The 144179-nt window shown below is 45.3% G+C and overlaps 1 protein-coding gene across 2 annotated transcripts; it reads left to right on the forward strand.

Annotated features, from left to right (window-relative positions):
* The first annotated feature begins 42703 nt into the window (after positions 1-42703).
* Positions 42704-117716, forward strand: TET2 (tet methylcytosine dioxygenase 2). 2 transcript variants are annotated; one of them, XM_087737139.1, is made up of 10 exons: positions 42704-42806; positions 93015-96405; positions 98664-98754; positions 102368-102461; positions 103627-103835; positions 104655-104805; positions 107003-107092; positions 109701-109838; positions 111313-111673; positions 112965-117716. In XM_087737139.1, exons 1-10 carry the CDS (start codon positions 42777-42779, stop codon positions 114380-114382), a joined length of 5973 nt encoding a protein of 1990 aa, XP_087593265.1. In that variant the 5' UTR covers positions 42704-42776; the 3' UTR covers positions 114383-117716. The 2 variants fall into 2 exon arrangements, with proteins under 2 accessions (XP_087593265.1, XP_087593266.1); XM_087737140.1 differs by having other exon boundaries at positions 42728-42806; positions 93141-96405.
* Positions 117717-144179: the final 26463 nt, after the last annotated feature.

The following is a 144179-nucleotide window of genomic DNA, read 5'->3' on the forward strand; positions in this document are numbered from 1 at the left end:
TTAAGCTCTTTAAGCCAGCTGCTGCTGCTGCCACCTTCCCGGCCAGCCCTTGCATGGTGAGGACTCCAGGCAATGCTGCGGTGCGTTAGGGGCACAGTAACAGTAGCAATAATAATGACATGCCAAATTAAACTGTGTCATTAGGTCACAAGGTAAGTAGTGCTGTATCAGTATTTCCAGAGAAAATGTGAGACTTTGTTCAATAACGTACTGACCAAGTCAATGAGATTGGCAAAGTCCAACTCAAAAAGGTCACCAACAGGTGGTAACACCAAAAATTTCCATATCTAATGCCTATCTCCAGCATAAGGCTGCATTAACAACACACTCTGGCCTTTAAGAGTCAGGTTTTGATTCTCAGATTATGCGAATGCCTCTTCCTTGTGCTTACATTTGTGACTGTGAGTCCAGCTGGCACTGTACCTGCCAGGCAAGCTGTTCACGCAGTTCAATGAAGCTGGATGTGCCAAGCAATAGTCATTTTACCCAAAGCAGCCTGGATAGCAATACATGCCAGCCTGCCTGCAAAGCCCTGTCCCCTCTCCACCACCGACCAAAGCAGCGTGGGACTGGCTGTGCCACACGTGTCCCCCAGCGCATGTAAGCCCAGAGGAGACACCAGCAGCCACCCTGAGGAACCCGTTTCCTCGCTGTTGTAGAGCATCCTGATGCCTTACAGGGACAAATCTATCCCGTAAGAGCCAGCATAGATGTTGTGAAGCCCTCATCGTGCTTGGATATGTCTTTGGTGGGGAATCACAGAGGGAACTCAATCCCATGTGGCTGAAGAGCAGCTGTGCTGGGTGCAACCCCAAAAAGCAGACCAGAGCCTGCAAAAGGCAGAGCAACGATAATCAAAATTAAGCAGTAATCAGCAGCCACTGCAACAGCAGGTCCTACACATGGGTGCCCAGAAGCTGATCCCACAACCCCTTGTTGTCTTGCAGCTCCCACCCTGGATGCCGGCACAGCAGGACGCAGCTCAGGCACTTCAGTGGAAGTATCTGAGTTCACATTACTGAAGGAGGTGGATTTAAACTAAGCTGCGAGTCACCAAATGGGCTGATTTGGCTCTACCGCTTGTGCTGCAATGGGAAAGAGGCAAAACAGAGAGCAGGACTCAGTGAGCTTTTGAACCAGCACAACCCATTTGACTATTTCCTGAGCTCCTTGTGGGAGTGGAAATGGTGTTGTATGCCTGCCTTCATCCCTAGTCCTGCCCTTTTCCACCTTCTCTTTTCCAGGTCCCAGCTAGGATCATTAAAAATGTGATACTCCGACATGGGTTTTCCATTAGCACCCTGCTGGGTTAGAAGCACAAGAAAAAACCTCCTGCCCCAGCACCCTCAGACCCACCACAGCTCAAGATGCTCACAAGCACCAGAGAGACATCCTACCTGTTATCCCAGATGTGCCTCAGCTTCTGTGAAACCTTGCCAGGGAAAAGACAAAGTTGGTGCACTACAAAAAATTCAAAGATACAGCACCCTACGGCACAGGGTGGGCTGGAAAGGGAAACGTACGGGCCCTGCAACTGTGGCGAGCACGAGGCCAGCAAATCCCATCTGTGATTCTGCAATTTTGGCCAGAAGTCCCCAACTGCTCGGTGCCTTTGACCAGAGATCTGCTATCGCTGTTTCCTCCCGTGCTGGAGCAAACCTCACGGTCCCGTGGCAGGCAGGGACACGCTGGGTGACTCGTGCCACCCCGCTGGCTGTCACTGCCCTGGGCAGCCTGTGCAGTGAAAACGGAGGTGTCAGCCCCTCCCACGGTGCTTGGTGCTTCCGAAATAATTCCGCTGCTTTTTGGTAATCAGAAAGCCTCGGGGCACCTCAAGTTCATATATAAAGCATACCCATGGCCCAGACCACAAGCAGAAAAAACCACAGCATGGCTGAACAGGTTAGAAATACCCAGTTCCTCTGAATTCACTGTGAGATGCTGAGCCCAAAGCCTGGCCCAGGACCCTTCAAGACCACCCAAGAAATCAGAGTAAAACCGTGGGGACTAACTGCACAGGGTTATTGCAAAGGTTAAAGTACAAACAGCTTCAGAAAGCACTTAGATATGTTCACAAAAGGCCAGCCTGCCTGAGACCATGAGGTGTAATTGCCTCCATGATGTCCTTGAGGACATCTTTTATGGCCAGACCGCGGCAAAGACCGGCATCTCTACCGTAACACGTGGCAGCAGCCAAGCGTTGAGCTGGGGGAGAAGACACCAGCGAGTCCCCTCTGCCCCTGGCCGCCCCGAGCAGAGGGGAGAGGTGCTGGCCGCGAGGCCGCGATGGTCCGTGCAGCCCACTGCGCAGCCCAACTGGGAATTTCAGTCCCTGAGGACATCTTTCCAGAGCTACAAATGTTTTGCTCGACAGCTAAATATATTCTTGTTAGGTCTCTGCTTACCAGGCTCTGTGCAAAGGTGCTTCAATAGCTGGAGTCTTTTCAAATTTCTCGCTAAACTTTTTTAAAGTGCAATTATGTTTTTCTGCCATTAAAGACCTATACGAAAGTGCGCGCAGCAGGTTAGCGTTCTCCAGACCCACACGTTGACAGCCTTTGCCCTATAAAGCATCGCTCCTGCCCCTGTCCGTGGGGCAGGCACCCCTCCCTGGGCACCAGCCGTGAACTGCAGAGTTTCAGGGGGTGAAGGCACCCCAGCCCCCTCCTTCCCCTCTCTCCTCCCGGTTTTATTTCGGGTCACCCGTATTTCGCTGGAGAGGTCAGAGTGTGGCAGCACAGCCGCGGCTGAGGCCCTTCCCGGAGGGAGGAAGGTAGCACGCAGAGCTTTTGAAGCAACGATAAGAGAGAACACCGCAATTAGAGGTTGCAGTTTCTCCAGCAAATTTGCATTTTAAATTACTTTTTGGTATAATTGTGTTTCATCTTTCTTTTCACTCTGACTTCTGTAACTTTTATTATTATTATTTCCTAAGGATGGCTCGAAACACTGTATAAGAGTACAATTAAAAATGAAAAAACAATTCTATATCAGTATGATTTTTTTCTTAAAATATTCCTTTGAGATTAACCATTAGGGGAGAAAAAATAAAAAAAAAAAATAGTCGTCTGCTGAGATGAGGGGGAGCAGAAGGCGGTGATGCCAAAAGGGATTTCACCGCGAGGAGGGAGCCGCGGGCTCTGGCTCATTACCCCGGGCTCTGCAGAAAGCAGAGGGGCTGTAGCAAGGACTTCTCCCCGACCGGCCCACGGGAGGAAATCCCAATTATGAGTCCCTTTGCCCTGGGATTCACGGCTTGGCCCCAACTGCTAAATCCAATTATCTCCGGGTCCCATTAAGCAGAGATACCTTGACAGCTCTGCTGTCAGGATAGATTAACCCACAGCCAGATCGAGCCCCGGATCCTCTTCTCCCTCCCCTCCACGCTGCTGCCAGTTGCATGAAAAGTCAAATAGCACCATTGTGGCAGATCTTGTGCACCTTCTTTTCTCCTCCCCTCCAAATAGCCTGTCACCACTCACTGGATACTCAACGCTGCCCTTGAAACGGGACTGGGGGGGCTCAGCCCCCAGCGGGGCCGCGGAGGTGCTGAGCCGACACGGCCGGCTGCAGGGGACAGCCCGCGCCGTGGAAAAGAGGAGAGCAATAAGAAAATATTCCCAGCTGCCTCTATACACCAAAAAAAGCATGTCTAGATCTCTCCAGTGTGCTCCGAAGGGGAGAGAAAAGCTAGTCAAAGGAAAACAGACTTCAATCTATAATAAAACAACACCGCTGCCATTGTCAGGCACCTGAATGGAGATGTGAAGGTTAGATGAGCCTATGTTATATTTAATGCTGTCAAACACTGTTTGAACACAAAGTGCAGCTCGCCTTATTGCCGCGCTCCCTGCCTGCGAGGCTGCCCTGGCTGGTAATGGGCTCATTTTTTTTTTGTAATTGCAGAATTTGAGTCAAGAAAATGGAAGGGGCTTTGTATTTGAATGTCACCTCTGATACGTCGTGTTAATTTTCCTCTTCTAATACCCTCATCTGGATGCTAATGCCAGATGATTATGTTGGTATATGAAATGAATGCAAGCAGGTCTAAGTAAAAGGGCACCAATTCATACCCCATCAGGACATGGGTCCATGGATTTATTGACATACTGGTCCCGATTTTGATCCAAGTTAAGCTGATATAAATTAAAAGTAGCTCCCTTAATAAAAAAACAACCAAACAAACAAAACAAAAACAAAAAACCAAACTGGTAACTGGGGAAGGGGAGGTCCATGGCTGGTATTAACCTGCGTTATCTCCTCTGAAAGCAGTGCTTCTGCAGAGACTGAGCCCAGCTGGACACGTCCATCCCAGCCAGGCCCACGAAGGCCGCACAGGACATCCCGGAGGCTGCTGCTGAGGCAGCGCTGCATGCTGCTGCCAGCCTAGTTTGCAGGGTTTTTTTGTAAACTAACTTACTTAGCTGTTTTATATACACTGTGTTCCTGGCAGAAGGGGAAGCAAGACAGGTTCCCCCCCCAGCACATGCAGCAGTTTCACTATGTCTAGATTTCACCACGACAAGAAACCTTCTGGGGTTTGGTTTTTTTGTGGGGGAGTTTTTTTTTTTTAAAGTCTTTTAAGGTAGGAAAAAGAAACAACTCAATAAATCAGTGCTTTGTTTTACTGCACTGGCTTAAGACAATATCCTTAGGATATTATTAATGATCCAACCCTTACAGCTTCTCCACAGTAGCATAGAAGTTGGCAAAACAGAGAAGCTCCAGATGGAGGAAATCTTCTGCATCAGATAAGGCTTTATGAGTGACAAGCCCCTGCCACTCACATTTAAGGCCATAGACATAAGCCGCTTGTTATGTTGCAAATCAGCTAAAAATACCCTAAATGCAAACGTCTTTCTTCTTAAAACCACCTGTTGCATCAGAGGCGCTCAGAGGCTAACACTCTGATTTGGGTGTAGAAAGCACTGCTGGTTGTTTTGTTTGTTTGTTTGTTTTTTTAATTGAAAGAAAAAGTTTACAGTGGTGAAAAATAAGAGGGGAAAGGCTTAACTGCAGCCACAGCCCAGCTTCAAATGCATCCTGTTAAAAGTTCATGGAATAAAAAGTTACACAGCACTAGCAGAGCATCTGCAAGCGAACGCTGGGTGAAAGTTTAAGCTGATTGACTCACTCCTTTTTTCCCCCTGAAAAAACTGTTATTTATTCTCTATTCTATGCCTGGTTGAGAAAGCAGCTCATGTGGGTTTGATGCCAAGTGCACAGTAATAATAATACTACTAATCCAGAAGCCATAGGGAAGACTGCAGAGCTCTTTATGAGGGCCCCAGCTTATGGGCAGGAGACCTCTAAGCCAGCACCCGAAAGGCTTCTCGAACAAAGAAAATTAGCTGCAAAACTCTTACAAAAGAACTATTTTCAGCAAATTAAAATGAAGGCAAACGACAGAAATACAGAGCACGACTGGCAATCCGTCACCGTACGAGCTGTACTGGCCAAGCCACCTCCCTGCACCACTTTGGCCCCTGCTTCAACATCGCGGGAACGCGCATGGCTCGTCCTGCTCCTGTCAAGTTATTGGTGCGCTTTGGGCTGTTTCCGTGCAAGAGGGCCCTGGGTGAGCCAGGATCTCAACTTCCACGTCGAGGTCTAGATTTCGCATGCGCTGACCCCCCCCAACATTGAGTCAAACCCAAAACCCCTGCTCACGTTGTCTGCTTGTGATTCTCCCCCAGCTCTCACCGTCCCGGTTTAGTTAGGTTGCAGTAACCGCTTAAACCCTCTCCTCAAAGTTCCATAATCTTCTGTGTTATTGGAGTGGCCTCTTTTTAACTGATTAAGATTAAGCATTTCATTTTGCCTTTTAAAAATCTGTGCTCCGTATCATCTCATGGTTTTAAAATGCCTGGTAGGATTAAACTTAAGACTTTTCTCCAGTGGGTCCACTAAAGCTTCTGCAATTTGAATCTGTGTTTTTTTGATAAGACAAGAGGATCCCACATAAATCAGTGGAGTTTGTTATTTTTAAACAGTCCCCCCCTCATCTTCACAAAGGAAAGGATAATTTGAATTTTAGATTTTAAACACTGATCTCACTTGAGGCTCCTTCTATTCCAGATACTGACGTTATGCTTGCTGTCTAATTAAGGAAGAGATGGATTAAGTGATAGATTTATCACCTACCTTGGAAATTACCATAACCATTATTATAATAGTAATGTCTGCATCCTGCAGGATCCAAAAGTGCTTAACCAGCTAAAGAAATCCTGTTTCCATTGCACGTGTGTAACAGCAGTGGCATCTGGAACATCTCCAGGCTAAAAATCACACCAGGATTCAACCTAGCGCATATTTGTGCTAGATGTAAAGTACGTGTGAATGGTCCTCACTCTTGTGAGTTTTCACAGTGTAATTCATAGGTTTAAAAATATATGTATACAGAAAGAAACAATAGCAGCCCACCACTCCAAAAAAAAAAAAAAATCACTCTCCTAGAGAGGGATTTAGATAATTCAAGTGCCTAAAACCACAGCCAGATCCTGAAATTCCTCTTTTAGATGATGTGGAAGCTCTATATGCATCTCTAAGAAGTTTATAGCTCCCCAAGAGCCTTCATCTCTGCTTCAGAAGAGACAGGACTGCTTCAACTGTGGCAGAGTAGATCACATTGGCGTCCGACATGCACCAAAGCCCAAATGGGGTAACAAAAGTAATAGCAGATAAATGTTCAAGTTCCCTAAGGTGCTGGATGAGGATAGCCTGCAGGCTGTCTGCAAGCTTGTCTCAAAGCAAGGAGAAATCAGTGGTGGCAGCTACTGTGCCAAGGAGGGGGCTCAGGAAGGGTTTCCCACTAACCTCATCATTCCTCATCCTTCAGGCCACGACGCAGCTGCAGAAACACACCACCTTTGCCTGCTGCTTTACAAAGCCTGCATCCCCATCCCATTCCCAAAGATCATTTCAGAGACTCATCAAGGCAGCAACTGGAAAACCCCACACCTCCAAAGCAACAGACCCCTGTGACACCAGGCAGCGAGACAGCACAGGGAGGATGAGGCGTCCAGGGCACAGCCAGGCTGCCTTCAGGGGGTGCTGAGAAGGCTCCCCAATAGAAGAGCAATGCCTAAAACCTGCCGGCTGCACCTGGAAGGTGGGTGCTCAACAGGTGTGCATTGTAAGGAAGAGGGAGAACCTAAATGTTGCCATTAATCCTCTTAATTCAGAGGAACGTGGCAGAGAAGAAGGTTTTTAGCAGAGCATGTAAATCACAGAGGTTTGCAATTGTAGCTGGCTTTATCGAATCGGGTGCTAAAATCAGTAATTCTTCCAGGCCAGGAGGAAGATTATCATCTGGTGTAAATTCTCGTACTTACAAAATAGCACATTAATTGCTGTGATAATTTACACCAGCTGAGAATCTCCCCCGGGGACTGTGTTTATTACTCAGCTTTGTGCCTCAGACAATAGAGGTCTCTATCAGGGATGGGGGCCTGTGGTACTTTCATCATACCCATAATAATGGAAAGCAATATAAACCTTCTGTCTTTCCATTTTGGATAACCAATGTATCAACTGAATTGGACTTAATTGCACAACAGTGGAAGTGGAGTCTGGAAACACTGATGGAAATCACCTTCGGGGGTTTTCTTCCCCTCTCCCCGCCAGTTACCTTTTACCAAATGAATTTTTGTCTATTTATAACGCTGTGGAAAACACAGCGTTTTACTCATGTTTCGGTGCACAAATAGCCAAGCTACGTTTTGTCCTTTACAAAACCAATTTTAAAAGGCACATGGAGCAGATGAGGAGGGTGCTTTGGGGGTTAAACTGCTCGGCACTCGAATTTACCCAACTAAATAGTGAAAACATTTTTGGCTCACTTCCTCGAAATATGACCTGTCAGTTGTGTTCAACTTGATAAGGTCTTTTAAAGCTAAAAGTAGTTGAGTGGGTAGGGCTGGCAACACCCTGCAATGTTGCTTTGGTTTTCTTTTAGAAACTGGGCCCTGCAAAATGTTCTTTACTAATGCTGTAAACATTAAAAGAAAACAAATTGCAACCCAAATAATCAACCTGCAGTGATACCCCAAGAAAAACACATTGGTGGGGGGGTCCTGGGGTGCCTCCCCATGCATCCTCCTCCCGGCTCCCGCTCTTGGGCTCGCTGCAGCCTGGGGCAGGGCCAGCCCAAGGAGAGATGGTCGCAGGGCTGGCAGTTCCTGCAGACCCCTTTCGTCTCCCAGGCACTCGAGCAGGGGCTGCCCTGTGATTTAGTCACTGATGGTCCACAGTCACTGATGATCCAACACGCGTGGCTGTGGCCGGTCCCTGCTCCGACCCCCAGAGCAAGGGAATAAGGTGTTGTTCCTAGAGGCGCATGCCTGTTGTTGGTAAGCTGTGCTGTATTTTGTCCTGGTTGACTGGTTGTGTATAGACACGCTATATAGGAACACGCCAAAACAGCAAAACCTAGAACAAGCTGGTTAATAACAATGTGCTCACCTAAGCAACACTTTTCCCTCCCCAAATGCACAACCACAGTCTCAGCAATTCAGCCTCCCCTCTCTCCAGCTGCCTTCGCCCCCTGCGGAGGCCGGGGAGGGAGCGGGAGCAGCGGCCGCGGCGCAGGGAGCAGCATCCTCGCAGCATCCAGCAGCGGGGTGCAGCTGCAAAACGGCAGGCGGGGGGGACGGGCTTTTCGGCTTTCGCTGGCACTGAGCGCAGTGCAGGAGGGTGCAAGGGGCTGGCACAAGGGCCCTTTCAGGGCAGGTTGCCCCGCTGCACAGAGAGTCCCTACACATAGCATGTAAGAAGGGCGGGCAGGATGCGCCCTTAGCTGCTTTGCAGTGGAGTTAGCTGGGAGCGGGCTCAGGGCTCTCTGATGAGCCGCCCCTTGTTCCTTGGCTGGAAGAAGAAACAGCTCGTCAATTCTGACTCCTGAAGGTGCCTCAGAAACCGTCGGAGGCGATTTCTGAAACTGGTCCACCTGCAGCCGAGCTGGACGGTGCTGGAAGCTTTGCAGGAGTTCTTATGTTTGCTGTGTGGCCCCTTTTCCCCAGTCCTAATGCAAACAAGCTCTTAACGATCTGAACAGCAGCTTGGAAATGTTTGGACTCAATGTATTCCCGGTGGCTGTCAGAGCTGTCACCGCCTGCCAGGCAGCTGGCGGGGAGCGGGGAGGGGAGCCAGGTGGGGCCTCCGGAGGTTGGTCAGCACCTCTAGCTTTTAAAGATCTCCAGCTTTTCTGGAGTGATGGAGATGCCTTTCTTACAACACGTGCAGGCTGGACCTGGGCATCTACATGCTGGCAACCAGCCCCCTCTGAAGACGGACGTTTCGTCTGTGTTGTGTGTTCCCATTTGTGCAACGCTCCTGGATATCAGGAGCAAACCTGCTGCCTAGCCAAGGGGTATTGCTCATCTTGAGCACGATACTTGAACAGACCCCTAACCCAGCACTGTTACCAATCTAAACTCTGCTGTCCGTATTTGGAAAAAAAACTTTCGTTGTATGAAATTTGAAAAAAATCAGAGGCTGTTTGAGGCATGCTATAAAACACCTGATATCAAGAATATTTCCTTCCAAATTCAGAAAGATTGTAGCAGCCGTAATTTTGCTGGCGCTCAGTTCCCTTCGCTAACATGGTCAAAAGCCTTCCCCACACTCCACAGCTTTTGGGAGGCTCGCTCTTGCACCGTGCCGGGCCGGTGGGGCAGCAGGCTGAGGGAGGGGACCCCATGGGGCAGCGTGGGACACTTGGCCCTGCGTGAAACCCCTCGCAGACCCAGCCTGCAAAGTGGTACCTCCAAAACAACCTGTACTCTGCCAGAGCTTTCACTTGTGGTGGTATATACGTGGGTGCATGTGTGTACAGGTATGTGGGCAGGGGGAGGCTATAGGGGGAAGGTGTGCAATCACAGCAGCGACCTCAGCGTTTACCCCATCCATGCTTCCGAGGACCAAAGTCAGGACCAACGTTGCTGAAATAACCAAGGGCTATTGCAACCAATGGGATCCTCCCCTGCTTTTTACTCTATGGGCCCAGGCACTGTTCATCCTTCCCATCTCTGATAGAAAAAATGGCTTACTTGGAAAACTCACTGCAAGGGAACTTTGCTTTTAGAAAATTTGAGACCAAAAAATTGGCCAGCATCCATAAGTGGGTAATCTTCTCCAGAGGCACCAACTATGCCAGAATGGCCGGTGTAAAGTCACTTTTAAAACGGGAATGAATATTCATGGGAAGCGCCACACCTTGCTCTCCTGCTTGCTATAGAGCAAGTCTTTGCATAAATCCTGATCTCGTTCATCTGATGGTGATTTGTCACCTCGCACTACAGGTGACAAGGACTAAGCTGCCCCATGTCTTTATTTTCAGTGAGAATCAGGTAATTTTTAAGAGTTTCACTCATTGTTTCTGATGCAGCCCAGCCTGACAAGATACCTGGAAACACCGGTGACATTTCAAAGTTTAAAACTTCTCCTTTTCAACAGCATCTGCATCAGCCGGTATGATCAACAAGCTGCTTGGCAATTGACACCCACTGGTAAATGGTCTGGGTTATTCAGAAATAACTCTACGGAACGTGGGAGCAGGGAAAACGGTAAGGCGTGAGATAGGCATAGCTCCCGGGAGCCGCGTCGTGTGGTAACGACACCACTTCATCAAGCGATACGCCTGTTTGTTAGAGATCCCCTGCCTCCCACGCACCAGCACAGACACTTCTGGTTAATCCCAGTGACAAGAACGTGCAGTTTCGTCTCTTTTTCCTCCAGTGCACTGCCACCAGCCCCCGTGGCATTTTGCTGTTAGAAACGGCGGATCCCAGATCCCACCGGCGTGGGTGCTGCCGGTTTGCACCGCTGAAGCGAGGAGGGTTGAGGCCGATGAGCGATGCAAAGGGCGGTGAAAGCCTCACCACCTCCCCTGCCCGCTTCCAGCCAAGCGAGAGGCTGCGGGAGCAGCCATTTCCTCAGGTTTGTACATGCCTAATAACTAGCAAGCTGTTGCACTCAGCGAATTGTTGGTCTCGGGCTTTTTTCTCCCAGTTGTTGAAGCGCAAACGTGATTCCCCGTGAAAACACGTGATTTTGCTCTCGACCTGTTGGTTCAGGTTTGCGCTCCCGGTACCGCCTTAGCAAAAAGCTAGCAGGGAAGGAGGGAAGTAGCTATTAAGCTGCTGAGGCCTTTGATCTGGTCTATTATGTTTTACAAGGCTCTGGAGCCGGATAAAAGTTAGGCGCCTGTGCCTCTCATCCACCGCTGCCTTGGGAGGGAGAGAAGCAGCAAACACAGCCGGACGAGCCCTCCCCGCCTGTCCTAAGGGCATCCTTTGGCCTCCTCGGTTTTTCGGGATGCATTGTGGTCACCCTGAGGACCCATGGTGGGAATTAGCTCTGGGAGGGCAGGGCAGATGGCAGCCCTGCTCCCTCCTGGCCATGTGCCATTGCCGGCAGGACACACGGCATTGCTGGCAGGACGCCCTCACCCCCTCCATAGAGAAAGGAGGCTTTTGGGGGCTGCAAGGGAAGGAAGAGCAGGACCAGGCAGAAGGGCTGACAACAAGCCTCCCTCCAACTGGCCATTTCTTTGCTTTTAAGGGCTTGCCTAGGCAGGCTTTGCCACCATGTGGCTTGTCTTGAAGCCTGGGTAAAGGGCGGCGCGTCTGACCTCACCTGAACGCAGTCCATTGCTTTCGTGGTATTGATGACACACTCTGATACAAATTAACGTTGTTAAGTTGGGTATTTTTAAAAGCCTGGCAAGGTTTCCCTCTGTGCATATTCCTATGGTACAGTTCTCTTTAAGAAAACCTATTTTCTGTGTAGCAAAAGCTTAAACTATTTTCAAGACACTGCAAGCTAGGAAACAAAAAAAAGTCTTCAAAATAGCCCCAGCTACTGGGAGAGCTATTTGTGCACTTTAAAAAACGCAACCTCCTTTGGGCCGGGAGAAACAATATGGTGAGCATATTGCAGCAACGGGGTCAGAGAATGCGGCTCTTTTCTTCCCTTTTGTTTAAAACATCTACAAAGCGGCTGCTGTTTTTTTCATGCGTCGGTTGTAGCATGCTCAGCCGGGGGGCTTGTTTCAGAGCTGCAGAGGATCCCGCCGGGGCCCAGGGCAGGCGCAGCTCCCTCCGCACCTCTGTGAGCCGGCGCCAGAACGACCGTCCCCGATGCACGCAGCACCGCGTGTTAGAGGCTGCTCCTGAAAGTGTGGGGCTAAAGGGATGAGGTTCTCCACTGCAGAGAACCCTAAAGTCAGTTGCAACGAGCTTGGGATGTATTATAGTGGCCTCACCCTAAAAGAACTCCTTACACTCTTGTGTACAGCAAAGGCAAGGCAAGCCCGCTCTGCTCCAGAGAGACATTTACACCGAGAAAACTCAGTCTCTAGCATAACACGTTTGCAGAGTTTCAGAGAGTTTTGTTACATGCATAAATACCACAACTACAGTTATGTTATAAACACCTGGAAAAGCAGATTAGATCAGTCTGATAAAATGCTTAAACAATACCCCAGGTTAATTTTAGCACAGTTAACATTTCCTGCAGCAGTCCATTAATGGAGATGTCGGTGACATTTTACTGTACAGCATGTCTTGCAATAACTCCCAGTGACCCTTGCCGCCCCCTCTCATATCAGTCCTCATAGCAGCAGCAAGTTTGCATCCAAGCATCCATTCCCCTGCATGAAATCCCATAAAATAACAAGGAGAGCATCTGAAAAAGGCCTGAGCTCCTTTTTATTTGACAGTGTCCCATTAACATTCATGAGGGTGACTCTCACTCAGACTGTAAAACAAATCAATAAGCTGTGAAGTTTAGCTATTGGCGGGGGCAACGCAGGTCCTACAAACATCAAAAATCATGGTCGGCTCTCAATTGAACTTAATAATACAAAAAAATAAAAAGCCCTTTTGGCCATTAAGGATATTAGTCCTTCCTCATCAGAAAGTCTTACTGACCTTTGGAAAGGGAAGACATCCTGTGGCTACACCTGCTCTGGCCGATGTCTCTGGCAGGGAAGTCCTCGGCACATCCCTAAGCTGCCCATCCCCGAAAAGGCAGCGCGGGCGCCTGCCTGCGGTAAGCCGCGCGCCCTGTGCACCACAGCAGCTTGATGAGAGCGTTCCCACCTCGTCTGCACCTCTGACCCAAGGACACGCAGAAGAGATTTTTGGTGCCACCTGAAGACGCAGGCAGAGGTGAGGAATAAAGCCGCAAAGCGAGAAATGCAGAAGACCAGGTTACATTCGCCCCCTCAGGATGACAGACAGGATTTGGATGCAGGAGAGAGGCAGGGAGGGTGCAGAGTTTGGCCACCCCTTTCTGTACCATCCCAGAGAAAAGCAAAGCAGCACCCAGTTCCCATTGGCACCGTCTCAACATCCCTTTCTGTGCCCAGTGCCTGGCTCAACCCTCCACCCTGTGTCCGGGTGGAAAACTCACTTCTATTCCAGCATTGGCCCCAAGGTAGCCTATTTGTCTTCACCCTATTTAATAATTTAACTGGAGCTTATCCCCACCCTGCTGAGGCCATGTTCTCTGGTTTAAGGGTACTGATGTTGAAAGTCTTGCCATGCATCCCAGGAAGGGAAGCTGAACCCTGCCTGTTTTCCATCTGAATTGCATCCATCAGAGCCAACTCTGCTGCGCCGGAGGCAGAGATGAGAGGTACAGCTTCTTTGCTTCTGCTCGGTGTCAGTGAAAAGTCTGATATAAAAAAACAACATTTCCCCGTGTACAAATAAAGACTTGGCTGAAGTCTCTGGGTAAGATACATCTGTGGTCTCTCCAGTGGATATAGAAATTTGTTAAACATTTCCATCTGCTGAGGAGTCTGGCCATCGATTTGTCCTTGTAAATTCCTAAGTGGCATTGGTTTTCCAACACTGAAAAAAGGGAAATAGTATTTGTGGGAATATCCAAACCCATAAATATTGCACAGACATGCACACGCACACACATACAGAAAAAAAGTGTAGCATGTAATCCAAAGGCTTGCTCTTGCCAATTAGTACAAGGATTTTAGAAGTGCTCGCAAACTCTTCGTGAAAATGGCCTTTTAGGCAGGCTGACATCACCCAGATGTTTTTAATTACAATGACTCTGGGACTAATTTCTCTGCTTATCTGTTACTGCCCTCCAGCACTGGTTCCTGTTGATTAAATCTGCCTCAGCAACAGAGTACAACTTTGCTTCTGGGTACAAAATGGCTGGAGATCTTCAGATTCCTGGTGATTGGGTGTTAAGGCTTCGCTGCATTTTCACATAAGCTAACATGAATAAGGGAGATCAGATCCATAGCATGCTACCTCCTTTGCCCTGTCGTGGGTTCAGAGTGCATTCCTGTCCCTCTCTCTTCTCCAAAGTAGCCCTGTCTAAGTGTCTGTGTGCCCCCACATGTCAGAAGCCAGTGGCCATGGTTTCCAGAGGTGATCAGGACCCACAACTTCACATTGAAGAGGGAGAAGATCATCTTCTTTGAACACAAGGTCCTGCGTCCTTAGCAGTAGAGATAGCTCATCCCACAAGTGCAAGCCCTTTTCCCTTCCATGGGTGGAAACCTCACAGGCACACATGAGATTTCAGTTTGAGACGAAGCGTGTCGTTCCACTAAAGTCAACGAAGGCTTCGCCACTGAACTTAGCAGAGCTCCTTCCCCTCTGTTTTAGGCTGTGGGGAGAAAGGCTGGGGAACATGCCCTGCCGTGCGTGACGGTCAATGCACCAAGTAACCGCAACTGTACTTTCAAAAGGTCTGCAGGAACCAGCTTGCCGATGTACACGCTCGTTTTGTGTGGGAGACGACGCGACCTGCACGGACATCCCTAGACGCCAACTGTGGGCAGGTACCTGAGCTCCCAGGGCTTGTCTTCCAGCTGTAGCCAAGGGCTTCGCATACATTGCAGCCCTATCCCAGATCGTGCTTGCTAGGAGAGGCCTCTTCGTGATGGGCAGTGAAACATTTCCACGGTGTGAAAAATGACCATTTCTCCAGGTGGACGGTCCCTGTGCTCGGAGGGAGGGAGAGGGAAAGCTTACGGACCGAGGCCCCAGCTCTCAGCAGGAGCAAAGCAGCCATACCGATGCAGTCTGATAAGAAAGCAAAAGCAACGTGAGTGACTGGCAGCCCAGGGTCCCAGCAGCAGCCCCTGAGCGGTGGTTTTTCTTCTAAACCATTAGTGATTTCCCAAGTTTCAAGGCACTTTAAAAGGCCCTTATGAGCATGGAGCAGGATTTGGGCTTATTAAATTAAGTGCTGTTTATTTTTTGTTCATCTCTGGGAGGACATTACATCAAAGCCTGATCTTGAGAGGTGTTTACAGTCATTAATTTTCATTGGCTTCGGTGGAGAGGTGCATATTACATACAGCTTGGAAGCAGTTTCTCCAAGCCGCCTTAAGAAAGCCACAGAGAAGAAATGCCGCTCTGTCCGCAGGTGCACCCCCATTTGTTGCCCCCATTCGATGGCCAGTGTGGGATCAGGGGTGGTCTGTATCTTTCATCCCAAGAAATCCCTTTCCACGGTAACATTATTAGCTTTTATGGACTTCCCTTTACATATTTAAAGTGACTGTCATTCCACTAATGACTATAATTGTTCCAGACACCCATTAATTTTGATTTATTAACTTATTCAATTTCCCGTATTGTAGTCTTGCCCACTCTATAAGTAATTTACTGTTTTAATATTGTGGGTCAATACTAATCATATAATCTGTAAGTTGTTTAATTCATAACAATTAGCACCTCCCATCAGGAGATCATTTTCCTGCATGAACACTGTTAATGTGATTTTCAGAATAAATCTACCTGTTCCCTCCCCCAGCTGCCTAGTCAACTTGTTTCGCCAGAAAAGATGCTTTAAGCAGCCACAGTAGCTTGCCATCTTCCATGGTTTTATCAAGTATCTTGTCATATTTGCTTTTCTTAAAGCCTTGGCCCTTCAGCTGAGTAATATCACGGGAGCCTGGTTTTCAATAGAATAAAAAAGTGTTGATACAGTATATGAGTGTAAGAAAAGCCCTTGCAAGCATAAACAGCATTCTCAAAAACCAGAAGGTAAATAAGAAACAGAAAGAGAGAGAGAGAGAGATTCCTTTCATTCTTTTGATTTTAAGCTGACTTCTGTCTTTTCTGAGCCTACCATTATTTTTTAGTATTGGCCATTGGTGTTACTGCAGTATTTAACAAGGAATGCACCGTTACACAACAGTATTTAAGCTCCTTTCAGAAAGACCTCTGCAATCTCTCTACAGCGTGGCCACTTAGTCTTTCATGTCAGCACAGCAATGAATAACAGAAATTAATATTCATGTTAGTTAATATCTATTTGCAAACCAAATACTCATCTTCCAGCAGTTTTTTTTCCCAGAAATAACTTAAATCTAGCTTCTGAAATTAAACTGACTTTGCTAAATCTTACCCAATCCCCCCCCCCAAAAAAAACCCCACATTAATATACAGCAACTTGCCCAGTGACATGGGAAAGGCAACAAGCTCATACACAACAACAGGTGGGGGTTGTTCACGCTCCTTTTACCATAGGAGCTAAGCGGGAATGGAAAGCAACGTGTTGAAAATGGGAAGGATACTCATCTGCACAGTGGCTAGCCAAACCTGGCAGCACATCCCGTGGGTGCTGTAAACTTACAGAGGTTTGAAAAAGGATCGGATGAACTCCTACAAGAAAAATCTCTCCAGCACCATTACGCAGAGGCTTTAGCTGGGGCAGCTCTTGCTGGGAAACCCCACCGTACCTCCGCTTTCCCCTGGGTGCCCACCAGTGCCCCGGCCGGAGCACGGACGCTGCTACACCTCCACCTACTGCTGGCTGTGATTCCCACCAGCCAGTCTTCTCCTGCGTGTTTTTAAACCCAGAAGCGAAGGCAAGGGATCAAAGGTCCTGCTGGAGGGTACGTGGTACCCGAGTGGGTCAAAAAAGCACTGCTAGCACAAAGCCTCCCAGCAACAACAAAAGCAAAATAAAAGACAAAATACATGTACAGCAAATTTATACATCATGATTGTAACCAAAGCGACTGTTTCTCATCCCACTTCCTACTAGTATTTCACTATAAGGAGGATATCTGCTAGATGTAACCAGCTTAAGCCACTCGCAAACCACACATCGCTTTTGTTGCCGCGTTAGTGTAAACCTGGACTTTCCACATAGTCAACAGAAACGCATACGGGGCAGCACGCACAGCAGCTATTACGCTCTCAGTACCTCCCGAACCAGCCCGGGAAATGTGGTTAACCCTACAAGTGGTACAGCAACGCTAGCAGTGACAAAGCAAATGAAATGACGTGGAAAAAAGAAGATCAATATTCCTATTTTTACACAGATAAGAAAGTGATGCAAAAAGAGGTGAAGGAAGAGCTCGAACACCATGGAGGGAGCCTGGGGCAGACCTACGATGGCTCCTCCAGCCATCGTTCTTCCTCGTGCTCCCCTGCGTGGGATGGTCCCAGCTCTGCGTGGTTTCGCCACATCCTCACCTTTACTCCCTTGAAACCAGCTTGGCTGCAGCAGGTGTCCATTTCCACTTTGCTCTTTCCCAAAGGAATGGGAGGCAAGCAAGCAATTCATACAAATACTCAAGGTTTTAGAAAAATACCAGACACGGGAGTTAACATTAACTGCTCCCAGGACACTTCAACACTGTCAAAAAGATGTTTACCCCAACATAGCTGGAAAAGGTGTTACGATGCGATCCTTGACAGTTGCTTTATCTTAATCTTCCATGTTAAAAATTAAAGACTGTATTAACACAATGTCAGACTTACTTAATAGTACTCTTTTATCAAGTTGATATGATGGTAGCTAATTATTAAATGAGTTAATGTATGTCTTGTTATTTAATCTACCATGACTGATAATGAACTGTGACAAATACTTACTAGACACTCGTTCCCTCTATACCTAGCTGACACTAACATGGCCCACAATTAAACACCAGTGCTCCCTCACTGCCAGGCACAATCACGCTGTCGAACACGATCCCACTAGCTATTCCTTGCTCTGAAGTGGGAGATGTGTCATCCTCCATTTGTCTGGTCCCAGAAACTGTCCAAGAAAGAAGAAAACCAAAAAGAAAACTCCTCCCGGGTGCCGACTCGGGGAGCACAGGTGGGCACAGACCAGGGTTGCACCTGGGAAACTCATCGCAGTTCAACGCTGTCTGGGAATGGTGCCGCATGACTACATGGTGCGCAGATCCTTGTCGCACTGCGGTGACTGTCCTTCACAGATCCCCTGCTTTCGGCCAGCATCGGGTCCCCCCAGGAGCAACTGTCTTTGCTCCTGTCCCCACCTCCCAGTGAAGTCCTTCACTGTCTGACCAGGAGAATGGCAACAAATGCAGCAATTTTATCTTATACTGACCTTCCTTCATCCAGTTCAACACCAGCTTTTTCATTAAGGTGGTAGCAGTAACCCAAACACAGCTGAGATACTTAAGAAATTCTAGGGCTCGCCAGGCCCTAGAAACTTCATTGAAACATCCTTGCAGCTTCATTGCAAGAAGCAGAGCTGGAACCAATTCAGACGTGGCTTTTGGTCACAGCACTGCCAATATTGAGGTTTCCTTCAACCACAAGAGGTCTTGCATTACCTAAGGGTGACCACCACTCGTCAAGGGGCAGCTGCCACAAAGCCACCCAGGACTGCTCAGAGCAAGCAGATTTCTTGAGCCACACTCTCTTTGCCTCTCTGCACCACCATTCAGTCCACCCTTGCCCCCAGCATCAGCACCCAAAAAAAAAAAAAAAAAAAAAGTAAACCACCCACCCACCCTCCTCTTCAGCCAGACTGACTGGCCACCCCTTGCCGTCAGGGCCAAACTCAGCCTGGAGGTAGGAGCGGTGAACGACATTGTTCTGGAGAGAGGCTACTGCTCTTGGAGCCAGAAGGAGTGGAAAAGAGGAGGAAGAGCAAGATGCAAAGCTCAACATATCTAGTTTGCTTTAGGCCTTCTCAAATAACTGCTCTCTCACCACTAAAAGAGCAATTTCCAGTCAAGCTGAGAAGCAGCCTACTATTGTGGTCACTTTGCACATTAAAAAATATATCCTTCCTTAACAGAAACCTCTGAAATTTCTCACAATCACCTAGAAACACCAATACAGTGGGGACATTTTGGTCAGAGGAGCAATTTCTGAACAACTGCATGGGTCATACTGCTAGTTTGCCAACCTGCCCCATGATTTTGACTTTGTTCCAGGGACCTGAAGCTGGGATATCAAATGCTTGACTTCATTGCTTAGTTATGGAGCTGGCTTCGGCTCGCATCCACTTTTGAATATCCTGGCCAGGGGAATGTTCCTGCGAGCAGTCTTAAAGTCCTCATTGCGTGTTAGCTTGCTAAGCACGTGGGGTGCATGGGGTTTAGCAAGGCATCTGTGTCTCTGTTTATACCTCTGGAAAATGTCCCAGTGGGCTTTCATAGAAATCTGAAGGCTGGGAAAATGAAGGGTTTAAGTTATTCGCACACTATTCTCACTTCTCTGGAGAAGTTTGTATAGCATCTAGCAGAGTTAGGACAAATCTTGGCCAGGGCTTTTGGCACCTAAGTTGTAATAAGGTCTTGCAAGATGCTAGAGCATTCTGAAGTTCTTTTACCGAGGAAAATGAAGAATGAAGCAACGGGGTATTTTATTTTATTTGCTGACTTACTCGGGGGAAAGGGCACAAGTCAGAAAGTGTAATATTAAAAACCAATCATAACTTCAGCTCATACAAAGTCTCAGGAAAAGATTTAGTCCTAAAAATGGAAGAAAGTTGTTTGTTTGCTCGTCAAGAAGTCAATTGAAAATGGATTAAAATACAGCCTGTATAAGAACAGCTTCCCACCTGCTTGTGAATGCCTAAGGGAAATTACCTGAAAATGCAGAAATTGTTATACAGATCAAACAAAAGCACTTATCTATAATTACTGGACTTATCTGTTTGTCTCGGGACTAGCAGCAACAGCTCCCGTTGTTAGGAATAAATTTGGTGCTGTGATTTGTATTCTCTTCTTCTATCTCTTCCACCAAGATCACTCAGGAAGGATTCAGTTTATAAAAGAAAATGGTTTCCTTAACTTTACTAAATAAAGGCAGATTGAAGAGATTTGGCCAGGTAAATGAGGGAGGGAAAGAGAGCAAGAAAAATAGCCCAAAGCTCTTTAGAGAAGATTTTCTTTCCTTTTAATAACTTTACAGCTAGCTGGACCTGCTAGTATCTCAAAGACTTTGAAAGGTCTCAGTGGAAACTCCTCACATTTCTGCTATGTCCTGGCTCTCATCCTACCTATTCAAGAAATAATTATTAAAGTTTTAGACATTCTCAGAAGAAACTTCTTGTCGCTAAGAATGCGTGGGCTCCTGCCAACTTGACGAGCTGTGCTGGTTTTGGCTGGGGTAGAGTTAATTTTCTTTCTGTATTTGCAGGTACATCTCAAAGCATCTGTGGCCGTGGTTATGTCTGTGCCACAGCAGGTATACCTCTGAAGGGATTGTGGCCCAAGGAGAAGTCCACGCTGGAGAAGGTACAGCTCGAAGAATCTGTGGCGGTGGATAAGTCCATGCTGCAGCAGGTACACCTTGAAGCATCAGTGGCTGTGCATGAGGTCACACTGGAGCACCTCAAAGCGTGTGGCCATGGATAAGCCCATAACAGAGCAGGTACGCCCCTGGAGGGACTGCAGCCATAGGTAAGGCCATGTAGGAGCAGGTTTACTTCTGAAAGGACTATGGCTGTGAGTAAGGCCACTCTGGAACAGGTATATCTCTGCAGGCATTGTGGCCCATGGAGAAGGCCATGCTGGAACAGGTACACCTCAAAGCAGCTGTGGCATGGATAAGTCTATGCCGCAGCAGGTATATCCCTGGAGAGACTGTGGCTCATAGATAAGGCTCCACTTGGAGCAGGTACACCTCTAAGGGACTGCAGTCTGTGGATAAGTCCAAGCTGGAGCAGGAGCAAGGGGAGGAGTTCATTGCAATGATAAACCCGATGGTCTGATCCAAAGGGACCAGGGGTGGACATTGTAATGGAAATATCTTTAAATTGGTATAACCCGGGATTTGAGTTGCATGTTAGGGAAATTACTACAGCAGGAACTCCTTGTTGCTAGCCAGGCTAGCAGGAAGGGGAGGAGTTTATTGCAATGTTAAACCCTATAACCTGGCCCAAAGGGACCAGGGGTGGAGATTGTAATGGATATACCTTTAAATTGTAACCCATGATTTGAGTTGCATGGTATAGGAGTTACTAAAGCAGGAACCACCTGAACCAAAAGAGGACAAGCCTTACAAGAAGCAGTGCAAGTGCAGCAGTGGCCTGACCTGAGCTGGCTTTGGTGCCCAGTAACTCCACCCAACACACCACCTTTCCTGTCCTGAACGACCACCAGCACAGATGGAGCCCAAAGTGATGGACTAAAGGAAGTCAATGGACATTTTGTGATCATTTCTGGACATTTTACAGACATTTCACAGAGGTGGTCCCTAGACTAAGGGAATGATACCTGTGTATTGTATCACAGGATGGGAAGGGGGGTGGTGGTTAATGAGATTGTATTGGATAGTGTGGTACCTGAGCATGATGTAAACAGTGTGGAATAAGGGGTGGAGAATGTGCTGGTTTTGGTTGGGGTAGAGTTAATTTTCTTCACAGTAGCTAGTATGGGGCTACGTTTTGGATTTGTGCTGGAAACAGTGTTGATAACACAGGGATGTTTCAGTTACTGCTGAGCAGGGCTTACACAGGGTCAAGGGCTTTGCTGCTGCTCACCCCACCCCACCAGTGAGCAGGCTGGGGGTGCACAAGAAGCTGGGAGGGGACACAGCCGGGACAGCTGACCCCAACTGACCCAAGGGCTATTCCATACCATATGACGTCATGCTCAGCCTATAAAGCTGGGGGAAGAAGAAGGGGGGGGTGGGGGGACATTCGGAGTGATGGCGGTTGTCTTCCCAAGTAACCGTTATGTGTGATGGAGCCCTGCTTTCCTGCGGATGGCTGCACACCTGCCTGCCCATGGGAAGGAGTGAATGAATTCCTTGTTTTGCTTTGCTTGCGTGTGTGGCTTTTGCTTTGCCTAATAAACTGTCTTTACCTCAACCCACGAGTTTTCTCCCTTTTACCCTTCTGATTCTCTCCCCCATCCCACCAGGGGGGAGTGAGCGAGCAGCTGGGTGGTGCTTAGTTGCCGGCTGGGGTTAAACCATGACACAAGCTAACACTGTACTGATGATACCAGCATCAAAGCCAAAGGATAATTATCCGGTTTATGCAAAGCTGAAAGAATTGGGTGCCCCTGCTAGTTTGTAATAATTTTCCATTGGCCAGTGGCCATAAGGACTTGTCTCCATCGCACACGCTCAAGTTTACAGCTTTCTTCTGGGAAAAGCTGTGCCTGTGCATCTCCCACTCAAGGATGAAAGTGGTTAATCATGCTCTGCTAACTGTATTAGAGTTAAGGAGGCAATTTTAAAGTGAACAGAAGAAATCTGATTGCTATCTCTTAGGTATGACCAAAATGCATCTTGAAATAGAGCAGGATGGACGTATAGCATCGACATCCAGACAACCCATTTGTGTCACACCTGCCTCCGTATGCAGTTAGACACCCTTTCTCCATGAGTTCTTGCAGTTCCAACTGTAAACATGGCCAACCCACAGCTGCTGAAAGAAGACAAGTCGCTCCTACCTGAGCTACTGCAGAGCACTGCTGGATCTCCAGTGTCAGCAAACGTCGAGGTCCTGGGTGAGAAACAAGATGCCTACACCCCAACTCCTGCACCCAGCAGCCACCCCTGCATCTGCTGGCACCTCCCTCCCTGCCCCACGGGCTTAGCAGCTGTCGAGAGACCAGGCACAGCCCTTGTGCCGGGGCCAGGGCGTGCGCTGTTTGCCCTGTCTTTGTATCCCATTTACAGATGTTGCAACGAGGTTCTCACGTGCAAGCGAGCAGCTGGGAGGATGGAGCGTGGGGCTTGAGCATAGGGGACAGCCGGGTCTGAGAGGGATGAGGATGTTGGAGGGATGGGGTGGGACTGGCCCAGGGGGGTAAACCGCACGGGCGTAGGGATCAGAGCTGCTCCCGGTAACTTCTAAGCCATGAAACTGTCATTTCAGAGAGGATGTAATTGCTGGAGGAATTAGTTAATCATCGGGGGACAGATCCATTATACAAAGAAAAGAAAAGCTCTATCCGCGGGGCTCCCAAAAAATCAATTACTGGAAATGGTCTGCTGTGGCTCCCTGGAACCGCTGTTGGCTTAACTGATTATTTCTAATTTAATACAAATCACACAATCCCCCTCACACTTTCATCCACCCGCTTCCTAGAGGTCAACCTGATGCCTGTGCCTGGATAAAATATTCGATGAATCCCAAATCAGTGTTGCTGCTGCCTTTCAGAGATGAGAATTTAGCTGTTACATATTTCCAAAGACTTGATTATGCCTTTAGGTGCAGCGCTGAGCTCATCCTCCAGCCCTCTGTGCAAGAGCAGGTCTGGGAAAATGCTCAGACCGTTATCCATTTCCAGGGATAGCTCCTCCATCTTTCTTCTTTTTCCCCGAAGGTGATAGAAAGTCTGTACCAAGGTGCATCAACAGCAAACTGTGGTGCTTTTCCTCGGAGAAAGGTCCAAGCTCTGTTCATCTTCCTCCCACCTGCTCTGCAGAGGAAAGGTGTAAGCAGATAAACACACATGTCTTGGCACTGCAAGTCTTCAGACAAGTGTTAGGATGAATTTCTGAATCAAACACAGTTTTAGGATAAAATTAGATTTTCCTCTAAGCATTTTTTTGCAAGCATTTGGCAAGCCTGCTTTTTCATTAAAACATCTAAAATCAGAATCCTTGGATGAGGAGGAGGGAGAAAGCGAGAAATTTTGGCTATAAAGTTCTATATTTTAAATCTCTCTCACAGGAGCTGAAATTTGTTTCTCCAGTGCCTTTGCCTCCCCTATCTCAGGCTCCCTGGGCAGACATATTTCTGCATTTTCCGTCATGGACTGTCCCACACATCCCACCAGTAACCCTGGAGGTGGTGCCTGAAGGAGGCGGCGCACCTGCTTAGCAATGCAACGCCGTACGCCCGATGCGCAACAGCGTGCGGAGACCAGGGAGGTGAACCCCATGGGTCGGTTTGAGGAACCCCGGAGTTTCCCAGGACACAGTCACCATCTCCCCCTGCCTCCACCAGAACCAAGCCCTGCCTTGGCTGCTGAAGAGGAGCGTTTCATCCTGCACTATGGCTGGGTAGCTGACAAGGAAAAAAGCCATATGGGAAGAAAACCCGAATCCTGATAGCTCTGGAGGCTTTCTGAGCAAGTATTTTTATATTTGTAAGGAAAGCAGCTTCTGTCTGCATGCAGCTGTAATGGTTATTTGGGCCAAGTTGTGGCAGTGGTAAAAACCATCAGTTTGCCTCTGCACTCTCCCGTCCCATGGGTTTCGGTCACTCACCTGCCAGCCTTCTCCCCTTGCCTTCTCCAGCCTCACTGCAACAGTTTGCAAAACAAAACACTGAACACTGCAAGGACGGTTAGCAAAATTTAGCCCTTTCTGGTTTTTTGTTTTTTTTTTTTTTATAGTGAAGGAATGACTAAATTCACAGACCAGGTGTATTTGTATGGTGAGAGTGCAGTAGGCTGTGCGATGTCAATATTTTCCCCTTTGAAGGCAAGTGATACTGAAACTAGCCTCTTTTTCTTAACTCTGTCTATTTTTTGCTAGCTTTGTGTTTTTTAATATGCAGGAGGGACTATTTTAGGAAATGTTTTCTCTTCACAGCTTTTTTTTTTCTATAGTAACCCTTTAAAAAATGCTGAGTATACGCTTGCTCAGATAAATGTGTATCTGAACACACAAGTGATTACCCTATTTTCATATAATTAATTTTTTTTTTGAGTTTCCATGTGCATTTCCTGCTCATTTGACCATGTAATAATTAATTAGCATTAATTATCTTAGATTGCACCTTCGCTGTCTACATACACATTCAATTAGGAAGGCAGGCTTTTTACAGCCCTCTTCTTTTCAGAGGGGACATCCGCAAGCAGTGAAAACATAGCTGCAGCGAGACACATTTCACACCTGCTAGAGTATTCTGAGAAACTATTACTATTTTTCAAGAAACACTAAAGTCAAAATTGAAGCCACAAACCCACATGGTCTCTGCCGCATCCACACTGGGGGCTGGACTTTCCTCCGTCTCCCTCGCCATCCCTGTTCCCTGCATGTGCAGGGATATTTCCTTCCTGGAAGGAAGGATGTTTCCTTCCTCTGGATATATATCTACCTTCAACGTCCTCTCGCTCTCTGGACTGATCTCATGGCTCTTTGATGTCCACCTGCCCATCTCCCATCATCTCCAGCTGGTGCTTGCAAACACCCAGTTTAAAGCCCTCATAGCCCCCACCCTCATTATCTCCAGCAGCCCTTTCTTACCACCTCATGGGCCAACAAGTACAGCACAGGACCCGTATCTAACTGGCTTTATTGCTGGCAGCTGAAAGGGTTTCACCTCAGTGCTCCTAAAAGCTGAATATGTGCTTTGTCACCCCGGGTGAGTGTTTTGGTTTCCCTCAGGGAAGATGTGCCCACTCGCTCCAGGGAGAGGTGTCTGGCGAGATTCCTCTGGTAGTGTGAGACATTCTCAGCCAAACCATCTCACAACCTTCAGCCAAGTCCTGCAGAAGTGAGACTGGAAGATACCATGGTAATCACTGCCCTCCTAAAATATTAGGGATGAGATGGCAAGGAAAATTGTCTCTCCCAGATAGATGATGCTATCCGGATGCCACATAAACCCAACCATAAGTCAATAAGAAAAAGAAGAGCAGAGAGTGCAAAAAGCCCAGACGGTGCTGCTCAGCACGGAGGGAGGGAAGTGGTGGCACGGTTTTCCTAGAAGACCGACCACAGAAGACAGTGCCCCTGGGACTGAAGCTTTTGAAGCACAAGCATGAGGAGATGAATCATCTGGGCATTAAAAAAAACAAAAATAGAAAAAAAAAAATCTAACCTGAGACCGTGCAGATGAACATTGTACCGATGCCGGAGATGAATCATCTGCCACCTGCACTGACGCAGAGAAGTGACAGCCACACGCCATGGGAAGCAGCCGGTGCCAGCGGCAGTGCTGCCAAGCCCCTGTGCCCGCACGCTGGAGGAGACCACCCTAAACCCCCCGAGAGGGAGGGATGGAGCCAGGCATGGCGAGGGATGTGGCCCGCTTCATCTCTGTGTCACTGAGTCAGACCTTGTTCACCGATAAATGTTGTGGGTGCACATGCTGTATATATGCATATGTGTGTGTACACATATATCTGTATATATGCATGTACTTACATATTTGTGTGACTGCCTATATAGTCCTACATACATCCACAGAAAGCATGCATAATTTGGCAGCTATTGGCACTTAGTGCCGTTTGTGACTTCGGAGAAATTGAGCATCCTTAAGGCACATGTCACAAACCTGTCACCCGGAGGAGGGAGAGAGGTTTCCCCTTGGAGGCAGGCAAGCGGCTTTACACTGCTCTTCCAAGCTCGGATGAAGATCTGGCATGTGTCAGCAGAAGTAGAGGACTAGACCTTAAATGCCTGTGGTGGCAATGGGATACTCACCCTGGAAATAATTTTTCTCCAGGAAATAACTTTTCTCTAGTAAAATCAACATCTTTACCAAAAGAGGGTACCACAAAATGAGCCAAACCCATGTGTTATCATCAGCGGGCCCCAAGCGAAAGGCTGCCTGCACCCCATGCCACCCCCTCCCCATCCCGCACCTTCCCAGGAGCGCTTGGTCCATCCTGGGCAGCCTGGTCCAGCTGCCCTACCCTGTCTTGGGGATTAACCTCCCCAGCAGTGTTTTGTGGTGCTCCTAACGTCTCACTTCCTCGGAGGGGAGCTGGCAGCAAGGTAAAGCCCCCTTCCCTCTGGGAGGCAGGCCCCTTTCTGCGGCAGGAGACATTTCCTCCCTGAACAGATGCTGCGAGGAACAAACCCGGCCTCTAGGAACAGCCGCAGGTGTGAAGCCCCCACACCTGCCCGCACAGCTGGAGGCTCAGCTGCGGTGGGGAGGGCACTGCCAGCACCCTTCTCCCCCCAGCAAAAGCACGAGACAATGGGAAAGGAGGGGGGAGAGAGGTGCAGGAGCCACCGCTTCGGTCCGGTCCTTCACAGGGCAGGGGGAGGAAGCCCAGGGAGCAAGGAAAGGGAAACGCTGAGAGGAGCTCCAGGTGGCAAACCTGCGGACTGATTGTTCCAGCTAAAATCATGCACATACATACATCCATATTTTTATATATGTCTATATATATCATTCTTGCTTAAGCTACCTTCAGGTTTCCTGTTGCCAAGGCCCCGAGCAGCCACCCCTTCCCTCCTGATGGCTCCATCACCATGTTCTCCTCCCAAAAGAGCTGGTGCAGGGAGGACAAGCAGGTGATGCCGTCACTGCCGGCGTCCTCAAGCAAAGGGGTACAAAACTAGGGAGGGCAAGGACAGGGAGCCCCTCCCTGGAGCACATCCCCGGGCTCATACCTCTCCTGCTGGCACTGGGACACTGTGGTCCTGACAGCAAAGGGGGTTTTGCTGCCTCTTTCCCAGGTAGTGCTGTTCTTTGCTGCTTTCCTGGAGGAAAGTCATCTAACTTCTGCAGCTTTTCTTTCCCTTTTCAGTTCCCGCCTGCTACACTGCAAATAACAGCCTTCCTAAAAATAACAAGCATTTCTTCCTCAATATCACTGATGGCTAGGCTCGTTGGCGTGACAGCACATGGCGTAGGGGATGCCCGCATCTCACGCCAGCTTCTGTTTTGGGCTAAAGCAACATAGTCCCATCCACATGAAGACAGGGGGGTCTCTGCTGCTTCCAGGGGACCGGACTCCCTGTCCCCTGCCACCCCGACTGATTTTTCTTGAGCTGAAAGACCAAACCTACTTCTCACATTTCTGTGTAATAGGGGGATGAAGAGACTTACCCCACAGGAGATTCGTGGGTTGATTGAGGAAGAGCAAGTTGAGGCTGTATTTTGAAGTCATCAGACTGGTGTTCAACTGCTGGCCCTGACTTTGCTCCTGGAGCATCTCCGAGCATCTACCGAAGTGCCCTTCAGTTTTCCTAGGCTTCTTACATCTGCCTGAGGATTTTCAGTGGGTGTCTCCCTGGAAGTACAGCCATTAGGCAAGCCTGGCGCTCGTTTATTCCTTCAGCCTCCCTTGAGACCATTTTAGGCAGATGAGATTAAACCAAATGGCCCCCAAATCACCCAGCAGTCCTCTGTCCCACCACGTACACAAGGACCAGCCCCCAGGCCACGTCCATCCCCAGCGCACAGAGCTGAAGGAGTGCAGGAGGATGGTTTTCACCTGTTGGTGGGAAGCTGGCCAAAGGGTGTGCCACCACTCAGGGGTGTATCTGCCTCTGGTGGCTTCCCAGATGCCCCCCAAAAAAGTCTTCCATGGAGGAAACTGCTCGCCAAAGCATCCCTCAAGTCCTGGAGCAGGAGTTAGGCACATCCGATGGCTCTCCTCAACTGGGAATGTGTGCAGCCTCGGTTGGGAGGCAGTCAATAGGATTACTGTGGTTCATTACAGACAAAAGTGGGGTTGTCAGGTTTTATTTGTTTATATAGATTTCATCGCATAAAGTAACACTGAGGAGCTAAACTTTGCTGGGCAAATTATTTTACTCGCAATAGATTAACGATTTGTATATAAATAGTTATGCCAGGGTTTTCATGCTGACAAGACATTTTCAGAGGAGGTGGTTACAGTTTACGATGTCATGGGGCCATGACCGACAATCAGAAAATATTCCCTCAGAACAAGGTTTTCCAAAACCCAGGGGGCCAGGACCGAGGCAGATGGCGTTTGCATGAAGGTTGCCCACAACTGCAGATCCCTCCTGCAAAGCAGCCCTAGGGATGCAAAAGCTGGCCTCGGGGCCAGCATCCTCACCAAATCCTACAGGAAACCTCCTGACATCTTCATAGCTGTGCAAATGAGAGAGAGAGAGACTTACACACAAGCATCGGGGGGGAATTTACGTCCCTGCACATTTTAAAGCCTTTTAAACTGCGTTGCCTATAGTTAAACGGTGTAAATGAATTAATGCTTAATGCTACCGCAGGCTGTGTCAGTAGCTGGCACCCCCAGCGGCGTGTCATGCCTGCGGATGCCAAAATGGCAGGCACCAGGCAGCGCCGGCGGCCGCCAGCGGCTTCACACCTTGGGCGGCCGGGGGAGGTTTGCAAAGGGAAATCTTTCATGAAGCTGAATGGCTGCTCCAGGGGCCGGCGCTGCGAGGCGTCTCCAGCAAAAAGTGTTTTGCCTCGGCTGCCCTCACAAGCCAGAGGGGACGGGGAGGAGGGTGGGAGGGTTGCGAGGTGCCTCGTCCGCTCGGCAAGCGACTGACCGCAGCGCTGGGATGTGCCACCGAGGGCCAGGGTTGCACGAAGGGCTGCAGGAGGGGCTGGCAGGAAGACGGGGCTCTCCCCGCTCCCCCTTGTTTTCTATTGAGAGGAGGAGTGGAAGAGCTTGAGGAGGAACAACGTCTCCACTCATGTTAAAACAACATCTCTTCACCTCTCTTTCCCCAGAAAGATTAAGTTTATCCTTGTGCCTGACCCAAACCCCAGCTCCATGAGAGTGAGCTCCCCCTGTGCCCCTTGCACTGCCCCCTCAGCCCAGGAAACCCCCCAAAAAAGGCTTGTGCCACCCCGGGCTGTGGGATCGCGGGCATCGCCTTCTCCCCCATCTCCTTAGAAAACAAACCAATAAGTGACAGGGACAGAGGATGAGGAGGCAGGCGGGAGCAGCGGGCTGGTGTGTTCCCACACACAGCAAAGGCCACCCTCCCTCTCGGGCTGCCTTTGCTGCAGGCTATTCCAGCCCAAAAACAGGCTGCCAGTGCTTGGCCCCATGGGAGATCAAGCCCTTCCCCAGGCTGCCCTCTGGGAACTGTGACATTCTCGTCGGAGCAGGAAAAAAAGCCAGAAAAAGAAAAAAAAACCCAACCCGAGCGCTCTCAGATTTTTCTAAATAAGAATTTAAACGGCTGCCAGCCTATCTGCCGATAGCAGAAAGCAGATTGCAAGTGTAACAGGATGCAATCAAGTCAGACGATTCCAGGGAGAGCACCAGAAGGCTTAATATTAGCACTACTGGCATTCACAGCCTTTGCTAATGACTTAACGATTGTTTGTGCTGATTTGTGTTGGCTTCGTTACGCAGAGAGCAACACTTTCTATTTAAAACTGGGAGAGACCATCGGGGATCTTACTAACTATCCGACGGCTGCTTTCTCATAAATATATAATTCCAACACCTTAATGTTAAATAAGTATGTGGAGGAAATGAACACCCCTGCCCTAAAAAAGTCAAGTCCCCAGAATGCGCACTCACCAGGACCAGCATTTTATAGGCAATTTCCTACCCAGCAGCATTACCTCAGGAGACAAAACACACCTGCAGGGCTCGATAGGACTTAGTGCCATCAAAATCCAGAAAAAAGCACCAAAAGGAGAGAAGAGGTTTCTGCTGCGCAGGGCTACGTCTCTCTGCAGAGAAATCCCTCTCCAAATTCCCACTCCTGCAACGGCGAGCTGCGCTGCCCTCTTAAATTAGACGGGTTAAAGCCCAGGCAGGCTGGACCACACTGTTGCTCTCAAAGATTTCTCCTCTGACTTTAAAGAGCCTGTATATTTAAATTAAAAGCATTTCTCTGTGCTTGGGATGTGAGTTTTGCTGCTCGCTGAGCTGCTCCAGTCCTTCCTCAGGACGCCCGCCCTGAAGGATGCTCTGCCCTTATGGTTCATCCTTTGCCAGCACAGAGGCACTTTGGAAAGAGGTCCCCAGCCCTCACCTCGGGAGAAGCAGCACTGATCAGAGCAGGCACATGGGGACGGCCACCCCATGTGCGTACACCCCCAGCCACACGTATGAGACTAATTAGCGTGCATGAGGTAAGTAACGACAGCTCAGTGCCTATTGTTTGGTGCCTAACAGCAGGAAGAGTGTCAACACTTTTTTTTCGGGGGCTCAGAAATAGATGTTAATTGTTAATTCCCATTTAGTGCTTCCCTTGGGATGAGGCCTGGCATACTGTGAGTATATTTTCAAAATCCACTGGCAGAAGGAAAGCCCAAGAGTTAAGTCGGGAAAAGTGGAAAAAAAATTTTAAACCCCCCCCAACAACCTGGAAAACAACACAGCAAGCAATAAATCTATTAGGAGGGACAGCCCCGGCCCCTCGCGAGCCTGCAGCATCCCGCCCAGGGCACCCGGTTTCCTTCTCCTCGCCTCACTGGGCAGTAGCGCTGACAGCATCCCACTTGCCCCATGCTCGGGCCAGCCAAAATTTGGGAGCCCTTAAAACAGGGCTGGGTTTAGAGCATGGGGAAAAGGAGATGGATGCAGGCCCCCCACTTCCCCAACTGCCCTGGGGGGGCTGTGCCTTAAAAAGAAGCTTTCCACGGCTGCAGCCTGTGGGTGCTGCTATGGCTGCGGTGATGGGGCTGCCGACCAGCTCCCCCCAGAATGAAAAGGCTATTGCTTTTCTGTGGGACCAGAGGACAGACTGGGAAAGGGAACAGGAGGTAGGAGGGAGGGAGGACCAGAGGAAGAGAAGGCGAGGACAAGCCCTTCACCCAGCAGGTTTCATTAAACCTCACCCTTTGTACCCAGGTCAGCATGCCTAGACCACCCCGGGACCAACCCTGACCCACCCGGGACCCACACTCACCCCAAGAACCAAGGCTTTGGAGTTGCCTGGTGTTCCAGCATCTTCTCCTTTGAAGTGAGACTCAGAAAGCTGCAACTCAAGGTGCCGGTTTTGGAGAAACTTCAAGTAGTCACTACCTGCTCAAACCCCACATGGTTCAATGCAAAGAGTGCAAAAGTTATCACAAAAGGGAAAAAAACCATTTTTTAAACCAATCTCACAGGCCTTTGCTGACCAGACCACGGGATTTTTGTATTTTTTTAATACCCAACAGTGCACTTGCACATTCCCCCGCTGCAATCCACCACGGCTGGGAGGAAAAAACACTCTATTCAACATGCCTACACAAAATCCTCCCAGAGCAGACACATCACCACTGGGCTCTCTCCCTGGTGGCCTCTGCCATGGACAGTCCCACCAGGAGCATGCACGAGACCAGCCCATGGGGCACCAGACCATCCGTGGAGAGGATGGGGAAAGACCCCAGAGCAGGAAAACACTTCTGCCAGGCCCACAGGTGTGAGGAGACTGCCGATGCTTCCCTTTAAATTGTCTGCAAATACCAGAGAGAAGCAAGCCATGCCTGTGCAGTTTCCCACAGTAGCCCACCCCTCGCTCTGGCAGCCGAGTGTTTGCCATTTGGCTTTCTGCCCAGCGCTGCCTTGTACTCCGAGCCAGTGCCATCACCTGATGGGTACCAGCCGGGAGCTGGGGCTGCATCCCCGAGCATGGCATCGTCCCTCCTGCCCGCCCCTCAGCGCTCTGCCAACGGGCAGCTCACTGCCTCCGCCGCTGCCATGCCTAAGAATTGAAAACAAGCCAGGGAAGCAAGACAGGAGGTAACGAGGGAATCGGTTAAAAAATGCAAACTCCTTGTGGCTGTTGGATCAACTGGACACACACACGAGGTCTCTCTCTGCGCTCCCATGTCGCTCTTCTCCACTCCTCCCCACCCGTGGATGCCGCCGCAGATGTGCATGAGCCAAAAGGCGTTGGAGACATTATTAAAACAGGCTGTCACCTCTGGGCACCAGGTGATGCACGTCAAGTACAGCAATGGCATGAGGAGGCTTCAGACAGGCATTTTTACCTCCCCCTTGCTGCTGATTTGCATGTGGCAAAACCATGGAGTTAGGAGAAAAGTATCAACAAGTTTAAATAGATTGAAATGCAAAAAACATCAGTTCTAGATGATGTTCAGCTCCAAGACCAGATCCTGCCCTCCTCGCCTCGGCAAAGCTTGTCCTCAGTGAGACTGACAGACTGACGGGTACTGAAGCCCCCATTGGCAAGACACAATTTGTTGCTGAACAGCTTTGCTGGAGAAGATCAGTATGAAAGAACCAGCACATTATGGGAGACGTGGTGAATGTTATCAATGTTATCAAAACATTGCATTTGAAATGCAAGAGGAAGAAAAGAGAAATTAAGAGCTTATTTTTCAATGCAGAAAGTGTGGGTCTCACCTAAGTTTGGAGTGAAGGGGTATTATGTTCATCAACTGCAAACTTTTAAGCTAAGATATCTTTCCTGAGAACGTTTATGCATACATAGGGATATGTACATATCCTGTCACTAATCTAGACACATATGTATATATATGGTGTCTACCTTCGCTTGAGAGAGGTGTCTTTGCCTTCAGTGCAGCTGATGCGGTGAAACCTCCCAGCAGATGCCCAGAGCTGCTACAAGCACCAGCCTCCGCAAACATCAGCTCTGTTGCCCGTTCATTCCCACTAATGCAATTAGAACAGATTAACATGGGTGACTAGATGTGAAAGACAAATGCACCTCACCATCTCCGTCCCACCCGCATTTATTAATTTGAGTCCTGCCCTTTTCATAAACTTGTTGCTCTCTTGACCTCCCTCAGATGGAGCACCCTTTTTTTTGTTGCTTGAAAATTAAGAGCAGCTCTGTCTGGGAGGGACAGCCAGCTGAAATGGTCAAAGCCACAGGAGTCCCATAGCAATAACCCACAAAATTTCTTTTACCAAGCAAGATACGGGTGGGAGCTTCACAGGCTGTCTAGTGAGCTAGCAGCTGCCTCTCTTGACTCCTTTGGCAATCCCTGGCTTCAAAAGCCCTGAAAGGACTATGTGATTAATACCATTACAATTCTTTCGTAGGGGGACATCTTGCACTTTTCCTCTTTGCTCTCGAACGCCAGATATTTGCTCACTGGATAGACCTCCAGCGACAGGGCAGACATCTTCAGGTTAACCGCTCGCGTCGCGCTTTAATCACAGTAACAGCATAAATGACATAAAATCGTGATCCACGGACTAGATTGGACCACGCAGTTGTCTTGCCTGACCTCTCATACAGTGCAGCATTTAGGTAACCAGCTAAAGCACCGCAACGTGTCTTTTAGACAAGCCCTTGATGGAAAGGCTCTGCCACTTGCCCTGCTAAATTGTTCCACAATTTAGGAAAAGAATGCCACTTGCTCTTAAAAACGAGAATGTTTCGGACTGAATTTCTCTAGCCTTAGCCCCAGTCCTCTGTGTTTTGTTTTGCCTTTGTCTGCCTGATTAAAGAACTTGCAGCTACCGAGAACGTTTCCCTTTGTAGACATTTAAGGACCGTGATCTTAACCTTGCCTTTCTTAAAATAAATAGGTTGAACTTCTTTACGTCTCTCAGAGGGAGACAAGTTTTTCCGACCTCAGAAAAAAAGTCAGGAACCGAGGGCAAGCTGACAGGTCCTCTCTGAACCTTTTCCAACCTGTCAGCATCGTTTGGATGTGTGTCCCCCACCCCCAAATGGGTATAACCTTCCAATAATTACTTTGAATGTCCGTGGTTCCCTATGTATTTCCCATCAGAATTTTATTTCCTGTATTTGACTTCACATTTATGCATTTTTATTGTATATAAGTCATTTAAAATGCTCTGAAGCTTGACTTTGTTGGACTGATATCTCTATAAAGCAAAGAACGTTTTCCGTTTAAGTCACTCCTCCACTCACAACTAGCCATATTTTTTCAATGCATATTTTAATATTCCAGCTTCAGTCCACTCCCCAGCATCCTAGAAAAAAGTAACATAAATTGTGCCCCCTCCTTCACCTGCAATGATGTGGCCTGTAACTCTATGAGTGCAGATAGCCCAGCAAATAGCACGTCTCCACTATTTATCTTACTTTCAGCACCTAGATTTTATTTTCTGTATGGTCTCCAACTGTGATGCTGTTGTTCTTCCTGAGATTCTTAAAAAAGTCCATAATTTTCTCGGCGTGATGGAAACGTGGGTCTGAGAAGGACTGCAGGCGGTTTCCTGGTCCACCCTTGGCCTGCGTGGGTGGATGTATCCTGACAGGCTCTGCCCTGCTGAGCCTCTGCTGCACTATCTTCTCTAGGCAACTTGTTTCAGCGCAGAACTATCTTTGCAGTCAGAAATTATTGTCTTGGCAATAGATGTGCCTTGCCGCCAATTAGCCCAGGTTGTTCTTGCTTTACTTCCAGTGGATGTGAAGGGCAGTCGATGCTCAGCGTTTTAACAGAATTTAACACGGAGCAGATGACTTACCATGTCCTCACAGCTGCCAAAATCCCGATTCAGCAGTCCCAAGCCCTTCTGCTGGGGGGAGAGCCTCACTGTATAAACTGTCATTCCTGCAGACCATCTCTGAACTCCCTCATCTAATATATTACTGGAAGCACGGCTCTCCAGCTGGCTGCATTTCTCCATCTGAAGCTTCACCAGGCTGTGAACAACAGAGGATGCCTCCCCATGGCAAATACAGCACGGGGTGCAGTTTGCCCTTGGACAGCACCCTCCGGCTGCTGGTTCCTGAGCAGCACCCACCTTTGCAGCCTTTTCTGCCGTGTGTCCCCAGTGCCCCCAGGCATGCTGAGCCTGTGCCCCTCTCGGGGACTGTCCCACCGCGGGCAGCGGGTAGGTGAACTCCTTCATTCCCAATAGGTGACTGCTTAGCGGCTGCTTACGCAGTACCTTCCCAAACATCTCCCTTCCGACCAAGTGGGCTGCAACAACCCTCCTCTTGACACCCTCCTCTTTTCCCTCTTTATCTATCTCCAAACTCGTTCAGTAACTCTTCCTCTTGCTTCCTCCCAAACGTCAGATGAAGAACAGCCTTTCTTGGTATTTGCTGCAAAATTTAACCCCTGTTTTCTCTGCTTAGTTTTCCTAAATCAGCCGTGCCCTTCCCTACCTGTCTTTCCAAGCTGTGACCTGTCCCCCGGAGTCTCTGTGGTGCCTATGAAATCCTGGTTTGCCTCTGTGCTGAGTCTCCAAATACTTCTTGTTTATTTTCTGTACTTCTGGCATGATTTCTGAAGGAATTAAAACCAAATCTGTTTATCTTCACTAAATCCCTCCGCTGATAAGGGTATTAGTGGTCTTATTTACAAATGGGAAAGCAAGGCAAAGTGGGACTGGAAGTAAAAATCTCATAAAGCAGGTCCCTAATTTGAGATGCCCTAAAACCATCCAGCAGCTGAATTTTCTGAAAATGCCAAATAACTGTCCTCTAAAACTCATGCCCCTGAAGCTGCTTCAGTTTGGGGACCTCTGATCGGTGGCACCCCCACTTCCTTGGCACTGCAGAAAAGCAACGATGCTGTCATGCAGGTGGGGAGCTCATCCACAGCTTTTTCCTGGATGGAAATAAATACATTGCAGACTTGTGGCAATCAGAATCTGCGGCCACAGACAATCTCCTTCTCCCAAGCAATCACTTTTTAATACATCTTGTAATTTTTCAGAGATGGAATTAGCAAGGCAGAGATTGTCCCAGCAGCTACATTTTTTTTTTTTTTTTACTTTTTACCATCTTCATAAAATCACTTTTTCCATGTCTCTCAACACCCCATTAAGGGAAGGAGAAGACAGGGCAGGTTGTCACCACCAAGCAGCACCGCGGCTATTTTTCATTTTGACAGCCAGTGGCATATTACATTGGAGGCACTGGGTGTGTGGAAAGGTGCATGACACCGGTTGAAGGCTGAGCACCAGCCACGCTTTGGCTGCCAGCCCCCAGCCCTGCCCTGAGGCACCCACCGACACCAGCGACCGAAAGCAAGTCCCACCTGCTGCCGCATTGCCCTGCCACCCGCTGAAACAGGGCGCAGGATGGTACGTTTTGCCCACGGAGAAAGGCTGGCAAGAGTGCGAGCTGTGCCAATGAGCTGTGAAAGGCAGCCAGCTTTTCCCCACTGTCAGGGGATTGCCCCTGAAAGAAAACAGAATTTTGGTGGTTTTTTTAAGTTGCTCAGGGTGGCAAGGACTTCTGCTGGTGCCTCGTAGCTGCAGAGCCCTGCCAGGCTATTCCTCTTGTTCTTCAAATCCTCAGACAAAAACATACCTTTTAACACATATAATGTGGTGACTGTGTGTCTGATGTATGTCTGCATCTTTCAGTAGAGCTTTTCTACAGCTTTTTGAGCAAGGGAGGGAGGAAGACCATATATAACATCCCCACATTCACCAAGAAAAAGAAGGACCAAATGCATAGCTCCTTCCCCAAGCTGCAAAACCCCAGGCTATTACCAGGTCATGTCCGAACCCAGACCTCTTGCCCCTGAGGAGCTACGGTGCTGACTCCCTGCCTAAAACAGTAGCAGGCATGGAAGAAAAAATCAAAGCAAGCTGACAGCTCAGCTAGGACCACAGACAAACTGCTCTGCCAGAGAAGGAAATCAAAAGAGACAAAGACAGCTATAACATTTATCTTCTTTATACATTGCTTCTAGATTAGAAAACCTGCACTAACGAGATCACGGGTACACAAGCGTTTACATTGCTTTTGAACACCATTTAGCTGCTTAAATGCACGCTGCAAAGCAGTTAGCTTTGCACGTAGCTTTTATTTATAGGGCTAAATTGATTTAAGCAGAATTTAACTCAATATAATTGTGCCTGCACTAAGGGTATGAACAAAAGTGACACAGTCGCTTCTGCTCAGAGGCTGAGAGTTTCCAAATCACGGGGGCAATGGCAACCCCATGATTAGGTTTGGGCTTCTCATCTGGATGCACTGGGAGAAGGGAAACCAACAAGCCAAGTCCCGCTGAGCTTGTTAAAAAGGCAAATTATGATTAAAAATTAAAAGGTAAAGCTCTTCATGAGTCATACGACCATGCAACCCTTGCCTTTCCCAGCTCCTGACCAGGCACACAGCTAAGGCTCCTTCCAAAGGCTGGCATTTGCTGTATGGCAGCCCAGGTCTCTGTGTGTCACCCGGTTTAGCGGTTTCATCAGCCCCTGCCGGTTTTTCCTCAGCGCTTTTCCCTTTGCAGGACTTTCTTAGGAGCCAGCTTTCATATCTGCCAGGAAATCACAGGCTGCAGTGCAAAAAGGGGCACATCTCCTTGGCCCAAGTCAAGTCACATCTCCATCTCCAAGTCAACGGCAAGACCTCTTCCCTCCTACTTGTGAGATGAACTGTAGAAAATGACCAAATTCCTGATATCTAAAGTTGTATGTTTAATCTATATAGTGGAAAATATCTAACTAAAAGTGACCAGTACTCTCGAGCACATGGCCAAGTGGATGTCTTGGGACCTGAAAAAGCCCTGCTGAATGTATAAACCAAAGCAAAATGATGGCTCGCTGAACTGGTCCCGTTCCCTTTCCCACACCTTATCCCTGTAGGGCTTCTGGTGGATGCTGCTGTGATCCAGATGGGGCCCCATGAGAAATCAGCGTCCCTCGGTGGAAGACAGAGACAAATGTCTATGTGGACAAAGGACATGAGAGATTTTTCTGTAAGCCTGTCGTGTCGCAGCTGACGGTCCGCTGGAGTTCTGGGGTTTGCTCGAGGAGGTGACACAGGCTATCTAGCAAATTTGTTTCCCCTCAACTCACATAGCTGTTCACACTTTATCACGGGGCGAAGAAAACATGAATAAAACAACATGAAGAGTTGCAGGCTCAGTAGAAACAATTTAATTACGACTCTGAACTGGTTTTTGCACAGAAATTTTAAGTCAGAGTTGAATTTGGCCCAGCAAGCTACGTGAAGCGGGTAGTTAATATAAACTCCCCTATTCTTCGATGCAGGGTAAAGGGTGAAAAATTATTTGCACTGTACATCTTTCTGAATGTTTCATGTGGGGGGCTGAGGGGGTCGAGTACATTACATTCCTTCAGTAAGTAAGTCAGGTTTGCTCGTTGCAGCTTTAGAGTCAGGAGGAAGCTTTGGCTGCAGCTTGTGCCCCAGCCACCCAGACATCCTTCACCGGGAGCGAGCGTTCCCTCTAGCAGAGGGGTAAGGCCCACGCTCTTTTAAACCTCTGATCTAATTGTGTGCAATTATGCGTTGTACACAGAAATGCTCTAATTGCCAAGTGACAGGATGCTTTTTACCTGATATTTTGCCCATGAAACGTTTGCCTCGCTGCAGTCTCTGTTGGGGAAACAAGAAACACTGCTCCAGCCACGACCTGCAGGGACTCCCCCAAGCGCCTCTCCTGCAGTCGCACCGTGTGACTATCAGGCCTCTGGACTTCATTGCTATTAACTCTCTGCTCAGAGAGACTGAAGCAGGTTATTCTCTTCCCAGCAGATCTCAAAAGGAGCAAAAGCTGTTCCTGACAAGGATAGCAGTGGACACACATAGTCTGGAGTGGGGTTTTTTGGTAGGATTCCTGACTCCCTGCATTTAATCAGTTGAGATGTCTTTTTTTTTTTTTTTGCTTTTCATTGCTTACAGATGCAAAGGCTGACCGAGAAGAAAAATGGTGTGGCTGGGATAGCCCTAGAAACAGCTCCAAAATACCGCTTGAGCTAAGTGCGTTTCAGTGCATTTCCAAGGAAGCTGCATATCCGTTCTTTACACCAGATACTTGTTTTGAAAAATGCATGCAACTTCATGGCTGGGAACAGCATGTTCAAGAGGTAAAAGGCTTTTTTCACCCTGCCTCTTTAAGAGTGAGAGGGTGTGGGTTTTTTTAAGTCACTCCTCGCTATGGTCAAGTTCAGGCATTTTTTTCTCCCTGTTTGATAGGCAAAGCAAAATGGGTCAAATTTTCTCATTCAATAAATATGTTGTAGCCAACAGAACTACTCCGAGGGAGAAATAAGATCCATGTCCCTCTCATTAGGCTGCTAATGGATACCAAGAAACGTGCATTGTAGAGCAAGCTGCATTTGAGAGAGGCATGCGTAACAGAAAGCCATTGATTTGGAAGCCAAAAGATCCTGTGGTCTGTCAAAATGTGGCAGGACTACGGGAGGGCAGCGGGTCAATTAGAAGGCTTGTAGGTCAAGATAGCTGAGCACAACCCAGCTGAGCAGGGGAGGCTCTGGTAAATGTGCCTTGTGCTCCAGGAGGGAAGACAGTACTGCTGGTTCAGCAGGACTGCTCCTGGGTTTATTGAGCCTGGTGATTACAACAGGCTGTCATTAGGGCAGTAAAGTTAAAAAAAAAAAAAAAAAAAAGAGAAAGAAAAGAATAGAGAAGCGAACCACACCTATGACAGGAAGCATTTCAAAAATGCACACTTCTCTCACATTCATACGTGCAGGTCAGATATACATGAGTTGTCTCTTTCTTATCTTCAGCACAGGAGCACAGTCAGAAAAGAAAAGAATCCCAGCTCAGTGTAAAACTCCTGCTTGTGGCTTTGGGGTTGTGTTGGTTGGTTTTTTTCTTTCTTTTTCATTTTACCCACCCAGTTAGCCAGGTTTGCAGCTGCTTGCTCATGCAAAGGGAGGAGAGGGCTATGCTCCCACTGAAACTGGGAGCTGGCGCAGCAGGGTCCTGCCAAAACCAGCCACCTGCTTTTTCCAGCCGCGAAGGGTGCACAGGCACGGGAGGGATCTGAGCCATGCAAAGGAGGGTCACCTCACCCAACGCAATGCAAATACCAGAGAAAAGCACTGAGAGAGAGAGGCCCGATGGAACCCTGTCGATGCCGTGCCCTGGTGAGGCAGAACAAGATGGTGCAGAGGACAGAGGTGTCTCTGCAGGTGCTGTAAGAGCGGCTCAGGGAGGAGGCAGCACTTTGCACCTGCAAAGAGGTCGAGCGTGCTCGTTCCTGATAATATCAGCTGGATGTGCCACGCCAGGGGAAAAAGCAACCCTAGGCTTTAATAAATACGCATATTTAAAAGAGTTTGAAATACCTGCTGGAAATCAAGCAAGTGCTGTGAAAGCACAAAAAATCTGGCAAAATTGAGGCAGACCTTGATCATTCTTTGTATCATTTACTCTCCCAAAAAGAGACGGAGACTCAGCCTATTTGCACAGGTTTAGGCTGCACGAGATGCTGCTGAAGTCAGTTCTGTGGAAGCAAACACAAAGACCTTTGTCTAGAAAAACCCATGTATTTTCCTACGGGATAGGGCTAGCCAGGCCAGCACCTTTCCGAGGGCCGGGGAGAGCGAGCTGCCTGGCACAGGTAGAGGAGTGACAGTCTGCTGCCAGTGCAGAGCTACGTTAGCAAGTTGTAAGGGCAACCTTTTATCTCTAGTCTGCTTCTGAAATGTTTCACAGAAATTAAAGCAAAACCAAAACCCAGAGAACAACCTGTGATGTGAAAAACAAATTACTCAGCGATGACCCAAACTTCCTAGAAATCACTCTGATCTGCATCGAGCACACCGCATTTGGCATCTTGCTAAAGCCCTTTCTCAGCAGCAGGGGACAGCTGGGGATTCGGCTTTCTCCTGGGCACTGCTGAGGAGGACAGCGCCTGCAGGCCCCCTCCTGCCACCTCGGGGGTGAAGGACACACCCACGGGTAGGGAGAGGGTCTGGTCAGGGAGGTAATGCTCTCCCAAAATCCCCCCCCCGGCCCCGCAACGCCGCCCGGGCAGGCCGGAGGCTGCTCTAGTTTGCGCAGCGGGGACAGCACCGTCGAGGGGAGGCCACCGGGTCAGTCTGGCACGCAGGGCTCTGGGGCGGTGGTTGGCTGCTGTGAAACCCCAGCGCCGGTTCCCACAGAGGTGGTTTTTGCATACTCTTACTTCTGCTCCCCGCAGCCGCCCGGCTGAAGAGGCTCCGGCTCCTCCGGCGAAGGAGGGCGGCGAGCGGCGGGGGAGCGGGAGCGGGGCGGCGTACGGAGGGGACGGCAGCGGCGACCTGTCGCCCGCCGGCGAGGGCTGGCAGGCCGGGGAGGCGCCGAGCGCCGCTCCGGGGGCCGGGGGGCTGAGACCGGCAGTCAGAGCTCCTCCCGCGGCTCCCGCTGTGGCGGGCACGAAGCCGTTCCTGCTGCGGAGAGCGATAAAGCCGGCGTGTGGGAGCGGCGTAACGAGCCCCGCTCGCGAGGGATGCGCGAGGAGCCGCGCGCGGGTGGGAGCGGGCGCTCGCCCGCCCGGGTGCCCGGCTGGCCCCGCGCCGAGCCCGCCCCGCTGGCAGCCGCGCGCAGCACGTGGGCCCGGGCGCCTGCCGGCACGGGACTCGCTTTTGGGGAAACCTGGGCAGATTTTGGCCTTGATTTTTTTTTTTTAATTTTCTTTTTTCCGGCTTTTCTTTTACGTTGCCAGCCGGCTACCGAGCGGCGTTACCGGTCCCCCAAGCCCCCCGCCGCAGCCGGGGGAAAGCAGCCCGCGGAAGAGGTCGCGGCCCCCGCGGCCGCCCGGCCCACGGGGACGGCGGGCGGGCTCCCGCGGCCGTGGGAAAGAGCCGCCGGCTGCGGGGAGCGGGGGGATGCGGGAGGGGGGTGCCCCGGGTGGGCGGGCGGGGGGCGCCCCGCGGTGCCCCGGGGACCCACCGGCTCCCCACCGGCTCCCGCGCAGCGCGGGGGGTGCAAAACGGTGCGCAGCGAGAGGCGAAAGCAGAAAAAGCGGGGGGGGGGGGGGGGAGTGGAAACCCCCCAAAAGGCCGAGCGGCGGAAAAACGCCGCGGTCGGGGCCGGGGCCGGGGCCGCCCCGCAGCCGCTGCACGGGGGCGCCGGGCGCCGCGCCGCGTGGAGGGGGGGTGCCCGGGGCGGGGGGGGGGGGTGTGCTCCGCGCGCGGGGCGGCGCGGCGCGCGGGGCGGGCGCCGACGTCAGGGCGCCGCGTGCATATTGATGCGGGGGCCCGGCCGCTTTCGTCAAGGAGCAGAAGGAAGCAAGATGGCGGCCCTGTAGGAGCGGGGAGCGCGGCGCCCGGCTGTGCGTGCTGGATGTCGGCAAGGCTGAGGGACGCGGCAGAGGTCAGAGCGGGCTCCCCGCGCCGGCCGCCTTCCCCCCGGGCCCCCGGGGCGTCGCGGGGCCGCGCCGCGCCGCTGGGTGACGGCGGGGGGGTGGGCGCCGCCGCGGCTCCCCCAACATGGCTGACTGACAGAGGCGGCGGGGGGCGCCGCGGGCCTCCGCCGCCCCCTCCCCGCGGGGCCGGCACCCAACTTTGCCCGGCCGCCCCTCCTCTCCCGCGCCTTTGTCTGCGCGGCGGCGGCGAGGGGACGGGGACGGCGGCAGGCGCCCCGCCGCCTTCCAGCCCCCCGCCGGCCGGCCGGCGGCTCCCCGCCGCGGGGCTGCCCCGCTCTCCCCTCCGCCGCGCCCCGGGCGGCGCCGCGCCCCGCCGGGACCGGCCTTCCCACCTCCGCTCCCCGGCTTCCCGGGGCCGCCTCCGCGCAGAGCCCCGCGGAGCGCGGCCGGGGGGCCGGGGCGGCGGCGGGCCCCGGCTTTGTGCCGCTGCCCGGCTGCGGGAGGACACAAAGGCGGGCGCAGCCCCGGGGAAAGGGGGGGGGGGGCTCACGGAGTTTGGGGAGGGCGGGGGGGAGGAAACGAAACCGGGTACTGGGGGGCGAGGGAGGACGGGGCGGGGGGGGTGTCTCGTCGCGAGGCCTTCCCTTTTCTGTGCCGTCTACACGCGCGTTTTGTCCGCGTTGCCAAATCCTGCCGGCGGGGCCACTTGCACAATGTGGCCACGGGAAGAAAAAAAAAAAAATTACTTTCTCGTGCGTGTTCCCCCGAAATACCGCTTTCGGCGAGGTCAGGCTCGCTCCCCGCCAGATGACAGACACGAGCAACAACCTTACCACGTTTGTAAGTCGGGCGCGCGGCACCGTGCGCTCGCATCGTGGCGTTTGTTGGCGTTAAATCCCCCCCGAGACACTGGCCGTCGTTTTCGTGCCCTGAGTAAAAAGGAGGCTTTTCGGCTCGCGGTTTGAGTCTTGGAAATTTAGCAGACCCTTTTCTGCTAAGTAGTTTTCCTTTTCGAAGAGTGAGGTGAAGGGAGAAGTGATGTGGTCTAGCGTGCTTCCATCGAAATGTTGCAACCAAAGATCTCATCGCAAGATTTGTTTTCCATGATGAGCGGCATGCAAATGTGCAGGCTTTGAGCAGTGATCAGCAGCTCTGAATATCAGTTCAGCATTTTTTTTTTTTCTTTTTTTGAATGTGAAGTTTAGGAGTTTCAGAGATAAGGAGATACTGTCCCCAGTGAAAGCGGGTCAGTGGGTGTTGTTTGTCGGCTAATGAGGCCATTCGATTTGCATGTTAATGGCAGGTTGACTTACTGCAGCAGGGGGTGAGTGTAGTAACATGTATATTCACTTGTGTATCTGCGCGTGTATTCCACTACGGCACTTTCTCTGGAGGTTGTAAAGTGCAAAACAGGACGTGGTTGCTGAAGATATTCAACAGGGAGATGTTAATAGTCAAGAGTCGTGTACAAACTCGAGTTAGAGGGGGATCCGACCGAATAAAAGGTGACAAAAACAACACCGCGGTACGTGCAGTGTCCTTTTAAGAGATGCCCTCTGCATGGCAGGCTGACCGTAGATTGTAAATCATTCCTTCTCTTATCTTTTGGGAGTTAGACAAATTTCCTTAAGTGGTGTGTGATGAACGTATTAGTTCCTTTTACAGTAGCTGTGGAAAATAAGCATGTTTCTTTGAGCCATTAGGGCTGCTTGCCCCTCAGCTACCATTACATTTCCCAAAACTTCTTTCGTTCTTGGTGGGTTCTTTTCTTTTCCTGGTCACCTCACAGTTAACTTCTTGCACCCCTCCAAATAAAGGTAAGCCTCTGCAGTTTCTGTATAGTTTACCCTTTGTGTATCATCACTAAAGGTCCGTGACTAACAAAGGTCAGGTAACAGTTTTTAATGAACTGTCATACGGAAACACTACTTTCAGCTCTTTCTCTCTCAAACACATGGCACTTTGGTTGGTGCTGTCCTTTGACACTTCAGTTCTCAGTTGCTAAAACATCTGATTTTTTTTTTTTTTCAAAAGACTCAAATAAAACTGGATACAAACAGTGATACTATTTTGCTGCATCTGTGTCAAGACAGTTTTGTGTATTTCATTTCCTGCTTCCAAATTATATTCTTTCTATTCTATTGAAGTCCCTTGTGTCTTGAAAACATTGGTAAATCTAGCAAGTCAAGAACTTTTGGTCTGCCAGATCTGCTGCTGTTAACACTTTGAAAGAATGTACGCATCTTGGATTTTATCCTGCAGAAAACCAACAATTTGGAACCAATGTAAATAAATCAGTGTTGGGTAATATTTTGTCTCTCTTCCTCAGTGTCATGGAAAGCATAGTGCGAATGCTGCCAGTGAAGTCAGAAAACATTTAAATCTAGTAACCAGGGTGTAGGGAGGAGGGGAAAAAAAGGGAGGGGAAAGATGCGAAAAATAACAGTGCTTAGGTGGTGGGACTAAACTGCTGTTTACATGAAGTGAAGAACTCAAAAGTCATCTTTCAGTGGAAACAGTTGTTTCATTTTGGGAAGCGACACCAAAAAACTTTGTGAATGCATCCAGGGAACCTCAGACAATGGTTTTGTATTGCCTATTTCAGAGCTAATTATTAACAAATCTTCAAAAGAAGGTTGAATGGGAGACACTGAGGCTACTGAATTTGCTGAACTATCACTGTTCGTAGTAAGGCTTTTAACGAGGACTTTGGCATTGTGCTGATTCCTGGCTTTTAGCCAGGGAAAGTGGTATTGTTTTGATATAGTGCGCATGGTCCTAGACTTTGGCATGTCAACATTGTTTAAAGAACAAGAAACGTGTGCCTGCTGAGGAGTTATTATGACGGATGGATTTCCAAGGTCTCCTGTTGGCACCAGCGTTGCGTTGGGTAGCAGAGATAGGGGGTTGTCAGTGTTTTGGTTTCTGTGTGCAGAATCGGGAGACCCTGTAGTTGCTGCTGGAACGGGCATTTCAGCTGCCGGAGTTGGAAGGGACTCTTCCCTCTTGCCCCGAGCACTTCGGATGCTGCTGGGACTCCGTCTCCCATACGGTTCCTTTAAATACTAGCAACAGCCAGACAGCCCTAAAGAGGCTGGGGGGGGGGGGGGGGGGGGGGATGACAAACCAAAACCTCACCATGTTTTGGAACAAATCTGGTGCTCAGGTGTTGAAAAACATGACGTTTGCGTTGGACTAATGTTATTGACCCTGCTTGGGATTACAGGGAGTGCTTCGCTTCTAAGTTACTTGCATGGGCAGCAGAGTGGTTTTCTCAGAGTGTGCCTAAGCAGGGACTTTAAATCCCTTGCTCTGTTTCGTTCCGAGTGGAAGATGTGTCTCGTCTTTCTACCGGAGCCAAATAAGGTCCTTTTTTTTTAAAAAAAAAAATTGTCCATTTTTCAAGGTGGAATTTCAGATGAGCTGTCAAAGTTGGCTTGTCACAGCGGGTGACCCTTCTACCTCTCTCACTTGACTGCCGCACAGTAGCTCTAAGCGTGGTAGCAGCATCTGTAAGCCAGCTTCACAATTGGAGCCTGAGAGTGGTAGAACAAAGTTGCCAAGTTTCAAGTAGAGTTGGTGGTTATCTTGGAAACTCTGCTGGAGAACACAACCACAAATGATTTTGCCAAATAATATACAGTATTTATTTAGTCCAGCTCTCTGATTGCTGTTAAGGCAGTCAGCCAGCGGCAGTAAGTGTTGTGACATCATTTTGAAAGGCAATGTGCTGGTTCTGAAATGGAGTGGGATGTACTATGATTCATTATTTAAAAAAAAGCTGTAGTCTGAACAGAGATAAAGCATATGACTGCATCATGGCTGAAAGCCAAAAAGGGAATTATATGAATCAATCACACTTGTAGCATTATTCAATCCCATACTCCGTAAGGCAGTGAATACCTTCTTACTCATTTAATGATATTCTGCAGGAAAAATACCCTTTTGAACACTGAACAAGTAACTAGTAACAAGTTGCCATAGTTCCGGTTGTTACATTTTCAGATCGTCACTGCCTGCATGTTCAATTTCACAGCTAGTCCCAATATCCTAGATAATAAAACGTTACAAATGGAAAGTACCATGAGTAATCATCTTCTCAGTCACCCATTGAAAAGAAGTCACTTCTGCCTTCCCTTGGGGTAGACAAGTCTCTTTAAAAATAAAATAAAAAAAAAAATCACGTATTTTCCCAAGGAATTGCTGAGTGGGTGGTGACAGAGGTGCTGGGGTTAAGGAATAAAATTCTGAACCTGCAGCATCAGCTGGACTAATCCCAAGGACAGCTGATGACTGACCCAAAAAGGTTGTTTGGATTAAAACACTGGGAATGTGCCTTGCATTGCGTAGCGGGGGGTAACAGAAGGAAGGTAGAGAAAAACAAGGTTTGAGAAATAGGAAGAACAGCTAACTAACTTCACCCGCATATCTCGCACTGTTCTTGAAATGCAGAAAAAGTGCCCTGCCTTATAAGAGATTCAGAAAGAGTGTTCTACCAGTTGTTTATAGTAAAGGATTTTAAATCTGGGGACAACTTAAAAAAAAGTTGCTATGCTTTGAAAAACACTTCAACAATTAAAAGCCGTAAAGATTTAGATTCCTGTCTGTCTTTTCAAGCAGGCTTGTTCATCTTTGTCAAACACCTTCCAGAAAGCTGAATCATCTTAGCAACCTGAACAAAATTGAGGCTGTCCTTCAAAAACAAAGTTTTCTGTGGAGGTGTGGATTCCAAGTTGGAGTGTTGTTGCCTTGTGGCATACATATGGCAAGAAACCCCAGTAGGATTATTCTTACAAATAAATAAAGGCTTGCAGTATTGAGGCTTTAGTTTGACCTAATTCTTGGTGTGTGTGGGTTTTTTTCCCTCTTATTAAAAAAAAAAAAGAAAAAAAAATAAAGGCAGCATTTCTATTGCAGTGTGCAAAGGAATAGGCTTGTTCTAAGGAATAGGCTTGTTCTATGCTCAAGTTCAGCAAGAAGGGAAAATTCTGCATTTTAATCCTAGTCAAGTACAGCTTATCTTTTACGATGGTTTCAAAGAAGTAGCAAAGAAACAAGCAGGTGAGTAGTTAGACAGCTAAGATAACCAGGAATAGCTAAATAACCGAGTACCCCTTGGAAGTGTCTTCCATGGGTACCGGGCAGTTGCCTCAGACACTTTCTGATTAATTACTATGATGCAATTTAGATAGCATGAAATACCTTCATGTGTTCTGCAGCATTACCTCTAGCCTCAAATATATTCCACGTGGGTTCCCAGCATATGAATATTGGTTTCACCAGGTGTTTGCATGGGGAAGAGAAGTTTCCAGGTTTAAGCTGAATTTTTTGCAGATGTATAAAGAGGGTAATGCCTTCTGCATTCTTTACTCTACATGAGCTCCCCTATCCTTAAACTTATATTTCAATGACTAAAATTTAAACAACTTCTCTGCTTAATCTCCTTTCTAGTAATGCATAAACAGTCCAAGCTTTGTCTTCCAATGTCCTGGCGTGAGCCGCTTTAAGTCACGTCGCGTTGGAAAAGGATTTGGCTCCATTGCAGTAATACCCCGGCTTACCAAGTGGGTAGATGTCTAGGTCAGGACGATGACTCTCCATGTGGTTGCACACACGTGGTTAGAGTGTTTACAAACAGCGTCCCAGCATCCTCGGCAGCTGCCTTGACGCAGCCAGCGAGGACAGAGTTCCAGGAATGTCCCTGGTCCTCACAGGCGGCGGAGGAGGGGGGAAAGAAATAAAAGATACGGAGTTTAAGAAAACATATCGTAGTTTGGGTTTTGGCTGAGCTTTCTGCATCTGTGTTGCATTCTAGATCGTTGGTTCCTTTGTCAGGCGCCACTGTTTTTCCCCCCACCTCGAGTGCAATCTGGGTTGTTGCGGCACGTCTGCCTGGAACGGACTGACCCTAAGTATAAGACGGGGGTTAAAGGAATTGTTGCAAAGGTTTCAAATGATTTCCCTGCTCCCCCTCCCCTTTTAAAAAATTTATAAGAAATTCAACCTCCAAAAGCTTTCATGACAAAACAGCTCTTTGCAATACAAGAATCCCACTGTAAATGGTTATATATTTTTTCCTTAATTAGGCATGACTCACTGCCTGCTAGAATACTAGAACAATTCCCTTTTTAAAGAACAGAAAAGAAATCATGAATCCTACTAACTGTATAAGTAAAATCAAATAGCTGAATAGTCTTTATTACTTAATGAGACATGTTGACACAAGGAGGTGTTGCTGTTACGAAAGCTAATACCACTGCAAGGCAAGTTTTGGATCTCCATTGGACGTAAGAAACTTGGTGGAGATTTCTGCATTTACTCAACCAAATGAATAATGCCACCAATCTGTCTTGTTTGTTTGTTTTTTTTAAAAAAAAAAAAAAAAAGGAGGGGAAGAAGTGGTGGTAACTATTGGGGTTGTCTTGCCAAGATGGTTTCAGGAAGCACAGATGAAAATGCATTGTAAGCTGGTCAGAAGCACCCAACTGACAATGTGTTTCATGCCCTCCCCTGTGGACCTAAACCAAAGCTGTCAGACAGGTTCTGGTCTCCGGAGATACTTGAAGCCTATGCTGTGCGTGCACTGTGGGACCTTATTAGCAGAGGTTCTGCTCCTCATCCGGAAACATTATTTTCCAGTCCCATGCACACTTCTCACACTTTCTCATGCAAGCAAGTGCAGCAAGCACTCAGGACAGTGTGCATCACTTGCTTTACAAAACGAATCCCAAGAACTGTTTTTTCCTCATAGGGAGGAAGCATTTGGTACAAGTGTTTCTTCCATATTCTGAATCTGTCTAGATGAGTCATGGTATTCACCATCATACAGTAGAGTACAAAGGCCAGTCCACAGATCTTGTTATACGCATGACTTCTGCTATTAGTTGTATGTTCACATTGGTTGCTTCCATTTTATGTTAATGTTGATTACAATCACTGTGTTTTTGTTATTACGCTCCAGTGGTTTCTTTCTCACCTGTCTTCTCATTTGCGAGACACAATTATTTGGGTCACATCCAGAATCCGCTTCGGTTTCACTAAGCTCTTCACCCCCTTTCGTTTTCTTTTTCTGACTTCTTTTTTGACCCACAGTTCCCATTACTCTTGCAGCAGCTGGGTAGCAGAAGATAGCAAGCAAGAATGAAGAATATATGAGAGAATATGTGACAAAGCCATTTCTGAGTTTGCACTGACTATTTGTTCCTTCTCTTGCCACTTCTAGTGCTGTTAGAGAGATCAAAGGGTAAACGTTAACCCTGGGCCTGATGCTGACAGGAGAGTTTTGCCCTCAACTTCAGTGTCCTTTAATAACTTTCCATATTTGTCCCTTAGCATGAGAGACAGCAACTTTTCGTGCAGCACTCACCCCCATTTCATGCCCCGATACTTTTTTTTTCATCTTTGTTTAATCTGTTTGTTCTTTCGGTGCTACTTCACTTGTGTTTGAAGTCACATACTTTGAAGCTATACAATTTTTATACTTGCCAAAGGACATAAAACTCTTTCAGCTCTTATGTAAGCAAAAAGGAGAAAAGAATGATTGCATATTTCCTCTTGTGTGCAAGTAGCATTACCGTCCTGCTCACGGTAAAATGAGGAAAATGAGTTGTTGCAGTAAAGCTGGAGTTGCTTCCCTTCCCCCAAAGTTACTAAAGTTCACAGAAGTGAGATATTTCCTTGTAGCTTAAAGTGCATGTATAGCTTAATAAAAGGAATGCAATTTATCCCTGAAAGAGAACATATGAAAGCTGGAAAATACATCGGACTCACCTCTCCCTGGGATTTGGAGAAGGGGGGGGGTGTGCATGTGTGTGTGTATTACAGACCTTAACGTATTTTCTTTTCAAATGGCCAACTTTTTGTTCCCACTGCTCTCCTTTTCTTGCTTTTCTGTTTGATTTCAAGTTTGTCTGCCCAAGAAGGTCTGAGGTATTACTAAAATGGCAACATAAAAATCAAAACCACGAAAGCTGAGCAACTGGAAAGGGTCAGATTTAACATTTACTTAACTCATATAACCAGTAGACATTTGGGAGGAAATAAAACCTATGCTAGTGAGTCTCCATTCCACGCACAGTCACTTTGCAAGTGTACACATCACATATCCAGGAGCAAATGAAAATATTGACCAAATAGGGAAAAGCACTCTTGATATTTATAAACATGAAAAATGCACAAAACAGAAAAATACAGCCTTTCAGTTCTCTGTTGTTTTTATGGCACTCACCATGCTTTCCACAGAACGTTTGTTTGCTTTAAATAAGTTTGGACCTGTACTTTTCTGCTTCCCTGTAATCTTTAATGCAGAGAGGAAGCTTTTGTAGGTGTGAGAAAGTAGTAGGAAAAATCAGAGTGTGCTGATCTATTTTCTTTCTCTCTATTACTATGTGTAGTGCCTGAGAAGTGAGTGACCAGGTAGGAAAACACAGATTTCTCTGTATTTTTCCAGTCTGCCTATGTTGTACAGTTGACAATACGTTAGGTATAGGTGGCTTCCCCCCCCCGCCATGCTGTCAGCTGACTTGGGATCCTGCAAACTGATGGCAGCCCTTGCCATTTTCACAAAGCCCTATTCATTTTCCTTGGGCTTACAGAGCTGCAACAGTCTGCCTATGCAGAGATACTTGCAGGAGTGAGGCACCTGGTCAGTCACATACTGTGTAGCAACTGAAAAGAAGAAAAGTAGTTTTGGGAGTATTTTTTCTTCTTTGAGGGGGGAGGGAAAGGGAATGGATGGAAAGACTTAGAGGCAGGTATAGAAGCTAAAAACTAATTTTTACTTTTTAGAAAAAAAAACCACTTTTCAAAGCAGTTGCAAGTTAACATGTTTTTTGCTACAAAATATAAACTCTAGTTGATGGATTGGAAAGAAGTTTTGCCTTTGAAGAGTGAGTCTGTAACTACCTACTGAATAGCTGCTTTTTCTTGAAACAACTGCTACTAGCTGCTTGGAGATATTTTGTTGGACAAGCTGGAGCATGAGCCTAATTCAGGATGGCAACTCTGATGCTTCTAAATATAAGGAGAGTGGATAGAGTGAAATTAATTATTGCACGTTAGGAGGCACCTCATATCCCAGCCACGAAACAGAATCCCACTGTGCTTGGGGCTGTGCAAACATAAGCCATTTTTGTTCCATTTTGCTATTTAATTCAGTAAAGGAGACAGAGAAAAGGGGTCTGGCAGCGCACAAGGGGCCCGAGTGTTAGTAACTCTTGTTTATAATGCAAAGCAGAGGCAGGCAGCTCCCTTCCAAAAAACCTAAATATTTGCAGTAAATAAAGCAAAGCTGCTATTGCTACCTGCTCTGTGTGTGTGTGTATGTGTGTAAAAGGAGTTCCTAACCAGCCTTGCTGCAGTCTTTTCCCTCGGGCGCTAATATTAATAAGCAGGCAAAACATGCAAAGAGTAAGAGAAAGGGTACAAAATTAATCAGCAGCAACTGAGAGCCAAAGCACACACAGATCGTGCAACACGGTACAAACCCTGCTGGAGCCATTCATTTCAGTGCCCTTTTTTTTTTTTTTTTTTTTCTTTTTTTTAAACCCTAAAAGACATACAGGAAAGCTGTGGTATAGCTGGGAACTGAACCCATATCTCCTGAGCCCCAGTGCTTTACCCATGATACCCTCCTTCCTGCTCATTCAGAGGTTTACAGATAGTTTTCTCTGCTTACTAAGATAACAGAAGTATCAATTTTAAGAAACAGAAACTAGACTCAGAAGCTTTTCACTTTTTTTCAGAAGTTGTTTTTCAGTAGCATTTTCTGTTGATTGACGACACGTTCTTTTTTTGCTGCACAAGCCTTCGGACCTTTAAATCAGCAGTGCTCATCCAAAACAACCCAGCAGATTAAATACTGTTGTTTATCTCCTCAGTGAAGAGGATGGCTTTTTGCTCACTGCTTTGCAGCACTGTTGAAACCCTCCGCTCCAAGTGAGAAAGGGTGCAGGAAAGGCTGTTACCTCATTTCTACTGGCACTGCAGATGTCTCCATGCACCTCCAAAAAAATAAGCAAAATCTCACAATGAGCTAATTATAATTAAAAATACTATGTTGTGTCAGTTAATTGCAGTGTGTGAAACCAAGTTGTGTAATGTCATTTCAATAAGTAGGTACTCCAATAACTCCCATTAACCTTTAATACCCTTGATCCTCCTATTCATTCAGGCAAGATTTCCCACAGTCTGCAAACTGTTCCTGTACATCAGCTCCAACCTACCACACGATTCCCGTTTTGATCTGTTTTATCAATTAAAGGTTTGTCTGGGTTCATGAACCCTCATGCTGGTGTCATAATTGGTAGCAGAGCTCAAAGGAAAAAAGAAGAAAAAAACCAAAAAAACCAAAACCAACTTTAATTTATTGTCAGAAATCTCTCTGCTGGAGACGGGATGCACAAACCCGTGCAGGTGACACAACCTTAGCAGCATTCATAGCTTTTTGTGCAACAGTCACCTCTTATTTCCTGGACCTGAACTGGAGACGGTAAATTTTAGCGTCGTCTCTCTCCGATCTTTCAGAGTTCCTTTGCTGTGGGTAGTCCTAGTTCAGCCTGCCTGGCTTGGTACATAGTGCACTTAACCGAGAGCCTACCCTAAGTAACTTCAGCACATTCACAGGCTCGTGATACAATCCATGATGAAATGCGTTTGGAAATAAAATCCGATGGGTGATTTAGCTCATGCAGCATCTCTGGATGCTGACAGAGGCAGTTGACCGTGAAGGACAGATGGATTTTTTCCCTGCCATGTTTAGCGATCCGATAGCGCTGCAAACTACTTTGGGAAAAGATGGAGCGGGAGCGTGGGGGCTGGCTTCCCCCCACGGCGGTTTGGAGGTTCAGCCGCCGAGCCCCCACGTGGCTCGCCTGCACGTGGCCGCCCTGTTTACAAACACCCTCCCCGCGTCCCCGAGGCGAGAGGGTGCCACGCTGCGGGGCCGAGCTCCCTTCGGGCGGCTCGCGAGAGCCCCTGTTTTTCACCCGCGGCTGCTCGTAGCAATTGTGGCCGAAGGCAGGGCTGTGAGGGGCTGGCGGAGCCTGCTAGCGCATTCGGGTTTGCTCGTTTTACATTTAAGCAATATTCAGAGCAAGGTTGTCTACGGAGAGTCGAAAATAGAAACTTTATTCCTCGATAGAGTAGTAGCGCTGGAGAGCGCTAGCTAGACGTACACGCAACAGCGAGGAAGGTACTTTTCTGCTTTCCAGAGATGCTGTTAGGGAATTGGGTAACATGTACAGTAGGGCAGGATTTCAGAAAGCCTGTGGAAATGAATGGGCACATTTTTCTTATTTCCCGCTAACAAACCGGGGACCGCTTTTTGTCCAGATTTAAGAGATGGGTCTCAACGAAACATAAGCAGCTTGGAGCAGCTAGTATTTGAAACCACGGTTGCATTATCACTCGGGAAAGACTGCCTTGGTTTTGCTTTGTTTTAGCAGGCCATTGGCACACAGCAAGAAAGAGGTTTGAACAGCTGGTGTGGCTGCATTAAATGGCCTCCCATAGCCGAGGCACAAAAAGACAAAGCGTGCTTCTTTCCAGCCGCTGGGCTAAAATTGTATTGACTTACTTTTTGCTGCTCTCCTCGCGAGTTCAGAGTTCAAGGACTCATATATCTACTGTACCTTGAGTTCAGATAACAAGATATAACTACACGGAGGGAGAGAAACAAACAGAAAAGTTCGTGTTCTTCAAAGACGAGCCTTTTTCTGTACTTGCTCCCCTGTTTTGTTTCGGGGTGTGCACTGTTTATTTTTCTCCTTTTGTTTTACTCTCCCTCCCGGTGCCTCCTCCCGCTTACCCTCTGCTGCGTGCACACCCTCTTCCAGCCGCCTCTCTGGCTTGCCTGGCCAAGAAGTGCAGACTCAGCAGGGACTGGTAACACTTTAACTCTTTGTCCTATTCTCAGCTCTCCCAGCAAAGGTCAAAACAAATGAGACTTACAGCTGCACTTGAAACAGCGCGGGTGTAGGAGGGAGGGACGGCGACCACAGGCTGTTCCCCCCCTCCCGCGTGGTTTTTTTTTTTTTTCTTGACACGTATAAAGTGCGTGGCCAGGGTGAGATGCAATTTTCCATAGGCTTTGGGTGGCTGTATCTGCTAATGTCTCGTTAAGAGGAAATGAAAGGCTTGTGACTTTTGTTTGTACTGGCCATATCTAGCTTCATGCAACCTCTACTGATAAACAGAAATAATTTAGGAGTTACTTCCTCAAATGCCTGAAACGTGGTCTTAATTTCATCAGTGCAAAGCCAGCAAAAAGCTATTACAGACGCGAAGTCTCAGTTATCTGTCTTTGAAGTCATTTTGGAAACTTTGGCAACATGCCCTTATACAATTCTTTTCCCTAATAGCCATAGTTTTTGCATTGTGTTGTGGGACCACACTGGCTCCAATTTCAGTGACTTAGGGCAGAAACGAGTTTTATTTTTCTTGAGAACAATTCAGCGCTGCCATTTGCTTACGGCTGAGAGAAGGAACCTGCCTGGACGCCACCAGCGTTAGCACGCGTCCGCATGAGCCGCGTGCAGGAAAAAGGTTCCCACCTGCCCTTCAAATCGCCCGCCGCGGCGTCTCACGGGGCGGTGCGGGGCGCGCGCCAGCGAGGGAGTAGGCGCTAGTTGGCTGAGCGACATGGACACCGGCGCCAAGGTTTACCTCTCCGCTCTGCGCTCCAGGTCATGCTGGTGTCTCGCCACGTGCTTGCGCGCACATGGCAGCAGTGTTTACAAACATGACCCCAGAACTCTTACGGGCAGTTATGAAAGAGCCAGCGAATGCCGCATCCCGCGCGCGCAAGGGTGACCTAGATCGCCGGCGCTGGGAGCGAATAGCGAGGCGCTCGTACCGAACGCAGGAGCTGAGTGCACATCAGACGATCGAGGCAGATGATTTTGCTCCCAAAATGTTTTGAAATATCATTGCCACCATGAGAGAGTTTTCCACCGTAAACTAAAAATAGCTACTATTAACTAGCAGGAGCGGCGGGTAAGTGATTCAGCAACTCGAGGATAGAAGTGACTGTGTTCTTCGGCACCGTAAGTCTGTTTCTGCATTGAACTGACTCAGAAAGTACATAAAATTTTCAAAGTCGGAAGGAACTGCAAAGCTGGCTTACTTTGGCTAAAAGAAAAGAACGCTCTGTGATCATGTGGTTCCTGACTGACAGTTCCTTTTTTATTCCTTTATTAACATTTGCACTCGGGCACTCATGAATGCTTTGTAGTCAGGTTGTGGCCATCCATTTAGGAAAAAGATGCCTTAGTAGTTTCGAATGACATACCTCCGTCTACAAAATACAAATACCACTGTACGGCTGACTTGTTTTTTTGACATGGGCCTTAAGAAAAAAAATGCATAGCTGAAATGCCCCTTTAGCAAACCAGGCATTGTATGCTCAACTGTCAAATGTCCACATTCTACCTTGATATATTTTTTAAAAATCACTTTTGGATACAGTAGATGTCTACTTTAAAAAAAAAAAAAAAGTGTCCCTTCCTTACCCTTGAAGTTCTTCAAAGAAGTTTGTATTGTACGCCAAATTACTCTAAGGCAGTTTCCTTCCTAGAAGTTAGCAGTTTATTGTAAAATGGAAGTACGTGGTCAGACGATTAGTTTTTGACAGATTCTAGTGTTCTTGAAGTTTTCTCAGAAATACATGTATGTGGAGGAAGACGGGCTATATAACTGTGACTGGTTGCCAAAGATAAACAGAGGTTTCTTGAAAAAGCTGCTAAACTAGCAAAAATAACCCATGCTTGTTAATAAATCACTTCCCGTTTTTACTTTTGGAATCAAAGAATTTAATCCCAGCTTTGCAAAAGCCTACTAAATGGTGAAGGATTTTTTTTTTCCCTCCCAAATAGAAAGATTGACCTTTCAGAAGCAGACAAGATGGTAGTTCTATTTTGTATTAGTTATTATGATACATCTCAGTGTTTGTAAATATCATAATGACAAAGCCTTTAGGAAAGATACACTACGAGCTTGTCCATGCCTCTTCTCCAATACAGTTCAATCCCATTTACTGAATAAACCTTTTGCAAGTATAAAGCTAGTCCATAGTCTTCACCTTTTCCATCCATACCCGTGGCAGCTCTGCACTAGAGCTGTCAAAGCTCCTGCAGAGGTTTTTCCACTATGTAAACAAAATAAAATGAGAGAGGCTGCCACGTGTCTGCTCTGGCCTGATCACTAACTCATTTCATGTGGTCAGATAGCTGTAACCTGAGCAGGTGAAGTGCTCTGCAGGTCAGCCCCTGACCCATCGCTGGTTTTGTCCAGTCTCCTAGCTGATGTTTACTGTTGCATTCAGAATGTGAGCAAATGTGCTTGCGTCGGTTATTGATGTCTTTTCACTGCTGAATGTTCATTACAATGTTCATTACACTGTATATAATAGACCTAGAAAGAAGAATGGAAGTACTGAAAATAGGTCACTGCTGTGTTCCTATTTTAAGAGTTCTTTGTGGCATTTCTCCTGCCTGAGGAAAGCAAATCCACCTTACTGTGAAGCTGTACAAGCATGGGCAGACTCGGAGAAAAAGAAGAACTAGAGCCTTACTATAAAATCTTCTCTAAATGTATACAGGGTTTTTTTCTGGGTACATCACTGTACATCTTCTGGACTCTTTCTCCAGAAGCCCTGAAGCGCTATTTAAAATGTTCTGAATCAGAAAGTACTGAGGTTTACAAGGACTGGTTTATTAGTATTTATGATGTCTGTGGGCTTTACCAGTACATTTAACTTAACCAGTGTAAGATCTATACAGATACACAAATGATGTGTCTGGTGCATCTTTGACTCAGAGAATCTTCTTATTGTCACCATGTATGATATTTTCTTATGTTATATGAAGAGCTTATTTTAGTTGCCCAATGAAGAGAATATAAGGAAAGAAATGCTGCTTATGACGAAGATTATTTTATTCAGTGCTTTTAGTTGGGGGCAGGATGGAAGCGAATAGGGTAAGATTACCATTGTATGCTACAGGGTGAATACCGCCATTGTGTCAGTTTAGATGAATATCTCAAAATAAATACAGACTCTGTCATGGGTTTGTCCTCTAGGTAAAAAAAGTAATGGAAATCTTGTTTAACAAGTTCAGCAAAAGGCGCACCTAAAGTTTAATTATGTCTTCAGATGCATGGGTGCAATTCTTACTCTCTTTAGAGTTTTACCCAACTACCAGAGAACAGACTCGGGACTTCTGATTTTTCTTATACTTAGAACATATGCTGATCAATAATCATGTCAGTGCATAGTTTGGGGAAAAGAATCCCTTGGCATAATAAACAACTATCCCTAGCCATAGCTCTCTCTGCCACGTGTGTGTGAGAGAGAGCGAGAGATTATTCACCAACTTATAATTATCTGCCAATCCCCTTCTCCCTCTCGCCCCTTCCAAAAGCCAATCTACCAGAAAAGCAGGGGGAGATGGAGAAGAGGTGAAACAGTGCCTGTGGTATTTACCTGAGGGATTTTTCAGTGGTTTCTCTTGGAGCTGGGAATCTTGGATGGGATCTGAATTGTGCTACCAAAATTCGCAGCACTGAATGAGGCAGCAGGAGGACTACCTGGCCCTGGAGGTAGACAGACAGGGACCACATTGTTCCTCTGTCTCTCTTACTCGTTGCTTTCTCAGCAGAACACGGTTCCTTAACGGACCAACTGCTTATTCTTTTTGCGCACAGAGAAGAAAACATACAGAACACCTGCTGGACAATGCATTAAGTTACATTAACAACTGCCCACAGCACTCAAAGGCAAGGCAGGAACATGCAACATGCCTGCACAATATCTGCTCAGCACAAACCACAGGCAGAAAATGCTTGCCATCACCCTACTTAAAAACAAAACAAGTCCTGTTAATTCGAGAGTCACAAGTACTACAACGTGTGGCAAAAGAGAACAAAAACAATGAAAGGAACAAGGAGTATTTTAGATTTTTACGGTACTGGGGAATGTATGGGGAAAAATGCCCAGAGATGTTCTTAGGAAAGCAAGAAAATCCCACGTTGTAGAGTAAGTTTAAAAAAAAAAAGTTGGCTGAGCCATGCCAGTGGTGGCTCTCCTTCATGTTCACAGGATTAAACCAGTGAGGTGCTGATGTTTCTTTCCAGATCTTTCAGTACTTCAAGAAACACTACTGTGCTTTGCCCACCAGCCTGCCTACCAACCTCCAAAGCTTCAAAATATGATGAAACCCCCATTTCTAGAAGTCAAATTATACATCAAGGGAAGAAAACAGCCTTTATTGTATAACAGGCAAACAGCAGAAACCCTGATTTATGAATTCAGTAGAGGTACACCAGAAGCAGCAAAATCAGGCCTTCTCTTCTACTCGTGTTCCACTATCCTGGCAGCTTTTCCCCTCCTCCCCCCAATTATTTTTCCTTGCTGTAGGTCCACGAGTGTGGAAAGAATGGGTGTCTCAAGCACAGCAAATATCATGAAACTCCATGTAAACCAATGTTGTGCTCCGGCGTAAAATTTTGATGTGGAAAATTGGAGTTTGTTTAATTCTGGGGGGAAGAGTGGTCACCATCTTCCCTTTGTGAGCCCCTTATGGCCTGTGCAAATTTGCTTGCACCCTCGTCCAGGAAAATTCTCACCAGGATATACTAAATGGAGTTTCCCTGTACCAGTGCACAGCAGTGAGAAAGACGGACAGGTTGTTCCTAAAAGTTGTATGAAATAGCCATGGAAGAGGCAATTTACTCCATCTTCTTCTCCCAAGCCAGATGAATCATAACTGTCACTTTTGACAAATATTTGGATAATCTGCTCTAGAAGACCTTTGCTAGTGGAGATTCTGTATTCTTCCAAGTCGTCTTGTTTTGATCGACTTTTTTTCCTTTTGGACAGATACAGCATTCCAGCTGAGGCCTTGCCAAGGCTGAGAAGAAAGGTAACTTAATGCCCAACAAAGCCACACAAACAGGACTATAGCCTGTGCAAAAATTTCCTCTTTTCTCAAAAGGATTGACATCAACTCTTCAGCTTAATATTCACTGTAACTCCGGGAACTGCTGTTCCTCATTGCGTGTTTGTGCTCACGATTGTTCCTGCCTTTTGAGACATTGACCTTCGGTTACCAATACGAGAAATGCCAGCAGAACTTCAGAAAAAAAAAAGCTAGTGTGTGAAAACAGAGAAGTTGGTGTCATCAAGGAGGAGGAAATGCATACTGGGGGAATCTTAAAATAAGTCATTACACATTTTTGTGAGGGTCTGGTGATCCACTAGACTGTGAATTTCTTGGACAAGGACCGTGTCTCTGTTACCTGGGCACACTGCCGCTATTCCACACGTAATGCAAAGAGTTCTCTCCCGCAGAAGATCTGGACAATATCATAAACAGCTTAGTGTAGCCACTTGCTCAATGTGGCAGTAAAGAGAAGTGGGAAAAACAGATGCAAGACAGTACTTAATCTTAGTAGCATGTATGGTTTTGTTAAGCTGTAGTGGATGGAGACAGAAGCATGTTTCAGAGAACCCAAAACGCTAGAAAAGATTTCTCTTGAGCTACGGTGCCAGGTTTTGCCATGGGAAGATCTGAATTCTCCTCCTCTTGTTCCAGTGAAATTTTCAGATGAAATTCGCAAATTATGAGTGTTCCCATGTATTCTGACTCCAAATACTATCTTTCTTTTCCATTTCTTGGTTAGTCTGTGCTGGGTCAGGGCCTCAAAACGGGCGGCACAGAATGAGGGAGCAGGAAGTAGAACACAGTGAAAATAACGTTGGAAGGCGAGCTAGATACCGTACGCGCAAGGCAGGGAAGGGCTTTCAGGAGCTTACCTTCAGCTCTCTAGTGAAGTTTGAAGAAAGAGAGTATTTGACAAAGTAACAGCCAACATATTTCAAATTGCTGAAAGGAAACAAATACGATTGGGTGTGCTTAATCTAAGGACCTTGCTTTCACAACCTGTTGCTGATGCAAGTTCTTTTGTAAGTAGCAGGCATTTCTGTGAATTAGGACAATGTCTAGGCTCCTGCTCCTTAGGATAAAATCTATAGGGGGTTTTAAGTCTCACGGTTTTGGCTGTAAGCTGGAGGTTGGCTGAATGCATTACTGAGTGTTTACACCTTTCTCTGAGGCATCTGCCCTTTAGCAGACTATGATAAAAACAGACAGTTGTCTGCTCCAGTGTGGCACTTCTCAGCTGCTGCTGGCCGTTCCCCTGTGTGCTCCCTCCGCAAAAGACTTTGCCGCAGTACGTCTGGGAGTTCTGCTATGAAAACAGGGCCAAGAAAATCGGCTATTAGGAGGAACATATACAAAGTGACCACCTACCCCAAGAAGCTATTTTCTTCATTTGTTTGTTTTTGCAACACCCAGAAAGTTGTCGTTTATGCCACCAGCAGCTAGTGCAGTCACTTAAACAGTTCTTTCTAAAGCAGTGGCATGAACTGTTAAATTATCTAAAAAGAGCAAACCAGTGTTCGGTTTGTTTGTTTGTTTGGTTTTTTTTAAAAGATTAGATTGAAGGACCAGGAAAAAGTTCTCTCCTTTTGTTTCTAGTTTTAATATTTAATGAACATGTGATATTGTTTTAAGCTAGTCCTGATGGTCTTGTGAAGTTAATATTTAAAGCAGATGGCTGCAGTGCTTTAATAAGATGGTTACTATAGAAACACAGCACTGTGAAAGCAATAGTTTCTGTAATGCATGGTCTCCTCACTAAACATTTTAAAGACTCTTGATCTACATGTAGCAGACCTGAAGAGGACCAACCAAGAAATGGAAAAGGAAGATAGTATGTCTGCATGGAGTATTTACTTCAGCTGGGGTCCACTTAAAACTAGCTGGATAGCTAACATTTTTGTGGCTCGCTGAAGAGCTGCTTGAAACAACATGAAACATGAGAAGAGAGATAAGCAAAAATATTGATGGAGGAGATGACTGTGGGCAGGAGACAGATCATTTCAGTTATCTTTTTTTGGAAGGTGAGTTGGACTCAAACATTAATACAAACAAATTTAAAAGCACAAAACACCCACAAGCAGTTAGCTAATATACCCAAATATTTACTTTGCAGTCCTCAGGCTTTTTGTTTACTTCATCCTTGCATAGCTAACATTGCCTATCAACATACTTGTTGCAGCCTAATGCATGGGGAAGGACACATTGTGTACTTTCAGGGATTTTCGGGCTTATTATTACTGCTTCTAGTTTTCTTTATTCTGCCAAATTTGTTTTAACCTGAAAGTACCTAAATTCCTCTGCATATGCCAAAGAATTTTATAGGCTATGACACAGAGTTCAGAAATCCTTTTAAAATGTTAATTATATATATGAATTATATATGTGAATATGAGTTTGCACTAAATCAGGATATTCAGGGGGGTAAATGGCAGCCTTTTTGGAAGGGTTACTGGTTCTCCTGGGCAGAACTGGGCAGGAAAGTGCTGCCTCATCTGCGTGTGTCTCTCCCTCCAGGGAATTAAGAAGTAGTTTTCAACAGTCACAGAGGACGAGCATGCAGAGATACTGGTTGTAGAACTGTAGAAACTATGAAGCAAAGGAAGATTCAAAGCAACAGTAAGACGATGTAAAGATAGCACTATAGAGAAATATCCATCCTTTCATAAAATCTGGGCATCCTGCTGGAACTCATATCTTGCGGTATAGCTAGCAACAGTGCTGACCTGGACTAGGTTCAGAGGGAACTGGAGACAACCCGGGCATTTTCTTTGCTTCATTCTTTCTCTTGTTTCTTTCTGTTCTCCTAAACTCAGCAGGTGTTTGTGCTTGCATGTTTTTGCTTCCCATCACACTTTAAAAGACCTAAGCTGGGCAGGCCCAGTTGCAGGGTTTGCCCCTTTTATGAAGCTGAACACATCATCATTTAAATAAAAAGAAAGCAGGGGAAAAAAGCTGTGAGAAACGCTAAACTAATAGGGTTTTCCTCTACCCCCAAGACTTAATTTGTTTCATCGGTTCCTGTTTCTGTATGGTCATATCTGATTCCTCTACGGGCTTTTTCTATGACTTAAAACTTTCAGAGGAGGAAAACCACATACGATCTAAAACGCCTCCCACCTTTCTGCTTTGTCACTATGGTCCTCACCACTATCATCCTCTACACACCAGTCGAAGTACATCTTGCCTACTGTGCACTGTCCTTTAGTTTCTTTCCTTGGAAACATTCAAATATTATACCTCATCTAACTCACGAGGCTTCGCCTGCCTCATTCCTGGTTGTATTTTTCTCTCTCTCACCCCTACCAAGTATTACTGTGAGCAGCACTGCCCACATCTTTGCAAGTTTAGCAAGTCTAGAAGTCAGAGGTATTCCCTACCCTGTTTTATATATTGTCTGCTTTGGTTTAGATGTATTTATAGTGCAGCAGTAGAGCTATAGACGAGCACTCTGCAACAAAAATCAAGGCCTTGTTCCCGAAGCTCACTGGTTTAGATAATTCTTCAGTACAGCATTCACGCTCTGTGGATGAGGAAGCTCACCCTCAGACTTACTCCACATGCACTTACACGTACACCGAACGCACAAGCACGGCACACAAAAACAGACATAGTATCTCTGTCTCTATTTTCATAACAGGAATATTTTTAGGCATGACAGATATTATGAAGGAACTCTGCCCAGCTGCACTCAGGATGGATGGGGCAGGCTATTTTAGGTTATTACATAGCAGTTCTCAAAAAAGAAAGCTTTGTAGAATGCAGGGAAATCTGTCCCTGGGACACCAGCAAAAGGAGCCTTAGGGGAACGGGTAACCCTGTAGTCTATATGTAGATTTACCCTTGGGCCTACACGGTGGCCTCAGGAGGGCTTGCTTGATGCGTGAGCACCTGTTCCCAGTCCTAGCCTTTGACTGCTGCTCTGTGTAGGATTGCAGTCCCTGCACTGAAAAGCTTTTTTCGCCTTTTCCCTTCATTAACTATAGACCTGAACATGAGTGCTTTTCCACAGTGATGATTAGTTAATCTCACAAATAATGTCATTGACTGGAGTGAGATCACATGTGGTTTCAACTGCATCCATGTAAGAAACTCACAATGTAGCTCTTTGGGAAGAAACAGATAACAGTGAGGGGAATCAAAAGCGCATTATATATCCTTACAGTGTCTGACAGAAGGAGGCCCCTAGCTCAGCTGAGGCCTGAAGACATTGCTGTGGTACATAAATAGCACATAAATATTTTTTCTGTATAATCTGTTAATTTTTTGTGAGTGGAAATACTGGGTAGAGGTTTCTCAGGACCCCACCAAGTGAGACAGTGTGAAGTTGAGAAAATCCTTGCACCCTAGAGCTGAAAATACTGCTTTTATGGTAGAATACAAGAGTCAGAAGAGGCAGAGAGCTCTTTGTAGGAAGATAACAATGGAAAAAACCAAACCCAGGCTTAGCACCGCTTGCAATAGTAACATTTTGCCACTTGTCTGTGGTGCGGTGGCTTATCGTTCACACGAACAGAAGCAGCAAAGAAGTCTGGTGATCACAACCTCTGGGAGTACTGCTGTTGCGATTATCTCACAGTGCTATCTGCGTTAGTCCTAAAGGGCTGGAAATCTTTTACGTTGATGCAGTCATAATTAAATGTGATCCCACTGCAGTCAGTGGAGCTATTTGTGGAACTAACTAATCACCGTTATGAGTAAGGGGCTCATAAGTCAGCCAGTAGTTACTGTGGGAAACCTCTGTGGCTTAAACTGAAAGCTGTTGAGAAATGTTGATATTTAAATGGCAGAGACGGTAGCTCAAGAACATGGGGAATAAGAAACTCTGCTTCTAACATTTCCTGGCATATGACAGTTTTGATAAAGGGATTACTCTAAACAAAATTCTCAGTCTCGAGTATGTTCATAGCTTTAATTAGACCAAGCGTAGATGGAAATTCACAGTCTGCTTAACCTTCTATTTAAATCTCTCTGATATGTTCCCTTTGCACACCTGTTTGAAATAAAGTGTGAGTGGAAAGAATAGCCTCGTGGTGCTTTTTCAGGCTTTCATTGTACAAGATAGGTGGCTGTGTTTGGGTAAATTGTTTTACTTAGTATTTAGAGTAATTATTTTACTAGACAACTGGGATCTGTGTGTGGAGAATGCTTGTTAGTGCAGCAGGCAGCTGCGAGTCGGGGGCTACGAGAGGATACTGTAACCTAAGTAGCGTGAAGACTCTCCGCTAGCTAAGTCTCATGAGTTGCCACAATAATATGCAACTGATATATAATCCTGTCCCAGTTCTGTCTGTAAATTACGTTTTCTTGAGTAAAAATGCACTGTGCGCCCTTCTAAAACCACAAATTTGAATGTTACAAGCTAAGGAGGTCACTTCTGAGAGGCAGGACCTACCCTCGTAGGTGAAAGTGTGAATATCAAGTCTTTAAATGCGATTTCACATTAATTTTGCAATACGTTCCGTGTTTGCTAAAGCGGGTCTTACATTTGTTTAGTCTTGAAAAAACTATATGTATGGGGGCTGAAGATCCTTACTACAAAACAAAAATTCACCGTTGTGTGGTAAAATTAAAGGCCTGAAGTGGCAGCTGATGGATTATGGCATCGCAAGGATTACACAGCTGTACCCACCACACCTACCAGCCTGACCAAGGAGAACACAACCCGTGAGCCGCGTTCTAAATTACAGGCGCTGCATATGTGCTGACACTGTTGTTACACATAAATTCTGAAGAGACCTTCTCACAAGAAGATGTAACCACATGAGAAGACTCTTGATTTATTAAAAAAAAAAAAAAAGCACTCTCCTTAAACACCTCCACTGCACCCCCATAAAAATGGTGCTTTTTCGAACTTAAACCTCAACCCACTGAAGCGACTGAAACAGATCTCATTTCAGTGATCTTGGGATCAAATCGTTAAGTTTGATTAAGCAAATGCTGCCCAAGCGTAAGGATATGAAGAACTGCATTGACTTTTCATTAGAAAGCTCCCATTAAAATCCTGCCTGAATTGTGTCTGTAATGAGGGAGGTAAGCCCACCAACCTTTGGGATCAAAGTTTCTGATGATTTATATTTTAGCAGCAAGCTTGCCTGTATGCTGAGTATTCTCTTTTCTCTGCCTGCTGACTTCCCCTCTCTCCCTCCATTATTTACTCTGTTCTTTTCCTATCAGTACGTGCCACTGTACTGTACGTTGTGCAGTTACATTATCATTTATCTGATGGAGCTGAAAGCCTAGATCTTTCTCTGTAACTTCGTGAGCCAAACTTTAAAAGCTTCTCCCTCTCCTCCCCCCTCCCCAATCCCTTCAGGGAAGAAGCTATATGAACAAGAATACGCACAGATCTCTCAAGAATACAAATTATGTTCTGAACAGAAAGTTGGCTCATGCATGTCAATTACTTGTTATAAAGAATAAAACGTTCACCTATGGTTAACCTTTAGAGGGAATGGAAAAAATAAAGTTATTGCTTGCTATATGCTATTTACTAAAGTGGCAACTGGCAGGATGAACTGCAGAGGGGAAAAAAAAAGTTGCTCTAGAGGATTCTGGGAGAGTAATTTTGAGCTGGCGGAGAGAGAGAAAGTCTCACAGCAAAAGACAAAATTGATTTGTTGCCAGGGTGTGCAACATGGGAAGAAGAGACATGCTCAGCAGTGGTGCTTAATTGTCCTTTTTATACTCTCTGCTCTGTCTGTAGTTAAGAAAAAAAAAAAAAAAAAAAGCCCAGTCCTGAGTCAACTAATGCAAACGCAGAGGAGTTTTGGCCTGCCTGATCCAATGGCCCTGCTTAAGCTCGTTGCTTACGTGTGTTAATAGAACACTTGTGGTGCCGGTCACTAGGAGATGTGCCGTGGGTTATTTACTTCAGAGAAAGCTTGTTTCTGGTGTATCTGTTAGTACGCGCGTTTTCAAAACGCTTTTGCTTTTTTGTTGAGGAGGATCTCTGCCCTTGTATTAATGCAAGTAGCATTTGAGGCTCGCTTTATTTATTTATGTATTTATTGTGGAGAAGAGTGCATTGGCCTGTAGTGGCACAACTGTAAATCTGCCACTCTCATGAGACAGGATTACCATACTCCATGACTTACTAATGTAAACATCTGGAAAAGTAATAATTAGGAGGGCAGGGGGAATAGAAATTGCCTGGCCAGTAGTGAAAGCATCAGAGCTGTTGACAAGGTAGTGAAACATGCTGCCAACAGAAATCAGATAAACATTTTTTGTGAAGATGCATAAATACAATTAGAATACCTAAGTTTGAAACTTTTTTTGTCCAGTGTTTGTGAGAAACTGGACCTCACTCAGCTGTCCCCTTGACTTGAACCCATGCCACTCCACAGTGCCAGGGAGAACAGACTCACACCCTTCACACTGAAGTGTTGTGCTCTAGACCTCTTCATACATGGCAAGGCCCAAAACACCCACTACAGTTTAGTGGATGAAATAAACCTCTTAGGGCACACTACAAGCTACAAATGAATAGTGATTTTGATTATTTTTTTTATTTTTTTTTAAGAATAGAAATATTATTTGCTTGGGACCTCTTTGGTGCCTGTGTACAGGTATAAAGTCTGGCTTAGTAACAGACACCAAAGGCTACTGGGTTCACAGTTCAGACCCAAGTGGGAAGTTGATGTGTGAGGTTATTTAGTAGTCTAGATCCTGATCTGACGATGTGTGCCTCAAAAGGCACGAGGAGCAGTTCAGTCCCACACTTGCTCCAGACACTCACATTCCTGAGAGGCTGGTGCATAACTGTAATATTACCCATGGTGACGGTCAGGTGATGGGGATGTGGCTGGGATTGCTCAGGTCTTTATATTACTCTTGACTTCTGGTCACCTTCTGGAGGTGAAAGCAGAGCACTTCAGCCAGTCATCCAGCTAGACCACTGGGATATCAAGGGATGCAGGAACTGCGATAAGTCGTTTGGGGTGGAAGGTGTTAAACAAGGGCATTTCCTTCTTCGGGAAATGGGTACTTGCAATAGAAAGTTATTTTTAGTCACTCTCTGCTGCAGGAGTTGATACATAGAGCCCTGACCTGTCTGCTGATAACACATTACCTCATTTGCAGCTCCACTGTTGACGTGCGCTCCACTATGTCCTTGCTTGAACCTGGCAGGCACCATGTGGTACAGTTGTCATGGCATTATTTGAAGGATTAAACTGCAGCAACGAGGTTGCTACCTGTTCAAACCGACGCAGAAACCCCAAACAAACTCTCAGCACCAACGTATCTTAGCAGTAACGCACAAGGGGACAAGCTTACATCTATGTTATACCAGAAATACCTGGAACGAAACCGTTTACAGCAGTGCAAGCAACACAGTCTCATTATGCTAATGCCATTCTTCAGACCTTGAGCCAAAACTCAACCAGTATGGCTCTGCTGAAATCAGCAGAGCTACCCTGATCTACAGCAGCATCTGCCTTTGTCTCCTCCATTTCTTGCAAAATTACCAGATTTTTTTGGCCAAAGCAAATAGGGCGTCTTCGGCAAGTGTTCAGCCTCCTTAGAAAGCTGGTCACGAATGCCCAATGGCTACCCAACAGACTCGCTTTCTCCTCTCTGCCAGGTTTTCACTGCTGCCAGCACAGCGCCACATCCATCTGGGCAGCCAGCTGAGTCGCTCCCTTCAGAGGCGGCTCGGTCGCCTTTCCATGAATTGGCGTGGGGATGGCGTGGCGGCATGCCGATCGGCTGGAAGCCTTCCGCCGGGAGTACGCGCGTCACCTCTGTGGCACGCTCGACATCCCTTGGCCCGAGGCCCATGGCCTGCAATCCCGAGTCAATGCTCAAACTAGGTTTGTCACCCAGCTGACAGTGTAGTGACCTTACTCCATGACACAGATTCGGTTCCATGGGTCACAGGAAAGGTATCGTATAAGCCATTTGATCGTTTTGAATGGGACGTTCATAGCAGCTATTATGAACTAGCTAGATAGGTAAATTCATCCTCATTTTTGTCTGTGTAGTCACTGGAGACCCTTCTCCCATCCTGTCCATCACTATTACCATTTGGTCACACCACGCTAGCTCTAGAAGTAGGTAAGAGCAACAATCTTCATTCACAAAAAGTCGAACCTCACGATTTTTTTAGTGGTATAGCTTTAAAAGGAAGAAAACGTAAAGTCTTATTTCTTCATTGTCTCCTTTCTTGGCTGTATAAACTTTGTTTCACCTCTTCCTTGCTCTGTTCACTTTCTACAGCCTGAAAAGCATCACTGCTTTATTTCAAACCTTGTTTTCATAAGCTTTTTCTTCCACTGTATCCAAAACCTCTTTTTTCATATCTAGCCTTCCCCATGTCACATTCTCACTCATCTGTTCTTGCCCTCCTTTAAGATCCTTCCTTTTATCTCACTGCTTTTTTTTTGCATGCCCAAAGAAGGCCAGACATATGATTTCTCTAATCTAACCAAGGTCTGCAGCTGTACCTGAATACACACAGCCCCCTCCTTAATTCTTTGCAGCCTGCTTGCTCCCAAAGCACCTACACATTTTCTGCTTGTGTGACCACCCTGCTTCCCTTCACATCCTTCAAACTTCTCTCTTCAGTTTCCGCCACCAAACTTTGCAACTACCTTCAACTGTTTCCAAAACAGTTCCCTTCCTGAATTAAAAATTAGGAAGGGACTTCCTCTAACACGCTCCCAGCTTCCAGCCCCTCTTGGTTCTGAGGGTCTCCAGCCTTTCACGTTTGTGTCACTTTAATGTGCGTGAAATTGTTCTCTGGGAAAACTTGTTGACCAGCACAAAATTCCTACCCTGCAGTTGCGTGACTTAACGTGCATTAAAGCAACGCAGAATTTTTCTAAACTGCACCATCTCTCTGCTGTGCCCCTTTCTGAAGCAGTGCTCTGGGTGCACTGTCGAACGCTTCTGATTTGCTTTCCCCAAAACATCAGTTACCAAGTTTCTCTCCATAGAAGACAAGAAAGCTATCAATCCAAACTACCGTCCTCTAGCCAGTTCCAAATTACAGTAAGTCTATTGCCTGAAAAAGGCTTGCTTGGTTTTACTTGTGACCTTCTCACCTCTCTCCGTGACCCCAAACAGTGAGTGTCTTCCATGAACCCGTTCCAGCTGCCTCCAGAGGAGCTCCTCACATAATCCCCACTGACCTTGCAGGGTCCAGGAGTCAGCTGCTGTCCAGGCTTGTTTAAAAATTACCCTTCTCTGTTGTCTCCTCTCCACTTCCAATTCTTACAGATAGCATTCCCTGGTGTCCTCTGACTCATGGTTAAGGTGGTATGTCTGACAGCTTTCTGCTCTTTGGTTTGAACAGATTTCCCTTCCCCATTAATACCAGCGACCATTCTGCTCACTACCACAAGCTACTGCCATCATACATCCCTCTTGTGACTAGAAAAATATATATTACACTAGTTTCCCAGCAAAATGAATAATATGTGATGATATTGTGCATATGCGCCTGTCCCTCCCCCACAAAGAGAGTCTGAGTCAACTGGCTGGTTTCAGCCATGTGTGATAGATTTAGTGCTCCAACTGTTGTGAAGATCAGAAGCTGGGTAACGGAGAAAAACCCTGTAAACATCCCAAGTGAGGGAACAGCAAATGCATAACCATGTTATTAAATGTCAGAGAACCCTCATGGGAGAGAGCCCTTATACATGTTCCAGCCACGGGAAAAGCTGCTGCTGGAACTCACAGTCGCCCAAGAAAAGCAAACCCGTGGGACTCTCAGGCCTCCTGAGGCTTGCTGCTCCCAGAACTACCTACTTGGAAAGCATGACATGGGTCCCAAATCAGGAATAGTTCCCACTCCAGTCAGAATCATTTAGCACTTGCATTTCAGCCTAGGAGTAAGAAATACTAGTTCACAGCACTGTGTTCTTAAACCTCAAAATACAAATAACGGTACCGAAACCCCTTGTGTGATTGCATGGCCTGGAAAGATGTTATTTCTTAGGTTAGTGTTCGGATCTAAAAAGCTCTGTACATTAATTCAGGATAACGATAGGTATGTACCAATTCTGGAGGAATCATCAGCCTGTTGGGCTTGTTGATCTACTGACTCTCACGTCATAGCACTTCTCCAGCGATGAGTTTTTTGTATGACCTGCTCACTGCAGAATAACCTACTCCAATGGGATGGAGGTAGAGCTTTGCAAGATCCTAATAAAGGTGTTTATTCAGTAGAAACTGCAAGACAAACTGGGAGGTTTTGAGGAAGTCTCAGACTACATAACATTCATACAGAAATAACTACCATAAAAGGCAAGAAAAAATCATTTTAGATAATGCTAAAGTGATTTAGGATAATCTATGCAAGGCTAGAGAGGGGAAGGAAAGCATATGGCTGAAAACACTTGGGAATATTCTGGTTTGCACACAGCATCACGCTCACTAATACAATTACTCACATTTCTATATATAGCTCTGTGTATCCCAAAGATTGTCAAGGTGTTCTATATAGTTTATATAAATAAAAACCCAACATATAAAGATCACTCCTTTCACTCCCTGCCCTCTTCTTACTCTGAACAAAAATGTAGCTGTTTCAGAGGAAGACAGATTTTTGTGCCTGTAAATCAGGCTACTTTGTCTTTCTGTGTTGAGGGTTTGGTGCTAACATCAGGGGAAGATGGTTTTACATATGAAAATATGAGTCCTGCTTCCTGCAGCATGTGGTTTTTCCTTGTAACTGAGTTAATTTACCTGCTTAGCAAGGGAGGTTCAGTATCATGGCTCAAGGTGGAATTGCTGCTGCACTTTTCCTTTTTTGCATAACACTTCGACCTCAGCATCATAAGCCTGAATTCTGGCAGCTGTCCAGTTATTGACAGGATCTCATGGAGGTCAGTAGCAGTTCCACAAACTACGTACAGGACTGCTGATTGAATGCCAGAGGCAGGCATTTCGGAGAGCTGGCTACCAAAACACCAGCAGTACATACACAGCAGAGCTCAGGTACCTTGCAGGAGAGTTGTGTTCACAAGCACCTGATCCGTGCTTACTGTGGTCACCAAACCTGCATACCTGACTTCTGGTAAAACAGGCCCTAAGGACCGTCTCTCCAGAGGCATTTAGATGTGTAGAGAGTCAGATAGGTACTTCTGTAATTCCCATGAAGTTTCTAATTACGTTAACGACCAAAATGATTCTGTAAATCCCCAGGAGGTGCCCATCTGCACGTCTATGTGCTTAAACGCCATTGCACGTTTTGGCCCTTCTTTTGCTCATTTCTTCAGTCTCGTACTCAGGTTTTGTTAAGGTTTCCCGAGCAGTTGCTGGGAAGAACAACGTCCACCAGCCACCGGGAGGGTGGGCCCTGTGCCACGCCGTCGTCCCTTCCCAGCCTCGGCAGGAATAAACACGGCTTCCCCTCCGTGTCCCTGTGCATTGCAGGCGCTCGACCAGCAGCCCGGCTGCACGTGGAGCGGAGAGCTGCTTCCTCAGCATGTTCCTATCGGGCAGCTGGCTCAGGCCCAGCGAGGAGGCTGCCTCCGATGCACGTGGATGCGCATGCAGCTTTTTCCAGCACAGTAAAGCTGTTCCTCTCCAAGTCTAGAGATCAAGGTCCTCACAAGGAGCCAACTCCTTTCTCCCTTGGGGATTTGTCCATTCTGCCTACAGGAAAACTCTTACACGCTTGAAAGTTTCACAGCAATTATTATTCCCAAGTTTAGACAACAATGAACACACATGCAGTGGAGTAACAGTGAAAGCAGTTCTCAGCGTTTCATGTACGCACTGAGCTCGTGTTAGTCACGTACAACAGCTAGATAAAAATCCAGCCTGTTGCTTCACAATCTCCGATCAATGTGGAAATCGCTCTGTTGCCCACTTTGCAGCAGTCACCTCACCATTGCGTTCTTCTCCTGCATTTGCTGGTTTTCCCCATTACACAATCCAGTTAGCTATTTTTCCTGAATTAAAGCTACTCCCATTCCTTGCATGTTTCCATGATTACACCACGATTATCTATGATGTAATTAAGAGCGCTGCCCATTTGGCATCGTGTGTGCTTTCTGGAGTAACGCAGCACTCTGCACTCCTACTTGGTGCCTTCTGGTTTCCAAGCAAGGCTGTGGGAGGACAGACGCTCAGCTGAGCAGCGGAACACGAAGGGTTTCCTCACCGAGACCTAACCTTCTTGGCTTCACAGAAAATCTGTTTATCCTCATATCGAATACCCAAAGTAATTTTGGGACGACAGAAACAGAACTCTTACGCTTAAGTATATTTCCTCCTTTTCTACTATAATTAAAAGTTGCCTGGAACAACCCACCTTTCCCCATACACCCCCTCTCGCACGACTTCCTCCTGGTTTGTACCTTCCCAGCAATGCAGGCAGCCGTCAGGGTGTGGGGCAAGAAAGGGACAACCACCCTTGGTATTTTCTTCAGACAAAACTGTTCCTGAAGTGCTCTTTCCTTAGCGTGTTCGTTATTGTTGTCCATAAAATAATGAAAGGAAAAACGTGCCTATGTTAACTTGTCGAGGGAAGGAAGCAGGGCAAGAGGATTGTTTTTAATTAGTCATTTTGTGAACATTTGTGCAAGGACAGAGTCTGCTGCCAAACAGCATCTCAATTAGCGTGTCCCTGTGGGCAGACCTCGCTGGGGCTGATCTGTGGCTTACAAAGGTGGCAGAGGGAGAAGATGCAGAAAGGATTTGTTTGCTTTTTTTATCCCCCCCCCTTTTGTGTTGCTAGGAGAGGAGACTGGGACAGTGGGTGGTGTCTAACTGGGACAGTGGGTGGTGTCTAACTGGGACCAGTGACCTGGTTCAATAAACCTGGCTTGGCTTCTGTGGGATTGGAGTGGGGCAGTGCAGAAGAGCAGGCTGGGACCCCACCAGGCACAGAGCAAGAAGCTGTTCCTAGTGCTTTGTTAGGGAAGAGAGGTGAAACATGAAGCAGTAAGACAAGGACAAGGAAGGATCTGAGAAAGTACAAGGTCACCGAGCAAAGACATGCAAACCCAGCCAGCAGTTTTTGTCACTTACCAGTATTTCTTTGCAAAGACCACTGTATTTATCAAGTTCTCCAAACTTGGAGGGGACGGGGTGGGGGGGAGAAGAACTGAAGGAAAGGAATATTTTTTGCTTCAGAAAAAGTTCATGAAGGATATTTTTTTCCTGGTGAAAACAAGGTCTGCATCCAGGCTTCAGAAAACACAGGAAATTTTACCTCACAGGATATTTTAAAGGTTTTGGTGTTTTTGTCACACAGCAAAACAGTGTTTTGCATCGCTGAAACTCCCTGAGGAGTGCAGTAGCATTTCTCAGCATGTTAATTGTCAGATAATGCAGCCGGTAGCTTCTGCTCAGGAGAGGGGGGGGTGGCAGTGAAGAGATTAAAATGATGATTCAATCAGGAGACTCTCAGAAATCTGCCTAGTGACAACTTTTTTTTTTTTAAAGACTCAGGCTCTGTGGCATAGTTACAAAGGAGGAGCCTTAATTAAAATTAGCAGGCAGATGAAGCATTTGAATGGCCATCATTCAGTTCTTTTCCCTTTCAGCTCACAGTAAACCCTCTTCTGTCTTTTCTCACAACAGCTTAAGTTTGCTTCAACAGTTTAGCTTGTCCATTTTCTTTCCATCACAAAAAAAATTCCCTTAAGTTATACTCTCTCTAGAACGCGATGCAAATAACTTACATTTCTATGATTCCTTTCAGCCAGGAGCAATTTAAGAGGCAGTTCTGCTTCTTATCAGCCTGCGAGTTAGCCTGTATATCACTCATTATCCTCCGTTACAGCTTGTGAAACAGGCACAGACATTAACTTAGGGTCTGCATCACGATTAGCTTTTGCTGGGCGTCCATAACAGAAGTTACATGTGGTTTATCTGCAAGTTTATCAGATCAGAATAGAAATGTTGTTCAGCTCTGGCTCCAGCTGCTTGTTTCTGACACCTGTTGACAGTTAGGGATAAAATTTCCTGCACTAGGAAAGGCAAGCAAAAACTCAAACTGTGCAGATCATAAAGCTAAAATAAGCCCTTGAGCATTCATATATGTATAAATAAATATGCAAGATTCTACGGTTAGTGGCAAAAATCATGTCATACTACATGAATTCAGACATAGGCGTTATAAATGAGGGTAATGAACAATTTAATTTGCACCCTCTGTTTCACTACCCATTAATCATGCAGGAGAGCAGGCAAAGCTCCATTGCCTGCTTTCACCAGAGAAATGAAATGGGTTTGGGTTTTCTTATTTACAGTGTCACTTCCTTAAACCAAACTGTCCTGACAGAGCAGATAGCAAAGGCGGCACGTACTCTTGAGTAAGTGACAACATTTAAAGGACAGACTGATGAAATTCATTTTCTGGTTATCATCATCGTACGGTTAAACAGAGCACAAAGCCAGGTAACTTGGCTTTTAAGTTTGTTGCATTCCTGGATTTTGGAACAGCTTTCAGCTCAGCAACTTGCTCTGTGTGTACTTTGCCAGGCAGAGCAAGCCAGCTTGCTTCATTTCTTGCTAGGGTTTGGAATTAAAATGTAGATTCAAAGCAGATGGGGATGTTTCTGCAGCAGCTGAATAGAAATACACAGAAATTGAGAAAACTCCCTCATCCCTCCCTTCCCCCCCCCCCCCCCCCCCAAAGTCAGTTATCATCTCATTCTGACAAAGGCCTATTCTTCTGCGGACCACATAAAATTATCTGTCTGGTGAAGATCTGAATTTATGTACTATCGGGGCTTTTTGTGAAGCGCTGGCTCGCAATGCCGCTATTACAGAGGAGCAGGGCGACCTCTGTTCAGGAACTCCTTGAACGCTTGTTTTACATACAAAGAGAGGGGAAAACAAAACAACAAGAAGCAAAATCAGTGAAACAGAAAATGACTTCCTAGATAGCCGGTACCTCGGTAGCATTCAATCTAACCTGTTCTGTATTGGAGCAGCACAACAAAGCCATCCTCCTGGATTAGAGGTTAGTAAGTACAGACAGCTGGTCTCCCCCTGGATCTCTCCCCCACACTGACCTTGCACAGGGAATCCCTCCCTCCTTTATCCTTAGATAAACTCCCATCGTCCCCGAAACTGGAATAACTGTGCCATCTCACAGTCACATTGCTTCTGCATCTGTCACGCATCATTGTGAACCACCTTTGTTTTCAGCGGGGAGTTTCAAGTCATTACCTGCCTAAACCAGGATTTATTCAATGTGTTAGTGACTCTGAGGGTTTTCTTAACCCAGACACAGGAAGGTTTCCTGTATTTGCATTTTTCTTTTCTTCTCTATTAAATAAACATTTCATCAGATGACGATAAAAAAAACCCTCATCCCATCCTTTCCTTCTCTAAAAAAACAGGAGTTTCAAATCTGAATGCTGATCTCTGCCGTTCCACCCTTGGTGGGCGCGTTTTCCTTCTACAAACTTTGGATCCCCACCCCCCCATCTCTTTTTCTTACAGTCTTTTCAGTGTAAGTGACCTCAGCTGTGATACTATGTATTTTCTCCTTCCCCTGGGCAAAACATCCCCCCCAAGCAGTTTCTGTCTGTTCTTTCTCTCCCTCCTTAAATAGTAACTTACCTTTTAGGAAAACACAACTGCCTCCCCCTGTGATACTGTCCTTATCTCCTCCATGCACAGCAAGAACAAGAATTTCTACTTCCTGAGAAAACACCCATAAGCTCAAGGAGAGAAAAGGTCAGCTGTGAGCAGGATTATGCATTTCTGCAACTCCTTTTTCTCCTAATCTAGAAAGATTCCTATTTTATGTCTCAACTACAGAACAAGAGTTTACCCTTGCAAAAACAATAATCTTGCTACACCACTTGTATCGCCTACTACAAGGTGAAGATACTGCTCTTCGTTGTGACAGAGGTTTGTTTTTCTGGATTGCTAAAATGCCATTTAAAGCTACGAAATAATCCCTTTCCCTCACCCCTAAAGATAGACAAGAAAAAAATCTAAGCTCTGTTTTAAAATTGGGAAGAATAAAAGACAAAGGAATATAGAACTTTTTCTGTAGGACAAAAAGTATGAGATTTGCCTAGATTTTCTTCCTCCCTCAGCAGCTCTCAAATACGACTAATGTTGAAATGAAAACAATAAAAACAACCAACTGTGAGGACTGTGGAACTGAGGAAAGAAAGAGATTTCTGCCTGTCCGTTACTGATTCAGTTTCCCGCTGCAAAGCGTTTTGCAATTCTGCTTGTAAGACAGACGCTGACCATGGACAAAAGTCATATGGGGTATGAAAATACATACCTTTCTGGGTCTGGGGTGTTTTTTAGGAATATCCCTCTTGTCTAAAACCTTGCAGTGTCATTTTTACTTCCCTGGGCTTTGACTCAAATGCTCAACTGCTAAATTGTCGTGAGCAGAAATGCAGCAACACAGATGAGTGGGATTTTGGAATACGCATTCAGGACCAACCTCGTACAGGGCGGGAAACTGTAATGCAACTGCTTTGTGCATTTTGAAATCACCAGAGATTTTAAGCGAAGAAAGACAGCTTCTCATTTGTCATCTGTGGTGACTTTACTTTAACTAAGCTTTGTGTCATGACTAAAAGATAACACGTGAGACAACTGTGTAAATCTTTCAGCAGATGATCTATTTTGACAACGTAACTTTGTCAAATGCACTTTCTAACTGTAACACTGAAAGAGAAAGCTGATGATCTTTGCTCTTTGGAGGTGTCAGGTACTTAATATTATCCGTCTTCTTTTCTTCATTCAGATATTATAAATCTATTTTTTTCCCTTTGAGAAGATGAGAAATACAGAAACTAGACTTCAAAATTGAAGGTTTTTTTTAAAAAAAAAAAGCTCACAGAAGAGTTTCCCTTCGAGCAAAAAATACAAAGAATGCAAATAAACATTGTCAAGCAATGAAAGACTCAGTATTACAAAAGAAGAGCACTGTGGGAGTTACTGGGGCATGACCAATATAAAAAATACCACCACTGACTACTTTTCCTGTTATTGAAAGTAGCACCTCTAAGTTACTAGAGTCTCTAATGTTTCTCTGTAAAATCTGGTCTCTAGTCTAGTCAATGCCAGTTTTCCTGTCCATTGCAATGGATGCAAAAGTTTATGATCCTCTTTTCCATGTATAGTACATGTAAATGAAAGTGTAAATAAAGTAACAAATCACATTTAAGTAGTTGTACCTAAAACTAAATCTAAATGACGATAAGGCATACTCATTTTGAATGAGTACAAAAGTTAACAACAGATGTTACGGCTGCTCCTCTTTTCAGTGTGCTTGTTGAAAACCCACTAAATCTCAAGTCAACAAAGTTCATTTAAAACTTAAAAGTATAGCTATTTCTTTTACAATGTCTATGAATAGTTCATCCCTGAACTTCTGGTCGGAAAAAACCACCGTATGTCCGGTACTGTGTGCTCTACACTTTGCCATGCCAAGCTGTACACGGTGTGTGGCCTGTGGCCACTGTTTTACAGACACGCGAGCTGTGATTGGAACAGGCAGCTGCACAGCCTCCCACTTCTCACGTTAGGTCCTAAGTCTCCTGAGTATTCAAACGAAGAACTGTGCATAGATACAGACACGGTGCCTACCAGGGGCCCAGCGGGGAGCCAAAGGTGGGAACAGCGTTTGGCAAGCTGCATTCCCCAGGGAAAGAAAAGGTGCTGGGGTTTCCCAGCTGTGGCAGTCTGGGACGCGGTGGCAGTCTGTCCGCCCCGAATCCTTCAAGGAGAGTTACTGTTCAGTGTAACATGTGCACTAGCTACCGTCTTCAAGTCTTCGTGTGTGAAATGCAAATCTGCTCTTAAAAGATAATTTTGGCAGTAGTTGGCTTAATTACTCTGGTTCTATGTATTATAAATATGTATCTGTACCTTTACCAGAAAGAGGTAACAGCGAGTAATTGGAGTGCTTTCAAAATGTGTTTCCTGAATTTGGCACATCGTTACATATTGGTTACTGTCATTCCCTGTGAATCTGTATCTGTGGCGGTGACTTGTATGAGCAAAATAACTTAGGGGAAGGCTGATGCCCTGTTTCCGCTGGAACGTAAAATGAAGGCTAAGTGGTGTCACATGCAGCTCCCGGTATCATTCAGTAACCCACTGCTCGCTGTGGGGAGTAGGAGGGCTCTCCAGAGACGGTTAGCCTCAAAGAAGTGGCTTCATAAATCCCACAGCCCTATCTCAGGTCAAACGAGCGTGTCTCCTGGTACCGGGCTAGATCAGAGGAGAGGATTTCAGTGCAAGGCGACAGGATCAGGAAAACACACAGAGTTGCTCTGCACTGGGAGATACAGAGGGTCATGTGGGCAAGTTCCTATATAGGCTGATTTGAATCAAAGTTTTTTCATTTATTTGGAAATGAGTGCCACAGTTGCAAAGCAAGGGCTTAAACTTTCAATTAAGAAGGAAGGCTTTTCTGATCAGCCATATCTGGAGGAATTAGCTTGATTCTCCTGCCTTTTTGGGCCCTTGAATCACTATTATAATTCTAAGCAACAGACAAACAGAGAGCACAGAAGATAAAATGCTGCAATTGTTTCAGCCAGAATTTCATTACAGTCCTCCTCTGACTCCTTTGCACACACAGGTATTCTGTATCTATCCTTTTGCTGCTTTTTAAACAAAAGCTTTTTATAACCAATAAAAATAGCAATAACTTTTAGTTCCACAGTCAGTGCAAACTATGCAGTAAGTCCCTAGCTGACCTGAGCAAGAGGGAAGGTTTCTGTAATAAACACCCAACGAAGGTCACTGCCTGCCAGTCCCTGGGGACAGGCTAACCCCAGCGGGTGCCGCAGGAGCATCTCAACAAGGGAAGACTTGAAGACCGGGTCAGTTGGCAATCCTTGGTAATTTCATCTCCAAAACCTACTGTTAGTGTTTGTACTCATCTTACCAAAGTCTTGAGCTCTAGTCTCTAGCTGCTGCGCTGCCTTCCTCCAGCTCCAGCTTCCTGCAGCTCTGGGGAGCGCATTCCCCCGTCCCCATCCACTTCCTCTTGTTAACCTTGTCATGGAAAATCTCTCTCGAAACCTCTCTCTCTCTCTTCCTTGCTGCTATCTGAAGTGCACCAATCTTTCCTCCAACAAATACAATCTGAGACAACAAACAGGGGGAGAGTTATTACTGCTGACGGCATATATTAATCTTTTGTAGCAATTTCCTTTGTAATCCTCATCGAGCTTTTCAGTATTCAGTAGATGCAGGCTCTCCCCAACGGGTCTCTTGTAAAAGGGACTGCAAATCCTTGAGCTTTGGATTTCCCTCTTCACAATCTAAAGCAACAGCAGTGCTTACTAGCATCTAGGTATTTGCACGATAGCCTTTTGATCAAATCGGGATTTAAAACCTAACATCGAAGAAGCGTCTCTTATATCATGGAATTTTTATTCTCTTGCAAGGGTGTGTACATTGTTAGAAAGCAGTTCCTCAGCCATCAGCCCACAATACCAGACTGATTTTAGCATAATCTCAGGATCTTTTCTCGAACTCGTTGGCAGCAGCACCGCTAGAGTTAAAGTGTTTTGATTTTCTGTTTTAGCTTTAGCATCTTTTTGCTGATTTCTGAGTATCTTGTTTTACAATAGCCCCCTTCAGGCAATAGAGTCCAGAGCAAAATTTAATCTTCAGAGAGCATAACAAAAGAAATCAGCCTTAGTTACCAAAAGATCATTAAGTAGTAGCAGCTGTTTTTAAGACATTGAATTTTTTCAATGAAGCCAGAAAAACTAAAGCATAAACTAAGACTTCGTGCTGCCTGATTGTGTGTATGAGGAAGTGGAACAGGAGGAAAAAGAGCAAACAAATATTTAACATCAGAGTAGCCAGCGCCCTGATTGTACAAGTCATCTATCATAAGCTTCTGACAGCTCTGAGGACATCCCTGCCTCCACACCTCCGGGAACAAGGGCTGGGGTGGGGAGCTCAGGCCCGGGGAGGCCGGGAGCTGCTGGGATCCCCATCGGTTTCCAGGACGGGACTGGGCCCCGCGGGGCGGTGCTGACACACACCCCGTATTGCTCGCGTGCCCCGGGCCCACGTGCCAGGCTTGAAGAAAGGAGCGTGGTTGTGTTGGGACCAGCCAGTGAAAGGACCTTAACGGTGCCAAAGGGAGAAGGTAGGAAACAGGATGGGCTGGGAGGCATCAGCGCCCTGAACGTAGACCCTAAAGAGCTTCATGCTGTAATTTCTCTGAAGGATGTGGCATGCTGCAGAGTTGATGCACAGCATTATGGGAACACATATCCAGTCTCTAGTGCTCACCTGATTTGCTTTAGTCCTCCACATGCTTTTTTAAAGGTTAACTGCAGGTACTCCGGAATATTTTTTTCTGCCCATCTCATTTTTAGTTCTAGTTTTAGGTGCAACTAACTTTTCAGAACTTTTGCTTAATCATCAATACCTGTCATAAACTTTTAAGATCATTTTGGTTTGGAGAGCTGAGACACGTTTCTGATTTATTACACATCAATTACACGCAAGCTTTTGTGAGCTCGATGAGGCTGTTAGGAAGAGTTGTTTGCTGAGGAGTGCAATGAGCAGGTAAACTTTGCCATTCATTGTTGTCCCCCACCTTTCCCACAGTAAAATTATTAGCTCATTTTCTCATAATCAACCTGGCTGACCCTCAGGTTGTTAACATACCAAAACCAAAGTGCCCTTATGTTCATTTGACAGTGTTAGCTTAAATGACTGCACTAGACATTTAGTATCCTTATAGCTGTCTCCTCTCATCTCCCAACCCCCTCCCCCCCCCCCCCCCTTTTTTAAAGGAAAAGCAGCAGTTCATTGCCCCCAAAGGCTGGATAGAAGTAATACTACCAAGCACAGACTGTGTTGCGTTTTCTTCTGAGCAAAACCGGTTGCGTATGTCAGAGCTTAATGCCTGTCATCCTTGCTTTGCCCCCAACCCTGTTCTCTCCCTGATGTGTTTTGGGGGAAGGGGGATGGAAGAGGGAGCGAAGGTTTGCGTTGGCAAGAAAAGCAGCGGCTGTGCTGCGCAATCACACTTGATGGACAAGGACGCACATAAGCTTACGGGAACTGGCCCAGCATAATGCAAGGCGTTCATCCCTTCACCTGCATTCCTGAGCTCAAGACCACTGCAGCTATTAGACGTCTGGCTGAAGGACTAGCCTGGCAAACACTTCGCATAACCTTGCCAGCTAGGAGCAGTTCTGCAGGACTTGCGGGATCAAGTCCTCCTTGCTGGAGGTGTGGATTTAAATAACAAAAAGTCACCTGACCCTTTCGAGGAGGGCTCACCTGCCACCCTTCCAAGGAAGAGTGAAGAGAGGCATTTAAAATGCTTCCATTAATTTACACCGTCTGTAGTAAAGATGTTTACTTAAGCTGAAAAAAGTCTCAGCTGTGATTTACGAGTTTCGTTCAAAGTACTCCCGTATCTTAGATTTGACTGTAGTTCCCAGCTTTCTAAATCCAGTTAAGTGTGTACTTTACAATGGTGAGCTTTTCATCCACACTGCTTCTTTGTGCACTAAGAGCGTGACTGTGTTATGGACAGACAATAATCAATTAGTGAAACGGTATCTCGTGACTGAGAATATGAAGCGGGCTTTGCAGGAACTGACAACAGCTCTTTTAACTCACCCATTTCTGTATGTCTCTTAAATATCCCAAAATATCAAAGGTCTTTCATTAGAGCTTCAAACTCCCTCAAATCCACGCGGGCCACTGGATACCTCAGAAGACTATGAACTGATGTGAGCCGGCAGCAAATGGCGAGTTGCCAGAACGAAGAACAACCGACTGTTTTCGAAGCTTTGAAAATATTTGAAAAGGAAGGACAGAGAGAGGAGTGTTGCAGTTCCCTTCAGGACTGCTCACATACCGCTCTTCCAAGTGTCAGCTGCGGGAGTCTGAAAGTCTCAGCGAGAGTTAAAACACAATCTGCCAGTTTCCCCCCCCCCCCCCCCCCCCTTCTAGCTTGGCGGCAGAGAATTTTCTGTCTCTTCATGTTGCATCTCGCCATAAAGAGGAAAATTTAAAGAGGAGAAAGAATGTGCTTTGAATTATTGGAAATTAAAAGAACGCAGGAATGCTTGTTCTGGGTTCCCAGTCCTTTCTCGGCACAGCAATCCCAAGTTTTTACCCAGTCTTGTAATTTGGTTAAAGGGAGAAACCTTCGTGTTAAGAGCCGTGTTTTTAAACAAACATCCTGTTCACATAATCTAGAGTTTTTACTGGTTTCCAGTTTCCCCAAAACACTGAAGGGAGATTCCACAGTAAGGCAAATGCCTGTCTCCCTGTAATAAGCTTTTTTCTCTAGTAGCTCTCTAACTAAATGTTTCTTGCCACAAAATACATAAAATTCCCCATATACTGCCCATGTATGCTTAAATGTTAAGAAGTTTTAAATGGCTATAGATAAAAACCGCATTCCGTGTAAGCAAGGATGTAACAGGATAAGAAGGAGCTCGGGAATGGCCTCAGTTGTGTGGAAGCATGAACTGGAGCCCGTCGCTTGATCCTCAGAACAGGATGAACAGGGGCCTTCTAAAGCAAAAGCTAAAAACTCTTCCCAAGTAATAAAAAGCTAAAATTAGAAAGGGGGGAAAACGACTGTAGCCAAGATGGTAACTACAGAAAATCTGTTTTTCAAGCCAACCTTAAGAAGCTAGGCTGTAACTCCTTGATAAATGCTGGCATGATGCGAAGCGGGTGTCTCTTGACTTACAATTTGTTTGGGCCCTGGGCCATTTTATCTAAGATTAGTCAATGACCAAGTTCTTTCCAAGCTCGTATGTGAGTATTCAAAATGAAAACGTAGTCCCACATCTTCATCTCCAACCTAAAACTGAAGGGGATGGCAACAGTACCTGTGCCAAGCTCTCTTGTGCGCTCAGAACCGTAGCAAGGCATCGCCGGCTCCCGCGTTTCTTTTCTCTCCCAGAGCTGTGCTTTTATCAAGGTTAGATGTCGACTGCTCTTAGGTCGTCAGCTGGCTCTGGTCATCAAAAACACCTTGTCTTTCATCTCTTGTACATCTGCAATTGTGACTATCCTCTCGGATGTAGATTTCAGCACGATAACCCATGCCATTGTTGCATGTAGATTGCAATAACGCACATGAAAACTGCTCCTGAGGACCACACACGAATGCAGAAAGAAGCTGAATGGCAACCGTAGCTCCAGGGAGCATCTTCTAATAGACCTCTAAAAATGCATTAGATTCTTATCTTCTGTGGTGCCTCATCAACAGTGGAAGTCAGAAGAGACGCTTGTGCCAGTAGCTCACGGATTTAAACATACTGAAGTCAGGGGGTTTAGGGAAACAACTTCTTCTATAGAGCTCTGCTAGAAGGAATGAGCCTGTTCTGTTGATTTCAATGCAATTTATACAGTTCCTCTCATGCTGAGGGAATAAAACTGATTTTAGTTACTGCGAGAAAAGCCAAGTTAATTCATACAGGTATTTGAAATATTATATAGGCACATATTACAGCTGCTTGTATATCAAACATCTGAACTCGGGGAAAATCTAGCAGAATGTGACATGTGCGTAAGGTCCCCGAGGAACAGACTGTTGCATTTGCTTTGTGACCTCCGTGCATCTGGTCAGGGAACAAATGGTATGGATATAGATCCACCCAGGGAGGAGATCGGATGTCACGGACCAGGTTGTTTATTCTGTCTAAGAGGGGAGCATTAATAACAGTCTTCAGTTACACAGGGAGAAAGAAGCCATAGCACAGAAGAAAAAAAACTGCTCTGCGAGTCTGTGGTAGATGGGAAGAGACAATCTAGGGTTATGTTTTAAATGGCAGAAGCTTTCTAATAAGTAAGGTTAATGAAGCACTGCATGTAACTGTGGGGTATTATGCAACCCTCATCACTAGAGACCTCTGAAAACAGGTTGGAGTGGACTGGTACAGGTCTGGCTGGTGCTGCCCTGGAGCCGAGGAACAGGGCACTCATCTCTTCAGGCCCCTGACAAACCTATTTTTCCCATGCATTTATGAGTGACTGGTTTGGTTTGTAAGTCGTGCAAGGCACAAATTGGAAGAAAAAAAATTAAAATCACAAGTGGGCATGAAAACACATTTTTAAATCAAATCACGCAGCCATTAAAACAGCACAAGACCTTTCCCAAGCAAGTACCCTTGTTTTGGCTCAGCTCCTCCAACTTCACCATCTGGAAGTAAATCCCCAGAAGGACGTAAGAAACCACGGAGAAACTGCAGTGGCACTCAGCATCTTGCGTACGGACACACGGGTATCTCGTGGCTCGCCAACCCTGGCAGGGATCCCCGGCACCTGCCCCTCGGGTACGCCGGCACGCACAGCACACGCTGCGTAGTGTGGGAGCTGTCTCTCTCTGCTGCCTCTCATTTCTCAATGGCCAAGAATAGTAGCCAAAAACTGAGTTCACTACAGCTTCCCAGCCTAGGTGTGGCAGAGGCATGAGAAAAGACAGAGGAGAAATGTCTATAGGGGTGTAAAGGCTGCCGTAGTGAGGCCAGTGAAGGGGCTGGAAGCTATGCTTTGTCATCTGGACACGTGGGAGCAACAGTCAGAGTAATCCTCGGAGTCATCAACCCTTGTCTCTGCATTCTCCCCGCTCTCCTCTCGGTATGATCTTCCCCTTCAGCTTTTGGAGAAGAGGTTTAAGAAAACTGCATTTCATCCAAAATTCTGTTTTCATCAGAACTGGGAGACCAACAGGATTTCCTATTTGAAGTTCAAAGGCTAATGGAAAACAGAGCTGTGTAAACAGGCTGAGGACGCCGCAGCCCACAACGTTTTACTCTCTTCTGTCAGTTCTTCCACCCACGTGCCAAACAGGACCTTTTTTGTTCCTGTTTTCTAATGTTGCTGTCCCAACACGATGAAACCCTGAAATCTTTAGCTTGCCAGTGGTTTTTCCTTTGGGTCCTCCCTTTCATCCTTATAATATAGGGTGGAGAGAGCAAAGAGAATCTCTTTCACTGCTTCTAGTTCTCCGTGTACTAATGTACTACTTAATAGCAAATTACTTAACTCTGCCGACAGCTGTGATGAAATCATCACGGATAACCGACCTTCGACTGGTGTCAGGAAGTCATCAACCCAAGAAATCCATGCTGTATCCAGGTCTGAAGCCAGATGGACAAAGATCACAGAAACTGGAAGATAATGATGACACTGACCGCTCGGTAACCTTCCCTAAACGGCAGGTTGATAACATCAAGTGTGTCTTGAAGGACGGTTCAGCCACCAACGCTTGCTTATTCTGGTGTGCTCACACAGAGGCACGCTGCGCTACAGAGCTCAGTCAAAATAGCATGAGCAGTTTCCTATTGCTCTCAGGTACCTGATTTTAATCAGCGGCCAGGATCATCGTTAGCATTTGACACATGGGGTAGCTGAAGTACCGAGAGAAAAATCATCTCTCAAATTACACCGTTTCTCCAGAAATCAAAACCAGGTCTGAGCACCAGTTGTGCACCTGATAACACCACCCACCCTACCTTGCCAGCCTCTGCTCAACACACCTAACCTAGCTCAACAACTGGCTGAGATTAAGAAAAAAAGAGACTTGGTTCTGTTTTCCTACCCCAACCTGTTTCCCGATGTTGAATCCACAGGCACTGGTGAGTTACCCGAATGATGCCCTGTGTGGGTCACAATTTGAAACAATTTTGCTGGTCCGAACTTCACAGGCACACAGAGAATTTTGTCATTATACCCAGGCACAGAAGCATCTCACTCACTGCTCACTTACTTGAGCATCCCCAGCGTTTAAGACTGTAACTCCCATCCCCGCAGCCTTCCCATTACAATTATCAGCTGCAATGACTCTCAAAAACAGCAAAGGCGAAAGGGTGTTTTAGTTCAGCTTTCCTCTGTTTGTGAAAGATGTATAATAGTCAAGGTGGTGCTCAAGAAATTGAGCAATACTGGTCTTAGAGTATGTTGGCATACCAACACCCAAGGTAATTGTCAAACAGGCTAACTTGGGAAGCTCTGTGCCATGACCTGTCAGTATAAACCACCTGGATCCACCATACTCCAAATCTAAACCACAGAAATGAGCTAACAACTGGCAAGAACAAGCATAGGTGCCAGCCTCATCTTGAATGTTCTGGTTATTACAGCGGGAAGGTCCTTTTGTCTCTTAAATCCATCCTGCTCCTAAAGTTCGACCTTTCAGGAAACATTTTGAATCTAGTCATACTATGGTGGCATTACAAGCGACTTGAAGAGTTGTGTTCTTCTGCTAGAAGTGCTACATGGTACAATTAGGTGCAAAGTTTGTATATGACATAAATCACAAAAAATAGGAACTGGAGAGCTGTGCGATGCGACATTATAATTCCTGTTTACTCCCATGTTATATTCCTGAATTCATTTCCTTCACATAATTGGTTTTTTCCACCCATATTGTAGAGGCATTTCATTTTCGCTCCCCTTGATTTTATGCAATTGTTAAAATAGTGCAATTTTTCATGTCTGTGTAGATATTATGCAGTATCCAGCCTTGTTGATGGTTATATGATGTAGCAAGGGGAAATCACTGTGCAGACCAGTTTAGCTTTACTCTCTTGCCCTCTGTTTTAAGGTCAAAAATCAAACTGATTCAAGTGCTTTTGCGATTAGATCATTGCATCACTGAAATGCAAGAACTGGTGTCAATAAATTGAGGGGGCAGTTAGCACTAGTTGATTTAAAAATGCATGAATTATGAGGCTTCTGGCTTGGATAAGATTTAATGAATTATTAATCCTCATATTTCACAAATCCCCTGCTCTTCATTCCCTTATGTCTGCTTATACCTATATTTGCTAGTCACCATTTTCCCTGTAAATTAAGGATAAATTAGCTATAAAATAGGTAACAAATTTTAGCCATCCCACATTTTCTTCTGTTTGACACAGATTATTCGTAGATCTAAATGCCAGAGAAGACAATTATATTCATGTAATATGACCTCCTGCAGAATACAGTCACAGAGTCTCATACAGTAGTTTCTAGAATAACCCCTTAACTGCTATTTAAAGCTACAATGAGAAAGCAATACATATATTTTAGAAAGAAATACAGCCTTAACTTAAAAACTTCAAGGGACAGAGAAGGCACAGCATCCTTATGCAAGTTTTTTCCAAAGCATTGCTAATGCACTGAATAAATATACTATCCAAATGAAGAGACAGCTGAATGCATTGCAAAAGGACCCCATTGTAAGCCCTAGAGCCCAGCTAACAACAGAGTGTCCTTGTCCTTCTGGGGCCTCCTTTACACCTGCCTTGAAGTTTCACTGTGTTTTACTCAGCCACCACACTTCCAGCAGGGCAGCAGTGATGCTGGCAGGGAGCAGAGCAAATCCTTAGGGTGTGCCGTGGGGTTCAGAGCTTCACTTCACCTTGGGCATGAATGCAATCTCTCTTTCAAATCTGCTTTGGACAACAGGGTTAAAATTCTCTTGCGTGGATGCCTTGGCTTCAGAAAAGCACGTTAAACCCATATTTAAACAACAGGCCCACACGGGGTTTCGTTTCTGATGGTATTGTATTTATTACAAACTGCCAGCAACCCTGGCTTGGGAAGAAGCTGTTCTGCTAATGGCAAACCACCCAGAGTCGGGGCAGGCGTAGTCCTGGCCTTGCCTCTCCCATTAGTTTCCATGTGGAAGCTTGCTTTGTTTCTCAGCATATAAACACAGTGCACCTTAAGTGCAAAACATATAGGAGATCCTTAAACTATACCACAGTTTTCATGTGTGCAACATTTCATCCCAGCATTAATGGAAATGGCTCGCTAGCAAGGAGCTTTGATGTGTTACATTGCCCATTAGCCATCCGAGTTAACTGCACATCTTTTCTCCTCTAGTGACATTTGCAGCTTGCTTACAGGTGTTAACCCAAGGCACAGCTGAAGCAACCGCTACTCAGATAGGCCAGAGAAAAATGATATCCCACGATAACCATACGGCTATAAATCATGGTGTTGAGCATCATTACAACTGCTTACATGTCTTGTTCCAAAGTTAAAAAAGAGAAAACTTTGACACAAGAGTTAATCGGAAACAATTTCACATGTATGCAAGTCCAGAAGATTTAAGGTTTTAGAGCAGAAATTGAGCTTTCAGATAATGCCATGTGTGAGTGTCCTTACTGAGGAATATCTCTACTCATGCCTTTTCTCGAATTTTCATTCATTCTTGAAATAGGAAAAAAAAAAAATCCCTTCGCTTTAGGAGCTTTTTCACTTGTTGGACATTCAGGATTTCGACCTCTTTGCCAGTGGCATGAGCTTCAGAGGAGAGAAGCAGCTGCACAACAGCACATAATAATACATAGCAAATTAAGCCAGAAGTGAAGCCAACTACTGTACCCAGGCGATAGAAGTAGGAGAGTGTAAGCAGAAAGTACAACTTACCAAACTGGAGTTTGGCAAGACACATAGGTAAATTCACCTCCTGTCTAGAAAGTGCTACAGGGGTTTCTTGTCTGGGAGCGATTTAGACCTCTGTGTCATCTGGCGGTGGCTAAGGGTGCCAGCAGGACGGAGGCTGTGGCAGCGCTCCAGGAACAACCCAGCGAGCCATCAACAAGCTCTCGGGTATCTGACTTCTGCTTTCTTGAGCCTCATCCTGATAATCACTCGAGCACGAGTCAGCTGAGGTCGTGATCTGAGGAGGTATATTTCTGCTGGGGAAAAAAACCTCTGAGGAGATAGATTTCTATCCTAGCTAACCCCAGAAGAGGAAACAACCCATCTGACATCCCACCTTTTGGTCCTTTTAGGGCCACGAGCACTCTAACACACCATCCCCTCCACCTGCTTTTTCTACTGGGAATCTTGCCCAGCTTTGCAGAAGATTGTACTCCCCTGCAGCGGGTGTATTTGTCCATTCATTCATCTGAGCTGCTTTGCATTCACAAACTCCCCAGATACGGGTGCTATGTAAAATAAGGTGTGAACCTCTAGAACTGGCTAAAAGTAAAGAAAGATTTTCCATGAAAGAAAATGACATAACTAAGAGTACTTCTGTTGCCGCAGAAACGTTTGTCGCGCTTATAGCAATGCCTTCCACAGTCTTTCGGTATTCCCATATTGATAGAGGTGGCACCAATATGCCAAACTTGCCCATAAAACTAAACAACAAAAAAACCCCTCAAACTCTCTTTCAGTAGCTGGTTTCCAATTTGTGCCCCATATGTGGCACGAAATAAACGTACATACATTGCTCGCATCTGAAATGTCAAACGGTGGTGGACTGAATTATAACTTGAATGCATATTGGTGGGATGGGATGCTGATCCATTTGCACAGTAATGTGCTATATTTAAGTCACGCATCGTGGCATCTTCAAAGAGGCCAGTCATAATTATGATGGATTAGACTGCAAAGTCAGTCCTAGATGCAGTAATTGTTTCACAGATGCTGCTGATGTGACTTGAATTTCTAATGAATTATTGCTGAAGAAAAATACGTGGAGCTACTAAATGGCCTGGATAAAATACAGTTATGGGAAAGAGAAAAAAGGCTAACTGCTACGCTTAGGGAAAGGTAGATTAACTTTGAGAGGCAGACAGTTCACCCCACAACAATTATAAAGAAGAGCACAGAGACTTTGTAAGGTGCAACCAGGTCTGCTTAGTAGTAGCATCAAGAATATCTTCATGGTGTCCCAGTTAAAACCAGTAATAAAGGTATCATTGCCATTTGTCTTTTGCCAGTTTTAAATTGCAAATACTTGCTGTGATTTGTAGCTACTTGAGGAAGATTTGTACTTGGGTGTGACTCGAGGATTGTGAATAACTGAGCGTAGACAGAGAGAGAGAGAGGTATAAAGCAAAGTCACTGCAATCCTAAATGCATTTCAAAGAATGCAAATCTGGCACTTCTAATTGACAAATTAACTTTGTATTTTAAAGAGCCAAATGATTCCCCTGTCCTTTGCAATGTCTCACACCAGTGCCTTCTACACTGGAGGTGATCAGAATTTGGGGGAACTGGCTGACTCATACCATGAGGTCTTTGAGAATACCGTGAATAACAACCCATGTCACACAGTGAAGATAACCTCGCGGGTTTTGAGGACGGCACGAACCCAAGACTCTTTTCTGAAGCATAGATGTGCTCCTTCGAGGGGTTTGCAAGCTAAGTTTAGAGAAGTCGGGCAGCCCCCACTTCTAAACAAGAAGGTGGTTTTACCTGTCAGTAAGGAGTTGAGAAGAAAGATTGTCTGGGAACTGTCGGAAGGAATTTAGTTGCAACCCACACAGTACACCAGAACACAAGCAGCAAGGCAGACTTTGAGGGCCAGAGGAAGTTTCTCATGGCTCATTCACACAGAGTAAAACTTTTTTTAAGGAAATAAATATTTTAGAAGCAGCTTGACAGCACAATGTTAATTACTACGGTGCCTTTTATTTCATTTCATACTTGCGAAATACAGCAGCCTACACACTCATGTCTGAGTTGTGGTTCAGCTGCAATTTCTAGGTATGAAAAGTGTGAAGGCAAAGAATGGTTTCCAAATTAGGCTGACATTTTATTTTTGAGACACTCTGGGAGCATCATTCTGCCACCCGGCCTAGAATGACACATCAGAGGAATCCTTTTCGCGCTGCTTTCTGTTAAGCGTGGAATATCGTCTCCCTGGGAAAGCTGCAAAGGCTCGTGTCTTGTGGTACTTTAAAGCTAGGTTGGGAAATACACTGAAATATATCTACAAGGCAAGAAGCCTACCTTACCTTGTCAAGAAAATAGGTAAGATGGACAAACTTTCTTTTCCATCTCCCTATTCTTAGCTTTCCCTTCAAAAACTCTTTTTTAAGTAGTTACTTGCAGAGAGAACTTCTCTACTTCTGTCATACAAAACATCAATTGAGTACAGAAAGAGAAGAAGAAAACCTGGGGAGGTCAAAAGTAAATCTAAACCCAAGTTTGGGACAAGGAGGAAGTGGATACAAGTCGTCATATAGGTGCTTCCCAGTCAAAATGTATGTTTGAATTGTCCTGATACTGAAATCAGAGCTGCAAGCTGAATGTAATGAATCTCATGGAAAAAAAGATTAGTGTAGGATAAATACATAAGCAGAGCAACCGTGGTGGGAGAAATTTTTCAGTATAGTAGTTCTTCCTGTGTAGTGGCAATACCAGGCACACGTGGTGCTGCTTCTGTCTTTGCAGTCCAACCAGGGATGACCTGGTAATGGAGAAGCCTTCAGATTCCCCTTTATGCACACTAAAAAAAAAAAAGCCTCAGGACAAAGACATGCATGAGTCCAAATTTTCTCTGTGCAATCTCACATCTGTAAGGCTCTCTGTCAGTCTGTCTTCTGTCACTTGTGACTGGTTGAGAACCATAAAGCCAACAAAGAATAAATTACAAGCAGAGTCAAACAAGGGCTTTATCTGTGTTAACCGGGATTGTGAATCCTGGGAAGATCCATGTGAACAGGATCAGCTTGTCATTATATGGAATTTGTTCACTGCACACTGTCAGTACTTCTATCCAACGAAAAACTGCATTTTATAAATAAAATACAAAAAGTATATGAGAAACTGGGATTTTCCATCCAAACAAAGAAGAAAAAAATCCTAGCTCCACAGCTGTGGAGCTCAGTTCAAAACCCAAATACATAGTTTAAGCCATGCTTGATGTCTATATGTAAATTTGAAAGGATATTAATACCTGAAAAAATACCACTTCCATCAAACCTTTCAGAAATCTCTTGATTTATTTCTGTCAACATTACCAAGATGTTGATGAACTGTAAGAGTTCCTATGGACAGCAATCCAGCGCGGCTTTGTCTCACATGTGTTATCATGCCACTTGCGTGGTCTTTAGGAGTGCCAGTTTTAAAAGACCTTGTCAGACAGCTGAAGACAGAAAAAAGAGGTTTTCCCCTCTAATTGGCAAGCTTGGTGGCAATAATCCTCTAAGTCATACAAAAGAGGTTTGGCACACTTAATCAAATAACGGGATTAGCACCAGGTCTGGGAACCATGGTTTCAGCATGACTTTCTGCCTTACCAAGGAGAAAAAGTGACGACAGAGGAGTCTATGCAAATCATTTAAAAGCAGAGAATATTTTCTGCACCATTAGGAGAGATTTTTGGTGTGTTAAACAGGGGTAAGGAGCCACTCTATTTTCACTCTCTTTTCATCTTGAAGAACAAACCTTCAAGAAAAAGGGAGGTGCTGCGAAATGTGATAGGATAGTGAAACACCCCTCAGGTGCGCCTGCGAGCTCACATGGTGCGTGGGAGCCGGTCAGGACAGTGGGTGCTCGAATGCTGCAGGAGTTGTCGGTAGTTGGCTGTCCGTCAATGGAAACTAAAATTGACTTAGATTCTCTCCCGTTTCTTTTCTCTTTCAGATACGTTCAGAGGGTAGCCTTGTGGATGGCCCCGGAGCAGGCCAGATGGAACAGGACGGAACCAACCATGTTGACGGCAATAGATTGAGTCCATTTCTAATACCGCAATCTTCTCACGTTTGCCAGGCAGAGCTTTCTGCGGTGAAACTACAGAATGGAAGTTCAGCAACAGAGAGGCCTGAAGTTGAAGTAAATGGAGACCACAAGCGGCTATTCATTAAAAGCAACTATGGAGCGCTCCACCTGAAGGGAACTCCAAACAACCGCGTTAGCCCCGACCTTTTACAAGAAAAGAAAGTATATTCCAAATATATGCAAAATGGTGGGATAAAACGCACTTTTAGTGAGCCCTCTCTGTATGGACTTCATGAGAGCAAGAAAGTGAAACAAGACAAAGAAGTAAACGGAGAAAAAGCTGAGCCAGAGGATAATAATGAAAAACCAAGCGTCTCCAATTGTTACAGTGAGAAGAAACCCGAGAGTTTTACAGGACAAGAAAATGAAGTTTCAGATTTGATACAGTCTACAAGATACAACAGTGGTGGTTCAGAAAACCCTCATGACCTCCTGATTCAGGGTGAGCAGGAGCGGGAAAATGTTCATTGCCACAACAGGGACATTGTCTTACTACTTAAGAACAAGGCCGTGCCAATGCCTAATGGTGCTACAGTTTCTGCCTCTTCCATGGAAAGCATGCATGGTGAACTCCTGGAGAAAACACTGTCTCAATATTATCCAGAACATGTTTCCATAGCAATGCAGAAGAACACATCTCATATCAATGCCATTACCAGTCAGGCTACTAATGAGTTGTCCTATGAGACAGCGCATTCATCCCATACCTCAGGGCAGATCACTTCCCCACAGACCTCAAACTCTGAGCTGCCTCAAGTGCCAGCTGTAGTGGTTACTGAGGTCTACAATGCAGAAGACTCCAGTAAGCCACCTGTATTGCCAGGTAGCTGTTCGCTTCAGAAACCAGAGCTACAGCTACAGCAACAGATTCCAGGCTATGATCCACACCAGTTACCCGTAGGAAACAGTACTGTTCGTGGAAGCATAGGGCAGGTTCCCAACCAAGACCTCTCTCTAAGTTCCAGCAGTAACCTGCAAGCTCAGAGCGCCGCTTTGGAAAGGTTTTCTGAGCAAGCAGAAAAAAATGGTGCTTTCTTTAAACAGAACTCAACGTTTCACAAAGATTCCTCCACTCCTCCTGCTCCGGAAATGAACAGTGCACTGTCCGTCGTGGTGCGAGAAGGACACCATTCCTATGACAACAGATGTGATGAAACTCTTCCTGGGGAGATAAAGAACGAAGGGCAACAGCAGGGACCAATGTCAGAAAGTCCTGGCCTCAGCCAACAACAACTTCACCCTCAGCAGAGACTTCCGCAGCAGTTACAAACGTCACAACAAGATGTCAGTGAAAGCAACCCGCAAGCTGCTGTGGCCGCCTCAATTCAGCAGCGCCCAGAAGAAATTACGCCGGCGTCAGAGCCTCCCCTCCAAAACCTGCAAGTGCGCGGAAGTGAGGGTGAGTTGCAGCAACACTATCAGCATTTCCCAGGACAGAGAGAAGCCGAGATTCCTCCCAACAAAGAAAAGGACCAAGTGAAAGAGCCTGTGCAGCAGGCTCAACATTACTCAAAACCAGCCTGGATAGAACTGGTTTCCACCCAGTTCCGCCAGGGCGAGCCTCCCCAAAAGCCCAGCGAAGCATTATTGCGATCGATTCTTCAGTTCCAGGCAAACACAGCCAAAACAGCCTATACAAAACAGTATGCTGGAAGTCCTGATGCATCAAAGGGGCCTTCAGGACAGCCCCAGAGCCAGAAGATAATGCAACAGGAACAAATTCCTCCGCTGTACAAAAGCGAGACCTCCCAGCTGCAGCCGCATCCCACAGCTGACCAGCAGCTGCCGTTCCAGAAACACTCGCCGCAGCCACAGCTCACGAAGATGGATTCCCTACTCAAGTCCCAGGTGCAGAAACACCCTCCGCAGCAGCTCTATTTCCAGCAAAGACCAGAACAACAAGCCGAACAGCCTTTAGGGGCCCCGTTAAAACAGCAGCACTTGAATCCCCAGCCAGGGGAAAACGAGCAATTCCTGCATTCACACATTTTGCAAAGGATGCTTCAAAAAAAGGCACAGCAGGTGCAACTGCCGTGCAGTCCGCAGCTAACCCCAAACCAGCAACATGCTCTGCAAATGAAAAATAAAGACCTGCCGCAAACCATTTCCCACTCCCAAAGCAATGCTGAGCAGCCGCTAGACAGAACATCCTTCAATCAGCTTAAAGTAGATGAATGTTTTCAAACTGGGAATAAGTACATGAAATCAACTGCATTCCCACTGCATAACCCTCAGCTAGGCCTAGAGCAGGTACAGAGCATGAACAACAAAGCTCCCCTTTACACTCAGAAAGCAAACGCTAGTCTGCAGCATCCCTGCCCAAACAACGTGCACTTGATTTCTGAGAAGAAAGAAAATGCCGCGAATATCGAACGCTTTGGAGCCAACAAAATGCAGGACTTGCAACATGTGCAGTATTTTTCAAATAACTTGACCGCAAAGCAAGATGTGAATCACTGTTTTCAAGAACAAGAGCAACAGACACAACAAGCTTCAGTTATACAGCTACCACCACTCCAGCAAACACAATGCTACGGTGGTAGTCTGAACCAAGATCTCCCAAGCCAACAAGCTACGCAGATTCCTCAGCGGTACTTACCACACAGCCAGCAAACTGTCCCACAATCCCAAGACCAGAGAGGCTGTCATTTGCAGTCCCAAACCCCTAAGGATTTTCAAAAGCATGCTGCTCTAAGGTGGCATCTCTTGCAAAAACAGGAGCAACAAGCATACCAGCAACCCAAAACCGAGATTGGTCCCAGTGCAGCGCGCAAGCCTATAAAAGTTGAGGCTGGCACAAAGTCTAATGTCTGCATGCGTCCATCAGCTGGACAGCTGGAAAACAAAATGTGGAAAAAAACAATTAAACAAGAGAATCAGCACTTTGGCTGCGAGAACATGCAACAAAAGAGCATCATCGAGACAATGGAACAGCAGCTAAAACAGATACAGGTCAAATCACTGTTTGATCACAAGACTTTTACTATCAAATCACCTAAACATGTGAAGGTTGAAACAGCAGGCCCTATTACCATCCTATCAAGAAACACCAGTGCTGCAGATTTTGACACTCAGACCCCAATCTTAGATCATCAAGCAAACTTGTCTGCTGAGAAAACCCCGACCAAAAGAACAGCTGGAACTGTTCTCAATAATTTTTTAGACTCACCTTCCAAGTTATTGGATACTCCTGTAAAAAATTTATTGGACACACCTGCCAAAACCCAGTATGATTTCCCATCTTGCAGCTGTGTTGGTAAGTGCTGAGATGTACTAAAAACATACTAGTTCACAGGAAGGAAATGAGCCTTCAAGTTGGGATTGCGGGGTTAGTTGGATGTTTTTGTTGGAGGATTTTTTGGGTTGGTTTTTTAAAACAGTAATCAGTAAAGACTTATAAAATTGCAATTTTATACACTTATGCCTACTCCACTTATCTAACCCTACACACAGGCCCTTTCTCAATATTTCATAAAGCAATTACCTATTTGCTTTTACAGTCAGACTGCTTATGGCCAGTAATGTATCCCCTCACATCCATTCTCCTTGAGCAGCAGACATGTAATGACAACATGCTGATAAAAAGTAGGTCATAGCTTTATAATCTAATTTATTCATCGAGGCTAGATATAGCATTTATAAAATATGTCCTGGGTCCAAAACTTGAGATCCTTATGCCATTTTTTGCTCTAACAGTGAAACTGCTGAACTTTCCCTCAGTAAAGCCTAAGCAAAGAAGGGATGACAGATTATTCCTCGTTTGTTGCGAGAGTTTATCCTCCCTTTCGTGCACTTCTCTCCTGCAAGGCTAAAGAGATCAGTAGTTTCTTAGAGAAGCTGCGCAAGCAGTGCCAAAAAAGCAGCGAGGGGGACCCTCACTGTTTCTTCATGGCATACCCGATCTCCAAAAGCTGGAAGAATACAGCAGAGGGAAGCACAGTAGAGTGACAAGCGTGGCCCCGTAGCCCGAGCTTCCATACAGCACTGACACTGCACATAGCCAGGTCTAACAGGCACTTTCAGACTCTACTGGATAAACTGTTCAGGCCAAGACAAAAGGTTCAGCACCAAAAACGGGGAAAAAAAAAAAAAAAAATCCTTGTTATAGTTTCACTTACTGGGATTTCATACCAACTATAAAAGAGGAAAGTTGAACCAGTGCTCCTCCAAAAAAGCAAAATGGACCTCTTTGCCTTTTCAAACACTTGGGGCTCTGTCTCAGAGATGATCCATGAGAACAAAAAGAGGAGGCAGTGGATTTCCAAAGCTCCCAAGAAGAAAACTGGAAGCCACTTCCTCCTGTTCCTTGTTGGTTTATAAGAAACAACCTACAAAATGTAGTTTTTTTGAAAACACTGAAGTTGTCTGTTTTTTTTTTTTTTTCTTGAGATGGTTACTCCAATGTAATTGGCAGAAGTTTTTCTGGCAATCATTTCATTATTCTCACTATTTTTTTAGCCAGTACTGCAACCACTAAGCAAAAGAGCTTATTCTCCACTTGCATTTTAATTCTTTGGTCTTAGCAGACCCTCTAGGAAATAAAGGAGCATGAAACTTAGTTCCTGTCCTCTTTGAAGAACCCAGTGCCACAGCGTAATCGATAGGTTTTATTGCACTTTCCTACCAACACTTGTCCTTAGGAAGATTAAATTAAGCCATTCCCACATTGACATGTTCAGGTTTATAGGATGCCTTCATCATGCTTCCGGAGGCTGTACGTCAAGAGCAGCATCACCTCATCCAGCCTTTGGAGTTAGCATGGCAGAAAGCATAAAGTCAGCCCTCAGGCAAGTCAGCAGAGCTCCACCGTCTCCCCCTGAACCCAAGCAGAGCCTGGCCATTTCTTACTGCTGGAGCCTGCCGCCTGGTATCAAATCAAACATATAGCGTATATTGTGAATGCTGACATGGTCCTACCTACACGCAAAAAACTGAGGCCGCATTCTTAGCATGCAAGGATTTTGACTAAGCCTTGTGCAGGATTTCTTTCAGCAAACTTGCTTTTTTTCATTTCACAGAGTCTTTCTGTGGGTGGCAGAAATTCTCTATGTAACCTTACTGGCCACTTTCTCAAGCTGTAGGTTCCTACACTGTAACATGTCTGCTGAAAAACAAGTACTGTACAGCTCACTAATGTCAATATTTACCGTTGTTATCCCATTTATCCTCCTTTCTAGATACTGGGAGAGGAGGAAATGGGAGAAGGAGAAACAATTGTTTGGTGATAACAGGAAAATGCCTTTTGAATTTCAGTGTAGAGCCCAAGATGTGAAACAACTGTTTGTGCTAGCAAAAGGCACACAGTCCGTATCATGGCTATTTGCAGGATTAGCCACGTGCTTTGCATGTTTTGTACAAATTGCATGGGCATACTTTAGACATAAGTGTTGGAAAACTCTGACCCCAGACCCATACAGCAGTATTCTAATGAGCTAGACTGTAAGCTTTGCAATGTGACTTTTTACATTAAAGAATTAAGCTTCGAAGTAATAACCTTTATTTTGTTTTAAACAGAGCAAATTATTGAAAAAGATGAAGGTCCTTTCTATACCCATCTAGGAGCCGGTCCTAATGTGGCAGCTATTAGAGAAATCATGGAAGAAAGGTAATTAGTGCAAAGGCACAGGGCAGATTAACATTTATCCTTTTGTGGATGTCAGAATTTTTCCAGCTTTTGCACATAAAGAAATAAACAATTGCAAATCAAGTAATTACTTGTAGGCTTAGCTACTCCAGTGTTGCCAACATTACGCACTGTGCTATTCACCAGAGAGTCACAATATTTGACAGGGCTAATAGTCTGCTGGCTGGCACAGGCTGCGTACTTTGAGACAGATGCCAGCAAACCCAAGCAGGAACAAGTATTCACCAGCCTGCCAAGCAAGATGGTTGGCAGTGGCTGCAAAAGCAGGCACAGACCTGGTGTTCCCTCCGAGTAGGAGAATGCCAAGGTAGAAGGAAGATGACAAGCAGAATACTAAACTCCAAAATTAGCTGCTCCCCTCCCCCCAAATACTAAGTATACAGTACAACCCTAAAGGGCTAAATCTAACTCAGTCACGTCCAGAGGAGTGCCACAAAGTTGTTGGATAGGATTTCAGCCCAAGAATCGATAAGTAGTTTTGTGAAAAAACATCCCCCTTCCTCAGAGTATTGCACAAAACCAGCCTTACCTTGGTTGTGGACAATCCCTGTATTGTGGTTGCATCCCGTGATATATTTATTACATCAAAGCCACCAAAACAGGAATTTTGAATGGCACAGAATGGATACATGATCTGTGCTAATTAAAAATATGTGTAAGCACAAAACGCACCAGCCTAAGATATTTAAATTAAAAACTTTCACAAAAGGACTTCTGCACTGTGAATTCTGCATTACTTGTAGCTTTTGGTGTGTGTAGACATTAATGGCCAGATTTTTGGAGGTATCTGGGAATTCAGTTCCCCTCTGAACAAACAAGCAAACAAAAAGCTCCCCAAGTAAGTCAGAGACAGATGAGAATTTGATTTGTTAATACCTTAAAAATCTGGACTCCAGAACTGCAAAGAGGCTCCAGCTAGTTGCAGAACCAAAAGCAAATGGGCACTATTGCAGTGCTGTGTCTGAGCTAAGGAGCACCGTTTCTTAGCAAGGTCTGTTAGCTTGGGCTCATCACTGCACAGCCATGGGCCGCTTAGGGCTTATCAAACCCTTCGGATTACCTCTAAGTCCTAAGGTCCTTTTTCTTAGCACCTCCTTCCCTGTGACTCCTGTGCAGGGCTTGCCCCAATACTTGTTTTCAGCTTTGTGAGCAGCTCGAATGCATGTAAACTACATAAACCAGCTTCTTCCTGCAAAGGGGGCGTGAACACTGACCCTCCTGAGAAGCTTCTTACAATTTATCTCCAGAGCTCTCATTGACTGGGTAATTCTTCGGTATTTACAAAGAATAAATGAAAGAGGGAAGTCATTCATGTCATGATGTCAATTATTAGAGATGAAACTTTTTTCATTTCTTTACTTTGGAATGTAATTTTTCATCCTTAATATTGACCTCACTTTTTTCTTTTTTTTTTTCTTTTATTTTGCATTTAATTTCATTTCATGTTGGCAGAAGGAAATCCTGAGAGATTATAGATAACATGCATCTACTCAGCCAGGTTCAGCAGAGTATAGCAGCAGCCACTTGAACAATGGCTAGTTTTCAACTGTTCATATGGTATGAACTGTGCGATTCCCTGACTGAAGAACTCCAGAACTCCTCCTCGTTAGTTCATTTTGTATCCCTAAGTAAAAAAAGTACTGAACTATAAAAATACTCCCAAGCACATGTGTGCAGTTGGTGACACTAATCACAGTTGAAGCACTTTTAAACTGGCTTCCCCCATGAATATGGATTGACTTTTAAGGTGTCAGCACTGCCAAACAAACCAGGATTTGGACTGAGACTTGCAGTTAATATTTTAGCTATACCAGAACAAATTTCTTGCAGAATCCATGGTGGATACATACGTTTTACCTCTTCCTTCTCCCAATCCCTACTTCATGCTCAGTGAGTTTTGCTCTGGTTTTAAAGCCAATCAGCTTTGGCCTGAAAGCAAGCATGACAAACATCAGGCACAAATTCCTCTGTGACAGTTGAAAAGATTTGAGACAAAGTCCATTTCATTTCCAGTGTGTAATGTACAACATATTTCTATAGTGGCATCCGCACAGTTGTCCTGCAATCCAGATTAGCAAATTGATAGAAAATGTTAAGATTTAAAAAGGGTTTTTTAATGTGGCTAATTAAAGAAACAAATGTATACTAACATCCAAGCCTAAGTAGGAAAAAGTGACCTAACAGTTGCCTGCAGAACATGTGTAGTACAACTTGATTCTATTTGTATAATTTCCTGTGACACTGAAATTTCACAATGAGATCAAATCTAAAAATAAGCATTTTTCATTTCCTTTACAGGACAGAAGTTTAAATACAAATATTTTCTCTTAAATATGTCACCAAGATTTTAGTGCAAAAACAAGAGGGATGAAAGGTCAAAAGTTCTCAAGGCATCATTAAATGGCTGCATAACAGGAAGGAACTATCTTGATTGCTCTATAGGTAACAGGCAAAGAACAAGGAGATTGTGATTTAGTCCCCACACTTGGTTATTTCAAACAAACAAACAAAAAGGTAACGCCAATGAGAGCAGCACAATTCAAGAAACGGTGATGGAAGTGCAATTTGCCCAGTCACCGAAATGCAGCCGAGTCAGCATGGTAGCTGGATCTGTACCGTTGCAGACACCGGGGTTTCTAACACCTGGCCTCACCTGGGACCTGGTGTGCCCTAGGGCTCAGCAGGTGGGCACCCCCCAGCTGCAGCAGTCCAGGGAGAGGCCTGGCCAGAGAGCACGCCTGGAAATGGCTTAACAGGTCTGATGCTTTTTATTGATTCAAGATTTGCTTCACTTAGCGTTTGCCGTATACTTCCACATGGACCGTCAGAGGACGTGGAAAGTGGATCCCATTTGCTCTGGGTAACAGCACTACTTGCACGTGGGGCTAGATTCTGCCTGGACGGCATAATCACCTTAATTAAATACTTCAGCAGGAGCTGAGCTTGCCCACCTCAGTCGCAAAAAGACACACACAAACGGCATCATTTGAGGGCACCTTGTGATCCTAATTCAGTATAGGAGTCAGGCAGAAGTAAATAAGTAACAATTTATGAACAGCTGATAAAGGAAATAGGTATGATGCAAATTGATCTTGACTTAACTGATTCACACTGTATCTAAGCCAGAAATAAGCACAGAAAATTAATAGACTACTACAGCATGCCAGCTGTTCCACGACAACTTAATTATATACATTTCAGAGTAATAACTTTAAGTTTAACCCAGAAATTAAAGAAAAATGTAAAACTCCTCCTCAAAATAGAGAGGCCTCAAGTCCACTTTTCAAAATGTCGTCTATAACAAATTCTCTATAGAAACTGTTAAAAGGTTTGGGAATATTAATGGGATATGAACAATTTTTACTCATCCATGTTGTATTAAAGACATTTGCCTCTCTTAACGTATCAATCCACCACTATAATAAAATCAGCAAGATAAGCTGCATTGCACATCCCTCCCTGTAATTCATAGTGTTTATTTTTTAAGATAAGACTGGCAAATGTGCTCCATCTTTTCAGTGCTCACACAGAACCAAATGAATCTGCTTACTGTACATATTTTTGTTTGTTTAAGATTTGGACAGAAGGGGAAAGCTATAAGGATTGAAAGGGTGGTCTACACTGGGAAAGAAGGCAAAAGTTCTCAAGGATGTCCAATTGCTAAATGGGTAAGTGATGTACACAAATGTTAAGACTAATTTAGTTCAGTATGATGGTTCATATAAGCAGACAGCAGTGACATGTCCTTCTGTTAGCTGACACTATGAAACTTAAAATAGCTCAACGGCAGCAGTACCACAGGACACCTGTAGCCTGCTCCCACCCCTGTCTCTCATGCTCCATTTACTTGTTGCATGGAGAACAGCAAGAATAAAATTTGGCTTAAAGGTATGAAAACCTGAGAAGGAAGGCAGTTTCACTTAGATTTAAGGTTCACCACACCAGACAGTCTCATTGCTGTTTAATTTTAGCTTACAAAGAAGTCCAGTAAGTGCACCACTGTAATGTTTTTAAAATGCACTCCCAGTTCGAGAGAGGCATTAGGACACCCTCTTAGCAAACACTGTTGTACTCTGGCACAAGTTACTGAGTGGTTTGGGTAGGCTGGGGAAAGACAGGAAGAGGAAAAACTGATACATGATTATAGTCTTTATGCATGCCAGACTGCACCTTTTTTTCAGAAATACCCACAGTAGCACAAGCACTGAGAAGCACGGACACTCTTTTATTTGAACAACATCTACTACTTTCCTCTCATCACTGTAATGTTTGTATGTAGTAAGGGCAAGTCACAAAACTGAGTGGCTGATTCCAAGTTTAGCTGCTTAAGTTTGGGAGGGGAAGGGAGAGAGGTCCCTTGTCCAGTTATGCAGTCCCTTCCTTAGCTGCCTGCCTTTCCCCGCCTGGCTCCTGCCCTAAGCGGAGGTGTCCACCATCCAGCTCTGTGCAGGGAGCCACTCACTGCCCGCTTCCTTCTGCCCACTCATGAAACTGGGCCACTTGTACCAGAGTGCAGATTCAAGAGAATGTTCCTGCTGAATCGGAGCATGGAGGATACCTTTACAAAGCTGGTTTCCACCCCCGTGGCTTTCCCTGCCATCAGTCAAGCTTAGCCTCTTAGAGTCAGCTTCATTAAACAGAAAGGGTAGCCCTGGCCCACATCACTAAATGAGAAAAATGGACCGAGTTGCCAGAAACAAAGAGGAAGACAGAAGTAGAAGTAACCTCCCCACACGCGCACTAATGCTGAGGTTTCCTGCTCTCTTGCTCTTCACATTAAGAAACGCATTGTTTGTGTTGGGGCTCTGGGGGTGTGTGTTGCTGTGCATGCAGGTAGTCCGCAGAAGCAGTCAGGAGGAAAAGCTACTCTGCTTGGTGCGCGAGCGAGCGGGCCACACGTGTGAGACGGCCGTGATTGTGATTCTCATCCTGGTCTGGGAGGGAATCCCAACAAGCCTGGCCGACAAGCTCTACTCCGAACTCACCGACACCCTGAGAAAGTACGGCACGCTCACGAACCGGCGGTGCGCCCTGAACGAAGAGTAAGTGGAACAAAGGGTATGCTCACCAAACTTGCAACCCCACCTGCAGCCTCGGGCCTGGTGCCTCCGCTGGTGCTATTACCCTGAAATACGCATAACCTTTCCAGCTATTTCAGGCAGTTTGAAAACCCACAAACGTTGTGAGAAAAGCAAGGTAAACATTCTTATAAATCAGGGAAAAACATCTTCCCAGCGTTGTGAAGCATCTCAGTATATTTAAAGGAAGAGATCTCGGCAGGGCCCAGGACAGCAGATACCTTAACCTTGAAATAAAAACTAGATGCACTAAATCATGCTGTAAGCCTACAGAAGCTAGCCTGAATCTAAAGAAATTGCACTATATGGTTTTCCCACGTCTTTCTGATAGCAAAGAGCATTTAGACCAAAATTAACGTAGCTATCACTGTATGTTACTTTGGCTTCATGGGTAGAGTCATATTTCAGGAATTATTGCTTCGCCCCTGTCAGAAGGCTCCCACATTCTGGCAGTGCCATCAGCATATGCCCTTTTCAGGTACCATGAATATCACTACCTAGCAAGGCACCACACAAACATATCCTCTTGCGAGCGAAGCCAGGTTTCTCACAGAAGCATAGAAACCCCATAGTCCTTTCTTTGCAACCGTGAAATTACTCACTCCGATAAAGTCTTCTGTTATAACGCGTCTGCCTCCCTCTTTCCTTTCTTCCTTATTTACTGATGGAAGACGATCCAAGACCAGTGATTCCCCAGAGCGCTGGCAGAACGCCAATGCCCGCTGCGGGAGCGCCCCGGGGTGACCTGCCTGCTGCTAACAGCCATATTCTCTTATTTTTTAGACGGACTTGCGCATGTCAAGGGCTGGACCCTGAAACTTGTGGTGCTTCATTTTCCTTTGGTTGCTCCTGGAGCATGTACTACAACGGTTGTAAGTTTGCCAGAAGCAAGATTCCAAGAAAGTTTAAGCTGATGGGGGATGACCCAAAAGAGGTTGGTGTCCGTTTCTAAAATGAGCCTCATTTGCAAAGAAATGTTTTCTGTCACTCTGCAAATAGAGATACAGTACAAGAGACCAGGGGCCAGAGCCCTGCCTGAATGGCATACACGTAGGGTAATTAAATAACTGCCAGTCAAAACTGATTGATTCCAGTCACTGAGCCAGCTAAATTGACTGTCCAAATTCTGACAGCTGGTAAAAGCCCCGAGACTTGAAACCATGTTTGCAGGCTTTCACAATTAGAGGAGAGGGCACGGCCTGAATAATTGTGGCTGTATTAGGCCTGCCATTGGGCATTCCCCATTGGCAGAGCGAAAGGTTTACCAACTGAAGGCACATAACATTGCAACTGGGAACCAGAGCAGACTGCATGGAGACAAACATGATGAAACTCGGAGACGACAATAGGAAGAAGAGGATAGAAGGACTCATTCTACATACAGCCCTGCCCCACTGAATGTTTCCAGACTGGGCTGTGTTACAGCAAACTGACAACTGTTTAAAACGAGTCAGAGTAATAAAAAAACCATTGACCTTAGCCTGGGCACAAGATACTTTTGAGGTTATGACTGCAACGACTCCTGGACACTTCCAGCTAGTCATGTGTCTGGGAGGCTCCAGTGGCCCAGTCTGTTTTTTGGCAAGCACGTGCAAATTTAGTCCCTTGCTTGTGTACTGACACATAGATCCACAGCTTTCACTGCATTCTGGTGTCTCACACAAATCCAAGCATTTCTTTCACATGATCAGAGAGCCAGGTACTTCTGCATCCTATGGCCTGTGCTGAGAACAGCACACTATTTAGACTATCACCATAATTAATATACAGTTTTTCCTCCCCACTGCTCTTCTACGGCCCCGAGAATTACAGAATAGCTCTCCTTCAATCATGCTGTGGCACAAAGCCTTCTTTATCATAGCCTGCAGTCCTAAACCTGCTAAATTTTCTAAGCTGGATACCTGGCCAGAGCCCACCAGGGCATTCTTCCAACTTGCATTCCTGGATTTACTTCCCATGGAAGCCAGAGCTGGGCAGGGAAAATAGTTTTACCCTCCAGTCTTGTTCCCACCCAAAGTCGGGGGCAGCCAAGGCATGCATCCAGGGGCTGGGTCCCATAGCATAGACACAGTTTATAGACAACACAAATAGGATCCTCACCAATAAAAACTAGAAGTAACACTTAGAAATGGTAACCTGCGGGCCATACAAGAGCTCCAAGTTCTGGCAGCAGCCACAAGGTCACAGCAGGATATTTCTGACAATTTCATAATGTCATTTTGGAGTCCCAAACTAGGATATAGTCCCATAGTCGGAGATACAACCTTTTAATGGACCAAACACGTTTCTCTCAAACCCATAGGTTTTTCACAGCTCTTCACACATTCCTAAAATATACGAACTCCTAAACCCAAGTATGCCACTCCAGTACGCCACTGTTCTTTATGCACTTGAAATTAAAAATAAGGGCCTCATATAAGTGAGGTTTTGAATTTGGGATTCTCATCCTGAGAGGACAGGGAACAACTTTGGAGCATGTTATTAGAGTACTTCATTTTTAAAGAGCCCTTCATTTTGAGAGTGTGTACCTCTCCTTCTAGAAAAACAGAAGCGTGGTCGTTCCTACCTCCATATCACCAACTACTAGACGTGTCCATAATGCTTCCTTGCTTAAGAACTGGGAACTTTTTGAAGTCTGAAGTATTTAAATAATTTTAAATTGCTGCATGAAAAGATATTTCAGTGTGTTGAAGTGCTGTCATTGCAATGTGCAAAACCCTTAAATTAGCCAGATTTACTTGATGGACCATTCTGATATTATTTCTCTTAAGCTTTCTGAAGAGCATTATTCTCCCAAAACTCCAATAGGGAAAATAATGAGGGTCATCATGCTTGGATCTAAAACATCTCCATGTTGAAGAATGTGATTTTTTTTAATATAAACCAAATTAAGATTATAGTATATGATGTTCTCTTGCAAGGATCACACTACACTACTTCGTTACTTTAAAGGCTGTGAAACGCTAAAATTAGAAGGAGATTCACAACAGTTGTTGTCTAAACAAGAATGACAATGGTCTAGGCCTTTACACAACCATCAGTATAAACATAATTGTGTAAAGACCCTAACTTCTTAGATCCCGTACATACAGTATGGAAATGTCATTGAGCTCTATTTCATCTCCCAACAGGAAGAAAAACTAGAATCCAATTTGCAGAATCTGTCAACCCTGATGGCCCCTACCTACAAGAAGCTTGCACCTGATGCGTATAACAACCAGGTATGCTGGGGGAAAAAGGAATCAGAGCAGTCATGCAAGTAACCTGATTTTTACCACACTTCCGCAATGCTTCAACCTTGCACCAAACCATTATGTACATTTTGTGCCAGCATTCCTTTAACGTCAGGGTAAAGACAAATGGAAGTGAACAATTCCACTTAAAATGCTTTCAATAGTAACACTAGCAGAATTCGGTCCACTAAATAGAACTCATCTTTTCACCTACATCAACACAATAAAATTACTTCACACTTGAGCAGAACTTTCAGCTCTACAACGCAAATTCCTGGATTTAGCATGATTCACCAGCTGAACTAGCAAAAAAAGACATAAAGATGGTGTGAGATTGGCAACAGTGTCAGAAGGCAGCGTATCATATTGCACTCGAGTCCTGAAGTCACAGTTTCAGTTCTGCTCTCTCAAGTGGCAGATGAATTTAGTTTTCACCAAAGTAGCCATTACAAACATGCTTTTAAAGCAAAGTTTCATATTTGAACACACTCAGTCCCGCATACGCATACAAGTGCCTGCATCAGTCTTCTTGCATGAGGAGATCGTGCGTGCGTATTTTCTCTGAAGTGGTGTTCACAGATACTAGCACATTCAAAGCTTTTATGAGGTTCCCAGTTGTGGCCGTCTCTCATCTGCCTTCCTTTACCAAACGTCTTTCAGATATTTGCATCAAAATTTGACAACATACCCCTTGCAAACGCATAACTGTTGGCCTTCATATTCGTTGCTCAGGTTCACTCACTACCATTACAAACATTCACAGAACTTATAGTCTCCAAACTATCAGCATCGCTGCAAAATATGACATCTTCTGTCTTTCCTGTTGACAGCATTATGCTATAGCAACCAGCACAAGACAGATTTTCAAGATTTTCAACTGTAATGGAAACAGTAAACTAACACAAAACTGTCCATTTTTATTTGCTGTAAAACTCACGCCTTTACTGCATATTTAGTAGCGGCTAGACAGGGTAAGCAGATTCAGTACAGACTTACCCAGTTTCACTTACCTGATCAGATAATGTTTGGAGACTCATGGAGGAAACCGTGGCTGTGTGCCCGCTAGCTGTGGTTATCTGTCCAAGTATCTGAGAGACGTTCTGCAAGAGAAGAAAGGAAGAGGAAGAAGAAAAAATGAGGGGGCGATGAACAATAAAATGGTTCTTTGCTTGGGCTGCTTTTCTTTTCCCAGAAAAATATGCAAAAGAACTTTCTGCATGTAAGCTGTGGTCCTGCCCGACACTTGTTGAAAATACATGCTTTTACAAGTTTCAATGTTTACCTTGTGTAATAAGGCGCGTGAATAGCTTGGCCTATTTCAGGAGTTTCACACAGACCTTGTATTTGTGGAGAAACTCTGATCAAGCTACTGCCAGTGGCTTAAAGAGAGATGATCGAGGCCTAATTTGTATGGTATTGTAAAAGGCTCTAAAACCAAAAAGCCCTAAAACCAATACCCCTTTGAATCCTGAAAATAAATTCCAAATTCCCAGATTTATTCTAATCCAAGTCTGGATTGCTACTGGATTAAAATCTAGAATTGGAAAGGGTCTGTTTTTCCAGCTGGACCCAACAGAACATCTCCGAGAACAGTTGCACCAGTATACTTTAATCAGACAATTATAGTCTGGCTAATGTTACAGACCACTCTCGTTTAATTCCAAAGAAGTTTACATGTTTCAAGTTTTGTTCTGCTTTTATTTTCAGATTCCAGGGAAGTAAATATTCCAAAGTTCAAAAAAAAAAAGGTCTGTGAGCAAACTAGGCATGTTTTTAGTGATCGTGGATCAAGACTTGGGAAAACTTCTAATTTCACCTTAACTCAAAATGGGATCCATTAAGTGTAGATACTTTTGCATTTACTTGAAAGGTTCGGGAATTTCAGCGAAGCATTTTACAAACGTGGTTTCATTTTTAATACTCTAAATAAAATACGAAACCATCATTGGTCTAAGGCTTGATCTTCCATTACAAAATCCTTTCTTTTTGTGTAAGGTTTATTGTTGCATTATAAACTCTTTGTAAAGCTCCGTAATAATGAGTGCATGGGTAGAAAGTGCTGTCTTGACTGAATTCTCTCTCTTTTTGGTCAGGGGTTGGAGTTGTACTTAAGCTAATGAAATATACGTTTAGCATGCCAAAATATTACAAATCAAAAAGAAAATTATTATTTTTCATGAAGTCATTCTGAAGTCAGTTTTCTAAAGCCATTTTCCCTTAATAGCTTGGTGTATTTCCAGTCTACACAAACGTATCACTATTACAGTGCCAGACGCTGAAACCATGCACTGCATTTGTCATGTAAAAACACCAGCCCCTGGCAGAGAATCAGAAGTAATATGCAAGGAAAAGTATTATTAGCCAATTTCAAAATCACGCCAGAGACAGAAGGTAACAGGGAGCAAAGCAGCAAGAAACGAAGTACAGATACAAAATTGCCATCAAATTGCTCGATTTTATTTGCCTTCAGGATCTGTATGTTGCCGCCTCCAAGATGCTGGGAGACTTGCATGTTGTCACGGCAGAGCATTCAGTGCTAATTCCGTGTACTGGAGCATCCAGCTCGCTCGCAGTGATACCTGTCATCTCTTTCCAGATCGAGTACGAACACAGAGCACCCGAGTGTCGCCTGGGTTTAAAAGAAGGTCGCCCATTCTCAGGGGTCACTGCCTGCCTGGATTTTTGCGCTCATGCTCACAGAGACTTGCACAATATGCAGAACGGGAGTACGCTGGTAAGTCCGTGATGCATATAGCCTCCTCGCTCCAGCACTAATTTCACATACGTAATTAATTCATTATCTCCCGTCTGTTTAAATCTATACTTGCATAACACAGATTACTAAAAAAAGAAACATTAAGCAGTAATTGAGCTAACTTATTACCCTACGCAATTTTTCATTCAAATGAATAAGACTTACGGCATATTAAAGAAAGGTTTAATATAGAACTGGTAAAAGAGAAACCGTGGAGGCAATAGAAGGAAGGTTCCAGCATGGTGGAAATGCCTGTTTCAGCGTTCCTGGCACAAAACGTTTTATAATTGTCCTCTTGAAACACTTTTTTCTAGCAACTTTGGATTATGTCTTCTAATAAAATAAAAATGGAAACAAACAACTTCTTTCCAGGCAAGTTTTGGAAGTTGTGGATTTCATTCCTGCTTGGGATAAGCAGAAAGGCTGCAAGCCTTGCCATCGTTTGTATTGTACACATGCCCTTTACTCCCTTCAGTTCTGATCTCTAGCATGTACAGCAAAGTTTCTGTAGAAGATACCAGAAAAACAAGCTGGTTTTCAATGTGTAATTGGGTTATTTCTGTTCCCTGCCTACTCTCTCTGTGACAATACAGTTGGGGTAAATGTGAGAAAGAAAAATTTTCAGTTCTGAATAATCATCACGGTTGTAATTTGAAGCAACTACCTAGATTCACAGCGCAGCTCTTATTATGACCAAAGAGAATATCTACTTTTTTAATACCAACTAAATTCTTCCTGTTTCCCAGGTCTGACTTAATTGACAAGTCAACCACCACCAATACAATATATATTTCTAGCTGAGCTTTCTTCCTAAAACTGGCTGATGCAATGATTTTGCTACAGAATATGTCTGTATCAGCATCTTTTTTTCCACTGAGATCCTCCCAATATGTTTTAGCTGGAGCTAACACAATGAGCGTGCTGCATGACACAACATAACTTCCTTAAATCGTGTTAATAACATTACAGTGACTTGCTCCTTTGCAAAGTCCTGGAAGTTGCCATTGTAAGGGGGCGTGAAATACAATGGCAGTATGTTACCTTGCACGCTATTTCTAATAGGTAGCTAGCTGATGTATTGTAATGAAAAAATCTTCAGGTGAGTACGAAGTCCCAGGTTCCACTCTTTTAGCTCTCTGGCCACGGTACAATGGATCACACAGTTTATTTTACGTTGGGGTAATCCCTAACTATACTGTTCATTTCAGCACAAGTACAAGATATATATACACCTTCTGTTTCTATTAACACTGTCCAACAGAGCAATAGAAGAAACAAAATTTCAGGCTTGTTATGATATGCATAAATTGCACAGAAACTTACAGTTTACAAATAGCTTGCCTGATGCCAGTGCCGACAGCGGCAGGGAAAGGTAAAATGCACAGGCTAGCATTTCAGATCTCTTCGTCTCAGACTGGCTTGAGAGAGTTACTCTAATACACCTTTCCGACAGGTTTGCACACTAACTAGAGAAGACAATCGTGAAATTGGCCAAACACCAGAAGACGAGCAGCTCCACGTGCTCCCGTTATACAAAGTCTCTGATGTGGATGAGTTCGGAAGCACTGAAGGCCAGGAGGAGAAGAAGAGGAATGGCAGTATCCAGGTCCTTACCTCCTTTCGCCGAAAAGTAAGGATGTTAGCAGAGCCTGTTAAGACGTGTCGGCAAAGGAAGCTAGAAGCAAAGAAAGCAGCTGCAGAAAAGCTTTCCTCCTTGGAGAATGGGTCTAGCAAAGCTGAAAGAGAGAAGTCTGCTGCAGCACGCAACAAGCAAGGCAACTCTGAGGCGGCAGGTCATGCAAAGCAGCTAGCAGGTAAACACACGAATCTGATCGGGATCTTTATCAACAGTGGTAAGCTTCCTAGAAATCAGGGCCATTTATAGATGGTCAAGAAAACCATTATTCTCAGCCCAAGAACATTTTAAAGTGAAAAGGAAGGAGAATTCTTGAAAGTAAATATCAATATTGTGTGTTTATAAATACTAGAGTGCCAAATTGTGGGCAACTCTGGAGAGGAAAACAAAAAGTTGTATGAGCAATCCTTTATTGTTGGATAGTTAACGCCTGTAGAAATCTGCCTGTAGAAATTTTGCTTGCCACAGTGTATTGTAAAGTACCTTAAAAAGACTAGTAGTGCTAGGAGCCACGAAGAGAAGTGTGCGATGCTGCTGCCAAAGAAAGAATGATCTACACATCACTCACTGTCTGCCACTGTTACAGAGGACCTCCTAATTTGAGGGGATTCAAGGCTAACCTCTTTACTACCATTTATACTCTCTGCTTCAAGACCGAAAGCAGAGCAGGTTTTTCCATAGTGGAGTAAGAGTTTAAAAATCCACGTAACAATCCCTGGCAGTTTTCATCAGTAGATTTGAGAGTCCTAAGCAAAGGAGTTCATCGTGACTATTTTATTGTTACAGCGACTTTCTCAGAGAGGAAAAAAGTGATACATCCAAGGCCACCCAGAAGGTCGCTGAAATACCTATGAATAGAAGTCAGCTGTCCCATGACACAGGCTAGGGTTGTAACCGTTAAACGATGCCATTTCACTTTAACGAATGATGGTTTTGCTCTTATGTCTTCGGTTAATCTCACTTGTTACTGAACTGTTCTATCAGTGAATGTCACCGTTGGTTTTTACATAAAGCTAGGGACATTTTTTTGAGACAGTTCTATTAATATAGATGAGAAGAATTATTTATTCTTGGGGAAAAGAAGGTCACCTTGTGCACGGCTGTTTGGGAGCACTTTGATGCTCCATTTTATGGGCTACTTAAATGATGATTCAACTCTTTGGATTTTGTGCATGTGACTCGGAACAGATTGCACTGTCCTCTTTTTCCCCACTGCCACTAGCATCTGATCTCTCTGGATACGTGCCAGAAAGGATGAGTAGCCTTAATATTTATTCAGCTTCTTAAAGGGTGGTATTTGAGATACGAGAAAGGGAACCTCTGTTAATGTATCATATGATATACTTTTCTTAGAAATTTCATAGATATGTGTCATGAAAAGTCTATAAAGTATGTAGCTTGATTTTCTTTTTTTAAAAAAAGCTTGTTTGTTGTGTGTTGTTTGTTTTTTTTTCTTTTCACATCTACAGATCTTTTACGTCTTTCAGGACCAGCCACACAACAACAACAGCAGCAGCAGCAGCAACATCCACAGCGCACTCTCCCTAACAACCCTCAGTCAAATCCTATTAACTCTTACTCGGGTTCAGGTTCTGCAAATCTCTATGTAAGGTTGCCTAATCCAGTCAATGCTTATCCAAGCTCTTCATACACTTCAGATCCCTATGGAGGGTCCAGTCCCATGAACCTCTATACAACCTCATCACAGCCTGCGGGGTCTTATTTGAATTCTTCCAGTCCCATGAACCCTTATTCAGGATCATTAAGTCAAAATAACCAATATCCACCCTACCAATGCAATGGAAACATACCTATGGACAACTGCCCCTCTTACTTGGGCTCCTACCCTTCCCAGCATCAGCACGTGGACTTGTATAGTTGCCAGAGCCAAGACCATATGTCTAAACTCAGTCTACCACCCATTCAAACATTATACCAGCATAGGTTTGGGAATAACCACAGTTTCGGTCCCAAGTACTTGAATTACGGAAACCAAAATATGCAGGTAGACTCCTTCAGTGATTGCACCATTAGACCAAATGTACACCACATAGGGTCTTTCTCCTCTTACTCCACCCATGAGGCTGACGGCCATTTTATGGAGGTTGCCTCAAGGTTAAAATCTAATCTGAGTAATCCGGGCATGGATTACGCCTCCATGAGTAAAAGCAGTGAACATCATCACGTGCAACCCCCTCCGCACCTAGCACACGACTACCATTCTGCTCCAAGTGTGTTTAGTGGTCCTCCTAATTCACTGCATCTCCAAAATAAGGATAGCGAAGTGATTTCACATGCAGTTAATGGTTTGTCTAACATGCTTTCAGGTCAAAACCATGATAGGACTACTCCCCAGGGTGGTTTAGATAAAACCGATGTGCTGAATCCAGAAAAAGCAGAGGATCCCGATGAAGTCTGGTCAGATAGCGAGCAGAGCTTTCTGGATCCAGAAATCGGAGGAGTGGCAGTTGCTCCATCTCATGGGTCAATTCTCATAGAGTGTGCAAAACGTGAGCTCCACGCAACGACCCCCTTAAAAAATCCCAACAGGAACCATCCCACCAGAATATCCCTTGTCTTTTACCAGCACAAGAGTATGAATGAGCCAAAACACGGTCTGGCTCTGTGGGAGGCAAAGATGGCTGAGAAGGCAAGAGAGAAAGAAGAGGAATGTGAAAAGTACGGTCCAGACTACGTGCCTCAGAAATCTTACGGCAAAAAAGCAAAGCGGGAGCCTGCTGAGCCACATGAACCCTCAGAGCCAACGTACGTCCGCTTCATCAAGTCTCTTGCACAAAGGACACTGTCGGTCACCACAGACTCCACAGTAACTACATCTCCATATGCCTTTACACGGGTTACAGGGCCTTACAACCGATATATCTAACTTCACACCTTTGTTGGTTACCTCATTTGAAAAAACACCTTGTCAGTAGGGTAGTTCTTCTTTAGGTTTTGGGGAAGGCAAGGGTGGAGAAGAAAACAGTGTTTTTACAAAACTCATCAGTGGAAAAAGCCTCGGCACACCAGCAAAAAGAGGTAATCTCACTAGCGCACTTCCACTGATTTTTAAGTGGTCACAGATGGCACGTAGGAAACAAGACCAAAGCATCCTATGCAAAAACAAAAACAAAACAAAAAGTGTTTCACAATTTACATTTGAAAACACTGGCTCCATTACTGAAAGAGATAATCTGCAAATGGATTTTTTTTTTTTTCTTACAGTTTTGCACATCTGTGGCCACTTTTAATGTCATCAAGTTTGCATAGTCATGGAACAGGAGCAAAAAAAACCCTAAAAAAATAATACTGTAGTATTACAACTGCAGGAATCTTAAAATAACATCTGGTGCTGAATCTATGATGTACTGAAATACTGGAATTATGGCTTTTTAACATGCAGTTTTTACTGTAATCTTATTAGTCTCTTGATTTTATTTAACAAAGTAGATAAGACATAATGAATAGACAGCAAAACACTGAATTTGTTTGGATATTCTAAAACCATGGTGCTATCTAAGAGAATGGTGTCTTTATTTTAACAGTCGAACAGTTAATGCCTTTATAACAAAATGTCAATGATGTAGTCAAATGTTCTTCAACAACAGGGAGGACCTTTTCATTCATGTATGTATTGAATTTACCTGGTGTTAAAATAAGCTTACTTTTTAACATATGGGAATTACAAAGACCTCTGGATTTTGCTCATCCAGTCAAGTCCTAGAAAAGGACAATAAAATATATAGAGAGATATTTTTTTTTAAATAGTGTTTCAAAGCACTTTGTCTACCTGAGCTTGGCAACTTGAACAATGCTAAGGTACTAAGACATTAAAAAAAAAAAAAAAAAAAAAGAGTTTACTTTGATTTTAAAATGCAAAGATAATTTTTTTAAACTAAAAAGCTTTTAAATACTTTTGTTTTAGCCGTGCATCTGCTAGTGGGCTACATATCCATTTTTAATACAGTCAGTTATGGTAAAAATGGGGCTTACTGGATATAAGGGAATACTTTAGTACACAAAACACATGTTTTTCTGGTGCTCATCTCACACAGCTATACTGTAAACTGTTTTCTACAATTATTATGACAAGTTCATTGCTCAAATATGTACAGTTTTAAGGAAAGAATTTTATATTAACCACAGGTAATAATTAGCAGCATGCGACAGACTACAACTAGTTAGCTTGGGCTTCTGCTGTTTTTAAAGATCTGTATGCTCTTCAGCTATTGAATGGCAGATTGCTTTTGTGTTGATAATTATGTACGTTGTGGTGTAAGTCATTTCTCGGTGCAAGTGTCCTCTTTTCCAGGAAGATTGAGCAGACCGATGCCTACACAAGACGAATGAAACAGGGTTAGTTCTGTGTGATTCCGTTGATTAAATAGAAAAAAAAAAAAAAAATAGGCAGCTGGCTTGCTGTGGTGGTTTTAAATCATTAATTTCTATTAAAAAAAAAAGCAGGAGAGTTGTATAGTAAATTAAATTGTAAACAAAACTTTTTTTAACGCAATGCTTTAGTATTTTAGTACTGTAAAAATATTAAATCTATATATATTTGGGTTTTGAGCTGAATTCACATCATGGTGCTACTCAGCCTGCTACAAATATATCATAATGTGAGCTAAAAATACATTAAAAGGTTTGAGTGATGTTCCTACTTGTCATATACCTCAACACTAGTTTGGCAATAGGATATTGAACTGAGTGTGAAAGTTTATATATTGTATACCATCTTTTTTCCCCCAATAGCCTTTGAAAAAAACAAACAAAAAAAAAAACAAAACAAAAAAACTCTCTCAATACTTGACATTTTAGCAAGTATAACTTGAACTTCAACTTTTTTTTTTTTTTTTTTTTTGGTTCTAAAAATTCAGGGATATTTCAGCTCATGTTCTCCTATGCCAACGTGTCACCTGTGTGTATGTAAAGCTGTTGTAGGTTAAATATATTATTCTTGGGTTTTTTTGTTTTGTTTTGGTTTTTTTTCAGGGATTTAATGCTTTTCTTTTGAATCCCTTCTCTAATTTTTCCTGTACATGTATTGATGTAACTAAAACTAATTTTGTAAATTCGTTAGCTCTTTTTATTGTAATGAAAGTGTTTAAGAGATTTAGAATGTTTTGCCTGTTTCAAACGAATAAACAAAAAGAAAGTAGAATGCACTGAGCTGATTAAAGGGAAAATTGTAAGGCAGGGGTTTGGCAAGTGACTGTTTGCTAGAGTTGTTCAAGTCACTCTCTAAACAAGGCTTCTTGGATACTGTAATGAATAAAATAAAATATAAAAAGGTACAGTCTGTACAAGGGCTTCCCTAAACATGCAAACCTCCATGTCCCAGATATATCTTGTGCAATATACTGTAAGATTAAGTTTGGTCGAAAGAAATTTTATCTAACAGAATCACAACCTAACTCGAGTAAATCAAAGGAGGCCTTTGGGTTTAATGGTCAAATATTTATTATGGCAATTTTGTTTTTTAATTCTCAGTCTGTGACTTTACCCACTGCATTGAAACAAAAGTTTCGCCTTTTTTAAAAAAAAAAAAAAAAAGATGGTTATATGTCAGATTAATTAAATCATGATAAATTGTCATCTTTTGGTGATTTTTTTTTTCCTTAAGTCCTATATTATTCATGTAATCCATAGTAGATGTTTGGTTAATATGCCACGCACCGTCATTTGCCAAACTGCTGGCAGCAGGAGCGGGAAGGTTAGCTGGTGAATCAGTTCTGTATTGTAAATACCCGAACTGTAATTTTTGGTGTACAGACCCTGCCTCAGTTGGAACGAATGACAAAGCAGACATAAAATTGCTTGTATAGGATTATCAGGTTGACTATAGCCATACTTGAAGATGCTTCTGAGTGGTGTCAACTTTACTTGAATGAATTTTTCATCTTGATTGACGCACAGTGGTATAAAGTTCACTTCTAAAGCTAGTGGTTAACTTGTGTAGGAAACTTTAGCAGTTTGACACTAAGGTAATGAACTTCTGTGTGCATTTTCTATGCTTATGTTCTACTTTTTTTTTTTTTTACTTTAATTTCATTCATTTTCATGAAATGTTTGGTATGTCTATAAAAAGAGTTGAGGATGGTTATAAATACTGTAAGTATTGTAATGTAATGCAGGTTATTTGAAAGCGGTTTATTATTATATCATTCCTGATAACGCTGAGATGTGGGTGTTTTTAATAAAATTTATATTTATTTAATGCACTCTAAGTCTGTCTTGGAGAAACTTGTCTTTCCCCATCATTTTTATCAGCTAACAACAAAGCCAGCGCAGCGAAACGCGGCCCCTCGTACCAGCCACGGGTCAAGAGCCCCAGGGGAACCGGACGGCGGTGGCAGGGCCAGGGAAACTGCTAGCCTGGGGAACTTAAATCTAAAACTGCATTATGAGAAACGGAGGAAGTTGCGTACTTCAGCAGCTTAGAAACTGGGTGCATCGACTGACATACCAGCACAACCCAAACTTTTCAATGAAGCAGGCCCACCCCCCCACCCCCACCCCGCACGGCTTTAGCCCACCTCCACCTTCCCTGGCTCAAGCATCACACACACAAAACGCATCACGAGGGACTTCGAACCAGGAGGTCCAGGCGCCACATTTGCTGCCAGTTCCGCTTGGACTCTTGTCTCTAATGTGTTGGGATGCTAGCTACCTAGCCCAGGCTGCTGCTCAGTAGAACCTGTGTTTACAGTGAAGGAGGGAGGCATTTCTATGGGCAGGAAGAGGGTGCAGAGCATCGCTGCTGGTCTCCTGCTGGTGTTTGTGGACCCAGATGAACATGGCATATTCACTGTTGGAATTTCCTCGCTGCTTGAGTAACAGCTACAACTGCACCCCTGGCAGAGGCAGGACAAGGGGGAGACTCGCGGGGTGCATTGGTTGGTTTAAGGTATTTAGCTCTACCTCTTTAGGCATTTTTCAGTTGATTTCACATTACTCCCAAATGGTGGGATGCTCCAACATCCTCCTTGCGCTACAGGAGATTTAGACTGGATATTAGGAAAAACTTCACTGAAAGGGTAGCCAGGCACTGGCGCAGGCTGCCCAGGGAAGTGGTTGAGTCCCCATCCCTGGAGGTGTTTAAAAGACGGGTAGACGTGGCGCTTGAGGACATGGTTTAGTGGTGGACTTGGCAGTGTTAGGTTTACAGTTGGACTTGATGACCTTAGAGGTCTTTTCCAACCTAAATGGTTCTTTCCCAACCCAAATGATTCTATGATTAAGAAAACAGAAAATTATAAAAGCCTAAAACCTCACGTATAATCTAAATGACATGTAATCTAGGGAAAAGGAGAAGCAATAAGAAAGTGCCTCTGAATCAATACCAGGACATATATTCTTGCAGGCGTCAGACAAAAGCTTGTTTTCATGGTCCCTGCTTTTAAATTCAAGGGATATCAGGACTGAATCCTGAAATATTCTCTTCTGTGCGAAGAGATGGAAATTGCTGTCTCCACGGTCGCAAAGTGTTTCTGTGACAACTGGTACTTGAAAGCTTTTCAAGCTTTCTTTTTTAAGACCCCAAGTTTATTGGCAGCCCTGGTTGCCCCATCCGTCAACGCCACGCACCTTGAGAAAGCCCCCCTGCTCTGTATGTTCATACAGTGTCTTGGGGAAGCAGTGATTTAAAACTCAAAAAAATCTGTCATGCTCGTCCCTGGCTCTCAGCGTATTCCCAGATGGGAATGCCGTGAGGCAGGCCAGCACGCCACAGCAGCCAAGCGTTGCTCTTTTCTGTGCGCAGGTGCACTGTAATGCATTAGACAGCTGGAACCGACAGATGCACTCGCTTTAACGAAGGTCTATCACCCCTTTAGCCTTCCCCAGAAAAAAAACCCTGCCGTTAATGAACGTTCCCGCCAGCCGCCTTTAAACACGAGCGGCTCCCTCGTCAGCGCACTTCGACAGATCTGGCTTCAGAGGCGCTGCTAACACCGGCACGGCGTGCTCCCAGCCAAGGCCGCTGGCAAGTCCAACCATACCCTGCCGGCTGCGCGTCTCCCCCAAACGCGGACTCTCCCCGAGGCAAGGGCGGTTTGCCCGTCTGCCTCAGGCGGCTGCGACCAAGGCACCACTTACCATCACCACCCACGCCACAGGCTGCTAGACCCGATAAATCAGTTGCAACGGGGGGTGCCCAGCTGAGCATCCAGCTCCCCGCAGTAGCTTCTTGCCTTTCCTCTTCTCTTAGCCATCTGTTCCGTCGTTTTCTGCCTTTGAGGACCTCACAGAGAGGACAAGACAGGTTTTCTATGGAAACGACTGAAAAGCCTGTGATGACAAGCCAAGCCAAGCCAGGGTGAACAAACCTCAGGCAAAATTTTAAGAGCAACAGGTGATTGTGCTCAAAGATACAGAAAAGTATCCAGCGTGGAAGAGCGGGGAAAAGGAAAACACACTTAAAAGGATTTCTGTTGGATAAGTAAAGCACCTTACAGAAGAAGGCAGAGATTAAGAAGCAGTGGGTAATGGTTTCTCCATATGCACGTTTTCACCGCTACTTTCAAATACAAATTAGGAAATATTTAAAAAACCTGAAATCTTTTCACTCGAGTAAAACTCCAAGCAGGGGAACAAGACCTTGGATGTAAATGTGAACCCTGTGGTTACAAGCTGCAGGACAGAGCTTCTAGAAAGGCACGTTCTCTTGTCCTTCGGCTGTTCCGAAGAGCAGGGCACGGCGCCTGCCGGCAGAGCTGCGAGGCAGGGCTCGCCGTTACGTCCGCACTTGTGCGGCCAGCGTCACGCCGAACGCGCTGGAGCGCGCTCACCGTCCAGCAGCACCAGGATGAGAATTGGTAGATATCATCCTCTCAGCAGTAAATTAATACTCTGCTATTTGACTGACACAGTAACATTTCTATTTTCTGAAAAACACGCACCTGTCAAGTTTCTGTTACACTCAACCACGTTTACCTAATGTGGACACAACTAATAATTTTGAGGCACTCAGTAAGTGACCATTTTGTCTCGGAGGACTGAAAATTTTACCACCCCATGAGCTACAGTGACAGCGCTCCCTCCATCGCTCCGTGTGAGACATTTCCTTTTTCAACTAAGTTTATGTATTAAGCGGGTCCCTTTACTTTGACCGGTAAATGATTCCCTAAGTTAGTTTAATTAGGGCAAATACTGTACAAGGGGAGATTCTTGCAGAACTTACAAATAAGTCGGTCAGCTCCATGCCTCACCTCTAACAGCAAAGGGAATAACTGATGTGCATGAAGTTAGCACAGAAAGTGTTGCTGATTTAAAGGAAAAAAAACATCCTTCTGTTTAGAGGGAAGAAAAACCTTGCACTGGGGTAAGAGAGTGAGAAAAAGGAAGGAAAAGGTCTGTAAAAGACCTACTGCTATCCTTTCTGCTCTTTCCAATCAGAGAAAACCGGGGCTCGAAGCTGCGTACTTGACTTGCGCATCGCAACCCGAGGCAGCGGAGCCCCAGACAAGCCGCGCGCTTGCTGTAGCCACCCTGCAGCAGAGCGGGGTGCCGCTGGCCCCGTCCACGCAGGGGAACGCAAGGGAGGGATCCCAAGGTGCCGGGCCATGGGGAAAGGAATTACATACTTCCTACAACACGGTATAAAAACACACCCAAGGCCTTTCAGTTTAGGAATCTCCTTATTCTTGACTTCAAAGGGTCGCCTTCCTTCCAGGTTTGGAGCCTGCACCTGTTTCTTTCAGACGGAGGAACAAGGCACCACTTTCTCCCCCCGACCATTTTGCCATTAGTTCAGCGGTTTGAGTCCTCACAACCTGGACCTTCAGGTCCTCCTTGCCTGAACAGATTCACAGCACCCCCTTACAGGATGCAAAAGGCTTAAAATACTCTGGGGTACACACGGGCACATCACATCAGCCCCCTCCTTCCCACGTCAAATAAAAAAATACTTCAAATCATTATATGAAGGAGTGGGGGGAAGGAGAGCCTGGTGTTTCACTTCCTTTTAAGATGGGGTTTAATGCTCAGCGTAAAAACAGTGCCACTCTCTTGATTCATAATCCCAGCAGAAACACAGCACTGGCTGCTGGAGGAGGCCACGAGAGGGTTTGCGGGTTTTTTGTTTTCCTTTTACAATCCAGCCAAGCTAATCAAGGTTACCTGTTTCTCCCACTCAGGATTTGCTTCAACTAGCACATTAAATACTTTGCCTTTGTAGTATTTTACACCAGGCGAACCATCCCAGGGTAAGCACGTTTCCTTCTAATGTCATGGCAACACAGCTGTACGCTCCTAAATCACGGCAGAAAAGGCAGCCCGGTGCCTGGCGGGAACAGCTTGGGATTGTGGTTTAGCTTGCACTGCATTAGCAACTGGAACCTCATTGGATTTTCAGGCGTAATCATCTTCCTCTTATTTTTCTGCTCCTGTTGTGATTATTTGTAAAAATGACAGCACCATTATCTTCTTGTATGTAAGCCTTCATACAGACCACTTTGGTAAAGAGATTTAACTGGAGGGGATGGCTTAAAGTGCAGTCTGCTCTGAAAAGGGACGGGGAAAGTGGCATCCTGGGGCTCCCAGTCCGCATTCCAGTTATTGTTGTAGCTAACGCGCCTGATCTGGAGGGGGGTGGCATTTCCCCCCATCTATCCCTCCCCAAACAGATGCAACAGATCTCCTCTGCCTAGCCCTTCTCCCCACCTGCGTAGTCCTGGCTCTGTTGACATTTGTACAGGCGTAAAGCTGGTCAGATGGCAGGAATCCAGTTCTAATTAATGGGAGCAAATGGTTTGCTATAAACAGAGGAAGGGTTGGCATGGGGGGAGGTGACAGATGTCAAGCAAGGGGAAAACATCTATTAGCTGTTCCCTCCTCCTCCACCACCCCCAGCACATTTGTTTTGCATGACGGCCCTTTGGTTCAGGCCCTGGTTTAAAACATCCAGGCTCCGCGTGTTGGAGCTGTATTTGAACCTTCGCAGCATCCACACAGCCTTCCTAAGGCAGAAGGACAGGATACTGGAAGGGACCGTATAAGGCAGAATTTTAAAACCTCAGGCTTGCCTGCTCTTCAAGAATTTATACAGTCTTATAATCAGTAACCCTGGCAAATCTCCCCTCTGTTTGTCTCTCTGCTCTTAACACTCTCCATACCAGGAGCAAGCATGCGTTTTGTCAGAGGGCTGCAGTTTGCAGGCGTTTATTCTCCCAGCTCTTAAGATGAAAACAACTGCTCATCTGCATCAAAGCACTCCAACATCTCTGGCACAGGACGCCAACGAGAGCGGCCTATTTCCACCTTGACCCGGGCTCCTGCGGCACCCTTAGGCGAGCTGCAGAAACTCCTCAGCTGAGCTGCTCCAGGAAAGACCGGGACCGAGGCCATGGCACGACACACATGCCTTGCAGAGGACACCCTGGGCCCCCCCGGTCCAAAATCCCGGGCAACAAATACCAGCTGATCTAATGGCAGCACAGAGGAAACTCATCTGTATCAAGAGAACGGCACCGTGAGGAGGTGCTGGGCGATACCAGCCAAACCGAAGCAGTACAAGGAGGAAAAGGGGGTCTGACAGTCCCCGCAGCACTCAAATTGCCAGGTGCAAATCCCAGACACGTAAGGCGACAAGACAAAGGTGAGCCTCTCTCACAGAACTACCAAGAGGGCATGGGGAACGTTTTAGATCTGCTATCTTGGTAATTTTCCCACCAGCAACTCGCTGACGTTTTACCGAAGGATTTGCGACTCAGTGTTCCTAGCCCCGGCGCAGGCAGAGGCATGGTTTCCAGGTTAAATCAAATTGAAAACCAGATGTGCTTTTGTCAAGGAAACCAGGTCAAGTGTAGCCACGAGGTTTCAGAGCTCCTGCAGCTGCGCCTGTTGCGTGAAGAAAGCAGGGCTGCTGCCGCCGCCTCCTCCTCCACCGCGTTTGCTATTGCTGCCCAGCAGCAGCTGCTTCCTCGGGAAAGGCAGGCAAGCAGCTTGCTTACACATACTCAGACCCCAAACCCCCCCCCCCACGTTTTTAAGCGCAAGGGAAAGAAGAAAACTTCACCAAGGCTGAAGAGGACCTGACAAGTTTCTGTGAATCCAACGAGTATTCCTATGGGCTCTCTTTGTGCATTTATAGCAAGGCGCTATAGAACTACTCGCATACACAGCTAAGTACACGTATGGTCAGGTACAGCTGACTTTTGACTAGCTGGGAACGTTAGCAGCCGTTTTCTTCCTCTTCTTAAGAAAGTAGTTTGCTGCCAGTTGATAGTCACCAGCTACACACGGCCGTTAGATTTCTCTGTAGGCAGATCTCCACAGCGTAATTGATGGACTATTGCTCTAGGAAAGCCACTGCCCTCTTTCGGGGGGGTTATGTGTTATACTTGTGCCGATAAAAACAAACCAAAGAGATTTGCTGCATATTTGATATCTGCCTACTTGTCTCTAGAGCACGGACTAAGCAGTGAGCAGACGCTGTTCGATCCGTGGAGGGCCCTGCTGCTAGCGAGTATTCCCAAACAGCTCCTGGTAAAGAGCAAACAAAGTTCTTGCTTGTTCAGTTAACTCTGATCAATCAATTAAGGTTAAGAGGAGAGATTATACGTTACACGTGACCTCTTGCCACGGAGGATGGAAAGAGCAGGCACGCAAACATTTTCCCAAAATGCAGCTGGGTTCCTGTTAGGAAGCATGGTCACCATTTTTAAATGGCTGAAGAGATTCAAGCCTTCAGTGCAGGGGAGAGCAGGAGAGCATTAGTCCAAGACATGACCCTTCTCGAGGAAGCAGGTTCCTCCTGCCACTCAACCCAAGTTATAATAATGTATTTGCTGGGCCAGAGGGAGAGAACTAAGCCTAAGGGGAAGTGTGACTTTGTAGTATGGGAACGGAGAGCTTTGCTGCCTCTTCTCATTTCTGCTTATGGATGTGATGTTAATATTAAACAGCACATTAAAAGACAGTGCTCAGAGATAGCACTTGACCCCTGCCTTCCTCTTCATAGGCAAGCGCCTTTCCCAGTAGGCTCTCTCCTTGCCCAGCTCACTTTAAAAGCGGCCAAAACAGAGGCGTGATGCGTGTCGGGAGCTCGGTTCCCCCGAGCAATGAGTCTGCTTTGGTCAGGACTTCGGCAGAGGAGCCCTTCGTTTTGGGGTCAGGTCACACTTCCCTATGAGCTATGCTGAGACTCCCATTCGGAGCAGTCCTGGGCAAGTATGAAAGCAAAATCCAGCTGTCTGTAGATGTCAGGGAGATCCATCACCTCCAGGGGTAAGTAGTGACTGAGCAGGGAATATACGGACCGCAGTTACAGGTTTCAGCATCTAAACTCTGCTTAGAACCTGCTTTAGGTACCCAAGCCCCCTTAGCTAGGGTTCTCAGTCACAGCTCCCTTGCAAAAAGGTCTGCTCCAAACCACATGGGAATGTTATAGCAATAAATACATTAACAATTTAAGTGTTCAGATACTATGGTAACAGCACTTGAATTACACATCCTTGAACTGGGAGAGCTCAACTGCTTTTTTTCTGTTTATGTTAACTTTCTTCTTTCCTGCTTTAAACTTCCAGCCCTTACGAGATAAGCCCTATTAAAACACTTGGCTTTTCCTCATCTTTGCCTTAAAAATACCTCCTTTAGAGAACTCTGCCACTGTCAATCTGCAGTTTATAAAAAAAAAAAAAAAAGAGAAGGGGGGGGTAAAGGAGAAAGAATGAAAGAGACTGCTTTCTATAAAATCTTCCAGTTCATCTAGCCCATCTCAAAGCAGGTATAGACAAGAATAGCTGCTCAGCATGCGTGGAAAATTGTTTTACTAAATGTGGAAGGAAAAGCATTGATTCAATCTCATGGACATGAGAAGTCAAAATTGCACAGAGTTGCCATTAGTGCTCTTGCTGCTGTGAAATCTGAAAGGAGTGGAACAGCCACTCGTTCAGAGGCCAACATAAAGGCAATGAAGGAAGCCAAAATTACTCTTCTGAATTTCCTCTCACTGCTGCTATAATTGGGCACCCCAAGGTATTCTCTTCTCAGCCACAACGGTGAGCAGTCAAACCTGTCACCGCATACATAGTAGGTAGCACAGAACTGACAGCCGGGGCAACTTTTTCATTGATTTTTCATAATATTATCAATAAAATATTTCATTATGACCCATAAAATCCTATTTGCATCATCAAGAGATGGGAAAGATGCTGTCACGTCTGGAAATAAAAATTAAAAAAAAAATAAACCCCACAGAGATGCAGATCTGCTGACTGCTTTTTTTCCCCAGTAAAAATCCATGCAAAATGATTTCTTTTCTGATTCTAATCATACCACATCAAGTACTGGCTGGCTGCAAGGGAAAAAAACCAAAACCCACCGGTCAGAATCAGCTTTCAGCTAGAGAAGTGCCACACAATTCAACAGCAATGCTTTTAGTCGTCTCAGACAGCAAGTTCAATGTAAAAGGACTAGCTTTCAGCATTACAGGCATGCTGTATTGCCTTGTTCAGAAGTAACCGCACAAAACGCTAAACAAAACAGGCCATCGTGCAAAACATTTCCAAGCCGTCTTCAGTGAACTGCCCCAAATGTAAAGCCAAGAAGTGCATCTTACCACTGGTATATAGCTCTGCAGGCAGAAGGGCCATATCCCAACTAATCAGCAGCGATCTCTGAAGAGCTGCTGGGGATTGCAAACGGCCCTGGGACAAAGGGTATTTTCTACTCAAATGCACTCTCTAGTCCATCAGGAGTAAGATAATTGAAGGTGAAGACACTTAAATTCTCTTCCTTTAGTTTAACTCCATGTATGTAGAAAGCACACACACACACCCCCTTTTCCCCCCCCACTCTTATCACTATGGTTTAAGGGAAAGAATGAAGCAACATCTTGAAGTCTATAGAAAGTACGCGGCCACATACACTACAAGCTCTTGGAGCCTTCCAAGGTTTTCAGAGTGCACAGCTTGAAACCTTTTAAAGCCACCTGATTATTGGAATATAGACAGGTACTTCAGCTTCTTTTTAACGTCTCACATTAACCATCCAACGCTCAGCTAGCCACTTTGCAAAGTATTTGAGTGCAGACTAACTGCAGATCGGACTACAGCAACATCTATTTCCATACTTATTAAAACATTTTTTTTTCTTCCTCCAATTACAGATTTACAAAGGTAGACCTTGTTTATCCAATTTTTGATTGCTCTTGAAATAGTCTATGGTACGCAGCAAAACCTGGGATATAAGTAGTACAGATTCTGGGAGATGGTTTATGAAATGCATGGTTTTCTCAGAGCCTTACTTACAAGGCTGAGCTCAGACCGTGAGAGCTATTTAAGACAGTGCTGCCCTGACCCTCTCACCCTTTCAAGACGCAAGAAACCCTCACAACAGCTTAGTTCTCCAAAGGTCCTTCCCAAAAGGCAATTCATGAAGTTTTAAAGCACTAAGATTACTCTGGGTGTAGGACTTGTGGGAAAGTTCAAGGCAAGACAATGCAGCCATTCTGCAGAGTACTACAGAATAACCACGAAGGTGTAAGAAATGACACAAAAGCGAGTGAACTGCACTCACCCTTGCCTATTTGTCACTGGTACAACAACCAAGCAATTTTTGCAGAACTCCAGCCAGGCTCACCACAGTTTTTACTCCAAGATGCACACAAGTGATACTGAACAAGAAGCACCACCTTGTAACTGCTACCAAAGCAAGACAGGGACTGGGGATTTCTGAATGGCTCATAGGCGACAGAGGAAAGACTGGCTTGAGAGAGAAAAAAAGGAGAAAGCTCCATCTCAGTCAGTTTCCTCCTTAAAGAAAAAACCAGAAATAGTGAAAATCAGCATCATCCTGGCATAATACAGAAGGGGGGAGGAGAGGAAGGACAGTTTGAGGAGAGAGATTGCAACACTTTCTTGCTGTGGATGCGATTTTACAGTTGCCTGTTGCAATGCTGCAGGAAGCAGAGAGGACAAAGAGGATCATTACACAGGGAAGGTCATCCACCGAGTGTCCGGTTTCTCCTTTATACCATAGGCCTCCATCTCATAGGCTCCACAAGCAGGGACCTGAACGCAAACCGTGACCAGACAATACTACCTACAGAGCGCGCCCCTGGGAGCCAAGCAGGAGGAGGTCGGGTGTAAAGTGAATCCACAGGAACGGCAGAGAAACGGATCTGGGCAGCCAGAATACAGTTTTCAGAGCTGGCACCGCATGCGGCGTGAGAGTACCAAGACGTCAATAATGACCGCAAAAAGTCTCAACCCTCTTTGGGGCCATGTGAGTTTCTGCAGCTTCCAAATCCCTCCAGGGATTTGGAGATTTGCTTCTCAGCATCCGTTTTCAGGTGCTGAAGAGATCTATTTGCCCAAGACGTTAGAAACAGATTTGTCCTAATAGAGAAGGTAACCAGGGTCTTCAGTCAGCACCATTACCCAGGCTGTTACTTCTGTTTGGGACACCCAGACTCTTACACATCAGTAACAAGACCTCTTCCTTCTACTAAGAAATCATGCTCTCTTCATCCCTCAATAGTCTCAGCACTTTAAACCTCACCATAAGCTGACTGCAGCTTTGCAGGAGCCCCAGCACCCTTTCAGAGCTCTCCACTCTTCTACCAGGCTCACCACCCTGACTGACTCAACAGCATCAGCTGGCAAAGAAACCTTGAGAGGGGGAAAAAAAAAAAAATCCATTATGAGAATTATTAGGTGATTTCTATTTATCATTAAGTTATTTCTGTTCACAGCAGATTATTTTAGTAAATTGTTTTGAAGTCTCGCTCTGTATGCTTGTCCACTGCCCTCCACCAGTCCAGAAGAGAAACTGCTTATGCCTTCATGATATATTCCTGCCACGGGTCTTTATTACTACGACCACCTACACTAATTCCAGACAATGAACAAAAAACTTCAGCCTCTGACAGGAGCTCACACATGACTCTGGAAGGGAATATCCTACCAGGATATTCTGTGGCCACTGAAACACAGCTCTTGGTGCTTGTAACTCAAAGCTCTTCCAGAAGATCAGAAATCATACCTACGGTCTCTCTCTATTCCCCTCCTTTTTCTTTTTAAAATCCTCTCTACTTCCCTTCTTAGCAACTCAATAACCTGCTTACCATACCTACAGAAGCCAACATTATAAAACGAATAGTTGTAATCTGTAACAAAATTAATAGAAAGGCTTTTCTCGCAGAGTCACAAGGAATGGGATCTAAATCCAGATGCTATGTAGAAGTCAAAATTCATTGGTACGCATTTTGACCATTTCGTCTCTTTCATTTTAAGAGAAGCACAAAAATATGAACATTAAAGCCCCTCACTTTGGATACTTTCAAAGGAAAGCCATAAACAACAACTCAATCCAATCACTTCAAGCACTCTCACATGGGAGCCACACCCAACCTGTGGGGTTTTATATTAGATTTTAAGGCACCTTGAAAATGAGAAAGGAAAAAAGGAGTTGGGGATGACAAATTCCCTTAGGCTGGAAGACGGCTTGATGACTGGATCACTAAGAAATTATATTCAGAAAGCCTAGAGAAGAGTAATACACTTTAAGGTAACAAGCAAAGAGGAGGTGAGGAAACCCCAGGAGTGAATGCCAGAACTTCCACACACATTAGAAGAAAGTCAGTCTCACTCTTTTTCAATACCTTTCACAAGAAGAAAACTCACACACTTCTGTAACCAAAATAGACATCTTGTAAAGTGACCTGACTCATTCTGGATACAGTCAGCATGCAAGTTTATTTATTTGGTTGGTAAACTGTCAGTGAGTTGTCTAAACAGGGGAAGAACATCCAGTTCCTCCACCTGCTCTGTGCCAGCCTTGCTCCTGCTGGGCTTGTCCCCGCTGAAACGCGGCCCTGTTCAACCATTGCTAATTAGCACTCCTAAGCCTCCACCCAGCACAACTGGGAGCTGTGTCCGAGTTTGAATAGCTACACTTCTAACACAGTTTGCTCCTTATCAGCTGAAGGGAGAGGTTTCACGCTGCAAAGTAAATGCTTGCAAGCTCCACAGGAAGAAAGTGTAAACTATGATTTCTCGCTGTAATGCACAGAACGCATTAGCCACATAAGTAAACAGAGAGAAAGGTCAGTAACAGGCAGTTAATAAAGCAATTCACACTTCTTAGCTGGAACTCAGGCTCTTAAAATTAGTAAAAATCTAGCTGAAGCTGGAACTTAGGCTCTTAAAATTAGTAAAAATCTAGCTGAAGCCTGAAACATTTCCAGATGCAGGCAGTTTCTCCTTTGCTTGCTATCTCAAATTTCTCTTTGGTAACCCAAGATTAAATGGTACCATTCCTCTTGACAAGGTTTTACCTGTTTTCTTGGGCCCCAAGCTACTAACCTAGTTTAGACATACAAGCTCTTGTGCTCAACTGCTTATTTACTTCCAAAATGCGTTAATTATTACACTAACACAACAGTTCTATCAACGCTGTATTAAAAATTCAGACAATCATTAGCTATAGGAGCATTTAATCACAGCCTGAAAACGGTTCAACGCAGGAGCGCACTCCTCCATACATCACAAAACTCCTCTTCTGTTTCCACTGGTAACACGCACAAGCCGCCTACTTTCTCACGGCGTATTGCGAGAGCCTTAATCACAGCCTCGCATTCAGTCCCCTGCCACACCAAACCATAACGCGTGACACACCCCGCATCACGGCTCATCTTTGGTTTTGCTTACCGCACACCTCCAGGCAGGGAGCCAGGGACACGGGATTACAGACACCCTGCTCTCTCCCAGGTTATTTTGTCACATGTGGAACACAGAAAGAACACGGATAGTTACACCACAGGGTGCAGCAGCACAACTCAGAGTGCTTTTGCCATTTATAACTGGGTTTTCTTTTCATGGAATGAACTAGGCTTTTTTTTTTTTTTAAACAAGTTGTATAGTGAAAACAAACAAAATGCAACTATCCCTTCTCAGTTGCCAGGTACTCTATTACACAAAGTGTTGTCACACATTTCAGTGATATCTTTCCTGGCAGGGCTGATGGCTAACAGCAAGGAATTTAGCCCAGACAGGGACTCGAGCAGCTCCAAAGGTAGCATTACAGGATCTAACTGATCACCAGGCCTTGAGTGGAACTTGGGACTGCGTTAACACAACCGCTGAGCTTACCCAAAGCCCAGGGACAATTGAGTACCTCGAGAAGAGGTGCAGAGGCACACAAGTGGCACAGCCCAGGATCCCTGGCAGAAGCTCCTACAGCCTGCCCCGGGCCCTCAAGGGTTTATTAAGAAGCAGCATCGCTGGTTCATGATGCACATCCTCTGATTAAAAGTAAGCACCTCTAGTCCCACTCTTCAAGCAGGAGTAATTTCCTTCAGACCACAACTAGTTCGGCATTTAGCTGAGATGTGGTAGATTAGGCCTTAAAGCCCCTCTCTTTCTGGAAGGGATCCAAATCTGTAATTCTTAGTTTCCAAGAAAGCATCCTAACGCTTCAACTAACAGCATCCCAGAGCCTGAGCTTTCTCCTCTTTTCCAAGGGCTGCTCGTGCATTTACCATTATATGGAGAAGAGCATGAAACACTAGAGCCTCCCTCTCCACTGCAGATAGAGGCACGCAGACTGCAACTCTCTCAGGTTGCAAGATTAATTCAAAGGGATGGATGAAGGCTGCTCCCACTGAATGACTGCCCATTCCCACCTCACCAGAGAACTCCACTGCGGGGGCACGAGGTGGGGACTCCAGGCCCCGAGCCCAAGGAAGAAATTACACTTGCTGCACCCTCACGATTACTACCATAATCTCCTTTCTCCTTCTGTTGGGCTTTACATCTCAGCCCTACTGGGAAGGGCCTAGGTACAGCTGCCATTTCATGAAGGGAATTACACTTCCACAGTACCACAGCAATGATATCTGAGATGGCCGTAAAGAACAACAGTCCTGTTAAATCCTGTCAGTCCAGTTGCACGACAAGGAAAAGCAACACATACTCCGAGGTACAACCATGGTGGGACGGGTAAGAGGCAACTAAAAGACAGCTGTTAGTGCCCTCCAACATACACTTAAAGTCCTTCAAGTTTAAGCTGCAAGATTTCTTGCCAGTTAAGCTGCTCAGTGCTTTCCAGACCCACCAGTAGTCTAGCCATGTCCTTTTTAAAGTGAGCCTTAACTTGAACTAGGCTGATTTGAGATTGCAGGAACAGAGCATTGCATTCAAAAAAACATTGAAGCTTTATGAAAACCAAAGGTACTAAACTGAACTCACCTTAACTTGTTTCCCCCCTAAAGGCTACTAAGATCTACCTTGAAAAGAGTCCTCCCCTCCTTTGCTTTTGCTTGGCAACCTAGGTTCAGAGGCGGCTAGCCTTTGCACGGTGGCCAGCCAGTGCACCCTGGGAAGGGAAACCCTGCCTACACCTGTGGGGAGCAGCCCCCACCCCAGTGCTGAATTAGCCCCAGGCACACCCACTGCACAGCTGTAAACACTCGCAACCAGCCCAAGTCAACAGAGAGCAGGTGAGCACATTACTAAAAGCTGTAGTAGTGCATCAAAACCAGAGCGGTTTCGCTTGGATGCTTTCCTCCTCGACGCTGCCTGTGATTTCCACCTATAAATTGAAATGCTGTGCCCTTAAATGATTCTGTCTCATAGGTGTGCCAATTTATCTTAAAAAAAGTGGAAATGACAGAACCTGCTTTTTGCATTCCTCCTGGTTAATTGGATTTAACTGGGTGGGGAGGAAGGGAACTCTCTCTCCGCTGGTTTCGTTACCTTCTGTGTAATGCTGTAATTCAGCTTTTCCCTGGCACTACAGAACCCGGCCATGCCTTGCTCCACAGCGAACTCCCATTCCTGCAGTCCAGACGGTTTCTGTGGCTCCACAGCAGACTGTCTGAGATTTCTGTCTAGGGCACAGAAGCATAATTATACTAATTACGAGAGAGAAAAGATAATAGATACAGAAGTTCTTTTCCCTAATCAGCTCTAGGTCAAAGCTTTACCTACAGCTAACAAGGAAATAATCTATTAATGAGCCCACATCAGGAACCGGCATAGTCACAGCAGTGCAAACACAGAAAGCCATAATTTGCAACAAATGAGTTAGAGCTACATTTAAAAAAAATGGCAGAGTCTTGGGTTTATTTAACTAAAGACATTATTATCCTGACGTTACAGTTGCCTCCATGCTTGGTCTTAGCTGAGAAAGAAAGAAGGCATCCATCCAAAGCAATGAATGCAATATACTGAAACTTCAGAGTTCAGGGCTACCAGAGTAAATGCTGAGAGTCCAGAACAACCTTTGAAAAAGCCAATGCATTATACCAGCCATTTGGAAAGGTGCTTTTTCCTCATCTCTCATGCTAATCGTACTGCTTATTCAAGAGAGAGATGCCATCCATTCTTGAATTACAGTAACAGGTCTGTCACCAGGACTCTGGGTGTTAGACCACCCCAGGCAGCTTACAGCATTCTAGAGAAACAGGACTGTTTTTTTCTGTCACAAATATTTTACTAATATTTTGTATACAAGCAGGACACGGAGAAATTGATTGTTATGTCCACAGAAATATCAGTGCGGGCTTTGCATATGCTACAGCTGGATTTTTTTTTGTAACTGCTGGTAGACGTCCTACCAGCAGCAGAAGTGCAATGAGATGCAAGGAACTGATTTTCAGCGCTGTGTCATCTACACTTTTAAGAGGAAAGCGATGCAAGTGATACAAGCTATCCTCGCCAGGCCTTTGCTGTCACTATGACTGATAAGCTTTATCAGGGTAGCAGGCTGGAAGGAAGCCTGCTTTTTGTTTTGATTTTTTTCAGGAAAGAAGGCCTCGCGCAGATGCAAATCTTGACTGACAGGTGCTCTGACAGCAGCCTGCGGTGCAGGTGGGCCACAGGGTCTGGCTTTATGCTAGCTCCGGTAATTCTGTTTCAACTGTCAAGCTTGTGTAGTTATTGGAGGGGGGTTAATGTATATTTAATATGCAGACTGCTGGGAGGAGGGTTTGCAAAGAAAGTAGTACCAAATGCTCCTTTTTCTCTGTACAAGCACATATTACTCTTCAAGAGTATTGTGGTGTTAATGCCCCCTAAGGAACAAATTATTATTCTGTTTGTGGACTTACGTGTTTGGCACAGCAGTGCTGCAGAAAAGCACTTAACTATTTTAGTCTCTAGATTTTTCAGCAGAAGCAACAGTTGTGACTTCAGCAAGCAGGTTCCCTGTGCAATGTGCAGGAAAGGGCTTGATGCTTCAGAGTGCGATCCATGCAAAACGGCTCACTGCCCGATAAGCTGGTTCAGCCAGCACCAGGGAGCACTGAGGAGAGAGAAGCTCCTTAAATCCACCTCTTCTGGGGGCTCAGGCTCTTCATGCAGGGCAACAGGAGGCCCTTCTTTTCATCTGCACTCCGGCACGTTGAGCTCTGCCCTGCTTACCCCTTTGCTCTCATGAGGAAGGGCAACATCTTTACTACACAGCGTGGCCAGAGGAAGCAGCAGTTTCCTTGCCCTTCCTTAGCGGTCAGAGCACTCATTCAGGATGTGGGAATTAAACACAGCTCCATGTCTGCTTGCTGGGACTCAGATCCATCTGTTTGGCTTCACAGGGGCTGAGTTTCCTCAGAAATTGGAGGCCTGAACACTCTCACCTCTGAGCCATCATGGAAAAAGATGGCTCTGAAAGCTGCCCGAATTGAGTACTGCAGGGCGAGCAGCCTGTCTATGGCCCAGGTGAGATGGATGTGCCATGCCACTTAGCCCTGAAGAAAAGGCAGGTGTTTCTGAGAATGGCAATAGCAGGACTGTCCGTGTCTGAGGATTTAAGTGTGAAAAACTAGGATCAAATAGTTTCCAAGTTTAGATGATCACAAGCTGGCTGCGATGGGAGGTGTACTAGTTCTTCCTGCAGACCAGTGCCTGCAACACCAGTGCTCCAGATCAGAGGCAGGAGAGATGGCATCTCTTGTCTATGATAATCAGACCCACCAGAACAGAGCCCAAGCGCAACACGTCCCAACAACTGAGAAATAAATAAATCCAAGGACTATCTGCCCTTTCAGAAAATTAAACAAACAATATCCAAGGCCATGCTTGTTGCCCTGTTACTTATTAAAATTTCCCAACAAAAATTGAAGCTAAAACTCGGAAAGTCTGCTACTTTTATTTGCCCCTTTCCTCCCACTTTGTTGATTTGCTGACATACGTGAGGGCGCGTGCACGGTACAGTTTGAGTGTTTTACTTTCTGTCCCCCGTGGGATAACCTTCCATGTTTTATGGCTGATCAGCAATCCAGGACTGTAGCCTGAGAAACGCTAATATAATAAGGGTTCTTCAGAGACCACCATCCTTTTTTAAAAAAAGATTTCATTTCCAAAGATAACGGGGAACAGCTATCCAAAGCAAGGCGAGGCAGCATCCCCTGTCTTATATTCAGAAAAGTCTGACAACCTCACTTCAAAGACAGAGGTCATAGCTGTTTTGTTCGTGATCATAGTTAAGAGTTCAGAGACAAATAAGGAAAGCATTCGTTGTAATTAAATTCTTAGATTCGGTTGTGGGAATGGGAGAACTAGCTTACACTCTAAACAGGATAAACCAGCTCATGCTGGTTGACATAAACCGCCCTAAATAACAATGCCAACACAGTGTGTCAAATCACTGAACCAACGGAGCACAAGATCAAATTGCTGTTGGATAATCAACAAGTCCTCTGAGACAGACTGGGCTTATCTTCAAAGAACTGGTATTCACCCACTGATTCTTTAAGGTTTCTCACACCCTAATTTTCTTTATATAAACTTAACAACGTCAAAACGATGGTAAAGGGAAGGGACAAGCATGGCACAGAGAACTTTAATCTTCTCTGTTAAAATGCACCTTTTTTGGCTATGGCTATCACTGTATAACAGGACGGTGCAAAGCCCTACTCCCCTCCCAAGTCCCCTCCTCACGACTCCACTCCTCCTCATATTATCTTCCAGACTTCCATCCCGTGCAATCGGCCAGCTGAAATGGCCGTGGCTGGTGTGCATGTGAGCGTATAGACATCAGCCAGAAATTACTTTGCGTTGCCACATACAGAATTTAAACATATCTGCAGAGCACTGGGTTTCTGGTCTGGCAGCTCTGTCGCGGTATGTCCCTGTGCTTTTATTTCTGTAATGCAGCAACAATTCAATCACAGTTCCAATCTCAAATGTGATTCTAGAAATGACACAGCAAAAGTCCATTTTTATTTGTCCCAGCAATTACAGATCACAGCTGCTTGCTTCTCAGCTTTTGGGGTAGTTCGCTTGTTCCCGAGTTTTTGGTGTTTTTCAGGGGTGGGGTTCTGTTTTGAGTTGAAAGCAGGAGAAAGAGAAGGGAAAGTAACTGTTAACCTTAAAAATCTGTGAACAGGAAAGCTGTGTGTTCTTTTTCAAGTAATGCATGTTATTTCCTGCCTTTTTATTTGTGATTGCAATTACACTTGTGTTGATAATGTAGGAGTCAGAAGGCAATCTGCTCACTTTCAACTATGTTGACCGCGCAAAGCAGATTATAATCTAAACAATGAGCAGATTCAAGCCAGAAATAAACATGCTAGTCTCCAAGTAAAGGAAGCCTACAGGATATTCTCAGAGTAAGATTTTTCAGGATTGGTTCCACTGATACTTGTTAAATGAAGTAAATTGGCAACAGCCCCTTTATTGACAATAACGGCACAACACACACCAATTCCAATCATGATTTCCATTTCTTAACATTCATACAGGGCACCAGTTTTTTGGGCTTTTTGGCATTTGGGTTTTTTTTTTAAGTGATTACACAGCATAAATGTAGTTAAACAGAGGATCCAAAATGCATCTGCCCACCTTTTGTCATTTTGCATTTCCCCTGGCCTATTTACTAAAGGACAAATTACACTGCAGATTTATGGAGTCTGAAAAAAAGCTATTAGTGAGAATTTGATTTGCATAATTCAAGTGTCACTATTGAAAAGTAAATGTTATTTATTATCACAAAAATGCAACAAAATTGAAGTGGTATTATTAGGTGGTCACTTGCACTGCAATGAGGATAAAGGTCAAAAGCATTTAGCATTTTTAAAAAAGGAAAAATATCTTCAAAGTAGGTCACATCCAAACACCTAATTCATTCCTAACAGCAATTCACTGTAGCTCCCATAATTTATGAATCCCAAGGATGCACTTAAACATCTGCAATTTCATTATTTCGTTTTTTTATACCATTAGCTTAAAATTTTGACAAGCCATTGTGCAGGTAACAAGTCGAGAAGTTGAGGATTACTGTTGCAGGAGAAGCAGTGAACCCAGCTGTTCACCATGATCAAGCAAGGATTATTTCCTGTGACAGGTCATAGCAGGAGGATTTTCTTGCTGTTGTTTAATACCTGCAACAGCTGAAAAAACAGCTGCTTAGTTTGAACATTTGAAAATTCCCCAATGAAAAAAAATAACCTTTGTTTTCAGAGTTTTTGTGTTTTGGGGGGTTTGTTTGGTGTTTTTTTTTTTTTCCAAGAAAGAAGAAAAAAAAAACTGCAGAGCTCACAACCAACTTGTTCGAGATCTCTCAAGTTCATATAATCCCACTCCTCTTTTACCAAAACATAGCAGTCTTTCATGAAAAATAACAGAGTAGTCATGTCATAACAGCCTCATGAAATAACCAAGGTTGTTTTTAATATATTCAGCATAAAGTAGTGAAATCTTGGAGCATTTCCAGAATGGCAGAGAAATACTATGTAGGCAGTAGTGAGGAGGTTCTCACTTCTCCTGCCCTTCCACAGAAGTGGCCGTGGCCACCCCTGACACGGTAGGGGAGCATCCTGCCCCACCGCTGGCCCAGTCTCATCATCCCTTTAGGACACCCTTTGCCTCGTGGAAGACGGACTCGCCTTTAGCCAGGGTCTGACCCCTTATTGCAGTTTCCTCTCTCCTTGTAATTACGGGAAGCGAAGTTGAGATCTCAATGACTCCACCGCTTTCAGATTCACACACGTTCTCCAGGAGCTGCTCCATCAGCACATCCAGCCACACGTGCCTCTCCCATCCTTTTCTGATGTGTTCCGTGAAGCCAAAGGATTGCAGCAACAGAACTAAATTAGCCACCTCCCTGTCTGCTTTTCCCTCCTCTACCTGATTTTTACGTTTAGCGTTGGACTAAGTTTAGAGAATGCAAATCGCGGGTCTGATTCAGCAGTTCTGCTAATAATCAGATAAGTGACACCACCACCGGCTTGCTGTGCCTTACTGGTAACAATTCCTTTTAGAAGCAGCATTCACTTACGGCACTGTAGTTTCAAACAGGCTGAGAGCAGTAATTCACTGGCTTCCCTTCATCTAGGTCAGGACTTCCCAAACTGTGGTATGCACACCATGCACGATGTGCAAAGCTAGTTCGAAGAGATATGTGCTAAAACCAGACGCGCCCACAGTTGTTTCTCTGGAGGAAATGGGGACAGTAAATACTGCCCATGCAGCTGAATGCTTCTTCCTGTGCCTGCCAGCAGCCCCAGACCCGCCACCACATCTCTTTGTATGAAAAAAGTCAATGCCGAAGGTGGAAATCAACAGTCTTTGAGCATTTACTCATCTGCACCAGAATTCTTTACGCTGCTTTGCCCTCTAAGCCTGGGTTTTCACAGAATCAGGCTCTGTGCACAAAGGTATTTCACTGTTCCCTATATTCACCCATCCCAGCATGAAGCACAGCACCAGAGGCTCTCCTGTGCCACATGACGGTGGGTCCCAGCAGTCTCTCTGCCCTCCTCTTCCGAAGTAACCAACAAACTACTTAGTGAGGAGGTGGATAATGTGACCACGCAGCCATGCAGCTGTGCTCGGTCATCGGACTGCCACGTGGCATTAACTTGGAAGCTAATCTGGATGAAGCTGTCATTTCTCCTCATCTTACCCTCTCTCTTCCCTCACCTCCTATAAGTCTCCCAGAGATTCAAATGGCGTTTTTCCATTCAGGGTATCGGCACATTTGTCGCAAACTCATTTCAACATCAAGAAAGCAAACTTCTCAACCAAAAGCCTTTCACCGGGGTGGGGGAGGAAGAGAAAGCGACGACAGCGACTCCCACCTCCATAGGAAGCAGCATGCTTCCAGGAAAGCAGCCACGCTGCACCACTTCCCCTTTCCTGCCCCGGCCCAGCGCCGCAGTGAAGGGGGAGCAGCCCTGCGGTTACTCTCTTGGCTCCTTCTCCGCCAGGCAAGGAAGAGGGAGGAAAGGGAAGGAAGAGGGAAGGCAGCAGCTTAGCTACCCCTGCCGATGGCCGGCAGAAGCGCGGGGCGCCGGGCGTTGCAGGGCGGCCGCCCCTGCCCCTCTGCGTGGGTCTTGGCCAAGCCCGGGTGGGCCCAGGGAAGCTGCAGCCATTCCTCACTGCTCGCCATCAAGCTCCGTATGCAGGTGCTTAACCGAGAGTCACCCAAAGGTCACTAAATGACTCAGTCTGCAATAAAACTTGAAAGTCCTGATGCTGTAAATCTGCCACTTGCCGTAACCACTAAATCACATCTAGAAATCAACATCTGTAATACGTCTTCAGTTTCACAAAGCATGACTGCACTTCAGATTTGGGATCTGGAATGCAAGAGACAATTTTCCAACTACTTCCTGAGGAAAAATTAACTCAGACTTAAGCCCGCTTTTTGTTTTGGATAATGTTTTCATTTTAACTTCATCTTTATGCAGCTCCCTCCCCCCAAATGTGTTTTCTTAAGGTTTGAGCCTCTTTTCATTTGCCTGCACCGCTGAACTGTGCTTTCCAACAAACTTCCACATGTGATCACCTTAATGAAAACACCATTGTCTGTTCTAACTCACTACAAGGAATTGGACAAAGTCACTGAACGCAGGGAAAAAAACATTACCAAAAAAAAAGGAAACGTGGAAAACCATGGTAAACGCACGGAAGTACTCCTTCCGTTCCTTCTGACATTTCCAATTACTGTTTTCCTTCTTGGGTCAGTGCCTGCACTGTGCAGGATCTTTTCTTGAGCAGACACTGTAACTAGGAAAATAACACAAGATGGCTTGAGAGCTTTATGGCTTTAAGAAGTGAATGAATCAACTGTTCCCCCTAAGCTCATCCTCCTTTCAGAAGTGGTTGGGGCCTAAAATAAGTGGGGAAATTGAGGCTAGCATCTGTACAACCCCTTTCTAAGCATCACCACAGTCTGACCATATTCTCAAAACGAGAAACAAGCTGCTGTGGTCAAAGTGTCTGTCACAGGGTTTTGCCGAGTCCTACAGAAAAGCTGATGGGCAGACAAACAAACCAGGGAAAGAGGGGTCTCTCTCATTTGCTCCTGCTCACGAGTATAAAATCAGAGCAGTAACACACAACATGGGAAAAAAAAAAAAATCCCTCAAAAAAATCCACTGACTTCTTTCATCTCCACAGTCCTCTTAGAATCCTACTCTCTCTCTCGTTTTCATATACATCACCTCCATAGTGCATATCGCCTCCTCTCAGCTTGAGCACCCAGACAGCTCCGGTTCCAACACTCTCTCCCACAAACCTGTGCTCTCCAAAAATGACTGCACAAGCCCTCACCTTGCCTGAACACCCACCATCCCCAGCCTCAGAAACATCAGCTCAGCAGAGAAAACTGTCTACAGCTCTATTGCTGCCTAATCCCACGTGGCAGATCAGTTTTTCCTCTGTGTAAGTTCCTCAGCTTTTCATTCCCCACTGTGCGCCCCTCCCTTCTGCTGCCTTCTTGTCTCAACAAAAAGGCAGAACTTCTCTGAGGGCAGTCATATTGCATACAAAGTAGATGGGATGCCGAAGGTCCACCTTCTGCAGAAAGCACTTGTGTGGCTGGATCATACTATGATGCTAACTCTCCAAGATCATTTGGAAGGGGAAAGGGGAAGAGAAATAAAGAAAAAAAAAAAAAAAAGGCCTAGAGTTTGCCAACAAACCAACCATAAAAGTGTCGTTGAACTTCTCCTTTCTGTGCTCCTCAGATGGTTCTCTTTTTCAGATGGAAAGGGGAACCGTAAAAAGAAAGACTTTTCTCATCCTCTTTCCAAACTGGCATGATGAATATCCAGGGTTCAAGGTTGTTGTTAGGGGGTTGGGTTCTTTTTTTTTTTTTTTTTCGACAGCTGAATGCTTATTCAAATTCTGAGCTTCATGAGCACATCATCCTGCCACTAGCTGTGACTCCGCTAGGCAACAACCTGTTCCTTACTGTTTAAAACAAAGCACAGAGATTTTATTCCTGCATCGCAGCCCCAGTTCTGACACCATCTATGAACAGACAATTTCCCCTGGCTGCAGCAGAGCAGAAGAGACGCCCATCACTAACCGTTCACGCCATGCCTTGCTCAGAGTTACAACTTCCTCAAATCTGCTGACTTGTTTGGTCTGGTTATCCCTCCGTTAGCCATTTCTATCAAAATGCCCTTGGTTCAGTTATACAATCAAACCTGTAAATCTTTGCAAGCCCGATCTGAGAGATGGAAGCCTCGTGAGGCATTTGCTACAGTTAGATATTGTGCATCCACAGCCTTTTGGGGACAATCTACTCAACCGCCTCAGTCTTACCTGTAAAATCGCTCTTCCAGAACTACTGCTTAATTTAAAATAGCTAAATTATGCATTGTCATAAGAAAGCACGTAACATTTTCTAGTCCCCTGACAAGAGGGAGGGAGTATGCAATAAAATCCTGGATATGCTTACCTGCCTACCCCTCCCTCTCAAGGGTTTCGGGTCCGAGCAGAATGCCTCTTGGAATGCTCTCTACCCTGCTGCACTAGGGCTTAAGATAGTAATTAGAGCACAACTTCCAACAAGGGCAGATCTGCCTGAGCCTGTTCGGAAAATTAAAGAGGAAAAAAAGGAAGAGATCACTCAATTGATTATCACAGCTGGTTTTTGCTGATAATACTGTAATCCAGTTAATAAAGTTGCAACTGAGTTTAACTTGGCTCCACGTCCTTCAGTGTAAATATTCTGCTGCTGGCATTAAACATGTTAACATTTGAACATATGGTCAAAACACCGCACTTTCAGTGAAACAAACATCATCAGCTTGAATAAAAAGCCAAATACACAGACTCCTACACCAGAATTCCTTATTAATGGAAAACTACTAACGAATATAGTTAATTATTGGGACTGTATGAATAGTTCAACTTAAACGGCTACAGTCCCATCACACAAATACTTTCAGTCACCCTGCCAAAGGAATTGCCTCTAGTTTACACTTTCATCAACAAGACAAGACTGGAAGCAAGCAGAAAGACAAGACCTCAGTAGGTCTGCATTAGATGGAGAAGTTTCTTCATGTAATAAAGGATTTTAACCTCCTATCCCTGGCACCAGCCGTGAGGTGACAGTTCTCTGTCAACGCTGTAAAAGTGTTTTACAGTAACATGGTGCAGGTCAGTAATCTCCAAATGCCAGCTCAAAGGGTTTGTGAAAACAATTCAAGCGATGCTAGCTTAACTCCTGGAAGGCAGTAACTCTTCACAGTTTGGTTGCACATTAGATAAACACATGTTGGCTGGTGTCATTCGTGGAAGCTCTAGGATTCAGCTGGCAAAAGGACGCAATAGATAAGTTTTAGTCCAGGGAAAAGGTCTTCCTCAAGGTGAGTCGCATTTCGTTTACTTTTCTCTCCGTTGTGAATACAAGGATTCCTTTTCCGGGCCTCAGCAACATGCGGTATGTAAACCATCGAGATATTAAGATACAACAGCATGGATCAGAGGTCCCAATATCCTACATTTTTAATATTTAGGGTACGCTAAGTTTGTCACTTAAACTTTAGTCCTGCTTACGTGACTGTTTTGTGTTACGAACAGCCACTATGACTCCATATAATAGATAAGTGTTTGTCAAACAGTAACACCATGATATTACAGTATAGAGGTTGAAGGGTCAGGATAAGTCTCTGTAGCGTTCACCTCCTTCACATAGCAGCCACTGCCCGAGTAACCCACTAACGTTCACTGCTCCTCAAGTTCTCTCAGTATCAGAGCAGGAATAGCATTTAATTCTTCTCCCATCTCTTATCTGTCTTCTACTTAGATTGTTAGCTCTTTGAGGTGCTATGTATATTTCGATGTACCTACTACAATGATCTCTGATCATGATTACAACAAGTTCTAACAGATGAAGAAAATTATTGTGGCTGCAAAATGAGTTTTTTTTTCATTATTCATATTCTCGAAAATAGCATCTTTAATATCAGAAAAAATAGCTTCCTAGTTACACAGAATGAGCATTTCATTTTTATGGATACTCTGTATCAGTTGATGGGTCAGAAGAGTTCAGTGCAACATGGTTTCAAAATGAAGAACTTAAAAATAGGCAGTTTTAAATAGCAAAATTTACAATTTGAACATTCAGAAACCAAAACCCGATTGTTACAGAAGAAAACTGGAAATGAGTCAGCTACCTCTAGTCACTATGTTTCTTTATGATGATTAGTTGCAATTTTTGCTACGCTTATTTTAATAAACCTATATTTAGAAAGGGCTCAGGCTTTTAAGTTAAAAGGAAAAACAGTCCTGAAGTTTTAGGAGCTGGTGTGCATATGTTCATTAACTGCTACAGTTTGCTTGGCCCCTTCCTGGTAAAGGGCACTTCACCCCCCATTTTTCTCCCTTCTCTGAAAAAATAACTTTTGTTTTTACATGAGATCACCAGATCACGCATTCAGTGAAAAATATCACACGCTGTGCAACTTGCATACATTACACTTTCAGGCAGACCATAAGCATATTGGTATGATTCAGATTAGCTATACTACGTATGTAATAAAGAGCTTGCACGTCACAGAAACATCATTATGATATTTTCAAGAATTGTGTCACTTCTTCCAAGAAGTGTGAATTGAAAGGAGACATCTAAGGCTAATTTGCATTTCAGTTGGAGGTCCCACAAACCATTCTAGCTCAAGAGAGCGCTAAGTGAATCACAGCGCTCCTTTTACAAAGCAGATTATCATAATCAGGGAGCAACACCTGTACGTGATTTGTAGATAACAGACAAAGCTGTTCTCATGACATGACACTGAGGTCCGCAGAAACATGAATCTCAAATCTATTCTCGTGCTTGGATAGGAGTCACCATTTCCCTTTCCCTCATCGGAGTCCCCTCGTTCTCTTCTTGCTCTCCCAGTTAGTTGCACGACAAGCTACAACTTTCTTTTCATATGCACTTCACAACGACCCTTGCTCGGCTGCCCTGCTCTTACCCCGACTCCTTTTCTCTTGCAGGATTTCCCTTCCACACACACAGAGCTACAGAAAGCTTCTTTGACAGGATTCCAAAACTCCTCTTGTCTGAACACTTAGAAGCTTTGTGCTGCCAACCTATAGGGTCAGAGAGACATCTGTTTGTAATAAGGCTTCCTTGATGTTTAAAGTTTTTAAGCAACTAATGCCCACAATGTTACTGTAACATAAACAGATACTGTCTCTATTTATAGACACAAAAAGAGAGAGAGAGGTTTATGTGGTTTGTGCAAGTCAGAAAACTGCCCAAGGCCTCCAAATTCCTAAATTCTTGATTCTCAAATTATCATATACAAGGAATAAATAATCTAGTTAAAGCAAGGCAATAATGAGGTAAGAAGTGAATTCCAGTGAACAGCTCTATCGGGGGAATTTTGTCCTCACCTGACCGTGCCTTCCCTCTCATCCCAGCTCTCCAAGGAGAGCAGGCTGCCAAACGCCATTCAGCTAGAGGCGATTTTTTTTTTTTTTTTACCACATAGTAGG

Source organism: Nipponia nippon, unplaced genomic scaffold (assembly GCF_047370975.1).
Source record: "Nipponia nippon isolate SJK-2023a ecotype South Korea unplaced genomic scaffold, ASM4737097v1 scaffold_6, whole genome shotgun sequence".
Lineage (NCBI taxonomy): Eukaryota > Metazoa > Chordata > Aves > Pelecaniformes > Threskiornithidae > Nipponia > Nipponia nippon.

What these genes read in the sequence shown, in the direction of transcription:
- TET2 (XM_087737139.1), top strand. Translation starts at nt 42,777, where the DNA reads ATGTCGGCAAGGCTGAGGGACGCGGCAGAG. An exon ending in GGCTGAGGGACGCGGCAGAG is followed by an intron (nt 42,807 to 93,014) that starts GTCAGAGCGGGC and finishes TTTCTCTTTCAG; the next exon opens with ATACGTTCAGAGGGTAGCCT. An exon ending in AGAGAAATCATGGAAGAAAG is followed by an intron (nt 98,755 to 102,367) that starts GTAATTAGTGCA and finishes TGTTTGTTTAAG; the next exon opens with ATTTGGACAGAAGGGGAAAG.